General features: G+C 33.9%; 2 protein-coding genes across 5 annotated transcripts; one reads left to right on the forward strand and one right to left on the reverse strand.

Annotated features, from left to right (window-relative positions):
* The first annotated feature begins 6,843 nt into the window (after nucleotides 1-6,843).
* CALCRL (calcitonin receptor like receptor) lies at nucleotides 6,844-113,031 on the forward strand. 4 transcript variants are annotated; one of them, XM_033230923.1, is made up of 17 exons: nucleotides 6,844-7,095; nucleotides 24,870-24,937; nucleotides 43,797-43,857; nucleotides 66,955-67,045; nucleotides 67,220-67,389; nucleotides 69,406-69,492; nucleotides 71,671-71,803; nucleotides 74,212-74,322; nucleotides 74,426-74,538; nucleotides 75,973-76,064; nucleotides 91,506-91,632; nucleotides 94,255-94,408; nucleotides 95,690-95,750; nucleotides 95,833-95,899; nucleotides 102,331-102,549; nucleotides 102,699-102,740; nucleotides 108,502-113,031. In XM_033230923.1, exons 6-17 carry the CDS (start codon nucleotides 69,409-69,411, stop codon nucleotides 108,715-108,717), a joined length of 1,419 nt encoding a protein of 472 aa, XP_033086814.1. In that variant the 5' UTR covers nucleotides 6,844-7,095; nucleotides 24,870-24,937; nucleotides 43,797-43,857; nucleotides 66,955-67,045; nucleotides 67,220-67,389; nucleotides 69,406-69,408; the 3' UTR covers nucleotides 108,718-113,031. The 4 variants fall into 4 exon arrangements, with proteins under 4 accessions (XP_033086814.1, XP_033086813.1, XP_033086815.1 ...); XM_033230922.1 differs by lacking the exon at nucleotides 43,797-43,857; XM_033230924.1 differs by lacking the exons at nucleotides 24,870-24,937; nucleotides 43,797-43,857.
* On the reverse strand, nucleotides 39,968-40,393 carry LOC117094186 (glyceraldehyde-3-phosphate dehydrogenase-like). Its single transcript, XM_033229402.1, has one exon. The coding sequence runs from the start codon at nucleotides 40,391-40,393 to the stop codon at nucleotides 40,076-40,078; it is 318 nt and encodes a 105-aa protein (XP_033085293.1). The 3' UTR covers nucleotides 39,968-40,075.
* Nucleotides 113,032-144,179: the final 31,148 nt, after the last annotated feature.

Raw genomic sequence — 144,179 nt, forward strand, 5'->3', positions numbered from 1 at the left:
TCTTTCTCATAGTAACCATTCTAACTGGAGTAAGATGATATCCCATTGTGGTTTTGATTTTCATTTCCCTGGTGATTAGTGATAATAAGCATTTAAAAAATATATCTGTTGACTATTTTATGTCATCTATTGAAAAATGTCTATTCATGTTCTTTGCCTACTTGTTAATTGAATTATTATTTTTGCTGTTTAGTTGTTTTATTATTCCCTTGTCAGATGAAAAGGTAGCAAATATTTTCTCCCATCCAACAGGTTATTTCTTTATTCTGTTGATTGTTTCCTTTGCTATACAGAAGTTTTTTTATTTAGTGTAGTATCATTTGCTTATTTTTGTTTTATTGCCTGTGCCTTCTTAGACATAAAATCTTTAACTAGATCAATGTGTCTCCTATATTTTTTTCTAGTAGTTTTACAGTTTTGAGACTTATATTTTGGTCTCTAATCCATTTTGAGTTGACTTTTGTATATGATGTGAGATAGGGGTCTAGTTTCATTCTTCTGCATATGGTTATCCAGTTTTCTGGATACTGGTACTATTTACTGAACTGGTTGTCCACTCCCAATGTAGGTGCTTGGTGCCTTGGTTGAAAACCAGATGGTAGTTTAATATGTAAATATATTTCCGGGTTCTCTATTTTTGTCCATTGAACTGGCTTTCAGAGGGGAAGACTTTTTCCTGAAGACACATCTATGGTATTGGTTGGATAGGACACTTTAGCTTTGATTTTGAGAATGTATTCTCTGTGTAATATCTTCAGCTACAAATAACATCAGTGGTGTTTGTGATTTCCTCAGTGGTTTAGGCTGCAGTTGTTATTGCAGGTTGTGGTGAGATTTTGCTGGGAACAGGGACTCTACTTGGGCCAGTCCTCAGGACCCAATGGATGCAGTGGTGGGCCAAGTGTTCCTGTCCTTGGGTCTCTGGTTAGCATACATGGACATCAATGTTAACAGGTGCAAACAGGCTAATTTGGGGGCTTTCAAGCAACTTGCTCAGGTACTGGCAGAGATAATATTGGGCAAGGCAAGTGGGTGGGCTTTTAGTCCCCTGGGAGTCATGTGTGGCATGGGCAATGGCAGTAGCAGTAGTGAGACAACCCTTAGGCTTCAGAATAGTATGCATTGGTGTTAGCAGGGGCTACGTCATACTAGGTGGGCCAGTTCCCATGCTCCCAGGTGGCAAATGCAAGTTGGTACTTGCTATGGCAATGTTAGCAGGGTGGGAGTCATTAAGCCAGAGCAGGATCATAGTGAATTAGTGATTGATTTTGTTTCCAACAGATAGTGGTAGAACAAATGCTTTCCATGCTTTAACATAGCGAGAGCCTTGTTTATCAGACGTGAGAGACATTTATCACTCTGTTGTTAGTTTTCAGTGATTTGATTTGTATTCCTAATAAGATACGTAGGAGTTAGTCTTCTTTTGCCTAGCCATCTCTAGCTTTGAATCATGAAAACAGATGGAGTGATAACTACATAGAAAGACGAAAGAAGGTATGACATCTTATTTTATAATTTTAAAATACCTATTACATCATTGTTTTCCTCTGCACTTAAAATTTGATGAAATACATATTCTCCATCGACTATATGGGCTTTAATTTGTATAGTCTACATTAAGTACCCGCCCCTTGTAACTATATTTATCAAGTACATTAGGATATTTTCTTAGAAATCTTCCCTAGTTATTGAGATTTTTTTCCTTAGAGAAAAAGCAATGGAATTTCATTTTTATTCTGGTCACAGAACTTTTTGTAATTTGAGAATGTCTAACACTAGATGGCAGGATGACACTATAGATTCTGCAAAACTGTAAAAAGAAAGATGTGACATTTTCTCAAAGGTATTAAGAGTTCCTAGGCAAATCCATCATATATTTCAATATATGCATTACATACAGTTCCAGAGTCATTAATATTTAAAGTCTCACTGTACATTATTGACTGATATTAAATATGAATAAGCTTTTAAAGAAAATAAACAAAAATATAAGTTGTTAATATTTTCATAAGTTATATAAATATGATGATAGCTGAAGAAAATAGTTTGTTAATACTGGAAAGATATAAATACTATTTGGCATCTTCTTAGAAATTAATGATTAAATTATTTATGTAAAATATAAGGATTGGTCATTTAATCAAATACTACTTAAGTCAAAATGCCTGAATACAAATATAAATAAACCTTTTATTTTCACAGTCAAGACTGATATTTGGCAAATAAGAGGCATTTTGGAATAAATCCACATGAAATGCATATCCAGAATTAAAAAGGGCATCTTTTTTGATGCCAACTAAAACCATCCTAGAAATAGTAAGAACTATTTTAAAATCTTCTGGGAAAGAAGATTTGGGTTTCCCAAATAAATTACTCACATAATTTATTTATGTGCTACTTGTCACTGCTCTATTGATAAGTATGGCTAGGTTCACCATATACTGTATAATATTTTTTTCTTCAAACCAGAGCATTTTTGAGCCCGAAATTATGAATTGGGACTGCCCCAGAAAATGAGGACATATGATTACCCTATTGAAGGTATTTCCCCTCAGAAAGTTCATTGTATACTCCCATTTAAAGTAAGCATTTATAATTCTGTTGTATTTGAAAATCCATTGAATTAGTCCATGACATAAATCACTAGCCAGTACTAGCACTTTATTCTAGCAATAGCCACCCCTCCAACACTCATAAATATCTGTAAGAAAATACTAAGTTCCCCAGAAGATCTAAATCCATCAGGGTATAAGAATTTTTAAATAGGCAAATGTTTTGCCAATTATTTTTTATGTTACTTGGCTTTCTTGAGAAAATACATTATTAAATACTAAAAGAAACTCTATATATAGGCTATAAAATAGTTTTATTTATCTGTGTATTAACCTGGTGTACATTTCTGCATATCTGACCTGATATATATACTGTCCATTTCAAACATAGTTTTCCGCATCTTCCAAATTCTTATTCATAGTACCTATTTTTAAAAGAATATTGTAATCTTCTTTAAAATGATAGCTATGTGCACAATTAAAGTGAAAAACAGCCCTTTGGTTTTAGTAATAGATAATGGCATATTCACTCTCTTGTCCCAGACATTGTATCCAGATTCTTTTACCAAATGCAATTTATTTTTGTTTTGAAAAGCAGCTTGAAAAATGCTAACAGCAACTGCTAGGTAAAATAATAAAAGGTCGGGTCAACTTATTTCCTTGCTAGAAGTAGTTTTTTAATGCAAAGCTTGTAAACACATAGGCTTCTGATGTAAAGTTTATGTGTTTCTCCTCAAATTATTGGTGCATTTATCATAAGGCAAGTTATATAAAATATTGCTGACTGCATAAATTATCACCAAGTATAAGTAATTACTTTCAGACAAGAACACAGAAGAATTATTAACATAAAGTAATCACTTTTAAAACTTCATAATAATTCTTTAAAAAGTCTTTCTTTTGACTTATTCTTGCAGTCTCACTACGGAAAGTCTGTCCTTAATATATTTCCTGTAAAAGTGCTCTATTTTATTTTGTTCGTTCTTGTGGCAGAAGTATGCTCCAAGGCAGTATCCATACAAATTCAAAATAAGTGGTCAGTTCAGTCAGTAGAAAACTAAATTTGCCAAACCACATTTTGGACCGGTTTAACTAACATATTCAATATAAACAGTAGCCCAGAAACTTGGAGTTAGCCTCCTCCTAATTTTGAGTCAACGTGCATTTCACATGGTAACCAGCACCCCCTATTGGAAGAAAATGGTGCTTGTGAGCCTTATGTGTGAGCACAAATAAAAGCACAAATACTGCATGTAGGATTCTAAAATGAAAATGTGTGACTGTCCAACATTATATGCATATATTTCTACACTTATACACCATTCCTCACTTCTACAGAAAACCTTATTGTAGTGCTCTGGATCATTACATCTAGAGTCTATGTTAGCAGCATCAGTTGCTAAATTCACAGAATTTGGCCCTTGACTTATCAGGTGCTAGTCAATCTGTTCATTAAAGGACTAGATAGCAGGGAACATTCTATTTTTACTTATCTCACTAAAACACAGTTAGCACATTACCTATATACAAATTGGTCAGTACTAATTAAATTATTGCAAGTGGTTTTAATGTCTTCTGAAAAAAAGATTATAATACATAAATCCATATAATGCCATGTTGGCTCAAAATGGCTTCATTGATTATTGAAATGTTTTCATTTAGTTCTGCTACAATTTTCCAAACATTTGCCTTCCTGTTTCAGTAGGTATTAGAGAAGTTTTTATGATCTATCTTATCACTTGCTCTTTCATCACTTAGAATACCCTGAATGCGTTCCTGGAAGTCCTTGTACCATTTATTTTTTCTGAAGTTTATAAAATGGCAGCTCTTAAGGATTACTAGGATGCAATTTTCCTGTTATGTCTAAATAATAATTAAAGATGATATTAATAAAATTTATCAAGGAGTCTTCATGGACTACAACCGTGGGCCCATGTGTCCATCAACTTAAATATAAATAATACAACTTCCATTAAGACACCCCATAAAGTATAGCACTTGATATAGAGTAGAAGAGAAAGAGCATTGGATTAAGGTCTTATGAGCTCAAAACATGAATCTTTTTTGTTCAGTAGACCTTACTAGTATTAGGCAAATGAAATCAATGAATCTAGCCGGATGCAGTGGCTCACGTCTGTAATCCCAGCACTTTGGGAGGCTAAGGTGGGTGAATCACCTGAGGTCAGGAGTTTGAGACCAGTCTGGCCAACACAGTGAAACCCTATCTCTACAAAAAAATACAAAAAGTTAGCTGGGTGTGGTGGCGGGTGCCTGTAATCCCAGCTACTCAGGAGGCTGAGGCAGGAGAATTGCTTGAACCCTGGAAGCAGAGATTGCAGTGAGCTGAGATTGCATCATTGCACTCCAGCCTATGCAACAAGAGCAAAAACTCCATCAAGAAAGAAAGAGAAGAAAGAGAAGAAAGAAAGAAAGAAGGAAAGAAAGAAAGAAGGAAAGAAAGAGAGAAGGAAAGAAAGAGAGAAGGAAAGAGAGAGAGAGAAAGAAAGAAAGAGGGAGGAAGGAAGGAATCTTTGGAAAGACAAAAATATTGATGCTTTTATAAACATATTGGGAAAAGTTTTAGTTTTCAATGATTTAATTAAATTCAAAAACTATATATTAATATCTTTATAGGATTCATATATTATACTTAGCATGGAAGATGAGAAGACATGACCCATTATTACTTTCATATTAAATCTAGTATTTGTTTTGCGCTGAATTTCAAGATGGGAACACCAAGCCCAAAAAGCTTCGTAAAGATCACACCAGACAGTATCAGAACCAGTTCACCGGTGTCACTCAAGATTTTACAAGTCTTTTCTATTAACCATAATTACAGAGATTAAGGTATATCCTATTTTTATATGTCTGTAATTTTTTATCAATATTGATCTTACTGGTCTTAAAATCAAAGAGCATATACACATTTTCTTCCACTAATTCAGACAATAAAAATATGAACATGAGCACCCTGCTTTAAATACATGATATTACTGAATCTATTTTGCCTTTACCTTCTTTGTTTGCCTACAAGGTGTATGGGCACCTCATTTTATCCTGGAATTACACTAACAATTTACTAAGAATTGAATGATCCTCACCATATCTTATCTATTTCTAAATGTTATGAAATTTGTCAATTCAAAGCTTTAGAGATAAAAGCTATCTCTTCTAGTTTATAGATGAGAAAATTTATGCCCTGATAAATTAAGTGACTTTTAGTGCCGTTTAGGTTACAGGGGTTATAATTATTGTTTCATATCATACATTTACCAAATTATAAAAATGACAAAAGCATTTCAAATTTACAACATTTTCCCCTGATCATATCCAATGATGTATTAAACATATTCAGGAAAAATTATGCTTTGAGATGAAATTTTGTCTAAGAAATAAAGTATGCTTTGTATTTATATTATTTTATAATATTATGTTTATAACATATCTACATTTTCTTTAAGATTGTATTGATTTACAAATATTGTGGTATAAATTATTTTTATATTATAAATAACATAATCATACCAAATATTTATAAATGTGTGCAATAATGTTAAAATTATGAATTATTCAAAAGGCTATTTTGACAAATATAATACTTATATATTATATATTATAAAAGAAACACTCTATACACACACATACACAAGTTGAATTTATAACACATACACTCATGTTCTTATGTTATGAAGAAGGTAAAGGAAAAAATAAAAGATTTAAAAACTGCAGGATAAAGTTTCTTGATCTAAGTAACTGATTAGGAACTGCACTTAGGAACTGATGGAGGAATAGCACCCAATTAGCAGAGCTCCAAATTAGTAAGAGCCAAATCACAAAACCAATTATGATGAATGCAGTTAATTTTTTTTCTGTGTTGTGCTATGAACACAGATTTGTTAGATATTTTTTTCCTGGATACTTTGTAAGCTATAATTCAACACACACACACACACACGCACACACACACGCACACACACACACACGCCTAACTCTTTGATTCTTTGAGCAGAATACTATATTCAGATTTCCTTCAAATCACAAGTAGCTTGTTTGGCAAGTTCTAACAGAACTCAGTCAAGGTGAAAGCCAGCCAGCTTTTTACTGGTAACAATGCATTCACACAGACTATGATCTCTCCCTGTTCAGGCTGCTTCTTGCTCTTGTCTCACAATAAGAAAGGAGTGCTGCTTTCCTGGGGTATGCTATTTGAGAAAGAAAGTAACCTAACACTAACTGCAGGCGGGGTCAGAGTGATGTAACAGGAAGCTCTGATGTTTCCCTTCTGCTGCTGATCACTTACAATCTGACAACACTTACAATCTACTCAGAACAACCTCTCTCTCTCCAGCAGAGTGTCACCTCCTGCTTTAGGACCATCAAGCTCTGCTAACTGAATCTCATCCTGATTGCAGGATCACATTGCAAAGCTTTCACTCTTTCTCCCACCTTGCCTGTGGGTAAATCTCTTCTGCGGAATCTCAGAAAGTAAAGTTTCATCCTAAGAATATTTCACAAAGAATTTCCTTAAGAGCTGGACTGGGTAAGTGCACATTCAAAATAAATATATTTATTCTAAGTAGCATTCTCATATAGTTTGACAATGTTTCTATTATAGAATTTAGTAGATAGCATTGAAATAGTGTTGAAACATATTCTCACTTATTTCACATGCTAGAGAAAATACAGCCTATTACCCCAAAGTTAATACAAAATCTAATACTACTAGATAATATTGTTTACCATGGTATTCTAGAAAATAAATTTAGCAAGTATTAAAAATCTAAATGGATTAAAAGACATATTTCTGAACAAATACTTTAATCAGAGAACAATGCCTTTTAAAATTAGCTCTACTATTAGCTAAGCTTGAATCTTGACAGCTGGAAAACATTTTTCCTCCAGGAAGGGTCTTTAAACTTTCCATGTTATCAGCTCTAAGAAAGAGGTGAAAGAATAGCTACTTAATGGGTTTCGGAGTCTCACTTACTCTGTGGTTGAACACAATGCAGAGTTTTGAAAAGTAATCACTTTGCATTTATTACGTTTGCTTTTATTTGCCTTTCACCTTTATTTACACATACATCTGTAACTACTGAACTAATTTTTGTTGTTCATTGTTGCCAGATGGTTTAAATCTGTCTTCTGCTAACCCTGAACTGTTTCCTCTTTATTTGGATCATGGTGTCGGCTACAAAGAAAAGACCTAGAGTTTAGGAAATGTAGATTGTTAAAACAATTCTTAATTTTGAAATCTTTAAGAGAATACTTCAACTTGACTGGTTCCCCTCTGCAAGCTTTTGGAGGAGGGTGTGATACCAAGATATCTGTGGATAAAGAAATGTGACAGCTTTCCTAAACAAGTATATTAGATGATTAAATGAAGAAATTAAAGTACTTATTAAAAAAGAATTTCCAGGATGGAACTTACTGAAATGTTGAGATAAAACATCTGTTAATGCTCATTCCAATGGTACAGACTGTCCTGAACAATTTAAGAAACTAGTGTCTGCTTAACAAATTGTTTGTATAGATATATCACAAATTTGTTGCTGGAGAAAGTTTGATGTCAAATTTTAAATGACATTGATAGATATAATTTTTAAGTTATACATTTTCTTACCTAAATGAAATTATACTTTCCAAGATGTCCTGCATTGGAAGCATCCTGTACTTAATCACTCATATCTGGCACATTAATAGTAGGCTACAAACATCCTGAGTAACTCCTCAGTAATTTACAACTCAATTTTTCCACAAATTCCTCAACATAATGAAGATTTAAATTAATTCTTAGGTTTGTGATTCTTTAAAAGTATCATGGCTGATTTCTCTCTCTTTTCAATCTTCAATTGTACTGAGTTCCCTGACACATGTGTAGAAATGGGAAGAGTGTTTTTAGAATGAGACTTTAGCCATTATATAAATGGAGGAGAAAGTGGAAACAACACATTTACTAACCCAATGCGATAGGTTAGTAACAAAAATTAAAACAACATTATTTTAAATTCAGATTATTTTCTTAGGAGGTATTATATTATGATCATATTTTATAATGAGAAACTCTCCAAACTTCCCTAATTTTTGTTTAATTGCCAGCCCCAAACCCATAATTTTCTTGTATAATTTGATTAAATGTTTATGAGTTTACTAACAGTATGGTTTATAATCTTTGTTTTCCAAAAATACTTTTGAAAAACACTAGACGATGAACATTGAAGGTCATTCGCCAAAGGAAATCTTTGAGGACATAACTGGAAGTTTGAAATAAAAATTCATATTATTGTGTTCAAAATGTGCTTTCTTTAATGATAAGAGAATGTCAGAGTATCAATGCATGCTTTTAGCCATAAAGAAATGAATTTACTTTGCTAGATGATGTTTCCTTGTAGCATCATAAAATCAATGCATTGAGCCTACAGTCAATTCTACATAAGTAAAATGAAACACAGAATTGAAATATTATGTGAATAACGTGAGCTAAAATATGTTTTACCTGAAATATTCTATTTCTTAAAGAGATAATGTTTTCGGTTATTGTTACAAGATTTTTTCTATCTTACATACCAAAGCATTATACTAAAAGTTAAAATATGTAGATTTTTATAATATATGAAACTGTTCATTCACTTTGAAAAACTGGAATAACAAAAACCTTTTTAAAAATAATACTGGGTCTGTAACTTTGAAAATTGTTTTAAATGAATGGGCAAGATGTATATGCTTTTCTCACTGGTAACTCCGAACATGTATGAATTTTAAGTGAAGTCAATACTTAGCATATTTGTAAGAACATTTACGTTCACCTGCACATATTATACTATTTTTTCATGCATAACAGAAATAAAATTTAATTAAAAAAATTGAAAATAATATAAAGGTAAAATGATTACCTTATTTGCTTTACAAATTAATGTGGACAAATTATTTGATAAACACATAAAGACTAACTGAATTTCAGTTAATAGCATCACTACATATTTCTAACTAGATCATATTTGGAAATATTGTAAAAATATTTTGTTACTAATTTTATCTACATGGCAGAAGTTTGATAGTAACTTAATTTTAAAAGATTGTTCTAGATCTTTATAGAAAAAAATAGTAATCTTTAAAGGATCAAAAATGTATTCAGTAAACAAAATTTATTTCATATTCTACATATGACCTTGAATACAGCTTTAACAAATAATTCTGGTTTTGGAGATATCATGATTACAGTACCAACTTTTCAGAATACAAATATGTTCAAGAAACATTATTTAAAATCTTTTGCTTTACTGCGTATCTTATGCTTGGCATTCAGAGAGGCTATTAAACCATAAACACAAGCTCTATCATTGCAATGGTGTTAATGAAAGACACTCTTATGAGAGTCAAGTGTGTAACGTATCTTAGTTTTGACTCACTCAGAATTTTGGAGAATACGCTTAAGATAGAGAAATGGTACACAGCTATTTAAAACATTTATCTGTATCTGGTTTTCAAATCCATGGGTAAACTATAAACATTCACAATTTCTCAGGTATGTTCTATTTTTCTGACAAAGTACATGTACCATACTAGATTACAAATTATTTCAAGACATCTTCTCATTTAATATACAAAAATATTATGATGCAAATAGGTGGAAAATAAAAACTTACCAGAAATACAAGATAAACTCCGCATTCGAACCAGATGGATCTATCCTTTTCCCATTTATTCACATGGACCATGTGAATTAGATTAAGTCAATTAATCTCTGCATTTTTCCTTATTTGAATAATCTTAAAATCAAATTAATTTAATTGTAATAAGCTATATTACAAAAAAGAAGAAATGTGTCCATTTTTAAGGACACAATAAGGTCTTACTTCTTACAAAAATATAAAATAGTATCACTGCCTGTGAACTGATTTAGGGTCTCTGTTTCCTAGGTTACTAGAATTATTATCAGGTAATAAGTTGCAAATATTTTCCTAAAATACAATTCTTCCATTTTTGCTTCAATTCATTTGTTTACTTAAGAGACAGTATTATTCAAAATTAACACACCAAAATATTATTGTTTGCAAAGATGGCCCAACTAGTGTATTTACTTTTGAAATGTTAAAAAAGTTTTATTTTTTAATTTTTTCATGGTTCAAATTAAATGTGTTATACACTTTTTCCATTACCAAAAATTAAAAAGACAAAAATCCCAACCCAGTTCAACCTAGCATAAGCCAAAATGAATACATAAATAACCGCTATGATATTGAGGCTATAGTTTTATATTTTATTAACGTTGCTGAATGAAGCCCAATTTTCAGACAAATCTTATTTCCCTTAACACAGAACATATCTTTTTGAATTAAAAAATGTTAATATGCCACGAACTTTTGCATAAAACTGTAGTTATTTCTCTATTCAGACTTAGGCTAACTTAAGCTCATTTATGTTTCTCATATAATTATAGTAAATTTTGAGCATATCATTTGGTATATTAAATTGCAATGATTTAGTTACATAGCAACTAGATGGTTTGTAAGTGTCCATCTCCTTACAGCCTAGTCACATGGAGGATCAATACATATTCATGAGCACACAGGTTTGGTTTTATTAACCAAAATGAAGATAAATTTTTCTTGTATCCAACGACCGAATTCATAAATTTTACAAATGAGTGTTAATTTGAACGGTGTTTACTAATTAACCTGAGACCAATGATTATGCAGAGATTTTGCATATGCACCTCGATTTTGCCTTTCTTCCAAGGATAATTTGAAGGAAAAATAGAAATTTTGGTAAGCATCAGAGAGCAATAAATAACATTATAATAGAAAAAGAGGGTTAAAACCATGGGAAAAGAATGTCATCAATACAAAACAGTGATTTTTATTTTGTACTTAGTAATGGAAACTTAATATTAGAGTAACAAGTTTAATGTTTTATTAGTCAATCTGAATGTCTTTAAAATATTACTTTTAATGATATATTTGTTTCTGTCTTTTCTACAAATATACAAATATACTTTATAAATTAAGAAAAAATTCTGCATTTATTTTAGAAATGTAGGTATATGGTATTTATAGAAGTACACTGTGATGCACTTTGGATTTAGACCATCCACATATGAACCCAAAATTTACCACTTATCAGTTCCCCTTTCTCATCTATAAAGTGTAAGTGATAATCATACTACTTTATAAGGTTTTGTAAGTAATCCATGAGTTAACACGTGGAAATTTTTTAGCACTTGGCATTTGGTACATATTTAATAAATTTTCATGTTCACCTTAAGTCTGTTGTGAATGAGACTGAGGACATAATTTGTTTCTATGCAAAATTTCATTCCAAACAATCAACATCCATATGGATAGACAGAATGCAATCTATCTGTAAGACAGGAAGAGTGAACAAGTGTGATTTATAATTACAGTATTAGAGTGATCATCCTTTTGCTATCGTACAATACATGCCAGAACCTAATAAAATTGATATTGATAATTACTATCTCCATAGAACTTGAGCACTTAAAAATACCTGCATATGAACAATTTAAAAAGGTATATTAAACAAAAATTGTTGTGTTTCTTTACACATGAAACTCAATGAAACCCAAAGTTGCACAATCCTCATTGACAAAACTCTGGTTTTATCCTCAATATATTATGAATCTAAATCCTAAATATTTCATTATGCTATTGTGTATTATCTATTACTAGACTTCTCATTACCAAAGTTGTGCAAAGTTTAATAATGATATGATTCACCAAATCCAAACTGAATCTATTCTAACACAGGATAATAAAAGTAAACTTATTTATACAAATTTATTTGCTACTTGTGTGACTATACTACAGTAGAGATAAATGTAGACATCTGTCAGAAAATTTTAGTTTTGACTATTATAGCAGCTCCACGATCTCAAAATGAGAACATTAAGAAGGATTCAATAAATTCAGTTTTTAGGATTCCAAGTTGTTTTTGACTATTTTTTTTAAAGTTCTTATTATAGGAACTTCCACCTAATGGAAGACACTTGTATTTTCTTATTTATTATATTTCAAAAATAGAGTGCCTGTGCAACAGGAGGGCAAAAAAAAATTAGGTTTTGGTTTAACATAATTCATTTTAAGAATTTATCATTCAATATTTTATAAATTAAGACCCACATTGAGAATGTAATGAAACCCAAAACTTTTTTTCCATAAATAACAAACAAACTACATTCAAAGGGACTCACGTTTTGCATACAGTTGCATGAGTTTCATAGGATCTCTTTTTTGATAGCTATGTTAAGAGTTCTTCAACTCTCAGTTTAAAAACCCGTGTCTCAGGTAATTCATGTGACAGTTACTCTTATAAAATAAGGTAAAAAATATATATGTATGTGTATATATGTGTGTATATACGTGTGTATGTGTATGTGTGTGTGTGTGTGTGTGTGTGCGTGTGTAATGTTTTTAAGCCACCTCAGATACTTTTATAGATCAGGGAGTAAGGGACAGAATTCAAAAGACAGACATGGACATCAGAAACAAATGGCCAAGAGTTTTCCCAGCAAACAGAAGGCATGACTTGCAGGGCTTTAGGAAAAACTATACAGTAAGTACAATCTGCAGTTGGCAATTTTCCATCTCCCTTTTGGTATCCCTCTCCTTCCACTAAGTTTTCTCACTTAGCCTGTCTAACATTCACTTTTTTCCAAACCAGATGCCCAATAGCTACATTCTGGCCTCAGGTGGTCAAGAGTAGCATATTTTCCTGTATACCAAAATTGCTCTTTCTCTAAACAAATTGAAATCTGGTAATATTGCAGTATATTTCATTTGGGGGAAGAAAGCAGACTGCTTTTTCATCCCAGAGTTTATTTCTGTCAAAGAATATTTATATTTTAACGCATATGACTATACATTTATTTCTATTAGGGGATACTAGGATTAAACAATATGGTCCATAAAAGTACCTTATAAGAAGTACTTATGAGGTGCCTGGCCCTATGCTAGGTGTCAAAGGCCAGCAAGACAGGTCTCCTACTCTGGACAACAACACCACCACTTCCATGTTATGTAAAGACAGTTCCAATCGAAGTGTAAAGTCTTAATTCATACTGCTGGCTGTCACTCTATTTTTCATCTTGTCACAAGATCAAGACTCAATATCTTAACTAGAGTGTTTTCTAAAATGACAAAACCTGATAAATCAGATCTTTTAATGTCTGATAAATCAGATAAATCAAATACATATAATAAATATGTATCTATTTATTATCATAGCAAACCTTCAGTTATTGACAAAACATCAAAAAACCTGAAATAAACAACAACTAGATTCACTGTGTTTGCAATTTTATGTTTTCTTTGGTTAAGATATTCTGAAATATCTCCCTTTCAATTGCTTCTAATATAATTTTTACCTTTCCTACTTTGAAAAAAAATTTTTTTTTTTTTTGAGACGGAGTCTCGCTCTGTCGCCCAGGCTGGAGTGCAGTGGCGGGATCTCAGCTCACTGCAAGCTCTGCCTCCCGGGTTCACGCCATTCTCCTGCCTCAGCCACCCGAGTAGCTGGACTACAGGGGCCCGCCACCTCGCCCAGCTAGTTTTTTGTATTTTTTAGTAGAGACGGGGTTTCACCGTGTTAGCCGGGATGGTCTCGATCTCCTTACCTCGTGATCTGCCCGTCTCGGCCTCCCAAAGTGCTGGGATTACAGGCTTGAGCCACCGCGCCCAGCAAAAAAAAATTTTTTTATGTCTAATTCCATTGCAAATACCATGGTTAAAGAAAGTGATATTCCTAAGAATAAAGATTTGATGAATATTTGTCTTCATTAATTTGAATAGGAAGGCCTTCAAATGAGATATGAGCAAATATTAAGGCCTGGAACAACCTGGCAGGAGTGAAATTCATATAATGATTTTCCTAAATATTGTTTAATTTTTTAATTAATTGAATTTCTCACAATAGCTACCTTCCTTAATTATGCACTTTCCAAAAGGATTTCCTGTTCTATGTTTCATGTTATCAGTGTGAAAGTCATTTTGATCATAAAATTAATATATGTTTATATTTAATGAACCAAATTCCAGTCTACTTCCTTCAAAGTAAATACACACCAAAATTAACAAAGACTTTATATTTGAGTTTAGATATAACACAAGCATTCTTCAAAAACATCCATTAAATGTGTAACTTTTCATACTAATCCTGAAAGCTAAGTTCGTTCAGTAAGTTCTCAACTGTCCTGACTCCAGTACCATAAAAGACTGCATATGTTCAAAACCTTAAATATGACATGTGGCTTCCTAAGCTAGACGCCTGGATAAGTTAAATAAATTTAGTTAATGGATTCCTAACTTAGAAAAGAGAGACTCCATCTCAATGTTTCATTAAATCTAACTATGGTGTAGGTCTTGAAATGGCATGTGCTTTTTTAAAAGAAATAGAAGATGTTAGATGTTTACACTCTGACAACGTTCTACCCCTAATTACTCAAAATAGTTTAGACTTAAAGGCTTGTCCTACATTCTGGTCTACATTTTCCTTACAGAAATAGTTGCGTGATATTATCATCATGGAAGGGAAACAGTCTTTATAACAGACATGCTTTTTTATTCGTCTGGACATTTTAGTTCAACCTAATATGTATAGGGACATCAGTTATAACAGTATATCCATTCCAGTTTAACAACTATTTGCAATGAAATTAAATTTTTGGTAAGGAATAAAGATCATTGTACATCATATAATTTCATTGATATAAGATTATAATAGTAATATAATAATCTCATAATAGTATGAAGGAGTATTTATTTTAATAATTTCTAAGTTTATTTGTCTTTTGCTCTACATTACATAAGCATCACATTAGCATCTGAATATGAAAAGAGTGCTATCTTCCTTACTTATGGACCTATAGAGCTTGTATTCCAGATTTAAATGTCTCTTCTTCCATTTATCAAGTCCTTCACCTCTAGACAAGTTTACTTATTGCCAGTACTTCTGATTTCAATTGGCACAGATTTAAAGAAAGATATACACATTTTCTAAAGGAGAATTAAGAATTACTTATGGGTTTCTTTCAATTAGCATAAAATGTTCTTCTCTCAGATATCCATATACCTAAGTCCCTCACCACCCTGCAATCTTGCTCCAATGTGAACTCTTCTAAAGAGCTTACATGGATAATTATTTAAAATCAACCTACATCTATACCACCACAGACTTCTTTTGTTCTTCATCTAGTTTAGTTTGTCCTTTTTTCTTGTAATACTAATCATCTTGCACCAATCTACCATAATTTACATATTTACTGTTTTTTTGTTTTCTTTTGTTTTGTTTTGTATTTATTTAGTTATTTGAATAGTCTTGCTCTCTTGCCCAGGCTGGAGTGCAGGGGTATGATCTTGGCTCACTGCAACCTCTGCCTCCCAGGTTTGAGCGATTCTCCTACCTCAGCATTACCACATCCAGCTAATTTTTGTATTTTTAGTAGAGGCGGGGTTTCGCCATGTTGGCCAGACTGGTCTCAAATTTCTGGCCTCAAGTGATCCGCCCACCTTGACCTCCCAAAGTGCTGGGATTACAGGTGTGAGCCACCATACCCAACCTTGCTGTTATTTTTTATTTTCCATCCACCCACTAACATGTAAGCTGCAGTGCAAGGATTTCTGCCTGATTTTCATTTCACTAATATATATGAAGCACCTAGATAAGTGCTGTATATTAGGTGCCCCAAAACTGTTTACTAAATATTTAAATGAATAAATGAATAAATTAATGAATGTTTCTTTATGCTAGAGTCTAATTCACAGGAAACTGGATATTGGCTTCCTGTGAGTTTATATATTATTCAAGAGATGCTGGAGTAAAAATACTGAAGGTGTTAGAATCACTGTATATTTCCAAAAAGAAAATATTCAAAAATTAATTTTCATTTTTTTATTCTTACTTCAACCTAATATGTGTTCCTTCACTGACTTTGAAAGGAAAAAAGTTAGAAGATGCTTCCTGTAATATACTTAATGTTCAGATTTTACTAAATTCCAGGGAATGACCTTTCAAATTAGGGTAAATGAGAAGATAACTCAGTATTTTAACATAAAATGTTGAAGCCTTTCCCCAAATGGCCACACAATGGCTAAAACTGGCAGAATTCTTGTTGAAACTGGCTGATTTGCCAACTCTTGCCTCCCAACAAAAGCCTTATTCCGTTACTTATTGCCTTTCTGGACAATAGCAGTAAAGAGCCTATACAAGGAGGGAAAAAACAAACAAACAAACAAAAAACACACACAAAAAAACTTAGCAATGAAATTGAAGGAAAGAAAAGTAATCTTTTCTGAAAACATCTATAGCATAATGCAAATTCTGTTTAATTGCCATAAAGTTTTACATCTGTTTGGTAAACAGTGAGTTACATGTTTGTTAGTCTGTAATTTATTAAGCTTTTCAGTGTTGATGTATAAATACAGGTAACTCAAAAATAATGCCAACTGTCAATGACCTTACATCATTGTATGGTTACGGAAGTTTTCTAAACTTACAGCCAAAGGACTATTTTATAAATTGAAATACATATTTGTGATTAAATAAATCATAATTTATTTGAAAGCCTCATTATGAATCTTTACACAAGTTATCTTCTGAATGGACACAACTCATATTATAAGAATACATATTTTATTTTCTATTTAGATTCCCCATTTGTTTGAGATTCAGTGTTAACTTTATTGTTTTCTTTTAAAGCAGAATTCTAATTTATTCATTTACCTAGAAATACCACTATTAAGGTTTTCTTTCTTCTGAGTTCAAATATATATGTCATTCAGTAAAACAATAACTTTACTTTGAGAAAAATACTAATTGTCAACATACATCCATAGTATTCAGATAAAATATGTATATAAAATGTGTCAAAGTTGTAATTTTACTGTGTTTCTACATATTCTCTTATCACACTACTGACTGGATTTTAAACCATAAGCAACACACTGGTTTGGATTAAATAACTCTCTGTCTTAGACGAACTATCACACAAAACATTTTTTAAAATTGTCAAATTGCTTCTTCTTACAACCAACCTATCCTGTTTCTTAACTCTTAGCCCTAAACTTTCTGACTTTATTTGATATAGTCATTATCAAACAGCATATTTTTGATAAAGTTATTATTACAAAACATACAGATAAGCATGTCCTTTAAAAAGCTATATTTTGTTTTTAAAATTAGTCAGTTTGTTTCTGGTAAGTTTATATATGGCAAGATAACTCAGTATTCTGCAACACATATTCTTTATCCTAAGGAGCTTAAAATAGAAAAATAAATAAATAAATAAAACAGGGCTGTCTTTAAAAAGACAAGACAGTGGAAATTTCTAATCTGAATAGGCTTGATGAAATAATGTAAAAGGCATTTAAGATAAACTCTACATAAATAAAAGCCTTGAAAGAAATTTGAATTTGTATACTTTGCTCTTAAAGTTTGAGTGCAAAGATGACTAATTTTTCACAGTAAGCAGGCATGTCACCCTTTCTCAAGCTAGCACTGGTCCCTGCAATAACAAATGGTTACTCCCAACATTCTTGTTTAGAAAAAGGCTGTGCCAAAATACTTGTTCACTCTCATCTAGATTCAGTGGGGACACCAAATATCCTTGAGAGCCTTTTCTGACAAAATACTACTTGTAGATTGAATTAAGGTTATTTTGAAGTCTGAATAATTGTTTGATCCTAAATTAGATATAAAAACATTTCTATAAATTTTAAATAGTTTTGCTAATTATTACAATGTACTCTGTATTGCAGAGTGGATTTTAGGGTATGTATAAAAATCAAACTTTTTTAGTAGCTTTTTTTTTGTTTTTGTTTTTGTTTTAGCTCTCTGTATGTTGGATTGCCTTGACTGTGTTAAGCATGTCTATTCCAGAGATTGATGGTAACACCAGTGACATAACCGGCTAGTCTACAGCATGAAATATAACCTTAAAACAATTTTATAATTCATGATGTTTACAAACAAATGTTATTAAGACTTCTCTGATAAATCCTGTTTTAATTAATTCCTATTGCTAACTAATTATTCACTTCAGATGTTTCTAAAGTAGATGTGCTCTCCAGGTTTATATGTAACCCAGTGTTTTTTGTTGTTGATTTTTGATTTTTTTTTTTTTTTTTTTGAGGCGGAGTCTCGCTCTGTCGCCGGGACTGGAGTGCAGTGGCCGGATCTCAGCTCACTGCAAGCTCCGCTTCCCGGGTTCACGCTATTCTCCTGCCTCAGCCTCCTGAGTAGCTGGGACTACAGGCACCCGTCACCACGCCCAGCTAATTTTTTGTATTTTTAGTAGTGACTGGGTTTCACTGTATTAGCCAGGATGGTCTTGATCTCCTGACCTCGTGATCCGCCCGCCTTGGCATCCCAAAGTTCTCGGATTACAGGTGTGAGCCACGGTGCCCAGCCTATATGTATCTCAGTTTTGAATATGTATTTAAAATTGAATTTAACATTTTAAAATGTCGCACATCCTAAACTTCGTTCTTTTTGAGTAAATCCAGAACAATGCATTTTGTTTCAGGTCTGGTGACAGTGGCTTTTACAAATGGCAGTATGAAGTCTTGGGAGATTGACCCAAAAGCTGGTGAAATTTGAAATGAAAGGAACAAGATTAAAGAGTGAAAAGCCAACCAGAACAGAGTGTAACCAAAAAACTTCGCATCTAAAGAACAGAAATATATGACTGTAAAAACAATATTAACTTAGTAACTATTGCTCACCAAGTTAAAAGATCAGGGGGAGGTTTGAAATTTGAAAGCAAGAGAAACCTTAAAAGAAAAGGGGAGCAAACAGAATAAAGACAGGAAAAGAAAGAGAAGATAAAAGGAGAGGCTGTAAAAGAAGATAAATTAGTCCAATAAGACATTTGTTTAGCTAGATTTGTAATTTGTTACATTATAAAAATCCAGTGCTGAATCACATAAATTAAGATGAGATGCTTTGTCTACATGGCCATGGACAATGGGCACTTCAGTGGGTACCATTTTTAGTTGACATGAAAATATCTTCCAGATGCTTAGTCTAAAATTTTGGATGGTAAACCTTTAATCTGCCTTTTCGATTGGGGCATGGTGAGTGTTAAGCCTCGGGGTTATTACTTCTGATAAGAGCTGAAAAGTATTTATTTTAAAAATTGTGAAAAGTAAATACCACCTCCTGGGTGGTAATAACTGACTTGCGTTTCAGGATTGAACCCAATTGGTCAAGATAATTACTCTGCTTTTAAGTGGAGGGGTCATAAAATCTGTCTCAGTCTCTCAGGACCTCAACATGTTGGGCTACATTGGTCATACCACATTTAAAGCAGCAGTGCTGTTTGGTAAAGTGAAAATCTCTCTGCTTATTCTGAACCTACCAAATTAGTCTGGGATGGCTCAACAGACAGATGGAGATGATACTTAAGTGATGCATGTGTTTCCTGAGATAGTGTTCTCTTTTCTGTATTTTGGATGTTGTGTGAATAAGGCATAATAACACGATAGAGTCAAACTTACAATAACAAAATAAGTCAGTACATAGGACACATGTTTAAATCAAGTGGTTGTCTTCACAAATAACTAAACAATAACTATAAATGTATACTGAACTACCCATAAATAACAAGAAGTATGTAATACTTCCCATTTTAATTCTGGGCTGAGAATGATTAGTTCTGTGACTTGGTGGCACATTTTTCCTGTCTGAATCATTCTAACTTAAAAATCTTAGGAACTTGGTAATAATCCAAATTACAAATTTGTAGACCCTTTTCACCTTCATCAGATTCAGGGGTAAACACACACACACACACACACACACACACACACACACCCCTTGATTTAAGGCTTAGAAATCATTGCTGTTCCAAAATTCCTTTGTATATATAAGAATTTAACTTGAAATCAAATAGAATTTGTACATTTAAATCACATAATAAACTTTCAGATAGGATCAGTACTGTATAAGGCAGCTCCATCTCCCACCCAGATCCCTTGACCTTTCCCTAATAAATTGCATTTCATATATGCTGATCCGTAGATTCATAACAAATACATCATTCCATAGGAGGGAATTCTGCTCTGCATACTTTTCTACAAAAACCTTTATAATTAAGAAATTTTCTTAATTTTCTTATGTAGAAATGTTAGATGTAGAATGTAGAATGTAGTTTCGTATGTAGAATGTTATGTATACCATACTGATATAGTCTGGATGTTTGTCCCCTCCAAATCTTGTATGAAGGTTGAATGTTGAAATGTGATTCCCAGTGTTGGAGGTGGGGCCTGGTGGAAGGAGATTGAATCATGAATGACCTAGCACCTTCCCCTTGGTAATAAGTGAGTTCTCGCTATGTTAGTTCACACAAAGTCTGGTTGTTTAAAAGAGTATAGGACCTTTCTGCTCCCTCTCTTGCTCCCTCTGTCTCCACGAGATATGAGGATATGTCAGCTCCCCTTTTGTCGTGAATGTAGACTTCCTGAGGCTCTACCAGAAACAGACGCTGGAGCCATGCTTATACAGCCTGCAGAACTGTGAGCCAATTAAACCTATTTTCTTTATAGATTACCCAGCCTCAGGTATTTCTTTATAGCAAAATAAAGGACAGTCTAACTCATACACATATACTGTTTAAATAAATAAACTCCTGTATACTTAGACCCAAGATTGTCCATCATGTTCTTCCCTGATTGACTCACATGGACATCCTCAGAAGTAAACCTTTACCCTAAGCTTGTACTAATCATTTCCTTGTTTTACTTTACAACTTTACCACATATGGTTTCTGGGCAAACTTTTACGTTATTTTTCTGTTTTTATTTTTACTTTAATGAAACTGGAATTATCTTGAATGCATTCTTTGAAGACTTGCTTTTTCCATTCGGCATTATGTTCTTGAGATAAATCATTGTTAATGGGTATAGCTGTGGTTCTTTCCTTTCACTATTACAGTGTTCCATTGTATGAATGTAACACAATGTATTTATCCTTTTTCCTGCTGAGGAACATCTGGATTGCTTCCACAGTTTTGCTATTACAAACAATGAGGCTATGAACATTTTGTTAACATATCTCCTGGTACACATATGTCCATGTTTTTTTGAGGATATATTTTTCAGTGAGATTTCAGGATCCTAGCAATTTAAAATGCTTATGCCAATTTATACTCCCACCAAGAGTATATGAGGTTTCCATTGCATCATATCTTTTCTAATGCTGTGTATTATTGTCAAACTTTTTAATTATTGCTAGTCGGTTGAGTGTAGCATAGTATCTCATTGTGGTTTTAATCTGCATTTTCCTTATTATGAGTCACAATGAATTTGTAAGCTAAATGAATTAAAATTTTCCTCTGAAACATTTGTTTCTAATTGAATGGCAGTGACTTAATATTGCAGGATTATAATTAAGTCACTTTGTGCTTTTAACTATTTAAGAGAAGGATTAACTATCTCTCTTTGGTTAGATGGTCCAGGGAAAGGAAAAATATGTTTTATTGCTTTTAAAATTGGATATGTATGAATAACATTTCTCATCATGAACAAGAACAGAGATAGAAAATGTCTTGAATCACAGCTCTAACTTTCTATTTCTCTTTATTCAAAAACTATCTGATATCTATCAAAATCTCCTTTGAAAAATAAAGAGAGGAGGAAAATGAATAATTCTATTCAGGGGTGTTTATGTGTTCTTTTTTAAAAGCTGGTTGCACATTTACAATAATTTATGAAGCTTGCATATCTCCTGAGAGTGATTATGTCTCTTTCTACCTATTGTAAAAAATTACTTCTTGCACATCAAAACATCATAGAAAGCATTGAAGTTTGTGTTTTTCACGTAATTCCTCATTTTTTAATTCACTTGATTGCCTTTATAGCCATCAGCTGAATTTAACTAGTATATTTCTTCAAGGTTCTGATTTCTCTTCATAAATATACTTAGGTTTATGTATTTTTTTCTTCAGCTAAGTTGTTATATTTCACCATGGCAACATCATATCAAGAAAGTCTAGGTATTATCCCTATTTGCTGTATTACTTTTCTGTGTTTTCCAGATTTAGTTGATTAGGATTTTATTGTCCAACCATTTCACCAGTTTTGCTACTTGAACAAAATTAGCTCTTTCTTTTGAGTTTTCTCTAGATATTTTTATCTTTTACACTGGGGCTTAAAAATGTTTTGTTTTTATCCTTTCTTCTTGAATTTTAACCTATTTTAGCACATAATTTGATATCACAGATAACTGATATTTTTCAGAAGAGGTAGTAAGTATATGTTCACATATACATTGTAATTTTATTAATATATGCAACATGTTTATTAATAAAAATTAACTCATCAATAAATTTTCTGATAGCCAGAAGTGACCATTTACATGTCCCAAACACCAAAAAGCAGGAAAGAGTCTTTCATAGCATTTTTGACTGGGATGAAAAAAGAACCATGCAGAAAAAAAAATAATGCTTCTGAGTATTTCTACTTCTAGTAGTATTTTCTGGCAAGTTGGGAAAATACTAAAAGTAAACTTCAACCTTGAACCTGCTGAATTCCATATGTATGCCAATAAAGGTCGAGACTAATAACTTTTATTTTTTCTGAAATAGCTTTTGGAAATCTAGAATCTAAATATAGTCAGGTGTCATTTAAGGATTGGGATATGTCCTGAGAAATGTGTCATTAGGTGAGTTTGTCCCTGTGTGAACATTACAGAGGGTACTTACAGAAACCTAGATGGGATAGCCTGCTACAAACCTGGGCTGTGTGGTGAAGCTTAATGCTCCTAGACTGCAAATCTATATTATTGTACTAAATATTGTAGGCCACTGTGACACACTGGTAAGTCTTTGTGTACTTAAACACACCAAAATATAGAAAGTACAGTAAAAAATACTGTATGAAAATCTTATGGTACCACAGTCATATACGTGGACCATCTTTGACTGAAACATCTTTATGCAGTGTGTTAACTGCATATGCAGACTTTTTGATAATGTACAAATAGACATCTAATTAATACGACCACATGATTCTAATTATAGTAATCAATTTTAGTGATATATAATATGTTATTAAAACACATGAAGGTGTAAACATTTACAAGGTAATTTTTTAAAATAATTGGAAGTGTTTTTTGGTTTACAAAAGATTCAATTGCAGAGATTACTTTTAATAATAAGCTTTCTGAATATTTTTGAGGGTTTACATAAACGTCTCTATTGACTTTAAAGAAATTATTGGCAATAGATCTGATTATTGTTAGGTCTAGTAGAAAATTGATGCTCCATAAGCACAAGGTCATTAAAAGCCTTTCAAATGTCAGTATGAGTTAATTGAGATAAATAATTCACAAAATGCAATTGTGACATTTTTCAAGTTCTTGAAATTCAAACAGTGTATAAACGCAAAGCAAGGTAAACTAGCTGTGCCTTGCTTTCAACATTAGTTTGAGCCTGAAAGGATGTATGTAAACTACATTTATGTAACTTCAATATTTGTTTGACAGGGAATGAATTTAACTTGTTAGTAACATCCTATGTTTATAGAGAGTTAAAACTTATTACTGACAAGATCTGGCCTCCGGTTCCCTCTTTGACCAAGTTCTTGAATGCTTTTTGCCCTCATTCACTCCACTATGACTGTATTGACTCTTTTTCTGTACTTTAAACTAGCCAAGTTATTCCTGCCTTAGAACCATTGGCTCAATCATCCTTTCTTCTAAAAGCAACTGTTCTCCCGAACGTTAAGGGTAGTGTGCTCCCTTACTACGGGTCTACTGCTCAAATGTCTCTTCACAGACACTTTTTATGACTATTCTATCTGGTATACCACCATCATACATTTCTCCCTATTCTCCCTTAGCTTGCTTTACTGTCCTTCATGCCACTTTTCAACACTGGACATTTTTATATTTATTTGTTTCTCTTTTATTCTCCTTATAATATAAGCTCCACGAGAGCAGTGACTACCATATCCCCAGCCCGCAGACCAGAACCATGCAAACATAGATTACACATCTTCCTAGGGCCAAGACCTTAAACAACAGGCACTATCTGCCTCCATGTTTGTGCCCACTGGATTTCCCATTCTTAGGACATACGATGCCAAAAACAAAGTTACTGATTACTTTCAGGCTAGATGGTGACAACCTCAGTATACCTGGTATGTCTCCTCCCAACTTTCCATTGAAAAGTATCCTTTGAAATATGTATGTTTATGGTTTTAACAAAGAAACACACTAGTATTTAACTTGAAGTTAAATTCCGAGAAATCCCACTATCCACTCATAATATTACCAAATTCACAGAAATGTTCTCTTGTCATCTAGGGTCCTACGATGATACACCAACCACTTGTGCTACCAGCTGTCAAAACTTTGGATGGCCCTACTTTCAGGTATTGCATATATTACAAAAGAACATTCATGACCTAATGAAAGTACATGTAGGATTTCTGGTAAAGTTGAGGATAATAAGACCATATTAACAATAGTAAGAAATATTTCACAGAAAGGTATATGGTTAACTTTAGAATAAAAGAGAATCTTGAAAGGCAATCTAACAAAATACTGATAAAGATGGAATTATGGACATCTGTCACACTTACAAAATTATTTCCTTGGGACCTTGGCAGTGGACTTAGTGTCCACATTGCTGTTCTCTTGGCCAGACTACCGGGAGTGTCAAATTAATTTGAATGTGTCCTAGTAGATTTATTAATATTAGTTATTTTGTAAAATTAGCCACAGACCTCATATATGTATATGTACTATATAAAACATATTATAACCATAATTATATGGATATATACCAAAAATTGTGTTTAACATGATAAAATAGGGCTAAATTGCTCATTTGAACTAAATTCCTTTTCTCTATAGAGTTCTTTATTTTCTATTCACATTGTTACTGTTATATTCCTATGAATGGATGTAAAACTTTCTTATATTTGGAACATAAGATGATATCTTATTTATAAGCAAAGGAAAAAACTTTAAATGACTCTAAATATTATTTTTAGAACTCCCTGGCCACTCTGAGGTCTTATTTTCAATCCTGGGCATTAACTACAGGCTTTCGGGGCATTGGTGCTTCCAGAAAGACTACTGTTCCAGATGTGTTTGTCTTGTTATTTATGTTTGGCATTATAGTACCATGGCAAATAAAATATTAATTATGCAATTAATATTACACCTCATAGTTGCCTTTCCTACAAAATTAAATGTCCTGCATTAACTTGTTTTTAGACTGCAGAAATTTGACAATTCAATAATGTATCATCATAATAAATGGTAATAACCTAAATTAAAACTAAAGGCTACTAAATTATTTTCTTTTAAATTTAAAACTGGGTGACATCATTCCTCCTTCTGTACTTAAGCTGTGATTTTAAAATTCCCAGTTCATACTGCTGGGCCCAAAAATAGATCCTCTATAATTGTTCTTTCTCCCACAGCATGTCTTTGGGAACTCATCATTGTTGTGCTGTCCTTTCATGTGTCAGCTTCCTTTGCACATTGCATTTCACATGACTCACTGTTCCTTAGAGCAAGGTTTGAATGCTCAAAATGCCTACTTATATCTGACAGCTGGATTTTTCTTCCTGATGGTTTTTATGTGAAGTAATACCAGATCAACTTTCAAAAGGCCCAAAGTTTGCTTAATAAAGAAACATAGGAAAGAGAGCACGATGGGAGAAAATTCACTTACTAGGGAAGAACTAGATTTGGCCTCCCACTATCTGTGTGTATCAGTCATGTCTTCATGTGAATGCTGAGAGGAATACACTATATTTTTTCCAAGTGTGTTTTTCAACTTATAAATTATAACATCTGTTTGAGAGTTTGAAGAAGATACATTGGAAGTAACTGAAAATGAAAGGTCCAAGTTTAAAGGTGCATTCTCTTCATTAGCCTGGTCTCACAGAACTTGTAGAGCATTGGAAAGATTTTCTGTGAGAAGATAATGGCTGCCATTTGAGTTGCTTTTTGTTCTAATAGTGCAGTTTAAGGTGTAAATTCACTTCAATTGCAGCAAGACAGAGGTAGAAAAAAATTTTCTTTATGGAAATTAAAAATGTAAATGAGAACTATGATTGCAGTTTGCCCTCATATTAGTTTGAATTATATATGTTTCCATTTTAACATAATAAAAGAAGTACCGAACAGAGACTTAGGAGAGGGGGTTCCCGGTCTTAGCTCTTCTACCACTGCCGTGGAATATAAAGCAAATCACAAAAGCCTCTTGAGCTCCTAATTTGTGTCTCTAAAATGAGAAGATTTTTCTTTAAGATTTCTCAGGTCCATTCCGGCTTTAAGATTCTGAAATAGCTGCCTATAACTCTCTGACCTAAAGATAAGAGCTAAAAATAAAATATCTGAAGTTCTTTGTAACCAGCTATGTGATTTGTAGTAGTTCAATTCCTCTAACTACAAGGGTTTGTTTGTTTGTTTGTTTGTTTTTTTGCATGGTTTTATTTATATAATCATACAGCTGACTGAAACTTGACAGATGGGTAAGAAGTGGGAAATAAACAAATATAAGGAGAAATGTCTCTGGCTAGTTTGAATTTTGGCAACAGAAGTATCTATTTCTAGTTATTGGTAAAGTTTAGTAATCTTGTGGAAAGTTCTTTCAGACTCCAAAATAGTAAAGATATTAACTTATAAATTTGTAATCATTTAATAGCTCAATTTTTGCATTTAAATTTTAATCCAGCTAAAATTGAAATAATATTTAACATATCATATAAACTAAAAAATGTATTTGTAAATTATATGAAAATACTCCAGAAAAGTTATACTTATAGTGTTTTGAAGTGTGCTTAATAAATCAATTTTATGAATGATTATTTTATCATCTCTTTAAAATTTTAAAGCACACTGTCCTATTGCTCAGAGTTCAAATTAGGTATACTCCCATGTGTATGAGAGACACAATTAATGACTTGCAAGTCATAATTAAAGATTCAAAACATTCATTTTTATAACAGAATGTTTACAAAATACTTATTCTCATTTTCTTGTGTAATCACCAGTGTTTCCAATTAAAGTAGTTAAAATTCAAACAAATGAGGTCAGCGTGACTTGTCATTTATGTTAACTTACATGTACCGCAGCAAAATAAAGCTGGGACCTAAATATGGCACTGGCTTAAATAAGTAAGTATTGGTAATCGTACTTGATCATGTGCCTTGAGGGTCTCATCTTAAGTGCCATGAAAGTCTACCAGTAACTCCTTCATCACTAAAAGATTTTCATATTATTATTCTTTCTGTAAAATGGTAGAATATGAATATGCTTCCCTGCAATGTCCTTGTTAATTTGCCCTTAATCAGACTCTTCTTTAGTGAATAAAGTTGTTCTGCCTTGCATTGATCCTGTAATTTGTCGATCTCTGTAAAAAATTTCACTCACACAGATAGTAGACTTCACTAAAGATTTACACGGTAGCAGATATGGGAGAGGTTCACATACCACCAATGTAAACAACTTCAAATCAATAGTATAAATGACCATTTTTAGATGTCAGTTATTTCTCCCAATAATCTATTCTGACCTCTCTCTATCTCTTTGACTTTATTCTATCTTTACCCATTCTTTCCTTTTGTCACTCATTTTCCAGCTTCTGTTGCACGAGTAAAAGTAACGCATTTCCTAATTTGGTTCATGGAGAGGAGACTTCTTCCCCTGACATTTGAGCACCTGATAACATTTATGACCAAGAGTCTGCTCTACTCTAAGTGGATTTTTAATTTATCAGAAAGAACAGTTCCTCTCATAAGAGGAATTATGATGCCAATGTAATAGCAATTATTTAATATGTAAGTAGGTAAACATAAACTGCCATTGAAATTTAGTAGAAAGCATATTATATGCAGTGATGATATTACCTTCATGAAATTCTTTAGTTATCATTTTTTTCTTTACAAATTTGTTTTACATTAAATTAGGATAAGTGTCTTGTTTATCTTTTTTACTACATTGCCCACCATAATGGTTCTCAAATGCAACAACATTTTCATTTTTGGTAGAATTGAGTTTCCCCATTTACTATGTGTTACTCCTTTCCCTAGACCAAGGATCTACGAAGTGAGTTATCCGTACTCTTACCACATAGGCAGAAACAGCTTGTTTTACAGAAATCAATTTCCTAATCCTCAAACTCGATTTGATCTCCTTCCTAAAACTGATCTGCCAGTGAAAACTTCGAAGGTACAAGCTTCCAGCTAGTTATCCTTTTCCACTTCTCTCTTCACAATCTTCCTTCTTCTCTTTTACCTACGTCTCCCTCCCCACACCAAAAAACACAAGTGTTGTATTACCCATTCTGAATCTTACTAGAGAGCATTTTTGCAAAGCGTAACGATCTCCTAGGCCACAAACACGGGGACGAGGATGGTGGGTACATTGATGTTTGCCAAGCCTCCTTTCAAAAGGACATGTCAGCTTCCCCCTTCTTCATCTCATTAAATAATATAGGGCAAATAAAATTTTACTTGTGTTTAAGATGGATTAAGAATCAAATTATATCTCAAAGTCTATAATAATGCATTTTGATCTTGAGTGTAAACATTAAAGCCAGACTGCATGATTCAACCCTTGAATTAATCAATTTTTAATCATGTGTTAAAGTTAATAAACCGACTGAGCTTCAGGTCCCTCATTGGTAAAGCTGGGTTAATCATAGTACCTACCTTACATGATTGTTGTAAGGTGACCGTAAAGTCTAGAAAATCAAATATTACTTTTTAAAAGTATTACAATCTAATATATATAAGTGAATCATTTATTATATATCATTTGTATTTCCAGATTTGGTGGACACTATATAAATAGATAGCTACAAGTAGAGGTATAAATAGGTAATGTATAGATTAGTGCTTGAAACTTAGTAAGCCTTCCAGATGTGTTAGCTACTATTATTATCAACATGATAATTATTGCCATTATTTTTTATAAAAGTTATGGTGGTAATGCAATCTGGAAGAACTTTTTAAAAGCATTCATTTGCTGCCATTTGGACAGGATTTTTTTAAAATAAAATTTTAATCTATGTACAAATTTTGTTGCAAAAATTTTAGAGCAGGGTAAAGATTTTCATGAGAGAAGATTGGAAGAGATTTACTTCACACCAATGCACACATCTGCAAAAAAAAAAAAAAAAAAGACAGACACTATAACATCACAAATTTTAAAGTGTTACCTGCTCATCTAATGATCTATTTCTATGTCACTTTATCTTCTTTCTTGCTCCTTGCTACCTTTATTCCCTTTTTTTTCTGTATAATGAGTTTTCCTGGCTCTCTTTCACGGTATCACTAAAAATAATTTAAAATATAAAAATACATTTTAATAGAATAAAATTCTTTAAGATGAAGGGTGGATAGTGGACTGGGATATGATTTCAAGGAGAGAAAGAAATGATCTATCATTTCCAACTGCTGTGAAGAACTCATTCATTTATTTTAAATGAATGTGGTAGATATTGAATTGCTTTTATATTTATGTTTTACTGTGAATTTTTTTAAAATGATGTAACAGTTATAGTTTAGAATGTCAACATTTAAAATGTGCCAAAAGTTACATGCTTTGCAACTGATCTGTCAGTTGAAATGGGTGATGTTTTTTCAAAATTATTTTACACAAGGTGTCAACAGAAAAACTTGGAGCACATTGCTCTTTACTAGAGTGTTTCATTCATCATTGCATTTCCTCCACTATAAGGAATACACTTAAAATACGTTTATCAATAAATATGCATACAATTTTTTCTTATCATGAAAATATGGTGAGTTATAATGTCATGCTTTTCATTGTACAATGCATTTGTGACTAGAACAACTAATCTTATCTCATAAACTTCACTTACAGAAGGAAAAATTGGATCTAGAATAATGCAATCTGATATTATATGTATCAAATGGAAACGTACTACTAATAAGCAAATAAATATAAGACTTTCAAGCTATAGGTGGAAGATACCAAATGGGTTTCTCTTGTGTTTTAAAGGATAATAAATTATCAGGAAGTTAAGAAAGGTCCATTGAAACTGGGTAATTCTATGTATAATTCTATGTATAATAATTATATTTGTGACATGACTATTAGCAAATAGCTTGCTTTTTTGATAAAAAATAATATTATACATTAACAAAAACATAAGTTGTCAACATTTATGTTGTCATAAAATGTGAGAAAAATCCATAATCTTTTTCCAAAATGAATCGACCTTTGAAACAAGCAATCAGTTAAACAGAGAGTATCTGAAGAGGTTTTACTGGAGTCCAAATACTGTTCCTTGAGACAGATTTAGATCTACCATTAATAATCTGATCCCTCAGTCTAAATTTCAGGAAGAGTCCATTAGACCCCCAAACTAAGTCTAATAGTCAATGCAGTGTTGATTTCCCCTATGTAGAAAACCACTTTAAGAAAAATGACATTATAAAAACTTTATTGCACTTAAATATTATTATTGTTATATTTGTTGTCCTTTTTGTCTCCCAGGCCTTCCTTAAGCTTCCTTGCAAAGTATGTTAGTTATATTTTATGGGATATATCAATTTTGACAAAATATTTCCTCTTCCCAAATTATGTAGACTCCAGTATGAATATGATGAAGTAAAATTGTTAATTAGGCCATACCACAATTCATTTATACCTGTCACGGTTTCAAATCTGCCAGTTCTTCTCAATTTTCAGCCAGCTCTTTGTAAACTGAACATCTTTATGCTCTTCCAAGATTATCCAATTTTTTTGTCGATATTAATCCATCAGTCACAATACTTGTGAATGGCCAGATGCCTTTTGACTTGTCGCATTAAGGTATAGGGTCCTGCTAATACAATTAACAATATATTACTGCTATTTCTACTAGTTAATGAAAACAAATGAAATGCTAGTTGCATTTATTGATTTTTGTTAAAGTGAGCAAATTTCTATGTAAAGTATTTGAGAAATGCCTAGGAAGGGTGTGGCTTATAAGAAAAGCACAGTCATTTACTATGATTTTACGGGAAGTTCCTCCTGTGGCTAAATGTACTCGCTGTCTCACATTGCTGTAGATATCTCACAAAGGAAAACCCAACACAAATATCTGCAGCTTTTAATATGCTGAATCTAAAACATTCCTGCCAATGAGAAACAGACCCTGCATTTAAAGGAGGGTAAAGCTTGTTTCAATAAGCCTGGCGAATGGGTCTGCCAATCTTTAGTTAACTCGAGCAAGCCTTTTAAACCATTCTTTTTTTTTTTTTTTTTTTTAGGGTGTTTTATATGACACCTATCTCCAGATAGAATTTGAAACTTCTTCCAATGTTTTGTCTATATGGCATCAAATATCTATTAACCCTTAAATAAGAGAAATTGGGTAACCAACACCTAACCAGCAATTCCCAATGTAAAGAACTACCTCATTGGGCATATCTATATTTTGAAATCAGATGTGGCTATTGTTAACCAGGCTTTAGGCATGAGAGCCCCTTATCTATAAAAAAAAATTATGGTCATGCTGAAGTTTTTTATTTTTTATATCTCACAGGGTGAACTTATTTATCACATTTACTGTATAACTGATAATAAAGTCTAACTTCAAATCATTTGGGATTCTATTGCATGGAGTAAGCTTAGTTATTTCTGAAAAAGTTCATTATTCTCTATTTATCCTAAATTTTTTCCCAAGCCTTCAGATATGTCAATAAATGATCCAGAAAACAATACCTTGACACATAGGACATAGGTTTCCCTGTCACTTCCAACACTGTCACACACACACACACAGATGCAAAATACTTTAGAGTAAGTTTTTTAAATCCTAGGAAACCGTAGAATTTATCTTTATAGCCAGATAATTAAAATATTCCTCAACAATATCCTATTAAGGTCAATTTTGTGTTTTCTTTATGAGGAAAATATGATTTTGAATGCTTTTATAACATCTCAGATTCTACATATTTGATACCATATTTGGTGGGAAATTACAGTCATATGTACAGTTGGTGAAAAAAACATACATACAAGTAAATTTGAAGCACATTAGTTTCGCTTCAAAAGCATTCCAAGTAAAAATTTATGCAATGAAAATGAAGAGGAAGAAGTATGCTTGTTAACATAGATACATTAAATTAAAAACAATATAGACCATACATTCTGGTTTGCATTTTGAAGTGACTGTTGGGAAAGGTCTATTTCTTTGCAGTCAGAACAATTTTTCTATTATATTCTATTATTATTGTTCAGACTTATATCTTTGAAGGTCAAATTCGTCTGAAATTTTTATTGTGAAATAAGGAAGAGCCATTTATTTTTCTTACAGTCCTATCTAAATATTGTAATGTGAATTGTAATTCCTTTTCTCTATTGGAACTTTATTACTTTAATGCCATATCTGAACACAAGCTTTCAAAATCCCTATATTTAAATCTTCTAATAGACTATCTTCATAGCTTCTTAGGATTACAAAGATCCTTTTATCTTTTTAATACACCTCCCTCATATTTTAGATTAAAAATTGAGAAGCAAGAAAATTAAAAGAAACAGAATAGTAATCTAGTGTCACAACCAGAATTATACCATTTCTCTTCAATAGATTTGTATTGACTATTCCATAAAATGTCCACAAACTACCTAATCTTGTCTCTTAAATTTATCAGCAACATGCTGATAAAGATATCAGATATAAAGATATCAGCATGTTGCTGATAACTTTAGGAGACAAGATTAGGTAGGGTCTTCTGGACATTAATGTGTTCTTCTGGACATGTTCTACATGTTCTTATATGTTGAACTTCAAATTTAACAAAGCATTCTGTGATATTTACTATAAGAGCCTCACTATTATTAGACAAATTTGAGAAATCTTCTGTTTCACAATGCCCCAAAGCAAAAAAGTCGCATACAGTTAAGTCTGGGCTTCAGGAAACTGCCTCATTTTAGATTCATATCCAATCCATTGTCCATTGAATTAGTCAAGTCATTTTCTAACTTAAGAAACTGAGCAGATAGTAAATGGAAAAGAATTGAGAAAAAATATATTCTATTGTACTAGATGAAGCTGGATTTGTTAGCAGGGCTATCAAGCTGGACTTGTTATCAGGGACATCAAACTGGCACATTAGTAAAGCAAACAAAAAAACATAAAGCACTCTGTTCATTAAATGCAATTTTTAAAACTCATTGATTTTTTAATCTGCCTGAACCCAGATATAAGTATCTATTTTCTAGAAACACTAATTTTTTAATTGGAATTTTGGTAATAAAAACACTTGACCTGTGGATACAATTGGGTGTCAGTCCTTTATCTTATTTCCTGCTATCTACCTTTGATCTTTTGGTAATAGATTTTTTAACACCGCATCAGTGAATTCCTGACAATGTCGACTTTCCTTTTATTCATACGGTGGAACCAGGATAAAATACTTGGTCTAAATATCCTTCCTTTTGTCCACTTCCTACTACACTCCTGCTGTCATCTGTATGCTTGAAATAATGTGCCAAGAAGCACTGAATTTTGTGGAAGAAGGACAAAGAAAGTTGGATGGTTTTCTTTTGTTTGGGAGACCCAATTTGTGACAATGAGAATGTAAAGGCTCAAAGGGTGGCATGGTGTCTATGCTTACTGGACACTGAACTGGTTTGGAGCTTCTAGAGAGCTGAATATGAAAATGGTGTTTTCATGAGGGAGTTAATAAAACTCTTGACAGGAATTGTGCTGCTATAGGGCCCAGATGGCAGCACAGCATAGGGTAAACTTGAAGGCCATTTTTCACCAGTTGTGCCGAGAATGTAGCAGGACTCTGGCACCCCAAGAGATGATGACTTTGAGAGCATCAGGAGATAGTGTCAACATAAAATAGTACATAGTAGCCAGAGTAAAGGCACTCCAGTTGACTATAAAGGCAGAAGTCATGGACAAATTAAGTCAGAATGTTAGAGAAAGAATGATCTATGGTGGTCCTATGAAAGAGACTGGCTGGCAGACCATCCCTTTAGAGAGGTTAAGAAACGCCTTGAACTTTCCAGGATGCTGGAAGTCTCATGTTCTGAGGTGCAGATGTTCTGAGGTATAGGAATTTATGAGTTATTTTGATATCCCGAGGCTTCTGAGGCCTAACAAAGTTTCAATCACAAGAGTAATTATGGAAGAGATGATTTAGATATAATTCAGATAAACATTTACTTACCAACAGTAAGTTTCAAAGTGTTTGAAAATAGTGCATGAACTATAGGATTATGTAGCTGATTTCAGGTATCTTGTACTTTCCTATGAGTCACCTGGCAGTCAGAAGATATGTGATATTTTCTAATAAAGTTATTTTCAGATGGGAAAGATGAATATAGCTACTTCCACATGGGAAGTCTTGCTGCTGATCTATGTAACCCTAAGGATTAACCTATTCCTGGCACATACAGTTCCAGCTAAGAAAGGCAACATGTAAATTCTTATAAATCAGCCATGATATAATAAGCCAGTATTCACAGATACCCGTTAGTGTGTTCAAAGGAAATTCTCAAATGGCGTTGAAATCTTTAACTCAATCTTTTCACAAAACTCACGCAAAGTATCCAATATTCAGATATGTTAAATCTATTGGAAAATAAAACTCTAGACGTGGATTATTACTGTATTTGTGTGTAAACAAACCAAGACTAGATATTAAAAATTTACTTTCTTCCTCTGTTCTGAACCTAGCCTTCCCCACACCTCTACTCTCAGAAGAGTACATCTCTTACATGCATATTTCAAAATTCTTTTTTTAACTCACAATGTACTTGAACATATATTTTTCTGAAATGTAAATTCATATTATAATATTTACCATTGATTTTGGACTTCCAAATAAGTTGCATGAGGCCGTATTGATTTATTGTTTTTCCTGGCAGTAGTGGACAAGAATTTATAACTGGCTTTAATGTGTTCTTTTAAAAAACTTAAAAAAAAATTTCTTTTGAAAAAAATACAGAAGAAGAAGAAATATAATTATAACTATTAGACTATATAAAGTATACCTTTAATGAGGTTTATCATAATGTTTTCCTTATTCTTTGAAAAACAACAGTGGTTCAATAAATAAGAGATTTTTCTAAGATGTTAATTATTAATATTATGTCATAATCTTATAAAAGAACTTTGACTTCTTCCAGATCTAGTTTATTAAATGATTACTTTAATCAAAATAACACGTGATATGAAAGACAGAAACCTCTCTTTTAAAGATACTCACTGGCTGGGAAAGCTATGATCGCTTAAGCACATGAAATACCAGCAGATTCGATTTATTCTAAGCACTACATGAAAATGATTTTTTAAATGTTCTTGTTCTGAAGCCTTTTTTGAAATTTTAGCATCTGTTTCATTTCCTAGATTCTGGAGTAATTTCTGTTAGGAACTTGTAGTTCAATGTGACAATACAACTAGGGGTTGAATTATTAGTAGGGCAAACAGAGGTTGTCAGTATATGAGCCAGCTTCTGCTTCCACAAAGATTAACATATGGCTCCAGAACTAACAGTTATTAATCATATCATTTAAAACTGCTATTTATAATGGCATAATATGCTATTTATATTCATTATGCTATCATAGAATGTTTAGAGGCAGATTTATGCTTCTAGCTAAAATAATTTAAGGAAGTCTCTTTTAACACATTTTACTTTAACTTCACATTCAGTAAGCATTTTCTTCAGTTAACATAAGTTGCTCTTCTGTAAATTAAAATATATTTCTTTGCTTTTATCTTTGAAAAAATGGCCTGCTCAAAAATAAGGAAGTGTTTAAAATTAGATAATTTTAAAAATTTCATTTGTAAAATTTTGAAATTTTTTCGCCAGCTTTCACTTTAGAGTTAAGTTCTGTGAGCTGGCCCAAACTAACTGTATTAATTTGCAAGGGCTGCCATAATGAAAGCTGTAGACTAGAAGACTTAGACAACTGAAATTTATTTTCTAACAGTTCTGGAAACTGGAAGTCCAAGATCAAGATGTTGGCAGGTGTGGATTCTCCTCAGGCCTCTCTTCTCTATTTGCAGGCGGTCACCTTCTTATTGCATCTTCACAGGGGTGTTTGCATATCCCTGACATCTCTTCCTTTTCTTATGAAGACATCAGTCATATTAGATTAAGGATATGCACTTATTACTTCATTAATCATAATCACTTTTTAAGTGTGTCATGCCCGAATATAACCACATTGAGGGTTAGAACTTAAATATCTAATTTGGGGACAGACACAATTTAGTCCATAATATCAGCTGGGCCTGGTGGCTCTTGCCTGTAATCTCAGCATTTTGGGAGGCCGAGGCAGGCGGATCACGAGGTCAGGAGATCGAGACCATTCTGGCCAACATGGTGAAACCCCGTCTCTACTAAAATAAAAAATTTTTTAAAAAAATTTGCCAGGCATGGTGGCACGTGCCGGTAGTCCCAGGTACTCGGGAGGCTGAGGCAGGGGAATAGCTCGAGACTGGGAGGAAGAGGTTGCAGTGAGCCGAGATTGCGCCACTGCACTCCAGCCCGGTGACAGAGCAAGACTCCATCTAAAACAAAAAAAAACAAAACAAACAAAAAAAACCAAGAGTTTCTAAGAAATGATTATGAACAAGGTGAAATTTTCTAGAATATAGGAAAAGCTGAATAAAGAAAAAAACACATCTCTGAACCTTAATATTATGTAATACTGACAGAATACACAACTATAATTCAGCTTTGCAAAGGTTGGTAAATTACTTAAACAATTGTATTCTAGGTTATTTAAATAGCAATTTAACCAATCTTCCAATGTCTACTATGAACTGTCTTAAATGCTAAAACAGAAGGTAAGGTAAGAATGAATAAACCTTGATCTATACCCTTAGGAAGATTCAAAATAACAATAGAAGTCGATATTTAAGACATGATTCATTTCATTTACTCTCATGAAGACTATATAGGCTAATGAAGGAAAAAGACAAAATAAGCGCAATACGGTGTCATTAAATAGATAAGGGAATGTACACAGAAAACTAAATATTTTATATGGGCTTATAGATCTGTAAAAATAGGTTAAATTTTACATGATTCTCGATTCCTTTTAGAATGCTATATTTTTATAAAATTATATTCCCAATTGAATATTTTTAAGCTTCAACTGCATCTCTAAATATTGGTGTGAAGAATAACTTTTGAAATTGATGCAGAGAATGATATACACAATTTTTTTTCTTTTAATGACCAGAATTCCAGGATTAGCATGGATAATTCCAAATTTTTAGTGGGTGGGTGAAAGGTCAGAACAAAGGCATCTGCAAGAGAACTCTGAGAACTGAAACCGTCAAAGCTTTTTACATTTAACCTCAAACTAAGCTGGGCACTAACTTGCCTGCATGGAAGTCCACTTGATTACAGTGGGAACTGGGCAAAGATGTTAAATAATGAAAATGTAGGCGATATTGATAAAGAAGTAAACACTTGACACTTTGTAAATGTGAGAAATCCTATACTGTGGGTTACTTTTTATTTTATAAACTGTGACATTAACAAGTAACTATCGAAACATTATCCTCTTTCCTATGGTGGTTTTATAGTTCATAACTTTAAATTAACTTTAATCACAAAATCTAAATTTAAATATAATTATTTCAATATAAAAATATTTCTGTAAGACAAAATATTGAAAAGTATTTAGACCTTGTGTCTTCCCCGACTCCCATGTCCTATTTAAATAGCTTTAATGTAGTTTACATTATTTTTAAGTCAGTATTTTACCACAAATATTACTTATGCTACTACTGAATCTTTAATCATCTTTCAGGTTCTGTAGTTGTTCATTACAGGTCAAAGTCATGTTAAAATTGTTTTAAAATTTATTAATAGTTATGCTTAAATTGGAAAATAAATAAGCAGACATTATCTATAACATAGGCATATATTTCATCAAATATTTTAAATCTATATTTGATTTGGATTGAAATCAATTGAAGTCTTATACAATAATAAACTTCACCAGCATAAACGTCACAAGATGTTTATTCGGCAAGCTATTCCAAAAGTAGCTTTGCTGGGTTCCATTGATGCTTTTAGTATTTCTTTTCTTTCCTTTGTGTGTTTATGGGTTTGTTTTTTGTTTGTTTGTTTGTTGTTTTTTGTCATAGTTGTAGTTGTTAACCATGCTACTGTGAGTATACCTTTGAAACATCAATTCGTTTTTTCATCTATATATTAGTTTTCAAAAATGTCTTGGGAATACATTTTAAAAATCACTTGAGTATGGAAAATAAGTGGCCTTTATTTTCAGACAAAAAGTTTTCAGTCTTGTTCCAGTAAGAGAGCTTCACCCTCATTATTCATCAAGGATTGTATTTATCAAATATATATTTACCAAAAATCTCTTCTGAGAGAAAGAGTATACAGTCAGGGTTACTCAAAGGATATTTAGTGCATTTACTTTTTCAGATAATTCAAAGTTTATTCCTAGGTGAAGTCAAATCAACAGATTGAAGGACCACATTATATTTAATTGCTATAGAATACTTTTTTATGCCTGATTATAGGTCTTTACTGATGAACATAAGAAACAGCCCTTTGCAACTTGCCACATTTTTTATTATTGAAATTCACATGGGAAACATATACATTGAATTACAGAATGTTCTCTTTGAGAGAATCCTACATGATCTTTTGCAGTTAGTTGAGAGTATATTAGCACTTCTTCCTAGAAATTCGTTAGTTTCATACTACAGACCATACACTTGGTAACTTGATCTACTAGAAGACTCAAAATTTTAGACCGTCCCTCATTTGCAAGAGTTTTTAATAAAATACAAGGTCTTTTAATATCTTATTTCTAGCTCTTCTTTACATTTCCCAATATTAGTATTTTTTCTCTTTTTTCATGTATGTAATGTTATCTGTGTTTAATAAGTTTCATTTAGGTGAAAGAAACAGGGACACTCTTGTACCTGTTTAGATCTATTACTAAGATAACAGGGAAATCAGGAATACAGAAGATATTTTGTGTCATTCAGTATGACATGGTAACTCTGTATCATTCAAGATGAAAAATTTTAGATACTTACACACAGAAATTATAAGTGCTGAATGTCCTGCTTAAATGTTACTTTATTATATTACCATTAGTAAATTTATTATGATTTTTAATTGACCGATAAAATTATACACATTTATTATGTACAACATAAGGTTTGGTTGTATCTATAGATTGTGAAATGACTAAGTCTAGCCAATTAATGTACACATTACCTAGTAGAATTGTATTTTGTGCTACAAACAACATCCACTCTCTTAGCATTTTTCAGTAATACTTTATACCTATATTATTATTATTATTATTATTATTATTGGCTGAGCACAAGGGCTTTATTGATGGTACATGACGAGGTGGGATTCCCTAGGCCCCTCCATCTTCAGGGGGTCTTCATGGAAACTGTGAGGAGGGGAGATTCTCAGTGTGGTGGGGGACTGAGTGTGGCAGGGACTCCCCAGCAATGAGGGCCTCTCTCTTCCTCTCGTGCTCTTGCTGGGGCTGGTGGTCCAGGGGTCTTACTTTTTGGAGGCCATGTGGACCATGAGGTCCACCACCCTGTTGGTGTAGCCAAATTCATTGTCATACCAGGAAATGAGCTTGACAAAGTGGTCGTTGAGAGCAATGCCAGCCCCAGCATTGAAGGTGGAAGAGTGGATGTTGCTGTGGAAGTTGGAGGAGACAGCCTGGTGCTCAGTGTAGCCCAGGATATCCTTGAAGAGGCCCTCCAATGCCTGGTTCACCACCTTTTTGATGTCATCATATTTAGCAGGTTTTTCCAGACGGCTGGTCAGGTCCACCACTGACACACTGGCAGAATTCCGTGTTGCAAACATTGTTAGATACCACAAAAGTTTATATGACATTTCTGTATTATGAAGTACACTTCAGATGTATATTTTTCCTCTGATTCTTTTGTGTTTTGATATTTTTCAAGCATGCCACCTTTTAAATGTTTGTTTTATTTTGTTTGCTAATCATGGTCTGAAGGCAAATCTGCTTGCCCACAGACACATTTTGTGAGTTGCCTTGGCTACACTCACTATCTGCTAAGCTTCTTTCAAAATCCCTTTTCATGTGAGAAGTTCAAAAGCCAGGCATGTAAGCACAGCTTTTAGCAAAAGTCCTAACATTTAGGAAGCATTTGTCGAAGCATTTACTTAGTGTGGACTTTTCATATATTCTATATCCCTTTTATCCTATCACCTGAAGCTCTCAGTTTTACCAGTAGGATGCATAGAAATATGATGTTCGTAAAATTATATTATGTACTACATATCTTTCCTTTAAAACATTACCATGATACAGAAGCCTAAATGCCTGTTGCAGAAATAAATAAATGTATTTGCTTTAACCTTGCACTAGAGTCCTCTGCTCTGTACAGAAATTAATAGTAAATAATAAAACCCCCTTCTATGGCTGGTTTTGTTTTTTCTCTTGGGATAAATAAGAAAAGATTTTAATTTTTTTGTAATTTATGTATAAATTCTCACATCTCAGAAAAGCTACCAGGAAAATTTTAATGAAATAAATTAAGTAATTTAATAACTGTACAGTGGAGTGAGATAATTATATTCCAACCAGAGTTAAAAAATATCCACACCAAGAAAAATAATTGTTATAAATGCAGTTTTTTATCATTTTTATTCCATTCTCCTTTTCTCTGTGCTCTCTATAGTCACATTGTACCGTGTAATATTTTGTAGAAATATAGAACTTGCTTTTTTCTAAAAATAAGTAGCAATTACATTTTAAAGAGAGCATGAATAAATTAATTCAGAGCACATAAAATGTTCACAATTACTCTCGGTTAGAGGTCTGAAGTCTTTCCTTCTTCTTCCCTTTCTTTCTTCCAACACTGGAACAGTCCTTGTGAGCTTTTTGTAAAGAAATCTTTTACATGTGAATGCAGTTAATTGACTCCCTTTACCAAATAATGATGGATAATAGCCTTGGTCTCCCTGGGAAAGTGTTTACAACATCAAGTCATTTTTTTTCTCCCTCCACTGGGTCAGCCTTTCAAATATATTTGCTTTGATTCAGGGAATAACCTTAGTAGGGTGTCAGGATTTCTCTCTGGATTAATAAAGGAAACGTTATTAAGATCTAAACATCTGTCAGAAGATATTTATGAAATATTTATTTTCTGATATTTTCTTTCTTTCTTTTTTTTTTTTTTGAGACGGAGCCTCGCTCTGTGGCCCAGGCTGGAGTGCAGTGGCCGGATCTCGGTTCACTGCAAGCTCCGCCTCCCGGGTTCACGCCATTCTCCTGCCTCAGCCTCCCGAGTAGCTGGGACTACAGGCGCCCGCCACCTCGCCTGGCTAGTTTTTTGTATTTTTTAGTAGAGACGGGGTTTCACCGTGTTAGCCAGGATGGTCTCGATTTCCTGACCTTGTGATCCGCCCGTCTCGGCCTCCCAAAGTGCTGAGATTACAGGCTTGAGCCACCGCACCCCGCCTTGATATTTTCTTTCTAAAATACTAGGCTCAAATAACTGTACACAAAAGAAATTTGTTACAAAATATGAGACTTTATAGAAATATAAGTTTAGTGCCATGATTGCATACACCATTGAAGACAGCAACTGTCCAAAGCATAATCTGCAGTGAAATTATTAAATGTCATCCTGTACCTCAGAAAAGTTTAACTTCATTCACACATTCAACAAATGCTTGTTGAGCTACTGGTATGTGCCTAACATTTGGCTGGGTGTTGGGAAGTAATGGTGAATAAAAGATTAGTTGCAAGCCCTTGTGAAATTATAATAGGGGAGACAGGTATTAATCAAATATTCATACAAATTTAAAATGACAAGTTGAGATAGTCCTATGAAGGAAGAAGATGACCTAATCTGGAGGATTAAGGATGGTTCCCCAGATGAAGTGGTATTTTACTCACTTGATATCTGAAATTTGAGTCCTAATCGACTAGGGAAAGACTGGAGGTGAGAAAAACATATGCAAATGCATTCTATGGAAAGGAACGGAGGGCAGAAGGCAAGGGAGAGAGCTGTGTCAGGTGAGGCTGTGGAAATGCAGGGACCACACTAAGCAGGGTTGGATGACTTGTTAAAGACTCTGGTCTTTGTCTTATTACACTGGCAAACCTGTATTTTCAGTAGCTGACAAGAAAATATGTGGTTTAGCACTGAGCAACAAAAATCAGAGGGAAATGGGTTAAGAAGTAAGGGTGAAAACAAGAATAAAGAGTTATTTTGAGATTTTGGTTTTGTAAAGTGAGAAAACAGGGTACAGTGGTGGATGTGGGAGAATCTATAGGGTAGAAAGAAGAGTTTTGTTTTTGAATGAGAGTGACATGAACATTTTAAAATATTAATGGGGGATCCATTTGAGTGGAAGAATTTGAATGTATTAAAAGACATCACAGATATTCAATTTTTTACCAAATTGGAGGAAATGAGGTGCAAGTCAGCAATGGCAATCTGTTTTACAGAAGTGAAGAGATACCTGCTCTACTTTACAAGTTGAAAAAGAAAGAAAAAAAAAGAACACTGATTCTGATAGGCTTATAGGTGTCGAAATATGCAAGTGAGGGAGCTACATTCTGTAAACCTCTGTTTTGTTTTGAAGCACTGGCTGTTGAGAGAGAAAGGAAAAATGGAGTGGGTGTTGAGGTTTTGTAGAAAGGACAGAAGGTTTGAAAGACTGTTTTAGACAGTGGAGGAAAGTGTTGACTAAACCAAGTAGAATTTCTTTGTAAGGAATAAACTGGTTTGAGCTAAGTTAAAGTTTGCTGGTGGGTGGGTGTAATATCAGTTCCATGGCCCACAGGGGAAGAATGTTAAGGATGAAGAAGAGTTGAAGGTGGGATCAGGGGATCATAAGGTACTATGGCTCAAGACAGAGGTGCATGTGGGTCTTGATAATCCGTACCTTTGTACTTTGGGATGAGAGCATGGTTAAGGTAGTCTCAAGAAGCTCAAAGTGCGTGTGTGTGTGTGTGTGTGTGTGCTGGTGTGAGCGGGGGGGAGGGCGGGGGGAAGTACGTGGGGCCACAGGGTTTAATGGGATTTAAATACTTTTTTCTGGTGCATTATCCTTCCAACTTACATAAAAGAGAATAATAAAAGATTCATTATTTTGTCTAGTGTGTGATAGAAGAAAGAATTGCATGAAATAAAAATCAACTTCAATTACTCATGAAAGCTTTAATAGTTGGAAAACTTGCTAACCAAACTTTCTTTTAAACAGTACCCTTTTTACTTCTTGAATTCAGATCTCCCTAGAAATACTGAAAGAAATGTACTGAAAGCACATGGAGAAAAAAGACAGTTGAGGTAATCTTCAAAAAATTAAGATAAACTGTATCCAGAAATGGTAATAACTTAATATCTCTATATAACTATAAATAAGACACTACTCTAAATACTATTACATTGATTCTTGTTCATGATTGTATGTGCTAACTATGCTGATAACATTATCTGCTACACCTGAGGAGTTTTTAGGTGAAAGAGCCTCACACATTACTATCATTGTTTAGTCAAACAGATAACTTATCCAACAGCAGCAATCTATAAGGTAGCAAATGACCCATGATATAATTTAGTGTTACAAGGATGAATTGAGCCAGTTTAAATCTCTTTCAAAATTTTAATTAGGAAAAAATTATTTAGTGATGGATCATGAAATGGGATACCTAGATAAATGCTAAGATGTAGAATCAGTGTCAAAACATAGGATAAAGGATACAGAATTAGGGCCATTAAATATCATGAGGTATTGCGACAAGGACAGGAAGAAACAGATAGAAGGATAAGCCAGAGGAGTAGGGGGTGTAGTAAAGAATTACATCCTGAGTGGAGAGAATTAGCACCTTTCTAACAAGAGGGATTGAGGACAGAGACGCAGAGGAGGAACAGGGATCTGGAACAGTAATGGCACAGGTTTAATGAGAGTGAAGTTACTGAGAGAAGGTCTTCCTGTATCCTTCCAGTTTTAGAACTGAGTTTCAGTCTGTGTGAGATACTGCTCTAAATCTTTCCTGATTTTCAGAAACATTCTTACGTTTCCTATTTCTGCTAGTCAGGATAGCTTGAGTGGGTGTCATTTCTTTTAAAATTCATAGTCTGTGTGGAATGTTCATGATTTTTCTCTTGAAGTGGTCCAAAGACAAGAGAAATGGTCCACAGGGTAGACATGGAACCGAGTACTGAAAAGGGGACTCAAGAGCATGAGCAGCAGTCTTACTATGGCATCTGACTTGGGCAACCTTCGCAAATTCACTTATCTCTCTGACTCTTTTCTTTCCCCATCTATGAAGTTAAATATTTAAGCGAAATGATTACTGTCTCCCTCTAATTGTAACTCCTTCTGGTTTCACACAAAAAATCTCATGTTTATTGTATGAAGCTGAGCTTCACAAAATATATGCCTGTATCTGGAATTTAAATCATAGACTATTATCTGAATTATTCAAGCTAAGGGCAGCCTCTGTTTGATACACTATTTTGAAACTTTAAAAAAAAATAGCAGGTTGAAGATACAAGTGTGAAGAGTGAGACTTGACTCAAGCCTCAAGGCTCTAAGGCTTAGTCTAATACAAAATGGAATATTTAAATACTGTAAATAGCTTTCAGGTTTTAAAGTCTAGGACATCTCAAAATATTTGTCCTTTGGTGACTAATTCCACATATATCAATAACTAATTAGTTTTTATTGATTGTTTTCTCTCGACTAGTACTATTATAGTTACTATGGATCATAAATATGTTTTGTTGATTGTTTTCTCTCAACTAGTACTATTATAGTTGCTATGGATCATAAATATGCTTTGTTCTCTGCAAACCTACAATTTGGTGAGGAAGACAAAATAAGCATAGTAAGCATTCAATTTATTTGTATATAAGGATTTATCTCTCTACATTTTCAGGGAAGGAATTATCAAAGAAAGCTGGAATACTTCAGGTTATCGAAATAGAAGTTCCAGGGAGAGGGGAAATCTAAGCTTGTCCTTAAAGAAAAAGTAGGAGAAAAAGAGACAGAGGGAGAGAAAGAGAATTCTAGATAGAAGAGGTAACATGGGCAAAGACAAAAGACAGGGAAAAAAAAGAGTGAACATCACATGGGCATAGCACTTACATCTGAGAATTTCAACGAGACTGAAACATTCATTGTTTTATTTAATATCATATGTAATTATATATGATAATTATCAGCTGTTATATTTTAAACTTTGTAAGTGAATCACTCTTTTTACCTGACTGTTGCTCTACCTATAACTGTTATATATTTTACCAGTTAATTTAATTATATCTTCCCTCCCATATGAGAAAAGCAAGATAATGAGATAAGATTATAATAAAAGACATTGTAATTTACGTGTCAAAAAGACAAACCTAGGGGAAATAAGTCCCTTGCAAAAAATAGAAATGATTTTTCATTTGGCAATTCTGATAGAAAAACTCTGCAAAGTAATTGTTAGTGGCCTGACCTTGAAATAATCCTCTTTATTTAAACTATAACTTGTATGTTGACAGCACAAGGACTGACACACAAAAAACTGTGATTTGTATTTCAGTAGATGTAAAATACCAGAGAGGGAAATCCAGAATTGCTTTGGTCACATTTACATCTTAAGGGAAGTGAGAGTTATTTGGCATTTGCAAAGACTGGAAATTTGCTTCTAATTATGGAGCTGGACATTGATTGAGGCTGTATTGTGTTAAGCTATGATGTAAACTGAGGCTTTCTCTGCATCTATGTAACTTGGGCAAATTATTTTACTCCTCTAACCTCATTATCTACATAAATAAAATGTGGATAATAATATTATATTTCATTTTATATCCTATATGTGACTATTACTTGAAACATTGGAATGAGGAGAACTCCGAACATTTTCTGGCACACAACACTCAAAAAATGTTAGGCATTACTATAGTGAAAATTTCGTATTGGATATCATTACCTGTCATCTAACAGGAGGAAAGGAAAGCATCATATCTAAATTGGGACAGCAACATAACAAATATTTTATTTATGTACATATTTTATTTCTAGGTTGGAATCTTTTGTCTACCAGGTTTTATTAGGATGTGAGTATGGGAAAGTCATGTAATTAGAAAGTTAATTTGCCTAAGAAAGTTAATTTGCAAATTTTTGTCTAAGAAGATTTCTGAATTTCTCAATAGTAGGCAACCCTACTCCATTCTTAATTATAAAAATAACTTTATATTTAAAAAGTATAAATGCATGGCCACATTTTAAACCACCACTCACTTCTTAATGTAGGCAGCAGCATGTCATACTGATTTTATTTAAAATTCACTTTGCATTAAGAGGAGTTGTAATTATTAGCTGCCAAGCCTGGAAGAGACTGAAAACATAACCTTTCATTTTTCATAATATAATAGTGCCTAAACTCAAAGTATATATGTGAATCTTGGCTAAAAAATGACATCTGACTGACATCCTATTCATGATATGCCATCTTCCATCACCCTAGCTGAAAACCATCTCCATCACCCTAGCTGAAAACAAAATCCAAAAATGTTTCATAAATATATAAATAAACATGAAAAGAGTGCTGTGTTGCAAACTGTAATGTTTTGTTTCATGTATATTTGAAGTAAATTAACCAGAAAAGATTTTCTATATTTTAACTTTGGCTTTCAATACTTAATGCATTTGCATTAATATATATGTCCTGGATGTAATAATAATGACATTTTCCCCCTCAGAATGATAGAATTAAAGAACAAAAAGGACCTTGAGAATCTAGTCTAGTAACTTATTTTACAAATGAAATAAAAATAATCCGAGGCCTCCAAAAGATAAATGGTGTGATTTTGCTCAAACTATGTAGAGTTTGCTTAGTAACAGAAACAAAGTTAATATATAGAGGTGGGAACATTAGCAAAGCTTAATGCACCATGCAGAAGAAGTCTTAGAATCACACCTGTTGCTGCTGGAACCAGCCTCAATTCAATCTCCTCTGTAATCCCGAGGTTTAGTTAAAATTAGAACCTGGGTTTATTCATATTCGATGTAGTGCTATTTGAATTTTTTAGATGCAGTATGTTACCTAAATATGTACTTGTTGCTGAAGAAAGATTTAGTATCAATGCTTTGTATATTTATCTTTCACTGCACAGCAGTCCTTACCTTATGCCCAAAGACTTTTCATTCTTTTATTATTAAAATTGAAGTCTTTCTCTCATAATATGAAAGTCAATGTCAGCACAAATTTCTAAGATTAATAGGCAAAAATGCACTCCTAAAATTTTGAATATGCATTATTTCTGAGTTAAAAGCAATAATTCATTTGAAATTGTTTACAATGTTCCCATTTTAACTACCACAATATTATTATTGCCTACTAATTTTTTGCTTGTTTTTTTCAAAAGTGGGAGAAAACACTTCCTTTGAGTAGTTCAAGTGCTTTTCCTTATTTACTTTACAAATGGACAAAACAAATGATCTTAACCAGTCTTTATTCTCCCTAAATATATGTGGGTTTTACTGTGATCAGACTTCATAAAGTATTAAAACAATGTTAATTATCATCACTATGGATGCATTTTTGTAATGGATAATTATTTCATTTATTTATTCATTAAAAAACTTAATGAAGATAAATGAATACCAGACAATCCCTTGGGGAATCCCAATGATTAAAAAAGCAATGCCCTCAAATAGCTTTTACCTTCAGTGGGGAAGATAAAAAAGAAAAGAAAACAACAGACCTAACTTGATCTAGTGTGATAATGTGCTGTTAGAAGGCTCGTACAAAAGGCGTATTCGGCCTATTTGTGCTGTAGGCATAAGGTGGAGTGAAACTAAAGAAGTTATGACTTCAAATAAGGTTTTTTGGGAATGATAGTTTAGGCCTAAAAAGATAGATAGTAGACTTCACAAACACTACTAGCATTACTGTACAAAATAGTTCTATTTTTTCCAAAATTCTGCCCCTCATACATCTAAAAGATTTTTCAGTTTGTTAATTTGTGTGTATTTAATAATGTTGATTCCATCACTCCTATTCTAGTAGGAAATAAACCAGGTAAGACTGTCCTTCTGTCTTCTTTTTCTTTCTGTCTCTTTTTCTCTTTCTCATACATACACAGCAAAAAGTGACCAAACCACATCTTTTTTTCAAACAATTATTGGATCTTTATTTTGAGTGCCAACCACAGCATTACCAGGAATGGTTAGTTACAAAGACTATAGATAAAAAATAAATAAATATACAGCTAGATTTCTCAATACTTCCTTTTCTTTTATTTTCTTTATGTATTTGCCTTTCCCTTTTTCTCACCAACTGGTGCTCTACATCTTGTAGAGATAGAATTCACCTAAGATATGTTTTATGATGATGATTTTTGTAGAAATTTAAGTTTGAAATGTGTATTGAATATTCTGTACATTTACACTAGTACATTTACTTCCATTTTTTCAAAGAACATGTTTGCCTACAAATAATTTTTATAAAATAGAGTTAAAACAAAATATATGCAATATTACAGGCCAATACATTATTTGAGTTGCTTAACCAATAATTTTAGATGATGGACTGATGTTTTTCACATACCACATATCAGGTTTGTGTTTCTGTTTAGTTGGTTGGTTTTGTTTTGTTTTGTCTTGGTTGGGTGGTCTGGTGTCAAGTTTTGACAAGTCATTCTGAGTGAGGTGATAAAGCCCAGCTGCTTAAGAGCCCCATATTGGTATTATTTTATACTAGCAGACACAACATTGACTTGTCCCAAATGGTTAAAACACATGCACATGTAAATGCACACACACACACACACACCTCTACATACAGACAACACACGTATACACACACAGGACTGAAATAGCCCAATGGAAGTTCTTCATAAGGACAAATTTCTGAAGTGATTTCCCTAGTTATTGCATGCTAAGTATCTCAGGAACACAGCAGCCACTCCTCCAAACTACTAAACTTTCTGCTGAGCTTAATTGTTGGCTGCAAACTTTTCTTTCTTTCTGTTTCAGCCATTTGCATTTTATCTCCTTGCACAAATTTATCTCCAACTAATAACCTAGGGCTAATTCCAGATAATGAATCCCACACCTTCAGTTTAACTGGTTTTCCTCTTCCTCTAGGAATTGATTAAACAAATACAAATCAAGAGTTATAATGCAAATACGCAAGTCACTTTAGAGTCTGTGTTTGTGACAAGACATAAATGTCTTCACCTCCTTAACAATACTGTCCTCTGGATGATGAGAAAAGATGAGAGACTTTAACACTGGTGTTTATTACCACTCTTAAAAGGGAGGGTTAATATATATTTAAAAGATACTCTGTAACAGAGCAGAGTGTTATGCATACAGAGACAATTAATATTGGTGAGAAAACAAGTGATTTTGGAGACAGTGCCCATCCTTATTCATGCTAAAATATGTTAAAATCCTACCATGTGTTCTACTAATTGCACTACTAAAATTTTGAATATGCATTATTTCTGAATTAAAAGCAATAATTCATTTGAAATTGTTTACAATGTTCCCATTTTAATGACCACAATATTATGTAAAGGAGCTCACAAAGCCTCCTTTGCAGAAAGCTGGGAAAGTTGGCATTGTTAAATGTTCACATACAATTTTACTCAAAATTATAAGTCTTCTAACTGAGGCCAATTAAAGCAAACCAAGACATTCCATTTCTGCTGCAGGGGGGAGACCACCACTTACTTAGCAGTTATCACTTCCTAGTTCTTGTGACACAGAATTGTGTGGGTTATTACATTTAACCCCCACAATATACTTATGAGACATGTATTACCCATCTTACAGCTGCAGAAGGTAAAGCTTACAGGTTAGGTTTCTACCTACTTTCCAGTTAGTAAACACTGCAGTTCCACAGCTGGTATCCAAACCCTAGTATCCAAACCCAGAGTCTTTCCGTGTGAAACCTGTGCTCTCTGCCTTGTGTCTCTCTTTCTTTCTTTCTTCCTTTTTTTTTTTTTTTTTTTTTTGAGAGGGAGTCTCGCTCTGTCGCCCAGGCTGGAGTGCAGTGGCCGCATCTCAGGTCACTGCAAGCTCCGCCTCCCGGGTTCACGCCATTCTCCTGCCTCAGCCTCCCGAGTAGGGGGGATTACAGGCGCCCGCCACCTCGCCCGGCTAGTTTTTTTGTATTTTTTAGTAGAGACGGGGTTTCACCGTGTTCGCCAGGATGGTCTCGATCTCCTGACCTCGTGATCCGCCCATCTCGGCCTCCCAAAGTGCTGGGATTACAGGCTTGAGCCACCGCTCCCGGCCGTGTCTCTCTTTCTACTGCTCTTTTTTTCCCTCTGGTACAAGTCCCTACTGCTATTATTTTTCATTGTTGTTATCTGCTGTCTAAAGCAGCATACTATTCAGACGCCCATGCTGACTCCTGCTCCGGAAAGCCTCATTCATGTGAGTTTTCTAGCCATAGCCTCCACCAGTGTCCATCAGATGGTGTTTCTTTTTTACCTACTTTCGTCATTTTTTTTTCTTTCGAGATTGCCATTGTTATTGCACCTCAGAAGGAATTTAAGTGAGGAAACTCCTCACTGCAAAGACAGACACGCAAGGTAAACTACAAGCCAAGTTGCAGTTTGAGAAAAATACTCCAGCAATGCATGGGATTCATTTTGAAATGACCAAGGTAGACCTCAGGATGTTATGGTTATGTGTTTTCTACAAAAAAATAAAAGCGTTTATAAGATACCTAGGGAACCATTTCATATGATTAATTGTTTAGATGATTTTAACTTTTATAAAAAACTTTATTTTCTGTAGTGATATTTTTCTCTTTGTTAGGAAAACAAAATCTTACTTTGGTGGACAGATTTTTCACTAGATGTTTTGATTTAATAGAGTAACTTTTAAAGATACTATTGCTTCCTTAGGTTCTTCAGGGTATTTCATATTTTGATAAAAATGCACTGTCTTAAGATTCGATGAGGGAGGGACAGTCACGTTAGGAAAATGTTTCACTGTTGTTGTTAAGGTCTATTAAACTCTGTCAAGCGTGACGGAGCATTTTTTTTTTTTTTTTTTAACACATCCTGGTCCAGTTAAGGCTGCAAATCAGAAAAAGTGCTTGGCACAACAATTTAGCAGGAAAGAAAGCTATTTTAAAAGTCTTTTGGGAACATGTTTGTGAAACAGGAAAAAACATACAATTGAGTTGATAATAGCACTTGGTAAAGGTTAGGCTCACTGAAATGGATTTGCCATCTTTTTTCACAGGGAACGTGTTGTTCTTAAGCGGCAGTTCTCACTTAAGCACAGCTTAATTCAGCAAGGAGCTCCTTCCTGTGCAACTTCTTTTGCACTGGAAGATCTATTTTTAAATTGTAACCCAGACTTAGTCACAGGAGTAAATGATTAAAAATAAGCTGTGTTTGGTATGTGTAAAATTACAGCAGTTCATAGAGTGCTTCATGGTACTTTGTCTAGCAAATGTCTGAAGTCACATTTCCAGGTTTCCACTCATTAATTTCCCCAAAGGCCTCAAGCTTCTCACAGGCCTGTCCTTTTACCTCTAGTTATACAGCTGCGCTCACTTCTGTACCCATGCCTTGGTATTTTTGGTTCCTTGTCCCCAGCTAACTCTACCCTTTATCCAGTTCACCTTTGTTACTCACTCTGAATTCCTTAAACATGAATGTTTTGAAATATGTTATAATTCAATTGCAATACACATGTTTTAGCATACACTGCCTTTCCAAACAAAATGTCACCTTTCTTACAAATGTGTCCTATGACGATGGGTGTGAAACTTCTATTTCAAGGCCCTCCTTTGCTGATCCACAGAACTGTGCAGAAAAACCCTCTTGGACAATTTTTTTCTTCAAGATGTGTGAACTGCACTCATATATTTCCCTACCATCCCTTTTATTCTATGGTATTCCCTATAGTAGTGATCGGAACCCACTCAGATACCCATAACTGAATTTCAGGAATCCATTTACATTACTTGCACTTGCTAAGCTCTCACATCCTTATACATTAACCTTTTAAAATAACTCTGATTTTTAAATATTTTTCTGCGTCATATCAGTTTAAGGCTTCTGTAACAAATTGCCATAGATTTGGTGGGTAAAACAACAAACATTTATTTCTTACATTTCTGGAGCCTGGAAGTCTGAAATCAGGGTGCCAGCATGGTTGAATTCTTGGTGAGGGCCCACTTCCGGGTTGGATCTTCACATCGTCTCTCCTTGGTGCATGCATGCAGGCAGAGAGAGATTACCTATCTCTTTCTTTCTCTCTTTATAAGGGTGTTAATCCCATCGCTTCGTCTAAACCCAATTACCTCCCAAAAGTCCCACCTCCAAATACCATCATATTTCATATTTCTAAAACGAAAATCTTGTCATATGGCTCTACTGCGTAATTTTCCTACAATTATTATTCATTTTATGCAACAGCATTAGTAAATATATGGAATACATGCCATTCGTTCTCAGGAGGCTGCCATGGCAGACATCGTTAATGAATCAGGAGACTCTTTCTGATTCACTGGACTAGACTGATTTTAACATTTCTCAGTGTAGCAGTTCTGGCTGCCACTACCAGTAAATCAGAGTAGATATTCAAAACGAAACTATCTATCCTAGAACATTAAATCAAAACTCCTCAATACAACAGAAAGTACCATTAATTTGCTTTTCTGTCTTATTGGAAAGCCTTATCTCTCATTTCTCATGTATCCTGTATCTCTCAAGCACCTGGTATGTCCACACTCCACACATTCCCTACGTAGATGTCTCTCTCTCTGTCTCTCACACACGCACATACACACACACACACACACACACACACACACACTCACACACATACTTCCTCCATGTAAAATGCATCATTCCAGCTGGTCAGCTAGACACATAAAATTTTATTGGGTACCCATAATACTTTATTACTCATATTTGTACATATCATTCTCCCCCTACAAAGTTTTAATTATCTCTGAAAACAGAAAGGTTAGCATTTCTGGATCCCTAAAACTTAATAGAACTTTTGGAGAATATGAGGTTCTAAATAAATGTTTGAATGAATGAATATATTAATATAGTAAAAGGTACTAAGATGGAGTTATATCTAATATTTGTAAGAAATTGAGACACACTAGAGAAACAAATTGTAGTATATCAACATTTTATTTGCTTTTAATAAAAATAACAATTTTTTTAAAGTGTGCATTTACCTGAGACACATATATTGATTTTTCTCCTTCCTTCCTTCCTTCCTTCCTTCCTTCCTTCCTTCCCTCCCTCCCTCCCCTTTTCCTTTCTTCCTTCCTTCTTTACTTGATTTCTTTTTTCCATGTTTAGTTTTCTTTCACCATGTAATAGCTCCATAGAAGAAGTATAGTTAGGATGCAAAATTTCTAACCTAGGTTAAGTTCCAAGAATAAACCGAAGTTCAACATTTTTTCTTGCTAATATTTCTCTTGTATTTTTTATGTTTCTATTTGTAATAACACAGTTAAAATGTCACAAATCACAAATATAATAAAATATCTACATTTTTGTATGTAAATTGTCAGTGCTCCGCTCCTATAAGAAATTAAAATCTGTAAAGTGAAATCACTGACAGGAGCAAAAGATAAACAATTATGGATCCTATCTAAAATTAAGGGAAATTTTCTAAGTATGTGTATAGATCTTTTCTCTCAACTATGTACAATGGTCATTTTTATAAACTAAAATTTACTTATCAAAGGAAAGACAATATTTCGTGCATGAATTAAAAATTGGTTGTTGAAAATAAATTTCAAGAAAAATGTATGTGTTTCAAATCAAAGCAGTTCTATATATATAAAATAGAATCAATTTGTTGTTGAACATGAAATAATGTATCCAACTGAAGGAGCAATTCAGAATTTACATGCATGATATGCTGTGTTAGCTAGGCAGGTTCTTTGCTCAATGTGTTCTGTTTTACAATGTGAATATCATCTCTCTCTTAACTAAAGAAGGCAGGAGAGGTAAGAGAGAAGACTAAATGATCAGCGTTAAGTCTTTCCTTAGATACATATGCCCTTTTGGCACTTATTTTTTTAGAAACAGCTTTACTAAGCTATAAATCACATACCCATACACTTTATGAGTATACTCACTTAAAGTGCACAATTCACTATGTTCACTACTTGGGCAATAGGATCATTAGAAGCCCAATCCTAAGCATTGCACAATATACCCATGTAACAAGCCTGCACATATACTCTCTGAGCCTAAACTATAAAGGAAAAAAGAATACAATTCAGTGGTTTTTATTTATTTTCAAGATAGTACCATCATTTTAGAACACATTCATTACTCTGAAAAAAATCCCTGTACCCATTAGCAATCACTCTCCATTGCCATGCTCCCTGAGTCCTAGGTAACCCCTAATACATCCTCCATCTTTACAGATTTGCCTATTCTGGATATTTCATATAAATGGGAATCATATAATATGTTTCTTTTTTTTACTGTCTTTTTTCACTTCGCATAATGTTTACAAGGTTTATTCATGCTGTAGATAGCATGCATTAAGTACTCCTTTCTTTTTATTGCCAATAATATTCCATTGTAGGGAACATATCATATTTTGTTTATCCATTCACAAACTGATGAATGTTTGAGTTGTTTCTACTTTTAATTATTATAAATGATGCTAAGAATTTTCATGTGCAAGCGTTTGTTTGGATATCTGTCTTTATTTCTCTTGAGTTTACACCTAAAAGTGGAATTGGTGAGTCATATAGTAACTCTATGTTTAACATTTAGAAAAACTACTAAGGTGTTTATCAATGGTTTACACTATTTTACATCCCTATGAGCAACATATGATGGTTATAATTTCCCATATTCTTTCTTACACTTGTTATTGTCTGTCTTTTTTATTATAGCTATCCTAGTGGGTATGAAGTGGTATTTTATTATGGTTTGGAATTGCACTTTCCTAATGACTAAGAATATTGAACATCTTTTCAGGAGCTGATAGAGTATTTGTTAGATCCTTTGCCCATCAATTTTTTTAAAAAATTGACACATAATAACTTCATGAGCTTACTGAGTATTTGTTAGATCCTCTACCCATCATTTAAAAAAAAAACCGACACATAGTAATTGTACCTATTTATGGGGTGATATTTCAATAATACAATGTGTAGTGATCAAGTTAGAGTCGTTAGCATATCAATTACCTCAAACTTATATTGTTTTTCGTGTTCAAGGCATTTAAAATCTTTCCTTCTAGCTATTTGAAAATATAAAATTTTTAAACTATATTTACTCCACAGTCTGTAGAACACCAGAACTTATTCCTCCTATCTAGCTGTAATTTTGTATTCTTTTACCATCCTCTCCATATCACTCTCTCCCTGTTACCCACTCCAGACTCCAGTAATAATCATTCTACCCTACTTCTATGAGATCAACATTTTTAGCTTCTGCATATGAGTGAGAATATACAGTATTCATCTTTCTTTTCTGGGCTTATTTCACATAACATAATGTCCTTCCAGCTCATCCATGATGCCACAAGATTTCATTCTTTTTATGGCTGAATAGTATTCTGTTTTGTGTCTATATCATATTTTCTTTATCCATTCATCTGTTGATGGACACTTAGGTTGACTCAATATCTTCTCTGCCCATTTTTTAATTGGGTTGTTTTTCTTTTTATTACTGAGCCAAAAGCTTTATTTCTATATTCTAGATATAAGTTGCTTCCAAATAGGTGATTTGCAATTTTTTTCTCCCATTCTGTGTGTTGTCTCTTCGTTTTCTTGATAGTTTAAACACAAAGTTTATAATTTAGATGTCATCTAATTTACCTGTTTTTTGTCACTTTTGCTTTCAATGTCATATCTATAAAGCCAGTGCCTAACCAGAGGTGACAAACATTTACTCATATGTTTTCATCTAAGAGTTGCATTTACTTTTTGAGCTGGATATGAGTATCTCGCCATAGGTACATATTAGTTGTGGATTATCCAAGAGCATATACTGCTAAGACTATTTCATATTTAGAAAAAAAAATTACTCCATAGATGTATTTGGATAAAAAAGTCAGATTTGAACTCCTATTGGCTGGGCATGGAGTATGCTTCAGGTATAAACAATGATATTCTTATTTTGTGAAAAAGAAAATAATCTGTAAATATCTAGATTACAAGATGAAAAGGTGCTTGAAGTGATCTCATTTTACAGGTCAGCAAACGAAGACCCAGCAAAATGACTAACTTAAGAATATTCAGGGCATTCAATCACAGTCAGAATGCAAAATGGAGCCTTCTTATTCCACACATAGTGATTATTCCACTACACTGCTCCAAATAAATCAGTTAGGCACACAATGTAATTTAATTGCAATTTGTGAGCATTTCTAGAATTGTATCTGCCTTCAAATATGGCCAAATTAAAGGGCTCTAATGTTATTGGATTCTCCACCAATCCTCAGCTCTCAGCTGATTGCCTTCACTTGACCGCATTTTTTAACATTTTCTCTGTATGATAGGAAGATGCATGAGAATAGTCTGATATTCATACCCTACTTGCTTTGCAACCCCAGCAGAAAGAAAAAGCTTCCCTAATAACAACAATGCAAATGTCCCGGGAGAATTCCAGTGGTGTTGCTTGGACCACACATGTCCATGACTAAGCTAAATTTAACCAGGGGATTGTGCTAGTCTGACCAGATTTCAATCAATTCCTACTTCAGTGATCAAGAGGGAGATCTCACTTGAACCAGAGAGAATGGATTCTCTATAGGGAAAAAGGTTCATTTTATTAAGGAAAATAAAGAAGATGTGCTAAACAGACAGTATCAACAGAGTTCCTCTACCTCCTAAAAGTTGGAATGTGCTAGTAGGTGCCATATAAATTTTATTTTGAGAATGATTGCAAAGCTCAATGTAACAAGAATATCATAACTTTGCTTATAGACTGGTATGTAACTTAAAATTATAGCAGAATTGTATATTTTCTGATTTTATTATTGGAGGGAAAAACAAAACAAAATATGATTTCACATAGCATTTGACTCCTGACTTTGTGGAAGGAAAATAGGTATAAAGCTCTTATTCCAAAGAGCTGGAAAGATGTGTTTTGTTTTAGTGCTCTTTGAGCAATTAATTCTTTCCATGTTAGATCTCCTGGAGGGAGAGTGTTCCATCAAGTACAAAGCATTTTTTTCAGGCTCCCTTCCACCTTGTACTAATTGGCCTGAGATTTGGCTGCTTGCCTCTTTCAAATAAAAAGAGGGTGACCAAAATCACCGGAAAATGGCTAATTATGCCCACAATGGGAAAATTAGTCCCGTGAGTAAGTACTTTACAGTGTAAAGTGAAGTCCCAAACTTAATCACAGAATTATCTCTCTTTAATAGTTATTCAACTGTTCAATCTGGAATGTTCATTAAATAAGCAAGTAAGCATAGAGTCAATGTTTTCTTTTGTTGTTCCAGTACAGTGTTAGAAAAGTCTATTATAGCCAATTTAAAATAAGTGAAACAACTCAAAAAGTCAAATACTGCATGTTCTGACTTACAAGCGGGAGCCAAACAATGTATACACAAAGACACAGAGTGTGGAATAATAAACATTGGTGGTGTAGAAGGGTGGGAGGGTTGTAGCAGGGGTGAGGGATATGAAATTATTTAATGGGTACAATGTATATTATTCAGGTGATGGTTACACTAAAAGCCCAGACTTCACAACTATGCAATATATTCATGCAATACAAGTGCACTCATACCCCTTAAATTTATACAAATAAAAAAGAAAAAATTAAAGTAAAATTTGGGAGGTTCTATGTCTTATTTTTAATTGGCTTAGCATTATATTCATTAAGAAGTCAATATGTGATTACAATGTTATAAAAAATTTGCTAGAGCTTTGGGTTATATATAGGCTCAGTGTTAGTAATTGTGTAGTCATATTAACTAGATTGACATCCTATCTGGGAATATACTTATAATTCACTTTATTTGATATTTTCATAACTACTTAAATTACAGAATAAGGAAATAACCATATTATTTCTGCAGAAGATTAAAAAAAAACTCAAGATGCATGTGACCACCACCTCAAAATATAGTGTTAGTTTTCCACATACAGTGCTATTGAAATTATAGCAAATAAATGAAAATATGTATAATACACTTACTTATATTTACAAACATTTTAATGTGGTATAATAATAAGTAATATTTAGTGAGGTCTAAGAAGTTTATATTATCTAATTTTATTTTTGCAATAGCTTTCTTGTTTAGGAGTTATTTTGCAGACAAGAAAACTATTCTTAAAGAAGTTGTTTAATTTGCTAGTGTGTGACTGAGTTGGATTTTAAAAACAAGAAGTCTAACTCATATTTATAACCACTACAACTACTGTTTCTATTTGTAACTGGCATTAGACATCATCCCTTCATTATGTGAATTATTAAATATCAGTTGGATACTACTTTAAAAATTTCAGTATCTCTCTGGATAAAGAAAAACTGTGTCATTAACCAGTGAGACTATATTAACAGCATATGCTTCCTTATATATGAATTTTAATGTGGATTTTAATAGTTATAATTAACTTTAGGCATCTCTTCAAAAATAAAATGCTTTCTAGAAGTTTTCATGAGAGTTTTTAATGACTTTTAAAAATTGGCAATTTCTATATCAGGTCATCCATAGGAATTTAATGGCTTAAATGTAATAATTTTCTGTTTTTTAATTCCTTTGTTGAGTTTAGGCATTGTTGAATCATTTTTTAATGTGTCTTAAAATTTCAATTACTCTGTATATTTAAAAGTCTTGGCTTAGTGACTCTCTCTTAAATGCAAAGAAGATAAAAACTCAATGTAGTCAAAATTCAGAAAATGTTAATGTCTAGTCCTATGAGCATTAAGCCTGTTCCAATGATGATGGTGATGAGTTTAGCTTAGGGTACATGAACTTACCAGATTCCATTCTGAGACATCTGGAAAGGGGACTAATGAAGAAGTGTGCTTGCTTTTCTAATTTGGGCTTTTTGCAATGGAGATGAAAGAACTAGACTTTTCTCGAATGGCCTTTCAAAAGTAAGAATAGCTCTGAAAAGAGGCAGTATATGAAGAGGTGAGAGCAAGATAAGTGATTTTTTTTTCTTTTATTTACTTCTTTTTTTGGTCTAGATATCTTTTCCCTGAATTCTCATGTAATGAGAGAAAAATTATCTAACCAAATGACACACTTTTTCCCCTGAGCTATTAGGTAAGAGGAGACATACACAAAGTCTTCCTGAGCCACAGGGAAAACAAAAACAAAACAGTATCAGGAAAGATTTAGTTTTAAGGATATTTTGGCTTTAGGTTACTTGGAGTAAAAACTGTTTCTATATAACAATCATTTTTTTCTTTTCATATAAATTTTGAACTCTTACCCAAGACTTAATCCTTTTACCCTAATGCTTTGTTTGATGAGTAGGAAACACCTGGGAAGGCATGGAATTTGTCCAGGTTCAATGAATGACAGAGGTAGGAGTGAGGAAGACATTAACTTCCTGTTTTAAATGTTGATAAAATCATCCCTCGCTAGAACCTCGTGAATGAGTTCTACGGAGAGTGTTTGAAATCAATGAAGTAAGCCTCAAAAGCAGTAGAATACTGTTCTCCAACTTGATAAATACTTTTATCAAGGTCAGAAATCTTAACTTATATCTCACTTCCTTCACCGTACCAAACTAGGTAAAAGTAGATGCTCAATAAATAGGGTAGGATAGCACACTTAATTTCTAGAAGAAATTTTCTTCCTTTTAAAATGCATTTTTAAAGTGCTAGAAAATGAGACAGTACATATGTTTTCATTTTGGTACCTTGCCAGAATGGCAGGTATGAGTTGTCAAGCCACTTATTAATGTAAGCTTTAAAAAAAAAAATGAATATGACATTGCTAAGAAGAGGAATGAAAGAAGAATTTGTTGGGAAGAAGTATAAATGTGTTTGATGAGTACAAGTGACATGTAATGAGAAAACTGGTGGTTAAGCAAAATTACTGAATAAGCAAAATAGAAATGTGTCTTTTACTTTATGCAAATAAACAACTCCATTGTCCGAGTCAGTATGATACAGGGCAAAGGGTAGAAATTTAAGGTCAGAAAACCTGAGTTCTGAGCTTGGAGTCAGACCTAAGCATCTTTGTGACTTTAGCCAAGTCACAGTTTGCATGCTGGATTTGCCTGGTTTGTTCAGTCAGCATTATTATTGCCATAACGAACAGAATTTGTGTATTTATGATTAAGCAAGTTTTTTATATCTAATCATGTAATTTAACACTTGAAATAATCCGACAAGGTGTGCTATGATAAAAGTTATAGGCAACATTGATTTAGCCAGGCATTGATTGGCATTATCTCATTTACCAGTCACATTAACCTTCGAAAAACAGCCACTACTTTTATGCAAATTTTCAGGTCAGAAAATCAGTTTAGGGAGTTTAAGTGTATAAGAACTGGCATTAAAGATATATTTCTTTGACTTTTGTATGTCTTCTAATAAGTATGCAACAGAAAACAGGAAACTCAATTAACGATCAAGTTTTACACTCATTTTCTAGTTGAGTAAACCAAGCAGAAAATAGTTGAATTGATTTTCTTAAAATTACACAGCAAATTAGAAGCACCTTAGAAGAACCACTTCTAGCTAATGGGATTGTCTTGCAGGAGGATGAATGTATTGTAAGGTTAAGAGGAATGACTGGCTAGTTGGGAAGCAGAGTTACTACTTCGGTTTGATGGAAAAGAAATGTAATTTTTGTCAGGTAAGGATTTTTATTAGTTTTCTATCCTGGCTGTAACAAATGACCATAAATTTAGTAACTTTAAACAACACTTACTTACTATCTATCTCACAGTTCTATTGGTCAGTTCTGTTGGCTCGGTTGGTTTCTTTGTTTCAAGTGTTACAAGGTCAAAATAAAAGTAATGGCAGGGTTACATTCCCTTTTGTAGACTCTGGGGGAGAACCTGCTTCCAGACTCATTCAGATTGTTGGCAGAATTCAATTCCTTGTGGTTGTAGGACTGAAGTCCCCATCTCTTTGCTGGCTTGAGGCCACTTTCTAGTCCTTGCATGTGGGCTCCACAGCAGAGCCAGCAACAAGGAATCAACTCTTTCTTATGTTTCCATCTTTTCTGCTTCCCCTTGTGTTGCTCTCGCTGACCCTTCACCCTTTCTTTTCTTCTTTTAAGAGCTCAAGTTATTATCTGAAAGTAACCTGGATAATTCGACATAACCTAGGTCAATCATTCTATTTTAAGATTCATAACCTAAATCATAGCTGTAATCAAAGATTCTGGTGAATAGGGCAGGAAAATGTTTGTATGCCTGTCATTCTGCCTGCCACGTGATTCTTCTGTCTATGCCAGGGATCCTCAACCCCAGCTATATATTAAAATCACCTGGGAAACTTGAAAAAATGCTTGTTCCTGGGCCCCAAGCAAGATGACCTGAATCAGAAATTTTTGGAGTAGAATCGAGTCAATGGTCTTTTTTTATGACTCAGAAAATTATAATAGGCTTGAAAGGGTTAGGAATAACTAAAAACATCAGGTTTCTTCAACATGATTGAATTTATTTTATGAGTAATCTACTTTAAAAACACTTTCTGTATACCCTCTTTATGCAATCGCTTTGTTAGGGTGTGTAGCCACGGAGATGAATATGCTGCCTGCCCTATTCTTACTGTGCTCACAATCTCATGGCGGAGAAACACAAAGAAATAATTATAAGGTTACATGGTGTGTTTTAAAATAGATATTTGAATAATTTGCTCTGGGAGTTCTGTGACATTAATAATGCCTGGGAACACTACTGAACATTTTGCTTGATTTATACTTTATAGTTCATTTTAAAATAGTCTTACCACTACCTAGAAACAGTGAAATACAAGTGTGTTCAGGTTTTGGCATGTCCCAGTGAGGATGAAATATTTATATTATGCTTTCCCAAGTATAACAGGCCAAGAATTTACTTCGGTGCCTACTAAACATGCAGATTCCTAAATTCTTCTCCAAAAGGTTCTGTTCCAGAGGGTCCTTGGTGGGCCCTGGCCATTTTAACATTTTCAGCAAGTTTTGGAGGTGATTCTGATGCAGGTGGCCCACAACCTCACACTTTGAGGACGTGGTGTGTACTACATCAGTGATTTGGCACCTGCTCACTCAATCGCTTAAAAAATAATGCATGACTCAAATGACATCCTAAAGAGGACATATAGCTTAAGTTTCTTATATCAGTAACATGTCTTCAGGAAAGTGAAGCTTCTTTATGTTTTGTTTTACTAGCTGCTTTACATATTAAAAGTGTGAGTGGTATTCCAAGCTAGGTTGAAGTGGGCACTAAAACCTTACACTGGAATTTCTTTTACATACTTTATTTGAGGCCAGGTGCAGGAGCTCATGTCTATAATCCCAACAATTCGGGAAACCAAATTGGGAGGATTACTTGAGTCTAGAAGTTCAAGACACCAGTAAGCTATGATCATACCACTTACACTTCAGCTGGGGCAGAGTGACATCCTGTCTAAAAAGACTCTATTGGAAGTAAAGATAGTAACTTGCAACAACAATTCTAGCACAAAGACTTAACTTTTCCAAAAATAAGCAGTGAGAAAAATAAGTTAACCAGGCTCTTGCACTTTGACATTTCTTAAATTGTGTAGAATGATTGAAATAAGTTTCCATTTGCCATGCAAGTGTGGAACACTTGGATTGGAGTAGAGTGTTTATTCCTTGTTTTGATTCAAGAGATACGTAGCTTGTCTAATATTCCATAAGTAAGGGAAAGCATATAATATAACATATAGCACACAGCTCAACTTTGCTCACACAATGGTTCGGGTTGGTGAACCTTATGGCAAATTAAATACGTATAGAAAGTACTTCTGTTAGCCAACTTTATAGTGAATGAAAAACAGAGTATGGTTTAGAGCCTGAAAAATCAAAGGTATTTCAAAATACTGAAATAGAAGATTAAGTTATTATTTTGCTTAATCTTGGAGTGAACATACACTCAATATTAGTGCTAGGCGACTCAATGAAAATAAGAATTATTATAAAGAAACGTAAATTAATGGAAAGTATGTATAGGAACAATACAAATGTTAGAAAATAAGAAATAGGCTTGCAAGGCACTGGTATGCATGTTCAGGATTTTTTGTGTGTGTTCTTATAAATATTGATTAAGTCACATTGGTTTCTAATGCTTATGTACAATAAAACATGCTTTTACACTATTATATGTCAAGAAAATTGCCCTCTTAAAATTTAAGTATTTGGGAAAATTTTCTTGGAGGGAATTTGGGAAAATTGTCTTTGTAGATGTATGATATATTAAGAAATAAAACCAGAATGGTAAGTTACATAAATTCTTGAGTGACTAGGCAGTAATATTTCAAAAGTTATTTCAGATTTTAAGACATTTTTATTTTTCAGAGTTCTTTTTGTAATGAAATATATCATTTTTATTTTAATGTTGAAGATGTTGGGGGCCAAAGCACGGAAAACATTTTGAAATAAAGGACTTCTAAAATTCTTTTCGTATGATAAAGAAAATTATTTCATTTCTAGTAATAAAACACTTTGCTTAATTTTGAAAAAGGAAAATAAAATAGTACTTATAGGAACTATGAAACTAGCAGCTCTTGAAGAGAAAATGCCCGTACAAACTAGTGGTGCCAATATGATTACAAATTTACTTAACTGTATAAATTAGAGCTTTCACAACTCTGAAGTACTTTTCCTACTAAACAAACCTTAGAACACGTGGAAAAATCCTCTGGCAGGCTTAATCACTTAACTTGACTTCTTTTCATTATTTGCCTGATCTCTCCTTAAAATTAAATGGAAACTATTATATTTCATGATGTAACATGCAGTTCAATTATCAGTAAACAATTTAACAAGATCTGAAAGAGATGAAAAATGATTTGCCTAACAGCTTTGGTCAACTAGCATCAATTGTATTTTCGTGAAGATATATTTAGAAAAAGCTAAATATAGAGAGAGAAGTACTTTCTGAATCAGCCAATTAAAGGCAGTATGCAGAGAACCAATGAGCTAAAACCAAGGATTACAGTTAAACATACTTCTCCTGAGAACAGTGCCATCATTTCATCTCCCAGTATGAGAGTCTATCTAAGTTGACTTTCAGTTATATTTGCCAAGGCATTTTGCACATGCCTTGCCATGATTCGTCTATTATAGAATTTGAGACCTCTTGGTGAAAGAGATGATTCTTCCATAACTGCCACTCACCACATGTGTCTGCTGGCAAGGAAACTTTGATAGGTCCTTGCAAAGTAGATGACTCAAGTGACTTGCACTACCAAATGAACTGGTCATTACTAGATCTCATGGCGTGTACAGGTGTCCACTATGTGTTTGAATGGCTGCTACCTAAACTTGCTGCTCCATCTTTGACAAACCCAGGGGCCATATACCTGCCCCCTTGATTAGGAATACACAAGTTTACACAGTGAAAAATACAACCTTATTCCTAGTAGCACAATTGCCAGATCATCAGGGAATAGGGTAAAGAAGGAAAGCTATAAAATTGGAAATATTTGCATTAATAAATATTTTGTGAGTTGAATACTTTTTATTTACTGATATCAGGATGATTTAGTTACCACTAAGAGATATTTCACTAAGATACTTTTTGGGATTCTGATTTTGAAGTCTATTAGGTAAGCAACAAAAATAATGGTCGCCGGGCGCGGTGGCTCAAGTCTGTAATCCCAGCACTTTGGGAGGCCGAGGTGGGTGGATCACGAGGTCAGGAGATCGAGACCATCCTGGCTAACACGGTGAAACCCCATCTCTACTAAAAATACAAAAAAATTAGCCAGGCGTGGTGGCAGGTGCCTGTAGTCCCAGCTCCTTGGGAGGCTGAGGCAGGAGAATGGCTTGAACCTGGGAGGCGGAGCTTGCAGTGAGCCGAGATCGTGCCACTGCACTCCAGCCTGGGTGACAGAGCAAGACTCCGCCTCAAAAAAAAAAAAAAAAAAAAAAAAGGTCATGTTGGATGAAATGTTTTTCAAATATGTGGGGTTTGGAAAACCTTCAAACATGATTTTTGAAGCACTTTGCCTCTCAATATTTGGATTACACATGCATATTAAAGGAAATTTAATCCTGACTCGTGTAGATCATTAAAAAATTATTTTGTAAAACATATCTGATTTTTAAATAGAATAATATTTATTTACATTGTTACTAGCATATTTAAATATATATACTTTTATACAGAAAAATATGAACTACTAATATCTCAAGTATGTACTACAATGCCTTAAATGTGGCTTAACCTTTAGGTCTTCCAAATGCAGTACAGAAAACTACTGTTTATTTAATATCTAAGCAATCACAAAATTCAAAACTGAATAGTTTTCAGGATTTTATTTTGTAAGAAAATAGACATGTAGCTATAAGAAACACCCCCACAATTTTCATTGTCAGTACATATTCAAACACTATCTAAAACTTTCTAAGAAGATAAATTACAATTAGTACTTATTATCAGTGTTCTTTATTGTGACTTTAGGATCCTAAAGTACTTTACTGGTTCATGTTTTAATTCATTTACTCATTCACATATATGGGAAACATTTATTAACTGTCAGTCACAAAGGATGCAAATATAAATAAGATATGAAACCAAATCCACAAGGGAAATAGATCACATTTCCAGGTGAAATGTGCATGTATGAGTATTATATAATAATGAATTGTAAATTGCTTTAATTTTTTGTTCTTTAACAGAAATCCTAGTAAATTATCATTAATATGATAAGTAGAGTTCTAGGAGTTACTGTGTCTGTTTACTATTTTCAAGTCTTCAACAAAAATGTGTACAAAAATAAAAACCAAAAACAAAACAACCCTACTTTCTTCCACCTTGCTATTAATACTTGATAATAATTAAAGCTCCACTGAGAAGATTAAAACACAAAATTTATTTTTAAAGGCAGTATAATTTAGAATGATTGTGGAATTATACAACTATAGCTACAATAAATAAAGAAATATTTATCTAACTTATAAATGCCTGAGGAAAATATTTTAGTAATTCTATGAAAAAAATGTAAATATCTAAAATCAACAATTTTTCAAGTGAAAACGACATAATCACTCTTTAAAAATTATTTACTCCTAGAAAATACGTACATTCTAGCCCAAGTGTGTTCTCATAACATAGATCTATAATTCATATTGAAACATCACATGCTGTGATTCTGATAATGCTATATAATAATTCAAATATATTGTAAGCAAAAGAGGTTTTTAAAAGTGGGAATCGATCAATAAAAGTGATCTTAGTAGCAGTATTTTCTTTGAAGTTTTTAATGTATCATAGAAATAATTTTGGTCATTAGCATAATATTAAATTATTACATTCATCAATATTTCAGATCTTGACCCCTGAATTTAAGAAATTCTTAAAGACAATGTCAAATATGATCCAAGAGAAAATGTGATTTGAGTCTGGAGACAATTGTGCATGTAAGTATTGGGAAATTAAATTTTCTCATGGTAAAATGTAATTTAAACTAAAATATTAACTTATTAATTACTGAATTAAAGAAACTTTGATCCATTGTTTTCTGTCCATAACAACACTATTTTTATTAAAATTAATACAATGATTCATGATATTTTGGTTATATTTTTCTCAAGATCATCTAATAATAAAAACCCAGACTACCTGATAGAAGGGAAAACAATATTCGAAAGATTGCTACCACTAAAAAGAAAACTACTACAACTTGACAAGACTGCTACAAACTTCAATTTGTCAACTACAACTTGACAAGGTTGCTATAAAACAAGATTGCTACAACTTCTAGGTGAGTCATTGGCGAGGGCTAGCAATGGCACCAATTGTGTGTGACAATTAATGGTGTGCTCTCACTGAATGTCATAATAAAAATAATAAGCAAAACATGTGAACATGTAAAAAAGGTTTTTATAATTCTTTTTCCCAAATTAGCCCTTTAATAAAAATCGTTACTAGTTTCCTAACAAAATTAAATCTAAGCTCACAGTTTAGTGGCAAATATCTGTTGATTGAAAATTTTTTCTCTCCTTTAAAATTAGTGTTTGCATGTTCAGTGTATTAGTCCATTTTCATGCTGCTGATAAACACATACCCAAGACTGGGCAATTTACAAAAGAAAGAGGTTTAATGCACTTACAGTTTCACGTGGCTGGGAAGGCCTCACAATCATGGCAGAAGGTGAAAGGCACATCACATCATAGCAGCAGACACGAGAAGAGAGCATGTGCAGGGAAACTCCCATTTTTAAATCCATCAGATCTTGTGAGCCTTATTCACTATCAGGAGAACAGCAGTGGAAAGACCCACCCCCATGATTCGTTTATCTCCCACCGGGTCCCTCCCACAACACGTGGGAATTATGTGAGCTACAAGATGAGATTTGAGGGGGGAACACAGAGCCAAACCATATCATTTAGTTAAATGAATATTATATTATATGGCTACATCCTGACAATATGTCAGAGTAGGTTGCTCCCGGACTTCACAGGGTGTAAGCATTTGGAAATACACTCCAGCATTTCTTGTCTCTTCCAATTAGGAAGCCAGTGGGTAGCATTTTAGAGGCCATTTTTCATTAGCTCAGAATTGTATTTAGTATTACAAATATTCAAACAAATATTTTATTTGATACACTTAATTCCCTGAAACCTTATTTCAAAATGTAGATGACTTAGGGAATCTTTTATTTCCTAATTTTTTTAAAAATTAATTTTCAGTAGTGAAGAATAATTTCTATTAAATTATAAGGACATTTTTATGATGTATAGATGTTGATTCTCAAGAAATTGTTTCAGAACAATTTCCTTCCTTAAATTACTGAGGAGTCAGAAAATTGAAAATGAGATGAGTACTTGCAGAAAATAAAGGTAAGCTTTTTTTTTTTTTTTTTTGAGGCAGAGTCACGCTCTGTCCCCCAGGCTGGAGTGCAGTGGCGCCATCTCGGCTCACTGCAAGCTCCGCCTCCCGGGTTCCTGCCTCAGCCTTCCGAGTAGCTGGGACTACAGGCGCCCGCCACCTCGCCCGGCTAGTTTTTTGTATTTTTTAGTAGAGACGGGGTTTCACCGTGTTAGCCAGGATGGTCTAGATTTCCTGACCTCGTGATCCACCCGTCTCGGCCTCCCAAAGTGCTAGGATTACAGGCTTGAGCCACCGCGCCCGGCCAGAGGTAAGCTTTATAATAAAATGTGCTATCAAAAATTTTTATGTCCATGAAAACTCTTTATTTTAATGCCTTTATAATTTGATCCCAATTTTGGTAAAGGAAAAAATGCAAGTTGTTTTCTAATTATCTATTTATCTATCATCTGTCTATCTATGTCTATCATCTTTAAGAAGTTTTTCTGTTTGAGAGCCTAATTAAATTAAATTAAAATGTACTTATAAGCTCCTTAACATTTTATACCATAATGCTTTTAAACATTTGCAATTTTAATCTATTTTAATCTACTGGGCAGGGTGGCTCATACCTGTAATCCTGGCCAACATGGTGAAACCCCATCTCTACTATAAATACAAAAATTAGCTGGGTGTGGTGGCACGCACCTGTAACCCATCTACTTGGGAGGCTGAGGAGGGAGGATTGCTTGAACCTGGGAAGTTCAGGCTCCAGTGAGCTGAGATTGTGGCACTGCACTCTAGCCTTGTTGACAGAGTGAGACCCTGTCTTAAAAAAAATGATTAATCAAATCTTTAAAGTAAAATTATTGAATTATTGTGTAGTTTTAAAATAAATTTTCTGTTAAGAACCATCTGCATTTATTTCATAAATATTGATGAATTATACTTCTTTTATCTTCTGTTGCAGTTTATGTTATATAGCATATTTCATTTTGGCTTAATGATGGAGAAAAAGTGTACCCTGTATTTTCTGGTTCTCTTGCCGTTTTTTATGGTAAGCATAAAAATATATACGATTATGTCTGTTTTTGCTTCCAGTATACCTATAATTGATAAAGAATATTAAAGAAATTACTAGATACAGAAATTAATTACATTTTTATATCCAATTGATACAGCAATAATGTGTTTTCATTCAGTGTATGCTTTTAGTCCTATAACAGGCATAAAATGAGAAGGAAGTGGAGGGGATCAGAATGGGAAAGATGAATACACACAAATGCGTAAGACACCAGAGGAAAGTAATCAGAGATTGAAAAAGAAATGGAATGACTCTATAGTACATGTTGTACATAGTAGAGAAAATAGTTTCAGCCAGAATTGTAGATTCAGAGTTAGATCTATTAAAGAAGTGATTTTCCCATTGATGTTTCTCCCATTCTGCCAGTTGATTGACATATCTTGATTGCAAGGCAATTTAGAACCATGCACTTTGTTTTAAATTTATTTCCTCAATCATTCATTCAAATTAGCAGACATTGATGTTAAATTTGGGGCAGGTGTGTGCATAAGTGTACACAGTCATCTGTCCCTGTACATGTATACACTGCGGATATGGTGCCCAAGGTCAAAGGTAGGCAAATAAGACAAAAACTAGATTGCTCTGCTGGAGGAGTCATATACTTCATACATTAATTTTATTTTTAATTATAGTAATGAATCACCCATATTTTTCTCTACCTCAAAATAAAATATTGACCGTGCTCTTATCTCATTATAAACACGAGAAACCAAGAGAGCTACTCTTATCTACTCCTGTGGCAGCAGGAATTTTCTTGAGGTGTTTCCAAGCAAACGCCACAAAGATGGAAACAATACAGAGAATACAGAAAACCTAAATGAGAAACAAACAAAGAAACAAAAAAACAAGAGTATATTCCTGTCAGCATTTGTATTTGAAAACATTTTCAAGTCTAGGAGCAGTCCAAATTCTGCACTTCTTAGATGATATCTTTAAGTTGACTTCAGCTCCCACCCTCCACTGAGCGAGCTGCATAGAACATTACTTTCCTGCAGGTAATTCTGTAACAGATTAGCAACTGATTATTGTAATTAAGAAATTATGACTCTTCGTCTTGAATTCATGTAAGATAGTGTATAAATCAGAGTCTGTGTTCCAAGTAGGGATAAAAATGATACGGATTTATGCACTTTTATGGACTTTTATGTGGTTTTCAAATACGTTAATTTTCTTGATGTTCCACATTTCCATTTATTACTTGTGTAGCACTACCATGGCATAAATCTTTATTTGGAAATTAAAACAATAAAGGAATGAAAGAGTTAATGTTAAATGGTGGTCACACAATGGTAAAACTTGAGCTTGAGTGGAATGTCATTTTGACTTTACTAAATTCAACTTCCTGCTAGAAAAAAGAAATACTACAATGAGGGGACAAAGGAAGGATAGGAAGATAACAGCTTATGGAATATAATTAATACAAATTATGCAATAATTACTGCTAAAAGTGTTAAAAAGAGGTTTATTTGGGCCTCATATTATAAATCAGAAAAAAGTCATGTGGAAACTAAAGTAGAGTTGAAGCTTTAAATAGTGCTACTATATTGGAAGAAAATAAATACATAACTTGTCCAAAAACATTACTGATGTGCATACAAGAAAAATTTCTATTTACCAACATCATAAATGATGTTGCCATTATTTTGATTATCAAAATATCATAACAATGGCAATACATTGTAAGTATTTCCATGTGCCAGATATATCTCCTCTGTTATCTTGATGCTATTTTATACTATTTTACAATAAGGAAGCAGAGGCTTAGGGAGAGGGGACAGACAATATCGTGCCTTCATTCACAGAGCCAGGAAAAACACTGGGGTCAGAGTGGAAGACATCTCTCTCTACATCCCAGAACACATATTAAGGAATGTCCTGGAGTTGGCTATCACAGGCTTCTGAGAACCGACTGTGCTTTCCCACTCTGCCAATGGTGACTTCTTGTTGGTGTTTTGAAATTGGACATGGTGGGGATATTTATACCATGGAAATAGCAAACACTACAAATTGGGGATTTTTCCCCAGAGAGCCAGTTTATCTTCCAGTACATCATTGCACTTGCTGTTTTCCACTGTGACAGACTGCCTTTGACAAACACATTTTCATAATCCTTTTCATGAAGTTGATGTTGTTGTTTTTTTAATCCCTTAGATTTTTGTTACAGCAGAATTAGAAGAGAGTCCTGAGGACTCAATTCAGTTGGGAGTTACTAGAAATAAAATCATGACAGCTCAATATGAATGTTACCAAAAGATTATGCAAGACCCCATTCAACAAGCAGAAGGTAAGCATGGCTACTTAATTGTAAATGCATTTGACATATTTTTAAAAGAAAACTACCCCCATTATATCATCATAAGTTCCTTAGGTCCATTATTAAAAATAGATTAATTGCTACCTTTTTGTATATGTGCAATTTTAATTATGTTTGAAGAACATTTTATGACATCATGTTATATTGCTTCTTAAAAACAATAAAAATATGTGACAGTGATCTGCTTAGTATGATTCTTTTTATGGTGCAAAGATATTTAAATCAAATAAGTATTAATATTAATACAAAAACACAAATCAATGACAGTTGACTTTTTCAGTTTATATAATTGTGTATTTCTTTTTTTTTTTTTTTTAACTACCTGCTTGACAGGAGGTTGCATAATAATATAATGAATACAAAAGTGTTGTTTTGCATAATACACACAATTTGCATAGTAGATTTGGTGGCAAAGTTAACGAAATCCAAGTGCTTCTGTTTACATTAAGATATTCTTTTGCTTTTTTGGGTAACATTTATTGAGAGCCTACTAAGCACCAGATGTTTGCCTAGATTCTGAAGATAAAAGATGAGTAGCACAAGCAGAGTTGCCAGATAAAGCAAAACAAAAACAGGTCCTATATTTTACCTGGCAACCTTAAAGAAAGGGTTATTTTCAAAATATCAAATGTAAAACTCACAGTAAAATAAAATTTAAAAGACTCTTTAGATATTTTTAACATTGAAACCCTTCCAAGCCTTCTTGCTATCTATTATGTAAAAGTAGATTTTAAATTTATTTGTTGAACAATAGGAATATCTTTGTAAAGTTTCATAATGAAAGTATTCTGTGGTGAAAGAAGTTTGGAATCATTGCATAATATATCTTCTTGAAGTTTCATAATATACTTTGTGATTTTAAATACCGTAGAAAGTCTTGCAATAAAGAGCTATTTTTATTTCAACTTTGGGTCTCTAAAATCCATTTGACCAGAGAAACTTTTTTCATGGAATACCTACTTACATCTCACTCAAATGCCATAAAACACAATTTCAAAAATTCTGCACCTTGCACTCTATCACATTACCAATGCTGTAGTGAATTAGATAGATTCTTTTGGAGCTGTGATATGGACATATCTGAGATGCTTTCTAAAACTACATCAAGAATTTTTTTTCCAATACGCCATGAAATGTATTTTATCTAGAAATATATGGATTCAAATTATTTAAATAATTGTCCAAAAAATGACAGGGCAGAAAACATTATCTAGGGAAACATTAAAATTTTGTTGTTTTTAAGTTCAATTTACTTGAACTTACAGGCCATCAGAATTTTGTTCTATTTTCATGAGGGCTAGACAAATTCCGATATTGCTTTACAAATCTGTTAAAAACAATAAACATCTCATGCAGCAATCAAGGTTCTATCTCTACCTGACAAGTTAGAAAATTACTTTTGGGCCAGGTGTGGTGGCTTACACCTGTAATCTCAGCACTTTGGGAGGCTGAGGTGGGTGAATCAAGAGGTCAAGAGATTGAGACCATCCTGGCCAACATGGTGGAACCTCGTCTCTACTAAAAATACAAAAATTAGCTGGGTGTAGTAGCACGTACCTGTAGTCCCAGTCACTTGGGAGGCTGAGGCAGGAGAATCACTTGAACCTGGGAGGCGGAGGTTGCAGTGATCCGAGATCACACCACTGCACTCCAGCTGGCGACAGAACGAGACTCCGTCCCCGCCCCCCCCCAAAAAAAGAAAATTACACTCTTGATGATAGACTGTTACAACATTTGAACATTGGTCGTTTAATTTACCTATGCCTTAAAAAAAACTATATATCTTAATGTAAGAAGTTCCTTCTTTAAGTTTGGAGAAAAATGTGAGATGATTAAACATTCTACTTTATTTGAAAAGAAAAGGAATGAAGAGCCAGAATTTGGTGAAGGGGCCTAAATAAGTATCTTTCAGGGTTACAACAGTATAATAGGAAATATTGGAATATTGATTTGCTTGCTTCAGAAAATACTAACACCTTGCCCTAAGAATATACTTTCTAAAATGAATCATGTTTTTAATTTCCCATTATTCTCTTATGTTAAGCATAGGGACACTAATTAATCTCTACATTATGGCTAAGGACAACTAGCAAAGACCATTTGATTTATTAAACAAATAGCTATCTTTGACAATTAGAATTAAATCTAAACTTTATATATTTAGGTATTTTAAAATTGAATTTAGAATTTAATTCACAAATTATTATAATATTACTTGGTGGGAAGCCAAATAATTTCTATATAGAGATTTTTATATAATATCTGCATTTTCAGTAGATAGCCTTTACTCCACATCAGTGTGAAACCACTTTTAAGACTATGTCTTCATGTATAAGTAGAGGGATTTAATTATCCCTAATTTTTATTTCCCCACTAAGGTGTTTATTGCAACAGAACCTGGGATGGATGGCTCTGCTGGAATAATGTTGCAGCAGGAACTGAATCAATGCAGCTCTGCCCTGATTACTTTCAGGACTTTGATCCATCAGGTAAAAGCAGAAATGTATCTACATATGTCCTTGACATCTATTTAATAAGCCCTAGGTTAATTAAATTACTGTTTTCCCTTTTTTTTTCTTTTTAATTTTAAAGAAAAAGTTACAAAGATCTGTGACCAAGATGGAAACTGGTTTAGACATCCAGCAAGCAACAGAACATGGACAAATTATACCCAGTGTAATGTTAACACCCACGAGAAAGTGAAGGTATGTCGTAATTCTGAATTGAAATTTAACTTACACTATCTATTTAAACAGCTTGTTTGTCCAATATTGTATTGAAGAAAATAAAGTCATTATTCCATTCCCTTATAAAGTCTTTTCATAATATAATTTGAGAAGAATAATGAAGAAATATATCCGTGGAAAAAAATTACTATTGATTTTGTCATTACACTGAAAAAGCAATCCTGTTAGGTAAGAGTGTAATTTACAAGTCAATGTTTCAGTTTTGGGGTTTCAAATTTTCCAAAGAAAACATACCTTAAAAGTGTAAGAAAAGGAAAATCTTTCATTTGCAGTGGAATTTCTAGAATGACCTCTGAAACTGCGCTCAAGTAAACAGGATAAGCCCAGCAGGGTTTAAAGTGTCCTGGCTCTCCCTCAGCAGAGGGCTCTCATTCTGACTGGCTCTTAGGTCACTCGCATTAACGATCGCATCCTTAAACACTACACATGGGAGTCAAGGTTAATTACACTTTGGCACTATAATATAGTTTCGATAGAAAATGCTTGCATGTATTTGCATGTGTTTGTAATAGAGGCAGTTTATTTCAGTGATTACAACTGTGAGTCCTAAAACCTGATCTCTTCTTTCTGCTTCTTACCAGCTGTTTGACCTTAAAAAAGCCATTTTACATCTCTCTGCTTCAGTCCCCTCATATATGAAATGAGGGTAAGAATAGATTCCGTTCTCATTATTTTCATAGGGATTGATTTAACATAAGGGAAATACTTAAAAGATCAGCATATAGTAAGCTCTTGATAACTACCAGCTATCGTTATGTTTATAAATAGTATATTCCCAGCTTATTCAGATAAGAATTGGAAGAAAATTATACAAATACATAATAAAGTGGTAGGTTACAAATAAATGGAATACAGACAAATAAAAATAAAAAAGTGAAAACCATGAGAAAGAACACATTTGTACAGATCATAGAATCTTCTAAGTTCACAAATTGAGATTTGCCTCTGAGCTTCAAATTTGCCAGGGAAAAAGAAACTCAGTTGGAAAAGAAACCTTTATCTGGCATTTAAGTCTGAACAAAACAAATCATCATGTAGCATTTGTTTGAAGGTGCACAAAATATAAAATACTAATTTCATATAGTATATAATCTAGATCAATAAAAGTATTGCCTTATAGATTTAATATTTGACTTCTAATTTTTTAAAAAAATATTTAAAAATAAAAAGGCATACAACTTATAAATTTTGATAATTTCACTGGAGAGGTATTCTTCATTCCAGACGCATTCAAGTATTTATTGGTTTGCAAGCTCATCATTGTAAGGCTATGAGATCACATATTTCTAAAAATATAGTTTATTAAATTGAATTTGAACTTCTGCATGTGTAGGATTATAGATACTTATGGTATTGATATGAACCAAATTTTTTTGTTTATACAAATTACAGACTGCACTAAATTTGTTTTACCTGACCATAATTGGACATGGATTATCTATTGCATCACTGCTTATCTCGCTTGGCATATTCTTTTATTTCAAGTAAGTAAATTTAAAATATTTTAAGAAAATTACTAGATGTGTCGGGTGAATGCTCCATCATGTGCACATTTATGTCATGTCTGACAAAATATACAAATATAGATGATTTATAATGTTTGAAATAAGTTGAATGTTTAAAATAAATTGAAATTAAGTTGATCTCAGCTTTGTAAAATATGTGGAGGAGATTGATGACATATCTTAACCTGAATTTTACAAAATTAGTAGGCATATAAAAGTGAAGACATATAATAAGGAGTCCAAACTAATATATAAACCTAACTATATTTGCTTTGGGAACTGTTAAATATTATAGGCCTTCTTAATTGTGTGTTTAGCTTTTGGCCAATTTTAATAACAGAATAAGTGTCCATTTTAGAAACTGGAATTTTGTGCAAATAATAACAATGGCATTTAACATATGTCATAAAAAATATAATCTAAATACACTTTGTTTAGGATTTTTCCTGGTTTGGAGGGTCATCATTAAAAAGGTGTGACTGTATTTTCAATTTTACTTGTAATTCACTCCTTTTTGAGGAGGAACAGTCAGCTCCAATTTTTTGAACAAAGCAATCAACAATCAATTTTAAATTTCTAGAAAGTTAAATTCTAAGTCATGCATGCATTATTTTATGCCTTCACATGATTTTCATAATTTTGATCATCAGTAATAATTACAGAATTCAGTGTGACAAGAGTAAGTAGCTATGTTTCATTGTATCTTCATCAGCATTGTCGTCATCTTCTGCTCCGTCTGCTCCTGTGGCTGCTACCGCCGCCGCTGCTCCTTCTCTTTTTTCTTTCTTCTTCTCCTTCTCCTTCTTCTTGTTCTTCTTTTTCCTCCTCCTCCTCTTCTTATTATTCCTCCTCCTACTCTTCCTCCTTCCTCCAACTTCCTTCTTCTACTAATTTTAAACAAAGAAGATATATATATAAACATATAATTTTAATATCCTATTAAGCAATTTCTTTTTTTTTTGAGGAGGAGTCTCGCTCTGTCGCCCGGACTGGAGTGCAGTGGCCGGATCTCAGCTCACTGCAAGCTCCGCCTCCTGGGTTTACGCCATTCTCCTGCCTCAGCCTCCCTAGTAGCTGGGACTACAGGCGCCTGCCACCTCGCCCGGCTAGTTTTTGTATTTTTAGTAGAGACGGGGTTTCACCGTGTTAGCCAGGATGGTCTCGATCTCCTGACCTCGTGATCCGCCCGTCTCGGCCTCCCAAAGTGCTGGGATTACAGGCTTGAGCCACCGCGCCCGGCCTAAGCAATTTCTTATATTTTTCTAATTTTATTTCATATCGTTTCTACAGTTTTAATTATAGCATTTAAAATATTTGAACTATTTTTATAACAGCATTATATAATTAGCACTTTATATGTTACTAAGCAGTTTTTAAACAACCATTTGAGCAGCTAAATAATTTCTCATTTAGTAAGTGTACAAAAGTTGTTATATAAATTCTCTATTTTTGAGTATTAACATTGCTTTCATTTTTTTCAATTAAAAAGCACTGCAATGGACATTATCAACTATAACTTTTCCCGTAGTTTGTACTATTTTCTCAGGCTACATTCCCAGAATCTTGGGATTTCTTGGTCAAAGGGTATATATCTTTTTATGGCTCTTGAAACACATCATCTCAAAAATATCTAAAATGAACATGTTCAAAACAAATTCATAGTATCTACCTCCTTCTAACCCAAGTTGGTTTTCTTCCAGAGTGACCCATCTTTACAAATGACACTACCAGAAATCCAATTACATTGGCCAGAAATTTAAGAGTGATCCATGATACATTTCTCTCATTTTTCTTCTCTGTCACTCTTTCCTTATACCTGGTGAACTTAACCTTTTGAAACCCTTCTAATCTATTCCATTTGCTGATCACTACTGCCATCACCAGCAGTCTTGTTCTATCTAGCTTCAGTAAATTCACTTTCTCTCTTCATTTAATTCTAAACAAGGCAGCCAGAATAATAGTTTCAAATATTTAGATCAAATATTGATTTGATTTTGCCATTCTTTGCTTTAAAATTTTTAGATTTTCCATTGTAATTCATATAAAACCAAAATCATTAACTTGCCCTGCCTGTTATCTTTGCCTCCTCCTTAGTCTAATTAAATGTATTTATCTTTCAGATCTAAATTTTAGCATCACTTCCTCAGTGAAATCTTCCTGAATTACTCATTGTAATATTTCCAGAATTGCAATTAATGATAGTAGACATAGGGTAAAATTTTAATTAACATTTGGAAGACCACTATCTCTGCAAATTAAAAACTAATACAGCTGAGAGTCTTCAGATTAAATGGTCTCTTTTTATGTTGCATGTTATAAGTCAAAATATCCAAGCACATTAAATTTTTGAAGAAGATAAAGGTAGGAAGTACAACAATTACATTTGCCTGTCAAAACCAGTGGCTACAGGGAGGACAGTAGTTTCTAGAATTCTAAGTCATACGGTCCCAAACAAGTTAGAATTTAGTAAAGATAAGTAAAGTCCTGCACCAATTTCTTTTTTTTTTTTTTTTTTTTTTTTTTTTTTTTTTTTTTGAGACAGAGTCTCGCTGTGTCGCCCAGGCTGGAGTACAGTGGCGTGATCTCGGCTCACTGCAAGCTCCGCCTCCCAGGTTCCCGCCATTCTCCCGCCTCAGCCTCCGAGTAGCTGGGACTACAGGCGCCCGCCACCGCGCCCGGCTAGTTTTTTGTATTTTTAGTAGAGACGGGGTTTCACCGTGTTAGCCAGGAGGGTCTCGATCTCCTGACCTCGTGATCCGCCCGCCTCGGCCTCCCAAAGTGCTGGGATTACAGGCTTGAGCCACCGCGCCCGGCCTTCCTGCACCAATTTCCTAAAGTCAAATGCAAAATTAATTATGTCCCTTCATGTGAAAGAGTCTAAGATTTAATGGAAAATGCTTGCTGTGAACTAATTAGATAAGAGTAGAGCTGCCAAGTGAAAACAATACTGCAAGCCAAATGATACCAACAAATGTACAGTATTCAATTTTAAATCTCTAATCAGACCACTTATTCACCTGGTTCACTATATGAGAGCAAAGTAAGATATCATAAAAATTAACTTATCAAGTGAAGAAATTGAAGAAAATATCAACTGATCAGGGCATCAAGGTACCATACCAGGAGCGTTAAGCCAGAAAAAGACAAAATATATAAGGCACAATGTATGACTTCAAGAATCCAAATTACTATAATTAAGAATACAGTTGGTATTCTTATATATATATAATATAATATATATAATAACAAACAGAAAAAAATCAGCTCAATTAAAAAATAAAAAAAATGAATATAACTAAACAAAATGTAATGAACCTTGCCATCTGCCTTCCTGTCACTCAGGGTTTTCAGACAGAAATTAGCTGTTAACCTATCAGGAAAGTTGAAGTAGATGGCTTTTCTATCCTGGGTTCATAGCTAGACCTGAGGATCTTTAATGATCTTTCCAAGCCCAAAAATCTACGAATGAAACAGTAATTTAGTAAAGAGGATTAGAATGAAAGAATTATCTTTTTAATCAAAATATACAATCTCTATATCAGGGAAGTTGGTATCCGTCAAAGTATTTTGCAAGCTTAAAGCAATCTACACAGGTAAACTGTATTTCTTATTGATAAAGAATTGGAATAAAGTCATGTTCAATATTTTTATATCTGCCTTATGTATGTTTTATTCAAGAACAAATACTATTCAACTGACACTCACGACTAATTTTAAATTTTAATTGAAGGGTTAAAATTTAAAATCAGAGAATGTTTATTTCATCTATGGAGAAGTGCTTTTTTAAAACTGGTATTGTGTATATATTTACGAAATTATTAACTTTAAGGATGCAACCTGTAGGCACATTCCTCATTCCGAAAGAGAGGCCAGAAATTTGGTTCTCCCAAATACTGTTCTCATGTTTTACATATAAATAGGCCAATTTTTTAGAAAAATAATATTTTTTTAAAATAAAGATTACTGTGTGCAATAAATACATGCATTTGTTATTTGCTAAAATGCCCATGCTTTTAAATAAGATGTATAACATGCTACATAGGCAAAACTTTGTTAAAGGAAATGAGTGTCTTGCCAATATAAGAAATTTGACCTCTACATAAAAGAAAAAATATGTTTTTCAAATAATTACCTTGCTTCTACTTGAAGTTTTTACTGAAAGTACAATTAACTGTTTATTCCATATAGTGAACTGAAAGGAAAAAAAAAGAATTTTTCAATGGTGAGTTAGTATGAGAGGTATGCACTTGAATTCAGGCATAACTTAATTTTAATGTATAGTATAAGATAATGATTAAGACATGGGATGTATTCCAAACTTGTCATGTCTACTTGCTAATAGTATGGACTTAGCCTGATTTTGCTTTAAATAAGCCCCAGGGATATGTGTGTTTGTGTGTGTGTGTGTGTTTATAATGGGTCATGATGTTATTTAAAATACTGGGCAAAGTAGACTCATATAGGACCTGGCATTTAGGAGCCCCTCAATAAGTAGTAAGAGTTACTAATTTTTTTCATTAGACTATATCAATCATACAGGCACTCAGAATACATTTATGTACTCATCTGAAATACTCACATGTAACAGTAATACAAAGTAAAATAAAGAAAACAAAACAAAAAAAATGAGTGTTATTCTGGAGATACAAAGACCTGGGGGACACTGAGAAAGGAAAGAACCATTCTAACTCATAGAATCTGAAGATTCCTGAGGTGATACTCTAATTAAAGCAAATGCTTCAATGATGGGTAAAACTTCAATAGATAGAAATTATAAGCCATAAGCGGTGAAGTGATTGTCTAGTCTTACACCTAATGTTACTTATTTTCTAATTAAGTAACATTTTCAAGATTTCTCTTGATCTGTGTTCTAGTTCACTTAATTATTTTAATTGACTCTACAAATCTTTAAAAATGAATTTGAAAAGAAAGAAGCAAAACTGCAAATTTTCCTTTATTATTATAATTCTCAGGCCTTAGGTAAAACACGAGAAATCGTCTTCAAGTAAAACTCATGCATAGCATTTTAAATATTTTCTGTATGTCTAGATGTCATTACAGGAGACTGTGTTCTTCCTTTCTTTCTTGTTTTAGAGATAGGCTCTCACTGTGTCACCAGACTGGAGTGCAGTGGCACGATCATAGCTCACTACAGCTTCAAACGCCTGAGCTCAAGCAATCCTCCCCAACTCAGCCTCCCAAGTAGCAAGGACTACAGGCATACACCATCATACCCAGATACTTTTTTAACTATTTTTTTCTTTAGAGATGGAGTTTAATTATATTACTCAGGCTGGTCTCAAACTCCTGACCTCAAGTGATCCTCCTGTCTCAGCCTCCCAAACTGTCGGGGTTACAAACATAAGCCACTGTGCCCAGCCTGAGAGTGTTCTTTAGACAGGCAGAGTTGGTCTGAAATTCCACTTTGTCACTTACTTGCTGTGTAGCGTGGAACATGTTCTTTCATTTTTCTAATCCTCAGTTGTGTGTGTTAAAAATGCAGATCATATTAGTATCTACATCATAGATTTGCTATCAGGACTGAGCTAATGGCAGGGTTATCAGTGAGATGCAGTGTTAATCAGAGTGTCTGATTCAAAAAATGTTATCTATGATTGGCATAGTTCTTACTTCTTATTAGTCCATTACAAGGTTTGAATATAAATATTTAGCTCTGGTAGGTATGTTATATCAGTAAGATCTTTAAAAACAAAATTAAATAGTTCAGGTTCTAGTTTTAAATGGACCATGTTTATAAAGAAAATATTCATGTAAAAAAATAAGTAAACATTGAACATTTTTATAACCAAATTAATAATATAATTACGATAGAAAAAAACTATGGTTAAGTAAATCAGTCAAAAGTAATACGATTTTTTTATGACCATAAGATAACATGTAGCTTACTCCATTTTTGAATCAATATTAAGGAATTTTTAGTCTTTGAATTTAGATACTTCTAACATTTATTCCACAGAATTATCTACCGGACATGTCACTAGAATTAATGAAAATAGTTTTATAAAGTTAGCTTTATGAGAGCAGGAGTCACCTCTGCTTTGTTTCTTTATACATCTCAGGGCTTAGCATAGGATCTTGCACATAGCAGGCGCTCCGTAAATTTTTAAGGAATGAAGACATGAACTGACTTTGAAGCTAACATATAGGATAGACTTGCCCATGTCTTATCTGTAACCTTCAACATGTCCCTTAAGATTGTCTGGCCTTATTTGTCTCCATCAACAAAGAAAGGCATTAGACTAAGACTCTAAAATTCAAATCAGTAGAAGCATCTGTGTAAAACAAGATGAAAGACTCTGCAGCTAGATCCAAGGAAGAATAGGGCCATCTCAGAAAATATTGAATTTGAATGGTTCATGAATCATGTTCTTGTGAAGTCAGGGGCAATAGAAATTATTAGCTTTCGTCCAACTAACCTGAAAACAATTCCTAGAGGAGTTGATGTTTCACAGAAAATTATTCATTGTGTATAAAAATATCTATTAGCAGATCCTTTCTGTTTCTTAACCCAGTTCCTCATACTGTAGTTATTCTTGCTTATTCGGTATGGGAAACTTTTTTCCTCTTCTTTGGTAACTGAGGGTCACTGACCCACCCTAATAAAAACCAAGAACCATACAAAAAGTTGATTTAGGATACTGTTTGTTATTTTTTATTTAGAGAGAGAAAAGTCTGCCACTCATCCATTCTTTAAATTAGAAACAGAGAACACAAAACAGTATTCACCAGATATACTTCAGTTTTATATTAGAGCCAATTAAAGGAACAAGTCAGAGCAGGAGATAAAAAGAAAGGGAACAGAGAGGGAGGGGAAAAGCGAACGAGACATCACTTTAGGGCTTGCCAAGCCCTGAGAGGCGATGACTCTTACTCATAATGATTCTTGGAAAAACAAAGTGGAACCCTTTAGATAAATAAATAAATAAATAAATAAATAAATAAACTTTACTGGAATTAGTTACAAATTATATTTTAATTACTGTTTAAAATCAGAGAGCAGAGCAAATCTTACTCTTACAACCTAGACAAAAGGCTTCATCTTTTTTCCACAGAAAAGAGAGCATATGACATCTATCCAGCTTTTATAGAAAAAAAGATAAAATGCTGTTGTTTTTTATTTTATTTTATTTTATTTTATTTATTTTTTAAAGAACATCTTTGCTAACATTCAGACACTGACCCCAATCAATTTAAAAGCCAAGTTGCGTATTTGGAACTATGTAAACAATGATATCTTCTGTAGGTACTTGCCATAGGTCCCAAATAAAATTCAGAAAAATAACCTCTATCCAATTGGTAGACCAAAGCATTCAAATTTAACTTATTAAAATAACCTGTTATTGCTTGTATTTCTGCTTCTCAGTACAAATGACCAAAATTCTCATTTTTTTCTTAGATCACATCTGAATATATTTAAACAGTATTGTGAACTGTTATCTCATTTCCAGTTTCTTCATATTTTTTTTCAATTAGAGCAAGTATAGTTTTTCTTTAAGCTATAACTTTTCTCTGAAAATTGTGCATGATCAATCTTTTTTTTTTTTTTTTTTGAAATGGAGTCTTGCTCTGTCGCCCAGGCTGGAGCGCAGTGGCACGATCTTGGCTCACTGCAACCTCCACTTCCCCGGTTCAAGCGATTCTCCTGCCTCAGCCTCCCACATCATTAATCTTTAAACCATATTTAAACACAGCTATTAATGAATTCCTACGTGGAAACCTATAGAGTTTGCTCTACTGATTACCCTGATGTTGTACCTGTTTTGACATATTGGAACTTTGACTTTTCATTTATTTAAAACCTGGCAATACTGCACTGTCAGAGGTTTGACAAGGACTGAGTTCAAAAGCAGTCATGTAGTGTTATCTGAACAGCACACCCTTCACTGCCTACCCAGCATAACGCTTGCTCTCTTAACTCACAGTACGTTCATTTATTCATTGTAAATTTGTTATACACTATGGTCCTGAGATATAGCCTATTCTGTGGTCTGTATCCCAGGTTTCCTTCAGCTTAACATTAGATGTTATTTATTTAACTTTTTTTTTTTTTTTGAGACGGAGTCTCGCTCTGTCGCCCAGGCTGGAGTGCAGTGGCCCGATCTCCGCTCACTGCAAGCTCCGCCTCCCGGGTTCCCACCATTCTCCTGCCTCAGCCTCCCGAGTAGCTGGGACTACAGTCGCCCGCCACCGCGCCCGGCTAGTTTTTTGTATTTTCAGTAGAGACGGGGTTTCACCGTGTTAGCTAGGATGGTCTCGATCTCCTGAATTCATGATCCGCCCGCCTCGGTCTCCCAAAATGCTGAGATTACAGGTGTGAGAACTATAGGTTTTCTTAAATGTTTTATTCGGTCATACTCATTGAGTCTATCTCCAAATTAATGAATTTTAATCAATTAGTGAACAAAAAAATCCATCCCTCTCAAACTGAATGTTGTGAGGGGGGAATACATTCTTATTCCATAATGTGAGATGGTGCCAAAATGTTTCAAATATGTCTATTTTAGCTGCATCTCATTTCCAGTTGTTCCAAAAGTGAATTGAAAATAATTGCATTTCTACATAGAGTATACGGTTTGAATGTGAACAGAATAGTGCAAGGAATAATGGACATGCTTTAACATTAACCTGTTCTGCTATAAGGTCATTGCTATTACTGGCTTATGGAGAAGAGTCCCAGGTATGGAAATATAAAGTAAATACAGTTACTGAATTAGATAATTTGGACTTAAGATATAAAAAATATAAAGCTACAAATCCACATTAAATATGCATATTTTATTCCTAGGGATATATTTGATAAATATGCAATTTCAGAATAGTGAATTTCATCATACGTGCTATTTAATTTAAGCATACCCAAATTTTCATGGCAATAGAATGACAATACATTTTGAAAATTATATCATTATTTGAATAGATTAAAATTTTGTTATTTGAAATAGAAAATAGAAATAAATAACATTTTTCCCAAAAGTCGTAATATATTTTACAATTGGGTTTTCCATTATTATAGACAGTTTATTTTTCTAGATCAAACCAACAGACATATATGAGAAGAAAGTCAAAGCACACTCTCAAAACTGTAGTTTATTTTTAGTATTTAGGAAAAAGAAAAAAACAGAGTGACTGGATATTATGCTGCTAACATTTGCTGATGAAACATTAAGATGTCAAAAACCAAGAAGGTCTTACATGAAAGAGATGGGGATAATTTTTTAAAAGAATAAAGTAAACAATTTTTCATTAATCATTAAAAAAGCTATATAACATAAAAGAGTATGAACTTCAGAATCAAAAAGCCATTCAGTAAGTTATGTTCTTTGAATTTAATTTACTCATTCTATAGAATGGAAAAAAAGCCATCGTGGACTTTTACGTTGTACTCTGTCACATGGCTTGTTCTTGCCCCTCAGAAACTTTAAGCTCAGGGCTTTGACAAACAGGGATGTCTTCCTATCTGGGATTACATTGTTTAATTTATGTGCCTATTTACCCTCCGCTATAATAGGAGTCACAGGAGGTCAGGGTTTTGCTTTGTATTATTCACAACTGTTTCCCCAGTTCTAGTAACAGTGCCCAAAATATTACTATCCAATAGTAAGTGACTAGCAGGAAAATAAAGTAGTCAGAAGCTTTATTGCTTTCTTGAGAACTTCAAAATTCAAACTCAATAGATCACTTAATAAGAGTGTAACCTTGAGAAACTTACCTCCATTTTATTAAAAGATAATAATACTTCAAGGAGTTGTTAAATATGATAAGGACTTTCAAGTGCTTATCTCTGTGCTGAGGATATTCTAAGGGTTTCAAAAATCGTGGCTGCTATTATTATAAATTTTGCCTCTGAAAAGGTTTTTGGTTGGTTGGTTGGTTTTGGAGCCCAAGAATCACAGGGATTCAGAAAGACTTTCTTCTCTTGGTTTCCTGCTCACTAGAACACCAGGAAAAGCAGCCTTACCAAAGCAGTTCACAAACAATAGAAAATCAGTTGTCCATACAAAATGAACATGGCTGTTCCTTATGCAGCCTGATACTCCTATATTTCATTAAGTCAGCAGCCCTGAAATGCAAGGGCATGGGAGGAGGGAGCATAATGGAGGAAGAGTAATCATTTCTCCTCTAGGACCTTCATTGAACACCTTGGTTGGAATACTCACACTCTTTCTAATCTGGCCTAATCTAATTTGGATCACCAGCGCCTCCAAAAGAGAGCTACTGAAAGAGGTTATAGACTTCTCATATGTAAACATGTGATTCTATCAACTTGAGAGTTCCATTGAATAGACAAAAGATAGTCACACTACTGATTCTTTTAATGTACTTGTTGTTTTCTGCCTATTGTTTGTGGCGGTGTTCAGATTGATGGTTTCCTTTTGGATACATTGTTAGTGCTTTTTTGGGGGAAAGATCTGAGAAATTGGAAATTAAATTAGATAAGGTAGAATAAGAAAGCAAATAATTTGTAGACTGTGCTATTCTTATATTGCTTATACTTTCCCCTTTCATGATTCATTTTGCTCATAATTAGTATTGAGAAAAGTAGTTTGGAAGTTTTTAGCTCATGTCAAAAGCAAATGGAAAACAGAGGCAAGGTTATTGTCCATATATTGCAGAACTTTGAAGATGGAGTACTATAATATTTGGGATCTGCATGATAGTGAACCTGGCAATTTGGCAACAACTATAGAAAGAATGAGATTTCTTGGGAAGATAATTTAGATTGCTTTATGTATTGCCCTTTATCATATGGAAATTCTGTCTAATGCTAATTCCTGTTTGGTAAGAAAAAAATGACTATTTTTCTGTTTGATTGAGTTACTTAAAATATACATATATTAATATAAAGGAAGTTTTACATTACTGAGGTAAACCTGCATGCTATTTTATTATTTGTACCTAAAACCCATTAGAGCATTTGATTAAAATCAGCAATATGATAATTACGTTAAAAAACAACAGCTAACTTAACATCGAGTGTTTATCATGGGTTAGATGTTATGCTAAGAGTTTAAGTGATTTACTTCCTCTAACTTTCAAGTCAATCCTATGAAGTACAATTTTTATCCCTAAATTACAGATCAGAAAATTAAAAATTCAAGATCTTAAATAATTTACCCAAAGTCATACCGTCAATAATTTACCCAAAGTCATACCGTCAATAGATGGCAGAGTTCAGATTCACTGTCTGAACTACACATAGTGACTTGACGCTACTTGCTTCTAAAATTGTTCTAAAAGTGAATTGAAAGACACAGTTTCATTACATATAAAGTATAATGATTTTGTTGACACAATAATATCAACTGCCTCTGTAACTCTGCTTGCCAAAATTGCATATTGAAGTAGCATTTTAAAATAATTATATGTAAAAAATATGAAATAGAAACAATCCGGACCCACAAACCACATTTTCTGTTCTGTGGTTATGCTGGGATAGAAAGGGAGATTATAAAATTTAAAGAAAGTGAAGGATTTTTGTAAACGTTCTCTAAGCCTCTAAGATAATTGCTTTTACTATTTTGAATAAAATAAAAATATTTAAGAATTTAAGTTAAGTAAAATTTGTTACAGGTTAGTATATTTGAAAAAATATACAAATATTTTAGGGCTTCATTTGAACAAATCATGTGTTTACCAATGACATGTTTTTGGTTTTCACTTACAAGTTGATTCTATTTGTACCAATCTACTTACATGTGTTAAGGAATATGTTTAGAAACAAACAAAATACATCGTCAGAAAAATCTGAGCCATTTTTATACTAGACATTGATAGAAACCATATGTTACTTAGCATCTGCATTTGTTCAAGTTGCACAGTGCCTGGAGGTAGAGATGGAAGAAACTGAAGCAAAAGGTTAGTATTTTAGACAGTAGGACATATTTACACAACACTAAATGAAATGATGTGGCAATGATCCAGTTTACTATAATTTGGGCAGCTAAAATGGATATCAGTTTCCAAAGCAGAAGTCTTTGGTTTGAGTTATATAGGGTGGATTATCTAGTCTGACCACGTTATTTGGGTAATTGTGTAAAACATTCTGAATAAACTTTAATGTCTTTGTAATGAAATTATTTAATGCATCTTCTTAAGAACTTGTTTTGTCTTGATATTAAATATTCAATAAATTTCAAGGGAATTTCATTCTATTATTTCAAAACTTTACCCATAATGATATTGTTTGGGTCTTAAAAAGGGAAATATGGTATATCCTTTTATCCCATACTAAGAGAATAAGAAGTCATTTGTGTGTGTGTGTGTGTGTGTGTGTGTGTGTGTTTGACTCACAATAATGACATTTTTGGAAGAGAATATATACCGGCAGCTCATTTTTAAGTACTTACCTTTCAAGACAAATTTAGGCAGGAGCAGGTTCAAAAAAAAAAAAAGGGAATTCTGACAGGAACAGAAACACAGAACATCACAGAGGATGTTTAACTTTATACAAATAGGATTAAACTTTAACTGTATACAAGAGGATTAAAATTTTTCATCAACTAACTACAGTTAGCATTTTATTTTACTCCCTTCCAATCTTTTCACATGTGAATATTATTAATATAAACAGTTAAAATATAAATGTATTTATTATGTTCCTAGCTCCTATCTTTCAGCTCTTCTATCATGTCTTATTTATTTTATTTCACTTTTTAATTGACATATAATAATTGTACATATTTATGGGGTACACAGTGATGTTTAGAAATCTACAATATATAGGGATTAGATCAGGATAATTAGCATATCCATCATCCCAAATATTTATAATTTCTTTGTATTGGGAAAATTCAATATCCTTCTTCTAGTTCTCTTTAATTATTTTTCTAATTTTTACTATCATGCAATATGCCCACATAATCCTTCTAGCTATTTAAAACTACATGTTAACTATAGTCATCCTACAGTGATGCAGAACACTAGAATTTATTCCTCTTAGCTAGCTGTAATTTTGTATCCTTTAACAAATCTCTCCCTATCTCCATCTTCCCCCTACCCTTTCCAGCCTCTAGTTCTACTTTTTTCTTCTACGCAATCAACTTTTTTAAAGCTTCCACAAATGAGTGAGAGCATGCAGGCTTTCTTTCTGTTCCTGGCTTATTTCATTTAATGTACTGTCCTCCAGTTCCATCTGTAACACAGTGAATGAGAGAAGTCCTTTTTTTTTTTTTTTTTTTTTTATGGTAGAATAGTTCTGTTTTTGAAAGTCTCCTTTAATGTTTGCTTTCCTTTATTTCAACTTACTTCTTACGAATATATCTTATTTGCTGTTTAAGCAAACCTTCTCAATCTTTTTGTTATAGTTTGAAAACCATGAAATTTTGTTATTTATAGATATGTCTTAGCCAATGGACTTAGATATATGTGTGCTCAGCAGAAAAATGACAAAATCACCCAGTTAAGAAAAATGCTTTACTTTTTTTCCCTTGATGGTAGCTGAGTTACTTATATTGTATTACTAAAAACATGTATATTTGCATAGATAAGCAGTTCCTTTCTAAACAATACTTGGCACTCAATAGACATAGCTAAGCTCAAAGCAGGCATTTTAAAATAAGACCATATGAACAAATGTTGTATGTCTATAACTTTCATCATGGAACACTGATGAATTACAGAAATAAACCACACGTAATATAACTGATTTGAAAAGAACATTATTTACTAGACTTTTTCTGATATTCATTAACTCTCTTCATGCTCAATGAACAGAAAGTAATTATGTCACTGCTGGGGCATTTTATCAAAAATAGGATTGTCTTTCTCTCAGTGTTGAATTTTCCTAAGTAATAGCAGGAATCATGCCACTCTTCTGTTCAAAACTTTCAAAGATTCTTTTTTTCTATAGAATATAATCAATAATCTGTAGATAAGGCCTGATTACTGCCTGCGTCACTACTCTTATACACTACAAAGTCAGGCCAAAGTAAACCACTCTTTAATATGAAAATACTAGCTGGTTCCAGTTGTTTCTATTTTGATGGATTCCAGCTGGATTTCACATATTTGTTGGCATATGAATGAATGTCTTACACACACTCAGCAGTCATTCCAAGAGCCATCTTGCCCATGAATCCTTTCATAGAAGTCTTGTAGAAGGCATATATTGACAATTTATAAATATTGATTTGGATCAAATATTCCTCCAGACTCTTTAATTACTAGAGCTATATATGGAATCACAGACCTGTAGCTGGAAGAAAGGCAATTTCAGAGGCAATATCCTCTAAACTGCATTTTTAAATATAGAAAATCTTGGCATCCCATCCTAATTCTAATATCCTGGGCACACAGTCTATTTAAGATAAAGAGATGTAGTGATAAAATTAGGTAAAGTTCTCCTTAAAGTTTCCAAAATAGAAGCCTTTGGCTTGAATTATATATGGTGGATTATATAGGTTGATCATATTAATGGCATTTAAAACACATACACACACACACACACATATCATGAAATTGTATGCCTCTAGTGAAATAATTCCTCAGGTCTTCATATGAGTTCACACTTGACATTAAGTATTCAGGTACAAGTGGATCCCATGCTATTATTTTGAAACTTTAATCATAATGAGCCTTTGAGTAAATGCATTATAAAGGAGGTACTGCTTGAACATAGGCAGGCAGTCATATGTGCATAATCTTCTCAGAGAGGAGGTGGATTCAATCTAAGAGTGACATCACTTATCATTAGTGGCACTTTTTGTTGAAATCTGCTTTTATGTGAACTCCACACAGTGAACTCTCTTTTGTTTTATAAAAGAGAAACTCTAGTAAAAGGCGGTATTACTTTTACCTTACATATGGCTGCACCAATTAGAAAAATTCAGTAAAGCTGAGCAAATCTCATTGGTTGCTAAGTTTACATTTTTATCAATTCATCTATTCTGAATACTTTGTTATTTTTTCCAGATTGGTCTGTGTAATGACCATCATCACAACAAAACACACAGTTATATTTAAACAGAACAATATATATGGTATAATGAAAAAAGAGTTATCCACATGAGAATCTGACAGCAAATACAAAGTGTTCAAATTAATTAGTTGCATAAGTTTTGATCAATTATCTAACTTTACTGAATCCCAATGTTTGCAAAATGAGTTAAACTATTAATTATGTTCAGAAATTAATAGAGAAAGTCATGTAGAGGCTTGTACAGGCAAATTTTCTAGCCATATGTGTATTTACCTCTACTGGAGCAACTCATTTGTCTCTAGGTTTTAAGCACTTACAGGTTTTCCCTAATTAAGATTTTATAATGAGTGGATTTTAGGGAGAAAAAATAATTCTTTCAAAAGTGGAACAGCTGCTATGAATTGGGAATGTATCTTATTTGAATAATGATTAATAAATAAACATTTCATGATGTGAACACACTTGTTCTTCTTGCTTTTTAGGAGCCTAAGTTGCCAAAGGATTACCTTACACAAAAATCTGTTCTTCTCATTTGTTTGTAACTCTGTTGTAACAATCATTCACCTCACTGCAGTGGCCAACAACCAGGCCTTAGTAGCCACAAATCCTGTAAGTAAACCAAGATTGTGCCCTTGGTTCAAGGGCCTAATGGGAAAGGTGGAACATGGCTGATATATGGATAATGTGTATAATTAAGTACACATATATGTATATTTTCAAGTCTGACATATATGTACATTTTCAAGTCTCTATATCTTGGGGAATATTGAGAAATATTTACCTTTCTACATTAGAATACAGCTACATCTACTCTACAGAGTATTCCCCCAGAGTATTCTCAATATTCCCCAAGATATGAGTGAACATCGAAAAGTGTAATATATTTATTTGCTTCAGCTATTTATACATATACACATATCTTCACTTCATTTTATAGCTGTAGAGTCCTCCTGCTATGAGACATAATAGTTTATCACTACATAATATTTATTCAATCCAAATGAAAAACTCAAAGCAATGAACTCTGCATAGTTCGAAAAAATAGTACCTGCACATGGAAAACTTAAATAAATTATATTTTTTGTATCAGGTTGACTTTAAAAAGTCAATAAAACCAGGAAAAGAATGAACTGTACATATCCTACTTGAGATTAAACTTCATAGCATAACGTTTTAAAAGGAACTACAGTGTTCGATCTCAATAAACATTTATAAATTGCTGCCTTACAGGCCATATTTTTAAGACAGAGTTTAAAATTTACTTATCTAAATGTATACATTTTGTGTAAGCTATATGCATATGTTAAATGTTTAAATTAAAATATCTGCATACATAAACATACATTCAAATTGTAAAAATTATCAGCTTTTATAATGTTTATGGAATATTTACTATATTTTGTATATGTGTATGTGTCTATATAAAGTGTTTTTTAAAAGAAAAAAATTAGTGACTGAAATCAGGAAGGGAAAAAATTGTTAACAAGTGGGTCAATAAATAGTCTCGTGTGTGTTTTATGTGTGTTTTTAGAGTAACTTTCAAAATTCTAAAATTCCCTGCATTGTTTGCACATGTGCATCCGATTGCTTAATCTTGTATATGCTCCACTCTGAAGTCATTGGATTAGAAAACACACTGGGGTATAATTAGCAACATAAAAATCGGGCTAATGTCCTGCCATTTTAGAGTGAATTTCTGTAAGACAAGGAGATTCAGAGTTTTGTCTTGAAGCTGCAGAGCATGAGATTCTAAATCTTGTATTTGTACACAAAGATGTGTTTAATAAACACATTATAAATTGTCATATATTTTTGTTTTATATTACTAATGCCCTGCATAGAAATATTTTTCTGCAGTATGTTCTTAATTCTTTTTTATTGTAATGGTTTATTGATTAACTTTTTGAATGAAATCAAGAATTAGAAGCCCAATTAAATATAAATATTTAAAAACTCTTTAGATAAAAAGTTGAAGCCGAAATTTGTAATTTCTTTCCATATAGTAGACTATCTCATTTTCACCTTTGAGTGAACTTTAATATAATGCTGTGTTTTACATAAAGGTACATTATTTAAAATTTAATGTTATGTATTCTGCAGATACATTTAATGAATAAATAGGTTTTACAAATATCCTTTAGTTAGGAGGCATTGTATATAATGAAAACAAAATTGGAATGTTCAGGTTGTAGATTTGATTGATGTATAAATATTAGCAAATCATTGAACTTCTCTGGTACTAAGCTTTTTTATGTATAAAATATATGCCTAATGATAATGTACACCTCATAGGACTACTGTAAGAATTAAATAAAACAATATTTGTAAAAGTATTTTAGGCTAACTTCCGGGCACATGCCATTATTACTATTCTGTGATAACCCAATATTAACAATCCAGTGCATTTTCTTTTCAATTTTATTTTTGGTTAAAAAAACTATTTCAAAAATAATGATAATTGCCACTAAACATTTATTGATTTTCAGACTAGAAACTGGAGCCAATAGGAGTAACAGGTCATGTATTTTTGGGAAAGCTTTAATTGTATTCTCCTCTTTAAGGGAGTAAACTGTCACTCTTACTCTTTTGTGTTTTCTTTGCTGTAATTTGAATGTCTCTCTTCCTTGCCTCTTTTAAAGTAGAGAAGCAAGAATGGAGACCTCAGGAAAAACAGAAGGGAAACAATAATCTGGTCCTCTTTTTACTTACACAAAGCCCTCAAACCCCGTATTTGGATAGGATAACCTATGGATATATTAGATTATTATTTAATAAGCATTTGCATGAGGAGCATGTAATATGCAAAACTTTTCAAGTATCTGGGCACTTTTAATGAATTGGTTGTAAAATTACTATTATTTTCAGCAGAGTGCAACAGTCAAGGGATTCATGATGATGTAAATAAGTGTAAAGTTATTTATGTGTGACACTTTTATACTTATAATTACATAATAACAAAAATACATTCAGAAAATACACATTCACTAAATAAAGTAGATTTAGAATTTAGGCTTTTTTCTGGAAGATACACCATTATAAATCTTTGGAGTCTGTGGCTAAAAACTTCAAAGGCATCATTAGATGACTACGAAGACTGGCATTCCACAAATCCTAATCATTAATGTCTAGGATTTTGTGTGGAGGGGAGAAAGTTCCATGTTTCCTGAGCTAAAACTATTGCTTTACATGTCAATTCATAAACAAGTAAATATTGTTTTTTTCTTCTCACAGGTTAGTTGCAAAGTGTCCCAGTTCATTCATCTTTACCTGATGGGCTGTAATTACTTTTGGATGCTCTGTGAAGGCATTTACCTACACACACTTATCGTGGTGGCTGTGTTTGCAGAGAAGCAACACTTAATGTGGTATTATTTTCTTGGCTGGGGTAAGTGTCATTATACATACTTGTTGATTCAATGGATTAAAAAAGCCTTTGGAGGATGCCAGGTTCCTCTGCAATACGAATATACCAATGGGTAATCATTTTTAAAGAATATCAGGTGATTAACTTTTGCCTATTATTGCAAATTGCAACATTTTAAGCAAAGAATCACTGACTCATCCATTGTTTTCAGTAGTCACAAGTCAATATATAATAGTGTCTTTTTTTCTATTGAATATGCCAATGAATAGGGTATCTTGACTATGTAGTGACTAAAACAATAGAAGTAGAATGATAAATTAAAGATTTAGTCTTTTTACTATTTTGGATATTCATTTTTACCACGTGTAAAATGAGAGCATTGGATTTAAACATCTTTTAAGTAACATTCTAAAAATATTTGTTTAAAATATTGTCATTTTATGATAAGAGGGATTAGTGATTGAATAAAGGCATGCAACAGATTTTTTTCCACACAATCTCCTGATGTGGTATTATTCACAAAGAAAACAGTGATACACTTCTGACATATTAAAAATAACTGGAATAATACAAAATATAAAGTGCAGAAATGAATTTAACAGGACTAGTTTCCAGAAACAAAACTGAAGTTGTACTTATCTATTATCATATATCTACCCTATCTATCTATCTATCTATCTATCTATCTATCTATCTAATCTCTCTCTCTCTTTCTCTCTCTCTCAGGATACACAATTTTAGTGTATTCTGATTAACTTTATAAAGCATTGCTTAATTTCATATTTGGAAGAGCTGATTTAGAATGTTCAAAGCCTGACAAATTTTTGGTACATAAATTAATCTCTTTTTTTCTCCTCTTCTTCAAATAATGGCTTACTAGTAGTAATCTCTCTCATAGTGGAAGTTCTTGTGATTCTCAACCTTTTTCCACATCTGATAATGTACCAAATATTGGCCAATTCCATCTCACAGAAAGTACATGAATGCTGAATTTCTTCTAATCCTTGTGGCTTAGGAAACACATCTGAAGAGTTAAGTTCTGAAGTCCACTGATTCAAAATGACCTATGAATTATAGTAGAAGAAAACATACACACATATACACACAAACACAAAAATGTAAATATCTAATACTTTATAATGTGTATTGTTGACTATACAGATAATGTTTATTCAACAAATATACAGTGGCTAGTTTTTTTGCTTCTAGAGTATCTTCGAATTTTTGTATTTAATTACATATTTTTGAAATACCATCTGTAGAAAAAAATCCTATTTATTTTCTTTTTCTTTGATATTACAGGATTTCCACTGATTCCTGCTTGTATACATGCCATTGCTAGAAGCTTATATTACAATGACAAGTAAGAAAATCTCTTTTTATTATTTCTACTGGAACAACGTAAAATAAAAAATTTCAACATAATGTTTTTATGTTTTCTCTAGTTGCTGGATCAGTTCTGATACCCATCTCCTCTATATTATCCATGGCCCAATTTGTGCTGCTTTACTGGTATGTAACAAATTCTCCTTTCCTTATCATTGCTCACATTTCAACTTTATTTCTGAACCATCTGGCCTATGATATCCTTCAGGGTCCCAGTGGACACAGATGGACATGCATGTTCACAGTGCTTAAATGAGTAGGGTTTAGCGAAGGTATCATATTTGATGTATAGGCAGGAAAGGCAAAGGAACTAATTAGTAAGGGATGGTGAGCCATTGGGGATCAACAGTGGAATGCTGTTATCACAGGTAGACCTGAAGAGAGGAGTGTTAGTGTACTGAAATTAGCACTGGGAAGAGTCATCCAGTAAGAGATCTGATTTTGATTGGAGAAAAACAACCACAGCCAAAACCACAGCCTGGCAGAATAGAAGCAGCAGAAACAAAGACTCGAATTTATCTTTATTCCCATACTCTTATCTTTTTTTCCCCATTAGCCAGATGCAGCAAATGTGTCAGGGCAAGGAAGTCTGGATGAAGCTGTTCACAGACATCAGCCTCCTGTGGCACAGAGAGGAATAGAGGATGAATTAGCAGGGGGGTGAGAGGTGACAAACAAGATAAAACAAAATACCTATGTAAATTTTACATTATAATTATTATCATTTAATGTCAGTGCACCAATTAGACATTTTAGTGTGATTGCAGAAAAACAGAAGTCACATTTGATGCTTTTAGTACACTATTATTATTTTTTATTATTTTAATTGAAAAAAGATCTTGCTCTGTTGCCCAGACTAGAGTGCAGTGGAATGATCATAGCTCACTGCAGGCCCCAACTCCTGGGTTTAAGGGATCCTCCCACCTCAGGCTCCTGAGAAGCTAAGACTATAGGTATACACTACTATGCTTGGATAAATTTTTTAAACATTTTTATAGAGACGGGATCTCACTATGTTCCCCAGGCTGGTCTCAAACTCTTGGGCTCCAGGGATCCTTCTGTCTTGGCCTTCACAACTGCTGGGATTACAAGTGTATTACATTATTTGAATGAGAAAGTAAATTAATACAAACTAGCAATCTAGCATGCTTTGTCTCAGAGAGTATTAGAGATCATAATGCAATTACAGTCCTTCAGAGTGGTATTTTAGTTACAGCTGCTATTCATTTTTTTGTTGTTGTTATACTTTAAGTTCTGGGATACATGTGCAGAACATGCAGGTTTGTTACATAGATATCCATGTGCCACGGTGGTTTGCTGCACTCATCAACCTGTCATCTGGGTTTTAAGCCCCACATGCTTATTTCTCCTAATCCTATCCCTCCTCTTACTCCTGACCCCTCGATAGGCCCCAGTGTATGATGTTCCCCTCCCTGTGTTCATGTTTTCTCATTGTTCAACTCCCACTTATGAGTGAGAACATGCAATGATTGGTTTTCTCTTCCTGTGTTAGTTTGTTGAGAATGATGGTTTCTAGCTTCATCCATGTCCTTGCATAGGACATGAATTCATTTTTTTTATGGCTGCATGGTATTCCATGGTGTATATATGCCACATTTTCTTTATCCAGTCTATCACTGATGAGCATTTGGTTTGGTTCCAAGTCTTTGTTATTGTGAATAGTGCTGCAAGAAAACATATGTGTACGTGTATCTTTATAGTAGAATGATTTATAATCCTTTGGGTATATACCCAGTAATGGGATTGCTGAGGCAAATGATATTTCTGGTTCTAAATCCTTGAGGAATCACCAAACTGTCTTCCACAATGGTTAAACTAATTTACACTCCCACAAACATTGTAAAAGTGTTCCTATTTCTCCACATCCTCTCCAGCATCTGTTGCTTCCTGACATTTTAATGATCACCATTCTAACTGGCGTGAGATGGTATCTCATTGTGATTTTGATTGGCATTTCTCTAATGACCAGTGATGATGAGCTTTTTTTCATGTGTTTGTTGGCTGCATAAATGTCTTCTTTTGAGAAGTTCCTGTTCATATCATTCGCCCACTTTTTGATGGTGTTGTTTATTTCTTGTAAATTTAAGTTTTTTGTAGATTCTGGATATTAGCTCTTTGTCAGATGGATAGATTGCAAAAAATTTCTCCCGTTCTCTAGGTAGCCTGTTCACTCTGGTGATAGTTCGTTTTACTGTGCAGAAGTTCTTTAGTTTAATTAGATCCCGTTCGTCAATTTTGGCTTTTGTTGCCATTGCTTTTAGTGTTTTAGTTGTGAAGTCTTTGCCCATGCCTATGTCCTGAATGGTATTGCCTCATTTTTCTTCTAGGGTTTTTATGGTTTTAGGTCTTACTTTTATGTCTTTCATGCATCTTGAGTTAATTTTTGAATAAGGTGTAAGGAAGGGGTCCAGTTTCAGTTTTCTGCATATGGCTAGCCAGTTTTCCCAACACCATTTATTTAATAGGGAATCCTTTCCCCATTGCTGGTTTTTGTCAGGTTTGTCAAAGATCAGATGGTTGTAGAAGTGTGGTGTATTTCTGAGGCCTCTGTTCTGTTGCATTGGTTTATATACCTGTTTTGGTACCAGTACCATGCTGTTTTGGTTACTGTAGCCTTGTAGTATGGTTTGAAGTCAGGTGGCGTGATGTCTCCAACTTTGTTCTTTTTGTTTAGGATTGCTTATTCTTGGCTATACAGGCTCTTTTTTTTTGGTTCTGTATGAAACATGAAGTAGTTTTTTTTCTAATTCTGTGAAGAAAGTCAATAGTAGCTTGAGGGGGATAGCATTGAATCTATAAATTATTTGGGGCAGTATGGTCATTTTCACGATATTGATTCTATGCGTGAGCATGGAATGTTTTTTCATTTGTTTGTGTCCTCTCCTATTTCACTGAGCAGCGGTTTGTAGTTCTCCTTGAAGAGGTACTTCACTTCCCTTATAAGTTGTATTCCTAGATATTTTATTCTCTTTGTAGCATTTGTGAATGAGAGTTCACTCATGATTTAGCTCTCTGTTTGTCTATTACTGTTGTATAGGAATGCTTGTGATTTTTGCACATTGATTTCATATCCTGAGACTTTGCTAAAGTTGCTTATCAGCTTAAGGAGTTTTTTGGCTGAGTCGATGGGGTTTTCTAAATATATAGTTATGTCATCTGCAAACAAAGACAATTTGACTTCCTCCCCTCCTATTCGAATACCCTTTATTTACAACTGCGATTAAGTTATCTATATGTGTGCTTGTGGGTGTATGTGATATTTTTCATGTAAAATTCAAAGCTTCCTCATTCTTATTTTCAGAATCTTTTAAAATACAGATATTCTATTATTTAACTATATTTGCTAGCTGCAGTTTAGTATGTGGTTGTGTTGGATCACTGTTCAAACCATTATCAAAATGTATCATTGTTAAGCCATTCTTGTAGAATTTATTATGACTTTCCATAAAATTTTTTCATATATCTTAATGTAGATTATAGTGAAAATTTCAAAGGCAGAGGCACTTGCTTCCCTTCCTTCTCCTACATTCTAAGGGCATGAGTGACATACTGTGTTTAAGTTGTACCCTGAGACTGCCTGGCTTTGCATTCTGTGCACAAAAGAGTCAGCACTGAATCCTGGCTCTATCACAGCTGCCTGTGTATCATCTCAGACCAAGTTTTCTGTTTTATTTTGTTTTTAACCTCCCTGTGTCTTTGTTTTCTCATTTGTAATGATGGAATAATAAGAATATATACCTCACAGGATATTAAAAGGATTAAATGAGATATTTTCTGTTAAGTGATTTGGCACAGTTAGTGCATAGAATATTATAAATTCTTGAAAAAATGCCTACAAAGTTTCTTCACTTGTAGTTTTTGCATGATACCATGCTTCCACTCTGAGAAGAGCTCAAATAAATTATAATGTATTATTGGGCTATTCAGGAGATTCCAGAACAAATGCAAGACAATATTTTATTACAAAAGATCTGGCTGCACAGAGGGATACATGATTCAGACTTCTAAATTAGTAAGGTTCAGGAAGTGAAAGCACCTAGCAAATGCAAAATGTAATATCATCTACACAACCCTTGGAAACATCTATTCATATAAACTTTGAGGAAGAAGAGTGAGGATGAAATACAGGAATATAGCCCATCAAGCTGTAAGAAAAGAAGTGAAAATCCACATTATTTGCCTAAAACTTTCCATTTTGTTGGCCTAAAACAACATTAGGAACCTATTTTTCTATCCAGATAAATAATTCTGTCCTTGTTTAAGCTCCAGAGCTCCTCTTTGGTCCTGGCCAATTCCAAGTTCCTGGGAGAAGCCCTAGTAATTTCTCTCATGGTTATCATATGGTTTTGCACAACTTTTATAAATAAGATATTTTAATCACAAGTCATTCCACTCAGACTTCCTCCATCACATTTCCACATGAGCAGGGTGGTACTGGAGTGACTACAGCATTTTTGAGATCTTGTTGAGGGGAAGTTGAGAGATGATACATTTAATTTGGGTTCAGTGACAGATATTTGGGTGACTTCAGTGCATAGTTAAGTGATTGGAAATGACTTCCAGAAACTCTCCTATAGCCACTGTATAGATTTACCCTGCTTCCTGTCATGACCCAAGTGTGGTATTGTGTTACGAAAATAGCCTGATGTGCCTACTAGATATGTAAACTTTATGAGTATGGCAGTTAAAGGTTTCTTCTTTTCTACTGAACTAGCTTTGCTTGAGGGTGGGAGAAATTCAGACATAGTTCTTCTAAAATTTAAAATTCTTCTTTTATTTTTGTTTAAAGTAAATGGAAATATTTACAGAAAATAAAGTAAGATGAGGGGATTATAATTCTCAAAACTATGTTTTGTGGAAAAATAGCATGGAAAATAGCATCGAATTCATTCTAAGATAATTATTTATAAAATAGTTAATAGAATAATTAACTCTATTGTCAACTCTAGTTTCTAGTCTCACATTTTAAATCAGACTTGCCATTTGGAGAAGCACTTTGCATTTAAAATTTTTCATATAATTGGGATCTAAATTGCAATGTTTCTGCTGTTTTATAATTTATGATTTAATGTATTAAGATTATAAAATATTCTATATTAAGCAGATAAAAGATTATTGTTATCTTTTTTTAAAGAGCAATGGATGCTTAGGAAGGGAATATATTAGGATGAATGGAATAACAGCTGACGTGTTCATTTGTCATGTTTCATTCTCACACCTGTTGAAATGGCTTAATCTGCTTTTGTCTTTATCGCTTTTCTGTGTCTGCAAACATTGCTTTTCATAGATGTGTTTCCATTAGGATTATAGTGAACTGTATATTTTTGAAGCATATGTTCCATTAAATTTTCTAAAAATAGTGGAAGAATATTTTTATGCCCAGTTACTTTTATGAGACATGTGTCAATTTAGCAAATGCATCTTCTTTGTTATTTGTTTTCTATAATAAATGGGAAATACTAGTTTTTGCAATTTTTAAACTGTGTGAATATAAATTATATTTGGTTAATAGTTTGAAAATTTAAGATTATTAAACAAAGGGCAGATGCCAGAACTAAGGGTGGGGAAAAAGAAAAGTGAATCACAATTAGCCCCTATGGAGCTCTTCTGAAATTAATATTCATGATTCTATGGAAGGCATAAGGAATGGGCATAGAGAAAATGGACCAAAGTAAAAGATATTAACTTGAGTGAAAATAAGAAAGAGATAAACTCTAACTTGGGTGAAAATAAGAAAAAGATAAACTTGTATTATGCAAGAGAAAGAGAAATAAATATGTTTCAGTAGGACCCTGTTTGCTAAGTCACATTAGAGTGTCAAAGGGTTATGTCTCCTATCCAAAGAAACTACTGTCTCTTCGAGAAAGTTGTTAAGGCACAAAAATAGTGAATATTATGTCATTACAGGAGGTCTTATAGAATGTCAAATTATTTTAGCTCTAGAATGACTGGGGTTTAATATCAGCTGGTTCAAAGTTCCCTCATAAGTAAAAGAGGATTACAGTGCTACTTTGGAAAGGTGTTTTAAAGATTATTGTTACAAGAAGAAACAGGAAAGTTTTTGGTTTGAAAGATGAAAATGGTTATTATGGTATAATATACATTTAGAAAGTATGTCATATGGACATTATAAAGAGGGGATTCTTTAAAAATTAGCATTTTTCTATAAACAATTATTATCTTTGATTTGAAAGTGATCAAAAGCTTTAGATTTTAGACCACAGAATTTTTTTAATTGCATGTGAAAATGAGCTGAGAAAAACACTGAAATATTCCTCAACTGAATATGTTCCACAGTAATTATACCATAATTTAATTTTACTTTTTATAAGCTTGTTTAATAAAATGGATATACTTGTTAAATTGATAAATCACAATTCCAAATATATAAATTAATATCTTAGGCAATAATACCCTTTAAAATATTCTTGTACATTAAAAATATTTTCAGATTTATATAATTGGAGATACTTGAATAATGCTTCTTAATATTAAATATGAAATGTTTTTCAGATGCCATTTTATTTTGTTTTTAGGTGAATCTTTTTTTCTTGTTAAATATTGTACGTGTTCTCATCACCAAGTTAAAAGTTACACACCAAGCGGAATCCAATCTCTACATGAAAGCTGTGAGAGCTACTCTTATCTTGGTCCCCTTGCTTGGCATTGAATTTGTGCTGATTCCATGGCGACCTGAAGGAAGGATTGCAGAGGAGGTATATGACTACATCATGCACATCCTTATGCACTTCCAGGTATGGCATTCTTGTTAAGAAGGCAGCTTGAGAAGTTTCGTATTAAATATACATATAGCTTTGGTTTTACTCCTACTTGTACAGCTATTTGGTTACAAATACATGTATCTTTCCATTTGGATTCAGATCATTCTATTTTTCTTTTACAGGGTCTTTTGGTCTCTACCATTTTCTGCTTCTTTAATGGAGAGGTATGGTAATTGATTTTATTCCTTTCATTATTTTATATTTACTATCTGTCTATCTATCCATGTATTTAAATGAGATAAAATTATAAATTCCCCAGGAACAACTATATTAAATTCTATTTCCATCAGGGAAAGAACCATAGAATCTCTTACCATAAGTTTAACTCTGGTTCTCAAATGCTCAGGTCATACTGGAGTTCAAAGCTAGGGAAAAGTCAACCTCACTTAAAAATATTTTAAAAGGTATTCATCTAGTCTTTTGAGATACCTTTTGAGTCCCATTAAGTCTGAGCTTTTCCCCAGATACAGTGCTAGGAAATCCCAAATCTCACAGAACATACACTGTAATAGGAAATAAGAAATAAGAAATAGGATCATCTCTTTTTTGCCTGTCTTACAATGTAGCCTGTGGAAACAACTTTATGGCCAATACAAAAGGATTTTAAAAATTAAACTCTCGGTTATACAGGGAAGAAATTCAGTGGGTTAGGAAATTGAGAAGAGAATGCTCTAATTCATAACATGACCATGTACTCTTCAATACTTCTAGATTTTTATCCGTGTGTTTCCTACTTGGGAAGTTTCAGGCATTTTGAAAACTGGTAACATATCTCTTATGCATACAAATGTGTTATAGCTCAGTAATTTGAGCTCTGATGACTTAGCTCTTTATATGTTTTTAATCTGCTCAACACAGTTTAACCTGTAGGAGGATTTTGGAAAAATTGAACAAAGTTTAGAAATCCAGACAGCAGCTGAGTGAGACACAGACACTTGATAACTGTGAAGCTTATCATAAAGCTTCAGATGGGGAACACATGGGACCAGTTGGTATAACCTATGACAACCATTCCTATAAAACAAATGAACATTGAAAATCATGCACACATCATTGAAAAACTATAACATGTTATTTGCTCTTACTTAAGTAATATTTTTACTTCCTCATCTTGGCAAATAATAAAATTCAATGTTTAGTTTTTAATTAAAATATATTTCAAGTTCAACACATAGGTATTTATTTATATTATTATTATTTATTTTATTTATCTATATTTATTTATTTGTAATAAGGTATAGAATTGTCACACATTGTAGACTATATTTCACACCTTTAAGTGGTACTTCCATAATTCTTCTGCTATACAGAAGACAAGAACAACTTTTTCTGAAATCAATGAGAAGCAGACAGAGAATGCAGTTACAAAAAATAGATAAATCATTTGATAGTAAAATTCTAATAGATTTTATTATATACCTCTATAAATTTAATGTTATATACACTGAATTAAACAATCCTAAATGCTGCTTTTATAGGATGTAATAATTAAATATAGATGAGAGTGATATGGACAACATGGTAAAGAACATGCATGAAATAGGAAAGGTAGACCTCTGTATCTACAGAAACAGATATTAATTCTATAAAGTAATTTTTAAATATTCAAAACACACTCACTAGTAAAATATTTTGTAATAGGAAGCAGTGTAGAATAAACACAGCCATGTATTTAGACACTAAAGATGCTACTTTTCATCTTGGCTGTGATACTTTGGCAAATGCTGGCAAACTTCAGGAGCCTGTGTCTATCTTTCTTAAAGGGAAATTAAAGCAAGTTCTCTACACAGGTCTCAGAAAAATAAATACAGGCTAATAAAGATAAAGTTTTTAGCACCATGCCCCACTTCATTAGATACTCAGCATACTTATTATTTGATTTGTCAAATCACTTATTTTCAAAAATACATGTGCAAACAGGAACATTAATCATTTTGTATCAAAATCCCAAATTGGCCATTTTATTTAGAAAGAGTGCCTAGGGAATATCTAAAGTAATGCCTAACACTCCTGTTACACTCGATCTGTGTAAACAAAAGGGACACAGAACCTTGATCTTCTGCCATGTCCTAAAATTGAGAAAATTTTGACATTGGAAAATTACAATAATACAAAATCTTTGAGCTAGGCTCTTGCCAAATCTTTCGGTTCCTCACAACATTTCTAATATCTGTTCCTTTTCTTCATCTCTGGAGATAAAATCCCTGCTTGAGTATGATTCATTTCTCAACTTAAGAAATACTATGATCCCTCCCTTTTTGTCTCAATGCCTCTTACTTTTTCCCACTCTCATAACATGAAGAAACAACTGCCAAATTCATTTTGTTCCAACTATGTCATGCACTTCTTAAAATCATTTGCTCAAGCTTAGCTTCCTTCTTGTTTTCCATATTAGGTCAAATGCCTGCCTTTAGTTTAATATTTGTGTTTTTTTCTCTCCCACCTTTTATGTACTTTTTAGCCAATATCTTGCTATTAGCATTTCTCACTAGTTAAATAAATGTGGCTTAACAAGTGCTTGGATTACTTTCATTTTATCCCTAGTGCCCTCAGACAAAAATGTGCACTGTGATCATAAACTAAGGACTCTAGTCATCAGAAGGTTATATTTAACAACACCTGAGGGTAGATATTCCATCAGATGTTCAAAAAAGATTTATTGAGAACAATTAAACCCAAATCCTTTAATGAGAACTAGGCAGACGTTTATAAAAGCTTCGTATTGATTCACATTAAGGAGTATAAAGTTGGTTCCTTACTGGGTGTTAATAGGTATATAAAGTTGTAGTGTCACATTCTAAACATTTGCCTTACTACTTATATCATGGTCATGCATAAACAATAAAAACATTCATATCTTTAACAACACCCAGCTATCTTCCCTTACAATGGAAATTTGCTTGTTACTCTTCCCCATTGATTTTTTTCTCATTAAAAGTTTATTAAGAGTAACTGCTTTAATGTCATATTTAACAGGTATGATATTGTATTAGAGGAAGCAGAAGAAAAATGTAACATCCTTAGAGCAAATAACATAAACAAACAAGTCTACAAGGCCTGTGGATCTTTAATTAGGTTTATTTTTAACTATAGTAAGACCCCACAGTTCAGGAAATTGGCTTTCTATGGTTTTTCTGATGATTTAGTTGCAAGGAAGAAATAGAGTGATGACCTTAATCAAAGTAGATATTTTAAGAGCAAACAGTCATATATTTCAATAGCCATTTTCCTTCCAAATTGAATTTAAGCTTTCCTTTTTAAGACTATAAGTACTAGACTCACAGCTAAGATATTATTTTCTGTCAGCTTTTTCTCAACCATTATACAGAATTTTTTATACAAAGCTATATGCCACTTCCCCTCAACCAGAAACTATATTGTTTATGTACTCAACCAATTCAGCATTTAGTAACAAAATGAGAAGAAATTTATGAAACAAAAAATAAGGATAAAAATATTTATTATCAGATGTATATAGATAATTAGTCAATGGTCATTTTTATTTTGAATCTCTGAATATGTATTTAAAATTCACAGTCTGAAGCCATTCAATTTTTAGTTTGCTCATGATTTTGAGGTGGTTACATAGCAGATGTTACTTTTAAATTATCTTAATTTAGATATTTTATTTGGAGGATTTAGAATTACATTACTATATTGAGAGGAAAGTTTAATTTTTGCAAGATAAATAAATTTGTTGCCTTATAAATGCTTTTATTTTCAAAGCACATTTACATGAATATAAATTATTTTCTTCAGATATGTTTACCATATATTTTTTTTTTTTTTTTTTTTTTTTTTTTGAGGCGGAGTCTCGTTCTGTCGCCCGGACTGGAGTGCAGTGGCCAGATCTCAGCTCACTGCAAGCTCCGCCTCCGGGTTTCCGCCATTCTCCTGCCTCAGCCTCCCGAGTAGCTGGGACTACAGGCGCCCGCCACCTCGCCCGGCTAGTTTTTTTTTTTTTTGTATTTTAGTAGAGACGGGGTTTCACCGTGTTAGCCAGGATGGTCTCGATCTCCTGACCTCGTGATCCGCCCGTCTCGGCCTCCCAAAGTGCTGGGATTACAGGCTTGAGCCACCGCGCCCGGCCACCATATATTTTTTAATTGAACTTGAAAGCCCTGAAGTTACTGAACTTCATCATCATGTAACTTTTAGTACGAAGTAATGTCATTTTAATTATATAATTTTTGAACTATACCGTAGAGCGAAACTAACTGGTAATTTTAATACCTCGTTTAATTTTACCTAAATACATTGTTGGCTTTATGTTTGCTCCTTCTTTTTTTTCTACATGAAACGAGACAATAAACTTTGGGTTTAAGTGACAGAATATAAGATACTTTAACAGGATCTCTGAAGTATCTCATGTAACTTTTAGTACGAAGTAATGTCATTTTAATTATATAATTTTTGAACTATACCGTAGAGCGAAACTAACTGGTAATTTTAATACCTCGTTTAATTTTACCTAAATACATTGTTGGCTTTATGTTTGCTCCTTCTTTTTTTCTACATGAAACGAGACAATAAACTTTGGGTTTAAGTGACAGAATATAAGATACTTTAACAGGATCTCTGAAGTATCCTGTAAAGCTGCAGACATCCTGGAACACCTATTTTCTACAGAATGTTTGTAATTGCAGGAATTGAGGTTGTGTGTGTGTGTGTGTGTGTGTGTGTGTGTGTTTTAACCCATTAGACTAGGAAATAACAAGAAAGAAGTAAACCCTTTCTAAAGATTTAATAATGATTTGTGTACATGGATACGGTGAAGAGAAAGTTGAGGAATTCTATATAAGTAGTAGGAAGTTAAACAATTATACATGAGTACGTAGAAAATGAATTACCAGAAAATTGCTGTGAGATGCTCAGGCTCCCTTTGGAAAAGCACTGAAAGAGCCAAAGAACAATAGAGAGCTTGGGGGAGACCATTCAAAGCAAACCCACTCTGGGCAGATATAGATCGGGTCACATTTGGCAAACACATTCATAACCTAGAAGCAGGCTGCTCCAAGCCAGTGTGCCCACTCATCAGACCTGAAAAAGTCCAGGTACTTGAGCTAGGGATGGTTTTAAATATTCTCATTTGTGCCCATTGACTGACAGTGAAGAAAATTCACTCTCGCGCCTTACATTCGATTATGACCAGTATTTTACTGTATAGGACCCACCTACCCCTGATCTCTAGCTTCAAACAGAGGGGAAGGAAGTCATTAAACTGCAAATTCATTCAGCAGAAGAGGATTCAAATATGTAAAAGTGGAGTGGTTACATTCCTAAATTTATTTTTCACAATATTCACCAGATTTATAATTATTTGTTCAACACTTTTCTTTCCTCTATGTAGTAAGCTCCATGAGGACAAATATCATGCTCCCTTTTTTAGAATGTAGCACAATTTCTGGCATATGGGAATCACTCAAAAACAAACGTTGCTGCTACTGCCCTGCTGCTGCTGCTGATGATGATTTGTATTCTCCGTATCCTAACTTCTTTTCTTTTGTATATCTTTCTCTAATCCTGTCACGAATTGTCTTCTCATTCTATTAATAAAGACATTAATATAAAACTTGATGTTGTACATGAAATCTTGTAAATGGGGGTCCAGATTACCTATTTGTTTGGCAACAATGAATACATACGCATTATAAAAGCTTTGAAGACAAAACATGGCATGAAAAATATCAATGGAATATAAAGTATGATGTAATTGTAATACATTTCCTAATGTAAAGATGGTACACTTAACTTAATTTTTTAAATTAAGTAAGAAAATAAAATGAAGCTATATTATTCACTAATTAACATAACTTGTTTTAAAAAAGCTCTTCTCCAAGACCTATTTAATTGTGCTTCAAAAACAGTGTCTTCATTTCAATTAATGGGTTGCTCTTGTTCTTTCTGTTTCTTTTTGATTGATAGGTTCAAGCAATTCTGAGAAGAAACTGGAATCAATACAAAATTCAATTTGGAAACAGCTTTTCCAACTCAGAAGCTCTTCGTAGTGCGTCTTACACAGTGTCAACAATCAGTGACGGTCCAGGTTATAGTCATGACTGTTCTAGTGAACACTTAAATGGGAAAAGCATCCATGATATTGAAAATGTTGTCTTAAAACCAGAAAATTTATATAATTGAAAATAGAAGGATGGTTGACTGACTGTTTTGTGCCTCTCCTAACTCAAGGACTTGGATCCATGACTCTAAAGTCAGAAGACTTCAATATTAAATGGCTTTTTGAATATCATAAAGAAAAGCCTCCCATGAAATTGGTAGTGTGTTGATAAGAGTGTAGCATCCAGCTGTAAGTGGGAAAAAAGAAATCCTGGTTTGTAATGTTTGCTAGTAAATACTCCCACTATGCCTGATGTGACACTACTAACCCACTATATCTGAGGTGACATCACCAAGTGTGGAATTGGAGAAAAGCACAATCAACTTTTCTGAGCTGGTGTAAGCCAGCTCCAGCACACCATTGCATGAATTCACAAACAAATGACTGTAAAAGTAAATATACATGTTGGGCATGATTCTACCCTTATTGCCCCAAGAGACCTAGCTAAGGCCTATAGACATGAAGGGAAAATTAGCTTTTAGTTTTAAAACTCTTTATCCCATCTTGATTGGGGCAGTTGACATTTTTTTTTTTTTTTTTTTGCCCAGAGACTGCTGTAGTCTTTTTGTAATGACCCTCTCAAATGGACCATACCAGAAGTGAATTATCCCTGCTGGCTTTCTTTTCTCTATGAAAAGCAACTGAGTACAATTGTTATGATCTACTCATTTGCTGACACATCAGTTATATCTTGTGGCATATCCATTGTCGAAATTTGATGAACAGGATGTATAATATGTAATCCTACTTCTATATCATTAAGAAAACATCTTAGTTGATGCTACAGAACACGTTGTCAACTTCTTCCTGTTTTACCACACTGTGGGAGGGAATTCGTACCTGTAAATATACATTTTTTCCCTTCCATTTCTACTGTAGAAACAAATTAGCAATCATTTTATATAAGGAAAATCAATGAAGGATTTCTTATTTTCTTGGAATTTTGTAAAAAGAAATTGTGGAAAATGAGCGTGTAAATACTCCATTATTTTATTTTACAGTCTCAAATCAAATACATACAACCTAGGTAATTTTTAAAGCAAATATATAATGCAACAATGTGTGCATGTTAATATCTGATACTGTATCTGGGCTGATTTTTTAAATAAAATAGTGTCTGGAATTCTATATTTGGTAACTATTTTAAAGACAACCAGATGCCAGCATCAGAAGTCTGAGAACTAAGATAACAGAAACGTCTATCATAAGATATATTTATTTTAAAAACACAAGGTCACTATTTCATTGAATATATTTGTTTTGATGACTCATACCTTAATAATAGGTGTGTTTGACATAGTTCTTTTTTCATTTTGACAATGAACTCACATTCTAATGCAGAAATTTTAAACAACTACTGTGATAAATACCAATCTGATACTTGTATAGATTTTACCCCATTAAAATATTACTTTACTGACTTTCACTATATGAAGATACATAGCTTTGGAAATGTCCCAGGTTACTCAAGAAATATAAAAAAATAGAGGGACACAATATATATCATATACAATGCTTTAATATTTTAATAGAGCTACTGTATATAATACAAATTAGGAAAATACTTGAATATATCATTGAGAAAAAATGATTGTCAGATCTTATTGAATTATTGTCAGACTTTATTAAATAAAGATAGAAGAAAACCTTGCTAATGAACTAAAGTGAAATTTATATGGGATTCAGTTTCTCTAATGTTATTTTCCACTGAAATCTCTGAAGAACAAGAATGACTTCAATTGGTAAAAGCCAATTTTGGGAAAATCATGTGTATCTGTATTTTAAGTGTGTCAATCTGCTTAAAATGGATGAAACTAATGAATTACTCATCACAAGTTGTTTCTTAAGCTGTCAATAGATGGTGAGTTCAGAACTCATTTGAAATTGCTAAGAAAAATTATCTAAATGAGTAAGAATTAACATATAGAATGGTCTGGTCAGTACATTAATAATTTATGCATGAAAAAGTATTGTTTTGTTTCAAACATGAATTTCATAGCAAGCTGCCATAGAAAGGAACGCAGGCTGTTCTGGACCTTCAACTGCCTACATTATACAAAAATTCATTTCAATAAACTCAATTATTAGCTATTTATTATTCAAAGACCCATATTTAAATCCTTTGCTGATCATGTTGACATATATCAGCCTTCTTCTAGACAAACTGTCAAGTCAACCATCTTGACAGTAGACATTAAAAAATGTTGAATTATCAGAGATTATATTAAAATGAACATGTAATTTTCAAGTATTTTTGTTGTGCTTTCATAATATTAATTCTAGATCAGATTTATTTTATAGCCAGGGTTTATCTGTTGTAAAGTCTTGAGGAGTAGCAGTCATTCATGTTTAATCACTGTTAGTTTTGTACCCATATATTTTTAGAATAATTTTAAATGTTAGATTCCTCAAAAGCTGAATGCTACTTAATATCTTTGTATCATACTCATAAAGCAAAGTAAATCTGACACTTTTTTAAAGCAAACTTCTTTGCTGTCAAAAAATAAATTTGGGGAATTTCTAGCTTCTAAAATGTAGATCTGTCATTTTACTGTGATTACTTGTGAAAGTCATATTTTAATTTTCTAAATTCTAATTTGTCATTTTCTTTCCTAAAGTTAATTTCCAATGCATTTATTCATAAAATATTCACTCTTGAATGCAGTGTTTGTTTAAATTAATCCAATGTACATAGAATTCGTGGTGGCTGTAGTGCTGTATTTATTGCTTATAAATTTTTTAAAATGTGAACTTACTTTTAATTTTCTCTTGGTTTTAATCTGCTAGTAGAAACCACTAGTTATCTGTAAAAATATATTCAAGATATTCAGATCAATTGTAACAATTTATGTTATACCTACTTAGAGTATATCTCTATTTTTGATTGTATGAAAATATTAAAGTTATGAGTTAAAGTTTATTTCCATTGATATTTACTAGAGTGCCAAATAATCTAATTTATAAACATAATTCTTACATTAATCAATGGGATACTTCTCAAAATTAACAAATCTCTTAACAAAATATCTCTTTTGCCCTCTTTAAAGTCTTCAGTAAACCAGTAAATGAATTCAATAAACCAATTAAGAAAAAGTCATGATTTGTTTTCCAAACTAAAAAAATCCAAATATAGTACAATGGATGCAAACTCCTTCTTATGCTGAAAGAAGAAAAAGGATGTCTCAAAATAAGAAGATGTTCAGAAATTCATCTCCTTTATCTACTATATTTCATTTTGTAGTTTTGTTTAAATATTAGAAAGAAAAATAAGTATTTAAAGGTAATTTTTAAAGAGGGCATATTCATGGCTCTCACACAAATATAAAATGAAAAATGTTTCAAAAAGATTTTGTTTAACTCATTAATTAATGAAGGAACAAGTAAGATGTTACAACAATTTAAAGGAGAATTCAAAATATCACACTTATATGAGAATATTAAAAATGCTGAAATAAATTTATAAGTAAGTGCAAAACCACTCTATCCTTAGGACAATAATCAATTGCATTCCACTTAATAATTAATTTTTATTTTTATGATCAAGAATAATGTACATCATTATCTGTTTTCTGGAAAAAACTCCCATTTAAAACACTTGCATTTTTTTCTTTTTTCTTTTTTTTTCTTTTTTAAGAACACATTTTATTTACTGTCAATTACACGGCAAAACATTTTTTTTCTTACAATCTCTCCTCCTTGTGATTATATTAATCTGCAAGAAAGAATATTCTTGATTAAAAATATTGCTAGTTTCATAAGGTTTGGTCTATTGTTGAGACAGGTACATGAGAGTGTTCATTACAATATAGACCTCCTCAAGTTGGTTTTACAAATCTAGAACCATACTGCACGTTTTAACAGCTTCACTGAGATATACTTCACATATCATATAATATTTCATATTCAAAGCAGTTTTTAGTATATTAGTAGAGTATATTTTAATACATCCATAGAGACATGCTACCATCACCAGTCAATTTCATTATATTTTTATGACCTTGAGAAGAAACAGTGTATCCTTTAGCCATCACTTCTCTATCCCTCTATCCCCACTTTCATTCCAGCTATAAACACAACTAATTTACATTATGTCTCAAAAGATTTCCCTAGACCTTCATATAAATGTAATCATATAGTATGTGACCTTTTGTGACTAAATGATTTCACTTATAATGTTTTTAAAATTCCTTCATGTTTTGGCATGTATCAATGTTTCCTTTTATTCTATTGGGTGAACATACCACATTTTATTTATTAATTTGTCTGTTGATGGATGTTTGTTTTGCTTTTACCTTTTGGTTATTATAAATAATATACCTATAAACATTTGTTGGCAAGTTTTTGTTTGTACACAGTTTTCATTTCTTTTCAGAAATTTAGCAAAACAGCCAGATCATTTTACATTCCCACCAGCAGTGTATGAAGGGTTCTGAATTCTCTATTTCTCTCAACACTTGTTACTACCTGTTATTTTTATTTTAGACATCCTAATGGATGTGAAATGGTATCTTGTAGTTAAATTTGCATTTCTCTGATGGTTAAAGATGTCAAGCACCTTTTCATATGTTTATTGGCCATGTGTAACCTTCTTTGGAGGAATATCTATTCAGATTCTTGGTCCATTATTAATTTGGTTGTCTTCTTATTTTTATATATATAGTCACACACTATAGGTCTCTTTTCAGATAATTTGCAAATACTTTCTCCCATTCTGTGAATTGTCTTGTCCCTTTCTCAATTGTGTCCTTTGATGCATAAAAGGTAACAATTATTAAGTACATTTTTTTCTGTGTCACTCATGCTTTTAGTGTCACATCTAAGAATCCTTAGCCAAATTCAAAATCATGAAGATTTACTCCTATACAATCTTATAAGGAATTTATAGATTTGCTTATATATTTAGGTCATTGACTCATTTTGAGTTAATTTTTGTATGTGGTGTGAGGTAAGGGTCTAGCTTCATATATTTTTGCATGTGGCTATTTGTTCTAGGATCATTTGTTGCAAAGACCATTTTCCCCATTGAAAGGTCTTGGTATCCTTATCAAAAAACAATCAGCCATAGATTCATGGGTTTCTTTTAAAATTCTATTTCATTTATATATATATATATATATATATGTCTATCCTTGTGCTCAAACCACACTGTTGTTATTACCTTTGCTTTGTAGTGAGTTTGAAATCCAAAAGTATGAATTATTCTATTTTATTCTTCTTTTTCACAATTGTTTTTGCTATTTTGGATCTCTTGTAGAATATACTAAATACATACTATAGTATATATACTATAAATATGAATATATAATACAAATATATAACATATTTGGTATATATAATATATAAATTATACATTTAGTATTTATATAAATATATATTATATATTTGTTATATATAATATACACATTATATATTTAGTATATATAATATATATTATATATCTTTATATACTTAGTATATATATTATATATTATATATAATATAAATACATATTTTTATAAATATATAAATATATACTTAGTAGAGACAGGATTTCACCATGTTGGCCAAGGCTGGTCTTGAACTGCTGGCCTCAATTGATCCATCAGCCTTGCCCCCCAAAAGTGCTGAGATTTGTGCTGTTTTGATATTAGAGTAATACTGACTTCTTAGAAAGTTGGAAAGTAGCTCCTCCTCTTATAGTTTTGCAAGAATTTGTGAATAACTGGTATTAATTCTTCTTTAATAAATTCAGTGGTGAAGCTATCTAGGCCCTAGCCAGATGTAGGTAGTTTTCTAGTTACTCATTTAATCTTTACTTAATAAAGGTCTATTTAGATTGTCTATTTTTTCTTGAGCCAGTCTCAGTAGTTTGTTTTCTTCTGGAAATTTGTCCATTTCATCTAATTTATCTAATTTGTTAACTATAAAGTACTGAGCAACCACTAGGGTTTCAAATTTAACTTCTGCCTCGAAGTTTTAAAATGGAATATTTAATTGGATTTTTGAAAGCCTATATTATTTGCTATCTATGACATTAATAAACTATGCACAAAAAGTCAGACTTCATCTGCCATGTCTATAAATTTGAATATATTTCTCTTTCTCAAAGTCCCTAAAATTTATTGTCATCTCTAGCATTCCTGAAATTGACCTTCCTTCACCTATAATTCACCTATAAGTCTAGAACATGGAGCCAGTTACCAGGCGATTTAGATACCAGGCCAGTTTTTCTGGGAGAGCATTGTAGGCATTGGCTCCATAGAATAGCCAAACTTTGTTCCCCAATATGAGCATAATTTGATGACCGTTATTCTGATACATGACACTCCACGTAAGTCCTTTAGTGTATAATCCATTTTTCCCATTATATAGTGGTAGAAAGGAAGGTACATTCTTACTGGACTTATGCAATTAACTATATTATCATGAAAAGTAAGGATATTTAATATGTTTTTCCCCTAACATTCTGAGGCTAAGTTAGAATCTACTATTATTTCTAAATGTATTATTTCACTTTAAAAGCAATATTTATAAAATTATTGTGTGTTAGACATCTCAAGACGAGACAGAAGAGTTTGAGCTATATATCCAGTAAGTAGAATATGAAAACAAAATCAACATTTCACACAAGTAACACAATAAAATTGCCCTCATCAATTGTTTCAGTCTTATGAAATTAATTACTGTTCAGCTGGATCTCAGATTAGCAATCTCATGAAGCCATCTCCTGTGCAACCAAAAAAGCCAGATACCAGAGAAAAAATGCTCTCAAAATCCTGGTTCACTCCACTTACACGGAAAGTGCCAAGTGTGTACTCATGCATCTGTTTTTTTCACAAGCCAACAGTTTGAAGTGCCTTGTAAATTTTTTTTCCCCAAGGGCTTGTGTGTTTATCCTTCAGTATTAAAGACAGAACTCTTGTCTATAATTTACAGCAGAGCATCAGGGAAAGCATCAGTGTAAAACAAAATGATGAGATATGACAGAAATCACAATGTCTATGGTTAATATATAAGTGAAAATTTTCAAAAGTAAAAGTTGTAATGCAGGATCATAATAAGAATAATAATGCAACTGAGAAGAAAATGTAGTTGTTCCAGTAGGAAGAAAAACAACAAATCCATTAAAAAAACAATAGACAATGAAATACACATTGAGCTATAACATAATAATCTTGAGATGTATTTTTATACAAAGAACATTAAGCAAAGTGATGCAGTAAGTTTGGCATAAGACCTAAGTATTATCTTTAGTTTTCTAAACCTTCATGACTAAGTCTGTCTCAGTTGAGAACCACTGGTCTAGAACCGGGTCTATGTCCTGTTAGGAACCCTGGCTGCACAGTAGTGATGGCAGTGGCAGCCTGTCTGGAGTAGCCTCTACTAAGATGCTGGCTGCAGCTGGGGCTGCGGGATCCTTGAAGGTGATGGCAGCCAGGAACAGGCAGGAAACCTGCCCCATACTGAGTATGCAGAGCAGGATTCTTGTGCCCCTGGGCGCAGCTGCAGCTGCCCAGCCACAGCTCCAGAACTCTCAAGTGCCTGGGAAGTCCCCTTCCCCCACAGGCTTGGAAGTGCCTGCTCCTGCTCCCTGGCCTGTCCCCACTGCCAGTGCCAACTCCAAGTTGGAGCAGAGTTGTGGCCAAGCCTGGGTGCTGTCACAATCTGGCAGGGTGTACATGCACTCAGAGCAGTGCTGATACACCAGCCGCCTGCCACCTCTGCCCCCTCTGGATTTTGGGTGCCAACAAGCATGGGAGGGAGGCAGAGGTGGGGCTGAGGGTGGCTGGACATGGGCCTCCAGGTGTCCCTTGGTAGGAATGGCCTGGGTGCTGTGGACAGCATGTTTTTGGCGGCAGGAAGCAGACAGTCTCCTGGGCAGAAAGGGTTGTATCCATCCCTGGAGAAACCCCACCTTCAAAAACCTGGGGGCCAGGCTGCCAGTTCCGGGTGGAGTCCACAGCCCAGAGTGAGAATTTAGGGTGCTTTTTCCGAACCCTCCCATGGCTGCCCATGGACCAGTGGGCATGCCCTTCCTCCCTTCTGAGCTCAGAAAAACCCCAGACTCAGCCAGACTTGGACAGACATCAGGACTACCAACTGTGGGAAGGAGCTACCCACTTCCGGTCTCCTGGACTCATCAGGATGACCTGCCCGTGGGAAGGAGCTACCCACTTCAGGTCTCCTCTTTGCTGAGAGCTGGATCCTTGTCTGGACCACCTGCCCGCAGAAAGGAGCTACCCACTTTGGTTCTCCTGAGAGCTTTTCCTTTGCTCAATGAAGCTCCCCTCTGCCTTGCTCACCCGCTGGTTGTCTGCCTACCTCATTCCTCCTGGATATGGAACAGGGACTCAGGAACCACCAAATGTCAGGACTGAAAGAGCTGTAACACAAACAGGGCTGAAACACGCCGCCGCCTGCCCCCGCTCCCACCTCCGCCCTGCTTGCCATGATGTGGCTGACAAGAAGGAGAGAAGAGTTGTAGCCCTTTGGGAAGCCCAGACCTAGGGGCTCTCTGAGTCAGGGCTGTCAAACCGTGTTTGGAGCTCTGCAGTTTCTGGTATCTCCAAGCTTCTGGGTTCCATCGTGTTCCCCTTGTCCAGACGCGGGTGCCTGCAGCGGAAGCTGCATGTGGACATCTGGTCCAGCCACAGCTTCACACGGAGCTGACACCTATGCCTGCACTTAGAGTTGCCCGCCCTGCCACAGCAGCCGGTGTGCTTGGCTGTGTGCAGTGGCTGGACTGCGTGCTCACTCACCCACATACCCCGAGTTGCTCTGCACCTGGCTTGCCCTTGACAGGTGTGAGATCTGGGCTGGTAGCACAAGCCAAGCGCAGCTGCCAGACCGAGTGGGCGGAAAAAGCCCAGTGGGCATGAGCATAATTCAGGCAAAGGTACCACTGGCCACAGAGGTTTCCAATTGGAAAAGCAATAAAAGATCCTGTGACAGCAGGAGGCTAACATTAGATTCTCATAGGAGCTCAAATCCTATTGTGAACTGCACATGTGAGAGATCTAGGTTGTCAGTTCCTTATGAGAATCTAACTAATACGTGATGATCTAAGGTAGAAGAGTTTCATCCCTTCATCCAGAAACCATCCCCCGCCCCATCCCTGAAAAAATTGTCTTCTACAAAACTGATCTCTGGTGCCAAAAAGGTTGGGGACCACTGGTGTGTGATACTAGATTCAAATTAAAGAAGTAAGACTGTAGCCAAGCAATGTTTTAAATAACCGAAATTATGACTGACAATATTTTACTGTTGTCTAATCTCATCAGGCAAAGCACTGCCAGAACAGTAATAACTATACGAAAACTTGGTACATTTTTTTATCAGTGTTTCCTCCACAATTAAAATGTATTACAGAAATGGAGTGCACTGATAAACTTCTAAGGACTTGCCATAAAGCAAACAATTAGGCCGGAGTGCAGTGGCGCAATCTTGCCTCACTGCAACCTCCACCGCCCGGGTTCAAGTGATTCTCCTGCCTCAGCCTCCTGAGTAGCTGGGATTACAGGCACGCACCGCCACACCCAGCTAAGTTTTGTATTTTTAGTAGAGACGGGGTTTTGCCATGTTGGCCAGGCTAGTCTCGAACCCCTGACCGCATGTGATCTGCCCGCCTCGGCCTCCCAAATTGCTGGGATTACAGGCGTGAACCACTGTGCCCGGCCTCTTGCATCTTTTTTATCAGGTGAAAGAATATAATTTTGCAATTTCCAGGGCACTCTGGCAAATGTCAATACTAGTTTTAAGTGTAAAATATGTCTTGAGATTTTATTTTGCTCTCTCTCTCTCTCTCTCTATATATATATATATACACACATAAAATCAGATTTTTAGAAAGGCAAAAATTTTAAAAAGATATCAAAGGAAATGTGGACATTTAAGATATTATTATGGGAGCCTGAGAAACAATATTTGTTTATCTATTTAATCAAAGAAACAGTACATATTTTAAAATAAAGTACCTGGTAACACATTTTAAAAACATTTTAGTTTCTTAAAGATTATGACTCTATTTCCAGTAAGGAAGAGACTACTGATAGTCTATGGCTTGAAATGTTTATAGCGATATATAAAATGACTGCATTGGGTATACCTAACCAACCACTTATAAGAAGCATGGAACTAAGTGACTTTATGATACTTTCAAGCATTTTTGGAAAACTAAAAAAAAAAAAAAAAAAAAAAAAAAAAAAAAATTGGTTGGCTGCTCCTTACGTTTTATGACAAAGTAGTAAAAGAAAAGAATGAGCTTAGAGAGTCAAATTCCCAGTCTATGCTGCATAAATGAACTGAGAGCTTTTATGTGTATCCTGGGGGAAAGTCTTATCTCCTGTAGCCACATGGCTGAAATTGCTGAAAATCAAATGCAGAACCTCATCCTATAATTGGGCGAATTACAATAAAAGTTAAACTGCCAGTTTTGCAGAATGTCTACTGTTAAAGTGACAACATTTCTTGGGATAGAATGGAATCTTGTAAGAAGAGATGGAGACCTGTGAGAAGACTCTGATGAAGCTGGGGACATTCAGCCTCTAAATTCTGTTAAGTATTCTTTGCCAGTGGAAGAAGCCTCCCCACCCTTACTGAAAGTGGCTTTCTTACCCCAGCTAAAAGGCCTCACCATCCAAAGTAATATTGGTTTTTCTAGTTCCTGCAGGGAATAAATCCTGCATTCCCTGAGGAAATTGTAATGGCATCCCCTGTGGCAGCTGACATGTAAGACAATGCTGCATCTCTTCAGGAACCACCCCTACCATCCTCTCTGTTTCTGAACCTATAACTAGACTCAAATCCCAGCAGAAAATCTTAATCAGTTCCTTTGAGACATCATCTACTTCATCTGTAAATAAGCCACAATGGGGTCAGGGTTTTGCTATGGTTTGAATGTTTGTTTCCCCCTCCAAAAATCATGTTGAAATTTAAGATCCAATATAATATTATTAAGATATGGGGCCTTTATGAAGTGATTAAATCATGATGATGCTGCCTGTATCTTAGCTACAAAGGTTGAAAAGGGAGCATCCCTTGAGCCCAGGATGCCAAGGCTTCACTGAGCTGTGATTGCACCACTGCACTCCAGTCTGGGTGATATGGCAAGATCCTGTGTTAAAAAAAAAAAAAAAAAAATCACGAGGATGGAACTCTCATGAATGGTATTAGTGACTTTAAAAAAGGGCTGGAGGGAACTAGCTAGTCCCCTTTGCCTTCTGCTTTCTGTCATGTGAGGACATAGCAACAAGGCAAAAAGGCATCTGAGAAGCAGAGACTGACCCTCACAAAACACTGAACCTGCCAGTGTCTTAAACTTAGATTTCTCAGCCTCTCGACTGTGAGATATAAATTTATGTTCTTTATAAATTACCCAGTCTCATATATTTTGTTACAGTAGCACTAACAAACTAAGACAGGCTTCAACACATAAATTATGATGGCATGTACACATTCAATCCATAACACTCCATCATTTTATTAGAAATTTTCTGTGTACCCATTACCTCATAATGAAACAAAATAATGAACAATCAAACTTTACATTCTCCCTCTAAATCAAATAGTATTTTCTTTCCCAAAATAAGTGTTCTGGAAAAGTTGTCATCTTGCTTAAGTCTGTTCTGGATAATTGTTTATGACTGTTTTCTTTTTCTTCATAGACATCCAATACAAGGAAAACTGCAGAACGCTGATGAAAGAAATTGTAGATGACATAAACAAATGGAAAAACATCCTGGCCTCATGGATTAGAAGAATTATTAAAATGACGATACTGCTCAAAGAGATCTACAGATTCAGTGCAATCTTTATCCAAATGCCAATGTCATTATTCATAGATTTAGAAAAAAAAATCCTAAAATTCATATGGAACAAAAAGAGAGCCCAAATAGATAGCCAAAGCTATCTCCACAAATTTGGAAACTCTCTCTTTAAAGTTCATTTTGGCACTTTAAAATCGTATTTCTTCATGTTCATGTAACAAGTGCAGTCAGCCTCATTTTTGTCCTTCTGATTTTGCATCCAGAAAGCTCACCCAAACTGCAGTTTATAGTGCATGGGCACCATAAATTTAGGGTGACCGTGCATCCCAGTTTCCCAAGAGCCTAGGTTTGTTGCTTGTTCTGGCATCAATTCCAGGTTAGCATTTGCAGTAACTAGCCTCAGATTCCTGAAGAAAGGACCCCTGCCTTTGTCTGTGCACTTTAGAGATCCCACCTTGGTTTTCCTCTAGCTGGCCCTCATTCCATGGATAAGCTATTCAAACTAAGGAAATCTGTCCACCTAAAGCTTTATAACCCTTATAACCATATCCTTGGCACCTGGGACCCCGAGCTTAAAACCCAAACGGCTTATGTTATATTCAGAAAGTACATGTATGTTTTGTCTGGATTCCCCTTTCTGATGATGAATGATCCCTCTTCTATATCCACCCCTAGTTTCAAGGATTGGCTATAAGATGGCTGTTTACACAAAGAAGTGCACACAACTTAGATACGCAGGCTTAAGTGTAGACTTATATACACACAAGGGGCCTCACCAGTGCAAGAAGGAGCTGGGGTTGAACAGTAAGGGGCCAGGGGTAAGAGATCAGAGGGCAGCTCACCCTACACCAGCATGTTCTTGCACAAAACTCCAAGGATTCTGAGGATTCTTGGAACTCTAAATTAGATGTGAATTTTCTTGGGTTTTAGGAATAATTATTAGTAAAGATAGAAATAGAAAGCTATTTAATGATTATGTGACTTCTTTTATATACTTGAATGAAAAACGTCAAATATATGAGCTCCCATTTGTACTCTTGCCTCAGTCCCCAAAGATACTAAGGAGGAGCCTGAACATTTGTACCAAATAAAAGTATCCAGGTTTCAGCTGGGCACAGTGGCTCACGCCTGTAATTCCAGCACTTTGGGAGGCCGAGGCAGGCAGATAACGAGGTCAAGAGATCGTGACCATCCTGGCCAACATGGTGAAACCCCGTCTCTACTAAAAATACAAAAATTAGCTGGGTGTGGTGGTGTATGCCTGCAGTCCCAGCTACTAGGGAGGCTGAGGCAGGAGTACTGCTTGAACTCAGGAGGTGGAGGTTGCAGTGAGCTGAGATTGCGCCACTGCACTCCAATCTGGGTGACAGAGTGAGACTCCATCTCAAATTAAAAAAAAAAAAAAAAAAAAAAAAACAAGAAAGAAAAAGAAAAGAAAAAAGAGAGAGAAAAAAAAGTATCCAGGTTTGGATAATGAATTAGATGTTCCCATATTCACTTTGGCTACTCCTTCCTGTCCCCAGTTGAAAACTGCATATTACATAGTTAAGCCTTTTTTTCTTTTTTCTTTTTTTGCCATAGAGCTATTTCATGCTTTTCTTATGCATACTAAATCTCACATTTACCTGCTATTTTAACAAGACACAACTTAATAATTCTTAGTAATAACCATAAAAATAGCTAATTTTACCCTGTTATTCTAATAATTATAGCCCAAATATTATACTGCATGGTCCTGTGAAGCATGGTCCACTCTTGAAAGTAACTAACAGTCTTTATCTTTGACTTGCTAAGTGAAATTGCAAAAAATTTCCTCCAGAAGTCATAATAAGCTTCTTTAATAGACACATCTTTGAGTCTGGCTTCACTGTTGTTCTACAGGTCATTTCAAATTCTTTATTTCCTGGCATAAAAATAAAAATAAATATCTGCTGTATTCCTAAGCATTGAATTAAACATCAGAGTGTGTGGATCAGTTTTTCTTTCTCTGGAGACAGTGGTTCTCACGAAGAGTTTCTTCACTCAAAGGGTCCTCCCACTCCCTTTCACATAGAAACTGGGAAATTCTCCTTTCTGCTTTTGTCTGGTCTTCCAAATGTAGATAGTATGCATGAAATATAGAAACTGACAGTAAATGTGGCTTTCCCTCCTCTTTGTCCCATAAAAAAGGAGTGTTCTATTCCACATTAGACAGATTTTCCTTGCCTTCCATCTTTCTTACATTTTCCATCGGCAGCTGTCTGCAGACATTTCTACAGCCCTAGAAAAAGCTAGAGAAGAAAACTCAGCACTCTGCATAACAAAAATACTGTGGTTCATTCTTGCTACCACTGATATTTTGCAGATACTTACACCCCAACAAGACAATCATGGGTTCTTCTTGTACCGTAGTGTTTTTGTTTCTGTACCTCCTCACTGTTGAAATCTGGCCCCTGATAGCTGTAACATTTACAGAGGTTCACTCTCCTTTCTTCTACCTCTGTCTGCTGAATTAGTTGTGTTACTTTCTTTGCTGTTTTACACTGCTTGCTTCTTCTATATTATGAGAGCTTGACACACAGTAGGTGGTAAATAAATATTTGTTTCTCTTCCCTCTATTTGAATAAATAAGGCAAATATAATCCTCAGTTCATAAATAATGAAATAGATAATTTGAAAATTTATGTCGATGTCACACTGTTACCAAATTATAAAGTTAGGACTAGGAAAATCAGTGTTCATATCAGATTATCAGGCTGCACATCCCAGCAAGAGACAATATATAAAATCATTATAATAAAGCTCTTCAAAGAACCTCCTACTGCCCCTTGATAACCGGGGTCTGGGGAAAGAATCTGGCAAATGAAACAAGCTTCAAGATGAAAACATGGTTTAAAAATAATGGCTTCTGAAACAAGGAATTGGCAAAAAAACAAATCCTATTATACAAAGCCTAATCTACAAAATATATATCTCTTCCTTTTCTGAAAGTCTATTGTCTCTTCTGTCCCGTAATGAAAGTAGTCCATGCTTTTATACTCTGCTTCCTGTTTGAATAGTCTGTCTGCAGTAATTGAAATGGAATCCTTCTATAAAAAATTCTTTTCATTCAGTTGATTTGCCAGTCAGCTATCTCAAATGGTGGTCAGGTCTCATTGGCTCCCTGCCTCTTTGCAGCTATGGCCAGTAAGTCCAGGAGACAGAACCAGAAATATGGAACTGAGTGGGAGTCATGACACTGAACTATGCTCCATGACCTTGGTTTGTTTTTGTGATCTTTGAATATCCGTTTCCTCAAATGGAGTTGGCATAACAACATGAAGAGAGGACCTGAAAACTGTTTCTAAATGGTTCTAAAGAATCAAAAGTTATCAATTAATACATAAAATGACAAGTAGACAGTTGCAAAGCATGTGGAAAGAAATTTAAAAGTATAATGAATCAAATGTATGATGAGTCAGGAAAATGTGGAGCATTGTAATTTCCAGTAAACTATTAGATCAGCTCCGCTTTAATTGTCACAGGTGTTAGGTTATGAGGTGTCCTGGGGTAGAACAATTTATTCTATGGTTTCCAGAACACATTTGATTCATATCCTGTCTCCTATGTTTTACAATGTACCATATTTATCAGGCTACAAGATAAGCATTTTTTTTTCCAGATGAATTGTGAATGACCTGTCTTGCAAGGGTCCTTTTCCCCTAGGAGTTTATGGACAAAATCCAAGGGAACCATAAACTTGAATGCAAAAGAAAATCTTTATTTTTATTAACTGCTGGCTGAAATTTATGTTTTCTTTTCATTATAAATGTGGCCATAAACCACAATATTAATTGTAATATCTGTGAATATATCACCAGTATAAATCATATATATATAGTCATATCACTTTGTGATTGTTGCAGTAATCTAAAAACAATTTTATTGATCATCAATATTTCAAAGCTATGATAGTAATTAGACCTGCACAGACCTTGTTAGCTAAATGTGTTTATAAAGAAGGACATGTATTATTGTATAACAGATTTCTTTTTAATATTTGGATAACTGAATTTCTGTATAGCCTATTTCCTTAGTAATCCATGTATTTCATTTTGGATTTTTAAAAACACTATTCTGAGAAAATATCCATGAGCTTTACCCTACTACCAAAGAGATTCAGTATACACAACACAGTGAAGAGCTCAGTTCAGAAGTGCAGTGATTCTCAAATTTGAGCATGCAACTTTGAGAACGTGCAGCTCCAGAATCTCCTGGAGATCTTATTAAAACACTAGTTACTGAGTCCACCCCATAGTTTCTCATTCAGCTAGTCTGGGGAACCTGAGTACTTGCATTTCAAACAAGTTCCCAGGTGATGCTGATGCTGATGCACCTGGTCCAGGGTCAACACTTTGAAAATGACTGCAGCAGTATTGCTCAAAAGAAAGAATAGCAGCTGTTAAAATCAAAGCCTAGAATTGTTTAAAAAATATTAAAGGAATGGTGGGGAGTAATAGTTCAAAAGAACTTGGAGATCATATACATTTTAAAAAATGCTCAAATTATTTTTTGCTTTCAGAGGGTAGCAAGTTCACTGTAAGAAGATTTATATCTTTAAAATCTGGTCTCCTATCATAATGATAGCAATACAGATCAATGGAAAACACTAGCATCTTTATTAAGAATGAACTCATTTTTACATTGATCAAGGAGAAAAAATCTGCAAGTAGTCAGGATGCTATCTATATTCAAGAAATTAACCCAGAAGAAATCTGTCTTTTGATATTTTTAAGTGTACCTGCTTCAAAAACCAGTGTCTCTAAGTGTACCATGCACATGAAGTCTCCGTTTTGAGTGCTGAGTGATTCATTGTAATGATAGATAACTTATTCTATTTCCCTGATTCCCACCCAGGATACTTTTCAGAAAACTATTAAAGACAGAAAAATTTTAAATTCAGTTGCATAGATCTTGATGTGAACTGCTGAATAGTGAAAGGATCTTTACATCTATAATTGATTTAAATTCTAAAGCTTGATTTTGCATTTATAATTCAGTTAGTCTTGCTCCAAATTAGATTAGCTGCTTCTGGGTCTTTCATTTCTTCTTGAGCATGTCTATTTCTTCTCAGGCAAAAGTATTTTTACGAAGTTCTATGGTCATAAACTCTCATTTCCTTTTGACTACAGATTTTTAATTCACATTCCCCCTGAGTTATACTTGTGCTAATGGATTAGATTATACATTCATGACTCTTTCTAAAAAAAAAGGAAGAGACATGCACAAATTTGAAAAAATAGGGTAGCTATGAATCAATATACATGGTTTCTTTACACAATTACATTCTACAAATTGACGTCCAGCTCAGAATTCTAACATCATTCCATTTTTCTATACCCAGTGTATACGTTATTTGCCTATCAGCTGTTCCATTTATGTTTGGCTTACATATTAAAAGACAAGATAATATTTGAACTAAACATAGATAGCACAAAAGTGAAAAAAAAAATACAAGGACCTGGTATTAATAATGCATGTTTAAGCAAAGGACATTTGGATACTCAAACAATTTTCCCCGGATGATAGGAAGCTGCCAGACATCAGAATGGAGTTAGGTTGCTAAATATAAGTGAAAAGCAGCTATCAACTAGGTTTAGTAAATGTAAGTAAATCTTACTAAATTTGACAGCAGGCTTTTCGAATTGACAAACTGAGTAAAAAGCCACTTTGATTTTTCAAAAGATAAGGTCTGGAATATTTCATCTTTAAACGTTTTTTTTTTTTTTTTTTTTTTTTTTAACTGACAAAGCAGCAGGGAGAATGACTGAAATAAAGATGTTAAACTATAAAAGAAACTGATTTCTTAGTTTCCTTTCTAAAAAATAAATACAAGCTTTCATCAGCATCCAAGATCTTCAAGACATTCCAAGATTTATTCTAGTTCAGAGAAAAAGCACGTGGAAAGAATTAATAGAACCTTTGCCGTTTCTAACCTTTTCAAGTACAAGGGAGGATGAACAGATACTACGTAGTAAATTATAATAGCCAAACACTTGATTAATTTGATATTTTTCTCTTTCACATGACATGAAAAGAAAAAATATAGCTCTGAAATTTATATTACTAACTTTTGCTTTAATTATAATTTTTCTGTCCATGGGAAACACTTTTTAAAGTGATTGCTTTCAGTTACACCAAAAGATTAGTCACTGTATCTGTTAGGAAAGGAAAAGAAAATCTTTATCTTGGCGGAAACATCTGAAACTGTTAGACATATCAATTTTTGGGGGGATAGCATCTCACTCTGTCGTGCATGTTGGTAAGATCATGGATCACTATAGCCCCGACATCCTGGCATTCAGCAATCTTGCCACCTCGGCCCACGGAGGAGCTGGAACTACAGGTGTACACCCTCATGCCCTGCTAATTTTCATGGTTTTTTAATTTTTTAAATTATTTATTTATTTATTTTGGTAGGGACAAGGTCTTACTATGTTGACTAGGTTGGTGTCCAACTTCTGGATGCAAGCAATCCTCCCCCTTGGCCTCCCAAACTGCTGGGATTACCAGTGTGAGCCACCATGCCTGGCTTCAAATCTTAACAAATCTAATAGAAATTACTGATACCCCTGGAAAGATTTTACAGTACAGTATCACTTATAGTCAAACTGTAAGCTGTTTCCCAAGTAACTGAACTGTGGAGCAAGCATACACTAAAGGAGTTTTAGAAAACTAGCTGCTTTTCTGGATCCCTGGTAACAATTTATGAGAAGTAACAACTACAAGAAAATAGAATGAATCAGAAAGTAGAGGAAGAAATGAAAGTGAGGAGTTTTAAAAGAGAAGCAGGCCGGGTCACACAGGATTTTGAGTTAGAAAGGCCAGCAAGCAAATCATAGTTCTGTCATTCCCCCAACTTAGTCAAGTTGCTTAACTTGCTGGTTTCATTTCTTTTGTTATTCAGCAAGGAGGAAAAAATAACCATTTTAATAAATTTTGTATGAATTAAATCAGTTAAGATATTTATAAAGATATATATATAAAGATATATATTTATATATATATCAGTGGGATATTACATAATGAAGGACATTTCAAAGAACATAGTTTTAGGATTAGATTTGTTAAACAGCTACTGTGTATTATATATTTTACTAAGCACTTTGTTATATGAATAATCACCATTTATTAATATTTTCTGTGTCAAGCTCTTTCTTAGCTATTTCTTAAATATTAGTTTATTTCCTGTTAATGTACAACTTTGCAAAGCATGTATTGTAATTCCCAGTTTACTTATGTGGGAGTTAAGAGAACTTAAGTCATTTGTCTAAAAGTCATATAGCCATAAGTGAGAATGTGAGAGATTTTATCTAAGGCCAGAATTTTATATTAATTATGACTGAATACATCATTTAAGTATTATTAGTTAAAATATGAATGAAACATTTGTGTTTCTAATTGTTAAATTTAAAAGTTCAATTGTACAATTTCCGTTTTATCTGAGAATTTTAGGTGATAATGTGTGGCTGCTGATAATGGGTGTGTGTGTGGTGGGGCAAGAGGGAACAGGGGTGAAGATGAATGGGAGAATTTTCTGTAGAAATTTTATTTCAAGTTTCTAAAGATTAAGTAATCACTTTGATAGAGATCCTCATTTGGTTCATGTCTTTGATTCATTAAGAGGTTATAGACCAGAAAATAATAGGTGCCATACAATGAAACAAATATTTGATAGAAACATCTTTCTTAAAAGAAGAATGCAGTGTAAAGCCTGAATGTAACCAAGATCATCTACCCATAATGAACTGCTTTGCGAGTAAAACTGTTGATAGAATAGACATATCCTTATTTTAATGCAATGTACATGATGATAAGTATTACAGAAATTTGTGTCTCAAGCCCAAGTACATAGAAGACCTTTCACAAATGATTATTGAATAAATAAATGAATGGATGAATTCAACTCTTTCACCCTACTGCTTTTGCCAAGGTTGCCAATATTTTCTTGCTTTTTGGTCTTTGAAGAATTTACTAAATCTGGTGACCTGACTTCATGAAACTCTCCTCTTTAACTTCTAAGACATCACTGAATTTTTGTTTCCCAATCTACTTTTGTGATTATTTCATCACTGTCACCTTTACCGACTGTTCCTCTTTTACACATCTCTTAAATGCAGGTTATTTATTGGATTCCCTTGCTCACCTCCTCCAATTATAGTCACTCTCTCTGGGTGATCCAAATCAGTGTCATGGCATCAAATATCATACTTATATTGAAGAAAGAGAGAGAGGGAAGAAGGTAAGAAAGAAAAAGAAAGAAAAGCAGGATTAGCTGTTGGAAAAACCAACCTAATATCCCAATATCATCCCTATCAATATGTTTAAAATGGAACTATATACTTTTTCTACTGATTTTGATCTCCCCCCGTATTGTATATTTAATGGGTGTTACTGTTTTCTGTCTTTGCTTAAGCCCAAATTTTAGAAATCCTTTTACATTCCTCCCTTTTCCAGAGTATCTATATTCAATTAATCTCTATAACTATTAATTTGTTCTCACTAATGTCTGTTCTGTCTTCCTTTCAACTGCCTTAGTTCAGTTCCTTAAAATCTTTCACTTAGAGCGTTATTTCTCCCTCCTATCTGAACTCCTCTGGCTGAGGTTTCCTCTCCCTCTATAGATACTCACATGCTGCCCGCCCCTAAATGTAATATTCTTTACCCAGATCATTTCACTTGTCTACCTAAGACCTCTCTGCTTCACCATCACCTGTAGTGTAAAGCTTGAAATCTTTAGCCTGGAATGTTAGGTCTTTTGCAACCTGGTCACAACTTACTTCTCTAGTCACCATTTCTCCCTTTAGAATTTTGTGCCAAGCACACTGAACGCTCCGTTCTCTGAACATACCACTCCCTTTCAGAATACAGTGCCTAGAATATCCCGCTCTTGGATATCCTGGAATCTACCTCCTCCTCTTAAGAAACCATTGTTCAGGCGGAGGGCAGAGCAAGATGGCCGAATAGGAACAGCTCCAGTCTCCAGTCTCCCTGGGAAGACTGAACTGGGTGGAGCTCACAGCAGCTCAAGGAGGCCTGCCTGTCTCTGTAGACTCCACCTCTGGGGACAGGGCACAGCTAAACAATAACAACAACAACAACAAAAGCAGCAGAAACCTCTGCAGATGCAAACGACTCTGTCTGACAGCTTTGAAGAGAGCAGTGGATCTCCCAACAAGGAGGTTGAGATCTGAGAACGGACAGACTGCCTGCTCAAGTGGGTCCCTGACCCCTGAGTAGCCTAACTGGGAGACATCCCCCACTACGGGCAGTCTGACACCCCACACTTCACAGGGTGGAGTACACCCCAGAGAGGAAGCTTCCAAAGCAAGAATCAGACAGGTACACTCGCTGTTCAGCAGTATTCTATCTTCTGCAGCCTCTGCTGCTGACACCCAGGCAAACAGGGTCTGGAGTGGACCCCAAGCAATCTCCAACAGACCTACAGCTGAGGGTCCTGACTGTTAGAAGGAAAACTAACAAACAGGAAGGACACCCACACCAAAACCCCATCAGCACGTCACCATCACCAACGACCAGAGGCAGATAAAACCACAAAGATGGGGAAAAAGCAGGGCAGAAAAGCTGGAAATTCAAAGAATAAAGAGCGCATCTCCCCCTGCAAAGGAAGGCAGCTTATCGCCAGCAATGGATCAAAGCTGGATGGAGAATGACTTTGACGAGATGAGAGAAGGCTTCAGTCCATCAAACTTCTCAGAGCTAAAGGAGGAATTACGTACCCAGCGCAAAGAAACTAAAAATCTTGAAAAAAGAGTGGAAGAATTGACAACCAGAATAATTAATGCAGAGAAGGTCATAAACAAACTGACAGAGATGAAAACCACGACACGAGAAATACGCGACAAATGCACAACCTTCAGTAACCGATTCGATCAACTGGAAGAAAGAGTATCAGCGATTGAGGATCAAATGAATGAAATGAAGCGAGAAGAGAAACCTAAAGAAAAAAGAAGGAAAAGAAATGAACAAAGCCTGCAAGAAGTATGGGATTATGTAAAAAGACCAAATCTACGTCTGATTGGGGTGCCTGAAAGTGAGGGAGAAAATGGAACCAAGTTGGAAAACACTCTTCAGGATATCATCCAGGAGAACTTCCCCAACCTAGTAGGGCAGGCCAACATTCAAATTCAGGAAATACAGAGAACGCCACAAAAATACTCCTTGAGAAGAGCAACTCCAAGACACATAATTGCCAGATTCATCAAAGTTGAAATGAAGGAAAAAATCTTAAGGGCAGCCAGAGAGAAAGGTCGGGTTACCCACAAAGGGAAGCCCATCAGACTAACAGCAGATCTCTCGGCAGAAACTCTACAAGCCAGAAGAGAGTGGGGGCCAATATTCAACGTTCTTAAAGAAAAGAATTTTCAACCCAGAATTTCATATCCAGCCAAACTAAGTTTCATAAGTGAAGGAGAAATAAAATCCTTTACAGATAAGCAAATGCTTAGAGATTTTGTCACCACCAGACCTGCCTTTCAAGAGACCCTGAAGGAAGAACTAAACATGGAAAGGAACAACTGGTACCAGCCATTGCAAAAACATGCCAAATTGTAAAGACCATCAAGGCTAGGAAGAAACTGCATCAACTAACGAGCAAAATAACCAGTTAATATCATAATGGCAGGATCAAGTTCACACATAACAATATTAACCTTAAATGTAAATGGACTAAATGCTCCAATTAAAAGACACAGACTGGCAAACTGGATAAAGAGTCAAGACCCATCAGTCTGCTGTATTCAGGAGACCCATCTCACATGCAGAGACATACATAGGCTCAAAATAAAGGGATAGAGGAAGATCTACCAAGCAAATGGAGAACAAAAAAAAAAAAAAAGCAGGGGTTGCAGTCCTAGTCTCTGATAAAACAGACTTTAAACCATCAAAGATCAAAAGAGACAAAGAAGGCCATTACATAATGGTAAAGGGATCAATTCAACAGGAAGAGCTAACTATCCTAAATATATATGCACCCAATACAGGAGCACCCAGATTCATAAAGCAAGTCCTTAGAGACTTACAAAGGGACTTAGACTCCCATACAATAATAATGGGAAACTTCAACACCCCACTGTCAACATTAGACAGATCAACGAGACAGAAAGTTAACAAGGATGTCCAGGAATTGAACTCATCTCTGCAGCAAGCAGACCTAATAGACATCTACAGAACTCTCCACCCCAAATCAACAGAATATACATTCTTCTCAGCACCACATCACACTTATTCCAAAATTGACCACATAATTGGAAGTAAAGCACTCCTCAGCAAATGTACAAAAACAGAAATTATAACAAACTGTCTCTCAGACCACAGTGCAATCAAACTAGAACTCAGGACTAAGAAACTCAATCAAAACCACTCAACTACATGGAAACTGAACAACCTGCTTCTGAATGACTACTGGGTATATAACGAAATGAAGGCAGAAATAAAGATGTTCTTTGAAACCAATGAAAACAAAGATACAACACACCAGAATCTCTGGGACACATTTAAAGCAGTGTGTAGAGGGAAATTTATAGCACTAAATGCGCACAAGAGAAAGCAGGAAAGATCTAAAATTGACACTCTGACATCACAATTAAAAGAACTAGAGAAGCAAGAGCAAACACATTCAAAAACTAGCAGAAGGCAAGAAATAACTAGGATTAGAGCAGAACTGAAGTAGACAGAGACACAAAAAACCCTCCAAAAAATCAATGAATCCAGGAGTTGATTTTTTGAAAAGATCAACAAAATTGATTGACCGCTAGCAAGACTAATAAAGAAGAAAAGAGAGAAGAATCAAATAGACACAATAAAAAATGATAAAGGGGATATCACCACCGACCCCACAGAAATACAAACTACCATCAGAGAATACTATAAACACCTCTACGCAAATAAGCTAGAAAATCCAGAAGAAATGGATAATTTCCTGGACACTTACACACTCCTAAGACTATACCAGGAAGAAGCTGAATCCCTGAATAGACCAATAGTAGGCCCTGAAATTGAGGCAATAATTAATAGACAACCAACCAAAAAAAGTCCAGGACCAGACAGATTCACAGCTGAATTCTACCAGAGGTACAAGGAGGAGCTGGTACCATTCCTTCTGAAACTATTCCAATCAATAGAAAAAGAGGGAATCCTCCCTAACTCATTTTATGAGGCCAACATCATCCTGATACCAAAGCCTGGCAGAGACACAACAAAAAAAGAGAATTTTAGAGCAATATCCCTGATGAACATCGATGCAAAAATCCTCAATAAGCTACTGGCAAACCGGATCCAGCAGCACATCAAAAAGCTTATCCACCATGATCAAGTGGGCTTCATCCCTGGGACGCAAGGCTGGTTCAATATACGCAAATCAATAAATGTAATCCAGCATATGAACAAACCAAAGACAAAAACCACATGATTATCTCAATAGATGCAGAAAGGGCTTTTGACAAAATTCAACAGCCCTTCATGCTAAAAACGCTCAATAAATTCGGTATTGATGGAACATATCTCAAAATAATAAGAGCTATTTATGACAAACCCACAGCCAATATCATACTGAATGGGTAAAAAATGGAAAAATTCCCTTTGAAAACTGGCACAAGACAGGGATGCCCTCTCTCACCACTCCTATTCAACATAGTGTTGGAAGTTCTGGCTAGGGCAATCAGGCAAGAGAAAGAAATCAGGGGTATTCAGTTAGGAAAAGAAGAAGTCAAATTGTCCCTGTTTGCAGATGACATGATTGTATATTTAGAAAACCCCATTGTCTCAGCCCCAAATCTCCTTAAGCTGATAAGCAACTTCAGCAAAGTCTCAGGATACAAAATTAATGTGCAAAAATCACAAGCATTCTTATACACCAGTAAGAGACAAACAGAGAGCCAAATCAGGAATGAACTTCCATTCACAATTGCTTCAAATAGAATAAAATACCTAGGAGTCCAACTTACAAGGGATGTAAAGGACCTCTTCAAGGAGAACTACAAACCACTGCTCAGTGAAATAAAAGAGGACACAAACAAATGGAAGAACATTCCATGCTCATGGATAGGAAGAATCAATATCGTGAAAATGGCCATACTGCTCAAGGTAATTTATAGATTCAATGCCATCCCTATCAAGCTACCAATGAGTTTCTTCACAGAATTAGAAAAAACTGCTTTAAAATTCATGTGGAACCAGAAAAGAGCCCGCATTGCCAAGACAATCCTAAGTCAAAAGAACAAAGCTGGAGGCATCACGCTACCTGACTTCAAACTATACTACAAGGCTACAGTAACCAAAACAGCATGGTACTGGTACCAAAGCAGAGATATAGACCAATGGAACAGAACAGAGTCCTCAGAAATAATACCACACATCTGCAGCCATCTGATCTTTGATAAACCTGAGAAAAACAAGAAATGGGGAAAGGATTCCCTATTTAATAAATGGTGCTGGGAAAATTGGCTAGCCATAAGTAGAAAGCTGAAACTGGATACTTTCCTTACTCCTTATATGAAAATTAATTCAAGATGGATTAGAGACTTAAATGTTAGACCTAATACCATAAAAACCCTAGAAGAAAACCTAGGGAATACCATTCAGGACATAGGCATGGGCAAGGACTTCATGTCTAAAACACCAAAAGCAACGGCAGCAAAAGCCAAAATTGACAAATGGGATCTCATTAAACTAAACAGCTTCTGCACAGCAAAAGAAACTACCATCAGAGTGAACAGGCAACCTACAGAATGGGAGAAAATTTTTGCAATCTACTCATCTGACAAAGGGCTGATATCCAGAACCTACAAAGAACTGAAACAAATTTACAAGAAAAAAACAAACAACCCCATCAAAAAGTGGGCAAAGGATATGAATAGACATTTCTCAAAAGAAGACATCCATACAGCCAACAGACACATGAAAAAATGCTCAGCATCACTGGCCATCAGAGAAATGCAAATCAAAACCACAATGAGATACCATCTCACACCAGTTAGAATGGCAATCATTAAAAAGTCAGGAAACAACAGGTGCTGGAGAGGATGTGGAGAAATAAGGACACTTTTACACTGTTGGTGGGATTGTAAACTAGTTCAACCATTATGGAAAACAATATGGCGCTTCCTCAAGGATCTAGAACTAGAAGTACCATATGACCCAGCCATCCCATTACTGGGTATATACCCAAAGGATTACAAATCATGCTGCTGTAAAGACACATGCACACGTATGTTTATTGCGGCACTATTCACAATAGCAAAGACTTGGAATCAACCCAAATGTCCATCTGTGACAGACTGGATTCAGAAAATGTGGCACATATACACCATGGAATACTATGCAGCCATTAAAAAGGATGAGTTTGAGTCCTTTGTAGGGACATGGATGCAGCTGGAAACCATCACTCTCAGCAAACTATCGCAAGAACAGAAAACCAAACACCACATGTTCTCACTCATAGGTGGGAACTGAACAATGACATCACTTGGACTCGGGAAGGGGAACATCACACACTGGGGCCTATCACCGGAGGGGGGGTGGTGTGGGGAGGGCGGAGGGATTGCATTGGGGGTTATACGTGATGTAAATGACGAGTTGATGGGTGCTGATGAGTTGATGGGTGCAGCACACCAACATGGCACAAGTATACATATGTAACAAACCTGTACGTTATGCACATGTAGCCTAGAACTTAAAGTATTTAAAAAAAAAAAAGAAAAAAAAAGGAAACCATTGTTCATTATTCAGCAGCAGTTCAAAAGTACCTCATCCATGGCCTTTCCTCACTCCCTAGGACAATTAATTGTTCTGTTTTCTTCTCCCAAAGGACTCGCACTCACACAGTGATTACAGCAGTGGTTACATGTGATAGTAATAATTGATTTTGATATCAATCTTCTACACTGTACTGTTTTATTTATCTACCCCTCCATCCCAAACATAATAAATGCACAATAATTTGAATTTATACAAGCATAAATGAATGTTACATGTCAGAATTTTATTAAAAAATCAATTTTAAATCATTGTATATCTTCTTTCAGTTTAAAATTATAGAGATCAATGTAATAATGATTTACACTATTTCAAAATGCTGGCAAATCCTATGTAATTTTAATTAAGATAAATTATTTATTTAAATAACTTAGTTTTAAAAATAATCATATAATTTGCATGAGTGTGCTAAGGTTTATCAAATCAAATTTCATCTCTTACTCTAGATCTTCTTGAGATAAGTGCTGCAGGCCTTCATAGTAGGCCATTAGTTATGATTTCTCTTTTTATTTCTATGTCTACAAATTACAGGCCTATCCATGTATTTTTTAAATATTTAAATATGATTTGACTTGAAGATTAAAGGTATGTGATAATTATGTTATAAAAAGTAAATATTCCTCAAGGAAGAATCTATTGGCCTCTGTTAGTAAAATTTGACTTTAGTAATGGAGTTTTCTGAGGATATTATGGGCATTTCAAATATCTCCTCTACTTTCTTTCCAATTTCCACCCCAGTGTACTACGAACAACCATAGTCAACTTCTATTCTAGCAATTGCAAAATTTGTCCTGGTTTGGGTAATCATGTTTTCTTTAATTCATTCATTGATTCATTGAGTTAATGGAGTAAACTCAATATCTATACTGTGAAGGTCCTGAAAGAGATTTAATTCACAGTGATTAAAGGCCACGGCGTACCTCTCATCACAGCCGTTACAGACTTCTCACATCAGGTTTCTTCCCTCCCTCCCTCCCTCTCTCCCTCCTCTCTCCTTCCCTCCCTCCCTTCCTCAATCCTTCCCTCTTTTCTCTCTCTCTCTCTTTCTTTCTTTCTTTCTTTCTTTCTTTCTTTCTTTCTTTCTTTCTTTCTTTCTTCCTTCCTTCCTTCCTTCCTTCCTTCCTTCCTTTCTTTCTCTCTCTTTCTTTCTTTCTTCCTTCCTTCCTCCTTCCTTCCTTCCTTCCTTCCTTCTTCCTTCCTTCTTCCTTCCTTCCTCCTTCCTTCCTTCCTTCCTCCTTCCTTCCTTCCTCCCTTCCTTCTTTCGCTTTCTTTCTATTTCTCTCTCTCTATTTCTCTCTCTCGCTATCTCTCTCTCTCTTTCTTTCTTTTCTTTCTGATGGAGTCTTACTCTGTCGCCCAGGCTAGAGTGCAATGGCACAATCTTGGCTCACTGTAACCACTGCTACCCAGACTCAAGCGATTCTCCTGCCTCAGCCTCCCAAGTCGCTGGGATTACAGGCACCCAGCTGTAATCAAAATACAAAATTAGCCCAGCTAATTTTTGTATTTTTAGTATAGACAAGGTTTCACCATGTTGGCCAGGGTGGTCTCAAACCCCTGACCTCGGGTGATCTGCCCGCCTCAGCCTCCCAAAGTGCTGGGATTACAGGTGTGAGCCACTGCACCTGCCCCTCACATCAGGTTCCTATTGGCCAACAGAATTTCAAGGCATTGTGTTACTAAAAACACATCATAAAAGATTTTTGGTAGTAAGTTTTAAATGAAAAAAGAAATCAGTATGCTGAGTGTCATGAAAAATAAATAAAGTAGGGAATTCAGTAGGTAAAATAACTAATAAATAAATGTAGTATAAAATATCTAAAGAGTACATAGGAGGAGATTTGGAAAATATTATTTATGCAACTCCACTATGAAACTGTCTATCTGGAAGAAAGGGCAAATTTCACAAATTCAATAAACTTTTATTTGAAATGTATAAATAAAAGGAATTTCTTTTACTTAATTTTTTTGCCCCCAAATGACGTGTTCTCTTACAATGTGAGTATATATGAAATATACCACCCAGAACTATAATATAGAAATAGTTAACCAAAAGTATAATTTTCAAGTCTATTATAATGAACATGATCATCATGCCCCTTCATCCTGTAGTTTCTATGGTTGATTTATTTTGACTCTAAATATGTATTTAGGTAGAAAGGTGAGAAAAGAAGAATATTTGTTTAAAAGTGTTTTTATGTGGGTACCATGGAGAGACTATAGGATTCACATTTTTTTTTTTTTTTTTTTTGAGACAGGGTCTGACTATCACCCAGGCTGGAGTGCAGTGGCTCCATCACTGCTCACTGCAGCCTCAACCTCCCAGGCTTATGCAATCCTCCCCCATCAGCTTCCCGAGTGGCTGGGAATGTAGGAGTGCACCACCATACCTGACTAATTTTCGTAGTTTTTGTAGAGATGGAATTTCACCATGTTGCCCAGGCTGGTCTCGAAGTCCTGAGCTCAAGTAATCCACCCACCTCAGCTTCCCAAATGCTAGGATTAAAAACACAATTCTTTTTTTAATGAGAAGAAAGTAAATAACGTTAATCAGATTCTCAAAGGGACCCATAATCACCCCAAAGTTTAAGGTCCTAAAAAGCAGGAGGTGGGAGAGAGACAATGAATGAGATCAGAAAAGCCATAATTCCAAGGTAATAATTAAAAGTAATTTTGAAGCCCAAAATTAAAAACAAAAAGATTTTAAAATAAAAGTTTATTAAAAAATTGACTCTCTAAAACGTTGCTAAGTGTTTTGTTTAATATTTGAAATACAGATATGGGTATAATTTAAATAGAGTATTTATCTATAATTTAAATGTTCTGTAATAGCATTTGCTACAAAAAGCTTTTGGGAAAGTTAGTTTTAAATCTACACCTAACAAAATCATCTCAGCCAAGACTGGCCTTCTGTGTATTCATATAAACTTTACATTGAAACCTAATTTTAGGTTGCCTAAAACTGTAATTTGTATCAGATTTACTATTGAGGATAATTATATATATATATAATATATATATATATATATATATATATGCTTTACACATACGTGTGTGTAAATACATACACACACATATCTCTCCTTTGCTCATAGAGACTGCACATAGATCAATAAGACGTTTCAGAAACAAAAGCAAAGACATTAAAAACCAATTCACCCATGTCATCATGACCTTACTTTCCCAAATGGTTTTTAGAAAAAGTACTAGTCAAATCAACTGCAATAATATTTGCATTAAAATTATTCAGTCATTTTTAAATATAGCATATGAACCATTCTTCTTAGAGTTTTGAGAGCTTACTTAATAAATGAATTACAGCTCCTTTTTACTGAAGTCACTTCCTGATAAACAGCCAACATGAAGAAATAAATAAATATAAGGCAGTTTGTGAATTCCAGGCTTCTTGGCTAGTCATAATTGGTGTGTTGTTACCTTGGCTTGGGAACAATAGTTGTACTTGCTTTTTTCTAAACAGCCGAATTCAATCCAACCGAGAATGTCATAAGTTTATGGATCTGTTATAGTAAAAATTGAGATTAGCAAAGAAGACAAATGCAAGTGGAATAACATTTTTTAAACCTTTCCTTTTTCTCCACCCTCCATTCTTGTTTCATCAAGAAATTGGACTCATCCTGACTTTAAAGGAATCACAGAGTGAACTGCACTTTCCCAGCCACTGTTTGTCCATCAAGTTAAATAAGTACATATGTAGCTAGAAAATGTCTTTCCTTTGGCATATGTGGCATTTTATGTGTATTAAAATGTGAATCAGTTTGCTTAAAACTATGGTTATTACATCACTATAAATATATCTATGTACCATTATAGTAGATAAGTTTCTAAGACATATTTTAAATGTCATAATTATTACATCTCTTAAATTAGAACTTGATTAGATTTGAACAAATAAAAAATTGTTGATCATTATATTGCCTTATTTCAAAACAATATTATTAATTCAATGTAAATTAAAATTATATTTATAGTATTTGTTACTGTTCAAAATGATCAATAATCCTGCTGAATTTTAAAATTATTCAATTTATAAAAGGAAATTGAAGAAAAAAGAGGGGTATATGCTGAAGTAGAGAGAAAGAGAGAAGTCATATAGATAAGGAAAAATCTGAGAACATCCAGGTCTTCAGCAATGAATTTCAAATTTCAAGTATAAGACAATATGCAGGTTAAGTGGAGAATTTTTAATAAAAGGACAAATGAGCATGATGTGAGAAACAAAGCCAAAACATTGTAATGTGACTAACACTTTCACCAGGAATTCTTCTAATAGGATAAATAAGAGGGGGCAAATGAAATCAATTTTCTCTCAAAGAAATACACAGGAATGTTTTGCAACAGTTTGATTATGAAAAGAGTAAAAGAAGGAGGAGATGGGGAAGACTGAAATTTCATGCCCAAGGGCCTGGAAAGATGATAGCTGAAATCACAAAAGAGAAGGGAGTGTGAGAGAACATTTAAAAGAAAACAGATGGTCTGAGATCAAATATTGATAATCCATAGCAGAAAAGTTATTAATATTCATTATAAAATTACAACATGAGTATAGTGTATTCTGCATCAACAACGTTTTCATTTGCCTGTTGCCCCATTTAACTTGGTAGGCAATAGGAATGACCACACAAGAGCAGTGAAAAACTGAGGTCAACCAAACAGTAAATTAAAATTTAGACAGGAAAAAATTAGAAAGAATTTAATGCCATTTATTTAGTACTACTCTGTGCTGTGTACATGACGCTAAGTTTTCTAAATCTGTCTTTTAAATCATCACAATAAATATTTTTTAGATAGCCATTATGACTCCACTTTGCAAATAAAAAAACTGAAATTCACAGAGCTTTTGTAACTTTCTTAATATCACATGACTAATAGCAGAGGTAGCATTCATCTCAGATGTGACTGGATAGAAACACTTAATATATTAAAAGGTTTTAGTTCAATAAAAGCTGAGATTCCTTTCTGCAATAGTAAAACTCAAATGTCTTGGCCACTCATTCCCCTTTCGGCACTGTACTCTTTTGTTAAAAAGTAAATGAATCAAAAACAATCTATAAATTCTAGAACTAAGAAAAAGATATAGTTAGGTAATTTCACTTATTTAATGTGTTCTATATTTTAGTTACTCTTCTAAGTACTTTCCAATGTAATCTTCACAACTTCTCTGATATTCCAATAATTTCATTCCTATGCTTGTCTTTGCAATACTCAAGGTCTCAAAGACAGAAGTAGGACACAAAGTCCACATATTTCTCTCCCCTCAGATGGAGGAAAGTGACAATAATAATAGCAGCTAGCATTTTGTGCAATGCTTCTATATTACAAGATGTATCCTAAGCACTCCACATACATTAACTCAGTCAATACTCACAATGACATTGTGAAGTGGGAATAATATTATTATCTTTATTTTATCAATGAGTAAAATAAGGTATAGAGTAGTTAAGCAGTTTCCAAAAGGTTACAGAGAGGAAGAGCAACAGATCCAGAATTTGAGTGGAGGTACTCTGGACTAACTGTTCAAGTTAACTAACTAGTGTTAGTTAACAGGCTCAAACAACATGGTCTCAGAAGCCTGCTGAGGTCTTGGCTACAGAAAATGTTCATTTAAAGAAACAAAACATAAAAGGATAAAGAGCTACATTTCTGCTGATACTGCACTTCCTACCAACAAAACCAAACAAAGCACAGAGAAAATTTACATAAGCTTATATTTATATGTTACGCATTTTTTGAAGTGTATGAGGGAAAAAGAGATTTTACAAATATTAAAACAAAGAGCAGTTAAACTAAAAATACAGCTAACTCTTCTTAATATTTTTATATCTAGCACTGAAATGACAAGAAAGACTATGAAAATTTCTAATTTTACATATTCAAAGCATGAATTTACCTAAATACTCAGACAGAAGAGGAAGAGAAGATGCTCTTTTGTTCACTAGTGAAGTATGAGAACTATATTTCTGAAATTACAAATATCAATGAAATGTATACTGTCTATAAATGCCATATAAAATTAGTCCAGGATTTTTTTTTTTTAACTTTCTGAAGGCAAAGGGGTGTGGTTTTGTGATTAGCTCTATGCTTTTCTTTAATTAATTGATGTTTCTTCCTTGTGGTACAACAATGATATAAAAATTCTGAATCACAATTTTACATGGGTATAACCAACACATTAAAGAATGACCCAATTCTTATAAATATTGTTTCTGCTAAATATAGACTGACCATTGAAACATAGTATATAACATCTGTAATTTCATTTATAATTAATGCTTACGGTCCAAACAAATATCAGACAAAGCAACACTGCACACATAACCATTCAATTCTTCCCTAAGTCAGGTACTATGAGAAGTTCCCTTAATGCGATTAACTCTGCATAACTCATATTAAAGTTATTCTGGTTTTAGCAGTTACTAAACTGAACTAAACTATCTTTCATATCCTGTACTTCGCACATGACCACTAAACAAAGCAAATTCCAGAGCTGATAACATCCTTATTCTTGACTATCTATATTTAAGTAAAAATATTTTTCTATAGATGATAACATGGCTTTCTGGGAAACACCAAAAATAAAAGAAAGTTGGTAATACTATCTATGCTTTATATGAAGGAGAGTCTCTCTTTCATTCTCTTTATTTCTCTCTATTTCTGTTTCCATTTCTCTGTCTCCTGAAATCCACTACAGTTTAGCTGATCTTACATTTTGCCAGTGTCAGATTTTGAAACAAACATAAAGAATATTTTTTATATTCTTTGCTATGATTCTAAAAAATGATTTTTTACCTACATTAATTTATAAGTTAGCTTATGCTTTTACATTTATAAGGTATTTGTATTAGTCTGCTCTTAATGCTGCTAATAGAGATATACCCAAGACTGGGTAATTTACAAAGGAAAGAGGTTTAATGGACTCACAGTTCCACATGGCTGGAGATGCCTCACAATCATGGTAGAAGGCCAAGGAAGAGCAAAGTCACATCTTACATGGTGGTAGGCAAGAGAGTGTGTGCAGAGGAATTCCCCTTTATAGAACCATCAGACCTCATGAGACTTATTCACATTGATGAGAACAGCAAGGGAAAGACCCACCCCGATGATTCGATTACCTCTCACCAGATCCTTCCCATGACAGATGGGGATTATGGGAGCTACAATTCAAGATGAGATTTGGGTGGGGACACAGCCAAACCATATAAGTACTACTTTCAGGGTTCTCTTTGGCAAGCCATCATTTGAGGCTTAATTAAAGAGTACCCTTAAGATATGTTTCATGTGGTTAATGATTTTCTTGAAGATATCAAAGAAGCTGGATTTTATTGATATACCCATTTCATTAACTGACTCCTCATGAATTAAGGCAAATATTACTTCCTCAGAGCAATATTTTCAAACACCTCTTTAAATGATTCTTCTTGACCCTCCTTCTCATCCAGTTACTCTCCATCCTATTAGCCTGTGTTATGATTTGGCTCTGTATTCCCACCCAAATCTCATCCTGAATTGTAATTACCAATATTGGAGGTGAAGCCTGGTGGGAGGTGATTGGATCATGTGGGGGTAGGGGTTCTAATGGCTTAGCACTATCCTCCTAGTGGTATCTCATGATAGAATTCTCATGAGATCTGGTTGTTTGAAAGTGCATAGCCCCTCCCACTTCACTTTCTATCTTCCTCCTGCTCCAACCATGTAAGAGGTACTTCCTTCTCCTTTGCCTTCTGCCATGATTGTAAGTTTCCTGAGGCCTCCTGATCCTTGCTTTTTGTACAGCTTGCAGAACTGTGAGTCAACTAAACATTTTTTCTTTGTAAATTACCCAACCTCAGGTAGTTATTTATAGCAATATGAGAATGGACTAATATAGAAAATGTTTGCTTCGATCATTATTTTTAATAAATTAGCTTATATGGTCTGTTTGCACCTACTAAAATGTAACCTCCATAAGATCAGGGATATTTTCTGTCTAATAATTACTATTTCATTAGTGTCTCATGATGGGAACTCACTTGAGCACATGAATGAATAAATGAATGAAAATACTAATTATTGGTGATTATGATTTGGGATATTTATTTGTTTTGGGTATCTGGTGTCATTCTTATTTGCTGCACATCGCCATAATTTTCTATCTATTATCTTAAGTTTCACCAATTATTGGTGGCAACTTGTAAAGATATGCCAGTCAAGTAAAGTGTATGAGCATGAAACTAAAAACTAATATAACGAAATGTGTTGTTCTAATGGAAAACACTAAAAACTTCATGTATCTATTCATTGACTCAACACATATTTATTGACTACTTCATGTCAGTCAACTTGCTAGATGCTATGGTTACAATATGTATAAAATAGATAAACATGCAGAGAGTGTATAGCTTTATGGAGGTTAGAATTTGTTTTGAGAGGGGTGGAATACAACAATCAAATAATTAACATTGTATAGTATGTTATAGAAGGGGGAAGATAAGCGATATGTTACCTTACCTAAAGAAAGAGGAAGGAGGCTCAATAAGGCCTCTCTGAGGAAGTCACATTGAGAATCAGCTCTCAGTCAGCCAAATCAGCAAGTGAGAGGCAGTAGGAAGATTGTTCCAACAAGGGGATCTAAATTTAGAAATTCAGTTAAACTTGAGATCTACTAATGAATATACCCTGAATAATAAAACAGTTTACTGTACATATACTATACTACATTAAAATATTTTGTCTAAATGATTATGCATAGATACAAGTACATTATAGAGAACCAAAATAATTTATTAGTAATATCTTCCAACTATCCTACAGAAGAAAAAATGTTTATAAGTGTGACTTAATCCTTTTGATCTCTTTGTGCTATTATGATAAGGATCATCTAATGGTATAATTTTAGAACACGCTGCATACTTTTATTAGCAGGAGGTCTCCTCTCTTCAGAAATGGATATG

This window comes from Trachypithecus francoisi, unplaced genomic scaffold, assembly GCF_009764315.1.
Source record: "Trachypithecus francoisi isolate TF-2019V2 unplaced genomic scaffold, Tfra_2.0 Lachesis_group13, whole genome shotgun sequence".
Taxonomy (NCBI): domain Eukaryota; kingdom Metazoa; phylum Chordata; class Mammalia; order Primates; family Cercopithecidae; genus Trachypithecus; species Trachypithecus francoisi.

Excerpts from the sequence above, each read along its gene's own strand:
- LOC117094186 (XM_033229402.1), bottom strand. The coding sequence starts at position 40,393 with ATGTTTGCAACACGGAATTCTGCCAGTGTGTCAGTGGTGGACCTGACC.
- CALCRL (XM_033230923.1), top strand. The coding sequence starts at position 69,409 with ATGTTATATAGCATATTTCATTTTGGCTTAATGATGGAGAAAAAGTGT. Across the intron at positions 76,065-91,505 it reads GGCATATTCTTTTATTTCAA|GAGCCTAAGTTGCCAAAGGA; the intron begins GTAAGTAAATTT and ends CTTGCTTTTTAG. Across the intron at positions 102,741-108,501 it reads TCTGCTTCTTTAATGGAGAG|GTTCAAGCAATTCTGAGAAG; the intron begins GTATGGTAATTG and ends TTTGATTGATAG.